At 38.0% G+C, this 144,179-nt stretch overlaps 8 protein-coding genes across 14 annotated transcripts; 3 read left to right on the top strand and 5 right to left on the bottom strand.

The window, feature by feature from the left end:
• Positions 1 to 10,199: 10,199 nt before the first annotated feature.
• On the bottom strand, positions 10,200 to 22,456 carry spred2a (sprouty related EVH1 domain containing 2a). The gene is made up of 6 exons (XM_084107252.1): positions 22,060 to 22,456; positions 15,698 to 15,881; positions 15,446 to 15,614; positions 15,302 to 15,366; positions 12,784 to 12,933; positions 10,200 to 11,674 (listed from the first exon to the last, which is right to left on the bottom strand). Exons 1-6 carry the CDS (start codon positions 22,083 to 22,085, stop codon positions 10,985 to 10,987), a joined length of 1,284 nt encoding a protein of 427 aa, XP_083963378.1. The 5' UTR covers positions 22,086 to 22,456; the 3' UTR covers positions 10,200 to 10,984.
• A 2,764-nt stretch (positions 22,457 to 25,220) lies between these two features.
• Positions 25,221 to 47,652, top strand: meis1a (Meis homeobox 1 a). Its single transcript, XM_084103754.1, has 13 exons — positions 25,221 to 25,600; positions 26,727 to 26,938; positions 27,441 to 27,579; positions 27,792 to 27,842; positions 27,981 to 28,031; positions 28,506 to 28,652; positions 31,547 to 31,652; positions 33,996 to 34,141; positions 39,101 to 39,177; positions 44,135 to 44,193; positions 44,991 to 45,080; positions 46,144 to 46,244; positions 46,852 to 47,652. Exons 1-12 carry the CDS (start codon positions 25,589 to 25,591, stop codon positions 46,203 to 46,205), a joined length of 1,152 nt encoding a protein of 383 aa, XP_083959880.1. The 5' UTR covers positions 25,221 to 25,588; the 3' UTR covers positions 46,206 to 46,244; positions 46,852 to 47,652.
• A 5,720-nt stretch (positions 47,653 to 53,372) lies between these two features.
• Positions 53,373 to 62,215, top strand: etaa1a (ETAA1 activator of ATR kinase a). The gene is made up of 6 exons (XM_084105868.1): positions 53,373 to 53,665; positions 54,151 to 54,285; positions 54,360 to 54,433; positions 54,522 to 54,631; positions 55,684 to 57,221; positions 61,487 to 62,215. The coding sequence occupies exons 1-6, from the start codon at positions 53,527 to 53,529 to the stop codon at positions 61,606 to 61,608; spliced, it is 2,118 nt and encodes a 705-aa protein (XP_083961994.1). The 5' UTR covers positions 53,373 to 53,526; the 3' UTR covers positions 61,609 to 62,215.
• A 7,310-nt stretch (positions 62,216 to 69,525) lies between these two features.
• ppp3r1b (protein phosphatase 3 (formerly 2B), regulatory s1ubunit B, alpha isoform, b) lies at positions 69,526 to 89,690 on the bottom strand. Of its 2 annotated transcripts, XM_084096915.1 has the most exons (6): positions 89,361 to 89,690; positions 84,338 to 84,377; positions 76,730 to 76,906; positions 76,302 to 76,361; positions 73,010 to 73,194; positions 69,526 to 71,691 (listed from the first exon to the last, which is right to left on the bottom strand). In XM_084096915.1, exons 1-6 carry the CDS (start codon positions 89,673 to 89,675, stop codon positions 71,644 to 71,646), a joined length of 825 nt encoding a protein of 274 aa, XP_083953041.1. In that variant the 5' UTR covers positions 89,676 to 89,690; the 3' UTR covers positions 69,526 to 71,643. The 2 variants fall into 2 exon arrangements, with proteins under 2 accessions (XP_083953041.1, XP_083953042.1); XM_084096916.1 differs by lacking the exons at positions 84,338 to 84,377; positions 89,361 to 89,690 and adding an exon at positions 77,284 to 77,368.
• A 953-nt stretch (positions 89,691 to 90,643) lies between these two features.
• cnrip1a (cannabinoid receptor interacting protein 1a) lies at positions 90,644 to 94,723 on the bottom strand. Its single transcript, XM_084096935.1, has 3 exons — positions 93,836 to 94,723; positions 93,321 to 93,465; positions 90,644 to 91,743 (listed from the first exon to the last, which is right to left on the bottom strand). The coding sequence occupies exons 1-3, from the start codon at positions 94,012 to 94,014 to the stop codon at positions 91,579 to 91,581; spliced, it is 489 nt and encodes a 162-aa protein (XP_083953061.1). The 5' UTR covers positions 94,015 to 94,723; the 3' UTR covers positions 90,644 to 91,578.
• aplf (aprataxin and PNKP like factor) lies at positions 91,750 to 112,181 on the top strand. 6 transcript variants are annotated; one of them, XM_084096859.1, is made up of 11 exons: positions 91,750 to 91,767; positions 97,216 to 97,308; positions 98,411 to 98,482; positions 99,141 to 99,301; positions 101,828 to 102,002; positions 102,788 to 102,893; positions 103,882 to 104,066; positions 105,887 to 106,143; positions 106,960 to 107,100; positions 108,956 to 109,002; positions 111,292 to 112,181. In XM_084096859.1, exons 2-11 carry the CDS (start codon positions 97,216 to 97,218, stop codon positions 111,471 to 111,473), a joined length of 1,419 nt encoding a protein of 472 aa, XP_083952985.1. In that variant the 5' UTR covers positions 91,750 to 91,767; the 3' UTR covers positions 111,474 to 112,181. The 6 variants fall into 6 exon arrangements, with proteins under 6 accessions (XP_083952985.1, XP_083952983.1, XP_083952984.1 ...); XM_084096857.1 differs by lacking the exon at positions 91,750 to 91,767 and adding an exon at positions 96,754 to 96,964; XM_084096858.1 differs by lacking the exon at positions 91,750 to 91,767 and adding an exon at positions 96,758 to 97,017.
• fbxo48 (F-box protein 48) lies at positions 94,730 to 96,771 on the bottom strand. Its single transcript, XM_084096949.1, has 3 exons — positions 96,658 to 96,771; positions 96,040 to 96,353; positions 94,730 to 95,966 (listed from the first exon to the last, which is right to left on the bottom strand). Exons 2-3 carry the CDS (start codon positions 96,340 to 96,342, stop codon positions 95,805 to 95,807), a joined length of 465 nt encoding a protein of 154 aa, XP_083953075.1. The 5' UTR covers positions 96,343 to 96,353; positions 96,658 to 96,771; the 3' UTR covers positions 94,730 to 95,804.
• A 14,235-nt stretch (positions 112,182 to 126,416) lies between the features above and the next one.
• prokr1a (prokineticin receptor 1a) lies at positions 126,417 to 135,935 on the bottom strand. Its single transcript, XM_084106919.1, has 3 exons — positions 135,811 to 135,935; positions 132,563 to 133,101; positions 126,417 to 128,073 (listed from the first exon to the last, which is right to left on the bottom strand). Exons 2-3 carry the CDS (start codon positions 133,027 to 133,029, stop codon positions 127,368 to 127,370), a joined length of 1,173 nt encoding a protein of 390 aa, XP_083963045.1. The 5' UTR covers positions 133,030 to 133,101; positions 135,811 to 135,935; the 3' UTR covers positions 126,417 to 127,367.
• Between the last annotated feature and the right edge of the window lie 8,244 nt (positions 135,936 to 144,179).

The following is a 144,179-nucleotide window of genomic DNA, read 5'->3' as shown; positions in this document are numbered from 1 at the left end:
GTAATTGACTGTCCCCGACAATAGAAGTCTCTCTCTTCTCACAAAATACTTTATGCAAAAAAAAAAAAAACAGCAACTAAATATTGAATGTCCGTTTGTTTTATCTGGTAAGTAACCATGTAATAATTGTGATTATGTGTAGTCAGCCGGTCAATATCACTTCTTGCAATAATGCCAGGTTGAACCGTACATTATCCCTAAATATTTAAAACATATGTACGCATGCATATGTGCTTTTCTTTTTCAGCCTCTCTCTGTCTCTTGGGTCTGGGCTGGATGAATATTCAATCACGGCTTTAGGAGGAATTATTTTTTGCTTGCAACTTTAGTTTGTGGACAATACAAAGTGCTTTTCCTTGACATTTCTCAAGAAGGCGTCAGGTTTTTGGAGGTCTGAGTGATACAGTCATCTTGCACAGTGATACAGAGCTGTATGAGTGTGTGTGTCTGTGTGTGTGTAGGAGGGGGTGATTGTGTTCACATTTGTTTCCGATTTTATTCATGTAAACAAGGGGGGCTGTCAGACTCAGTGGGGCCTGTTTAAATTAAGGCCAGGCTGCTCTGCACACAGCGGCTCACTCGCTGTACGTTACGTTTGTTTGTACTGAGAGACTACAGATAGATTTGCATAAATGACACAGAGATGCAAGTTTGGTCCCAATTTGGAAGTTTACCCAAAAACACTTTGTCACATGTCGTTCCAAACCCACTTTTTGGCGCTAAAAAAGTATCGTAAAAGTCCATATGGCTTGTGAACTTTATCCCATGTCTTCTTAAGTCAAACAATATCTTTGTGTCATTATTTGCTTAATTTTTTTTTTTTTAAATGTCCCCCATTTGAAGATGCATTGAACAAGATTTGATGATGATGGCAAGCGCCATTTCTGTCACATGTCTTAACAGTGATTTAGATGGCATGCAAGTGTAAATATGGTTTAGTGCGCGGTCCTATTTAGAGCTTGACAATAAATGATGACTTTTTTTGTTGTTGCATGAACTATCTCTTTAAGATAAGGTTCATTGTGGTTTGTGCCATTAGTCATTTTTCTGCTTAATGACAAGTAACATGGTACAGAGTACAGAAAACAGTGTTATCCACATAATATATATCCCACAATTCCACTCCGCACTGTACACATGACTGAACTGGCCTGTGGGGAAGAGAATAGTTATTCTGTTCAGTTGAACACCGCATGCATATCCAGCACACAACAAGCCGATTCATTGGTGTATGAAATGAACCACAGACATGTTTACTATCAATATCATTATGCAACCGGACCGTGAGGGCAAATCTGGTGTAAATGCTCCTTTCTAGTAGTTTTCAAAGGGTTATTTGCTGGAACAGTCAGCACTAGGGCATGCTGGGATTGAGTTTGGAGGACAATTAGGCTATAATGCAGCATTCAAATATATTTCTCTCTTACATGCATTTTTACATACTTTACTGACATAAAAAGTCAGAATTCTGAGATAAAAGGTCATAATCATGACTTTTATGTCATTATATTTGACTTTTATGACACAATAATTTCGACTTTCTATATCATAATGACTCATGAGAAGGCCTATAATTTTATTTAATAATTATGACTTTAATTTTTTGTATTGATTTTTTAAATAACCTAAAAAATAACTTATAGGCCTACAGCACATTCCCTAATGGTTATTTGTAGGTTATTATTTTGCAACCATAAAATAATGTTCCCAGAACGTTGCCGGGTGGTTATTCTTAAATTATACTGAACGTTCCCTAATGTTTATTGTTAAGTTATTATTTAATAGCCATGTAAAATAACCTTCCAATTAAAACGTTGCAGATGTTTTTGTGTAATGACCTATTCAGAGATCTGAAATTACAGTTTAATATGTTAGGGTAACAATAGAAAAACAATAGAATAATGTTAGGGGATAGTCAGAAAAGTGTTAGGGGAACATTAGAATAATGTTGATAACGTTAGGGGAACGTTAGAATAACATAAGAATAACGTAATGGGTTTGAATAATGTTAGAATAATGTTAGGGGAACGTAAAAAAAAAATGTTAGGGGAATGTTAGAATAACGTTAGGGGAGCTTTTGAATAATGTAAGAATAATGTTAGGGGAACGTAAAAAAACGTTATGGGAATGTTAGAATAATGTTAGGGGAGCTTTTGAATAATGTAAGAATAATGTTAGGGGAGCGTAAAAAAACGTTAGGGGGATGTTAGAATAATGTTAGGGGAACGTTTGAATAATGTAAGACTAACGTTAGGGGAACGTAAAAAAACGTTAGAATAATGTTAGGGGAGCTTTTGAATAATGTAAGAATAACGTTAGGGGAACGTAAAAAAACGTTAGAATAATGTTAGGGGAGCTTTTGAATAATGTAAGAATAACGTTAGGGGAACGTTAAAATAACGTTATGGGAATGTTAGAATAATGTTAGGGGAGCTTTTGAATAATGTAAGAATAATGTTAGGGGAACGTTAAAAAAACGTTATGGGAATGTTAGAATAATGTTAGGGGAGCTTTTGAATAATGTAAGAATAATGTTAGGGGAACGTAAAAAAACGTTAGAATAATGTTAGGGGAGCTTTTGAATAATGTAAGAATAACGTTAGGGGAACGTAAAAAAACGTTAGAATAATGTTAGGGGAGCTTTTGAATAATGTAAGAATAACGTTAGGGGAACGTTAAAATAACGTTATGGGAATGTTAGAATAATGTTAGGGGAGCTTTTGAATAATGTAAGAATAATGTTAGGGGAACGTTAAAAAAACGTTATGGGAATGTTAGAATAATGTTAGGGGAGCTTTTGAATAATGTAAGAATAATGTTAGGGGAACGTTAGAATAACATAAGAATAACGTAATGGGTTTGAATAATGTTAGAATAATGTTAGGGGAACGTAAAAAAAAAATGTTAGGGGAATGTTAGAATAACGTTAGGGGAGCTTTTGAATAATGTAAGAATAATGTTAGGGGAACGTAAAAAAACGTTAGGGGGATGTTAGAATAATGTTAGGGGAACGTTTGAATAATGTAAGAATAACGTTAGGGGAACGTAAAAAAACGTTAGAATAATGTTAGGGGAGCTTTTGAATAATGTAAGAATAACGTTAGGGGAACGTTAAAATAACGTTATGGGAATGTTAGAATAATGTTAGGGGAGCTTTTGAATAATGTAAGAATAATGTTAGGGGAACGTTAAAAAAACGTTATGGGAATGTTAGAATAATGTTAGGGGAGCTTTTGAATAATGTAAGAATAATGTTAGGGGAACGTAAAAAAAACGTTAGAATAATGTTAGGGGAGCTTTTGAATAATGTAAGAATAACGTTAGGGGAACGTAAAAAAACGTTAGAATAATGTTAGGGGAGCTTTTGAATAATGTAAGAATAACGTTAGGGGAACGTTAAAATAACGTTATGGGAATGTTAGAATAATGTTAGGGGAGCTTTTGAATAATGTAAGAATAATGTTAGGGGAACGTTAAAAAAACGTTATGGGAATGTTAGAATAATGTTAGGGGAGCTTTTGAATAATGTAAGAATAATGTTAGGGGAACGTAAAAAAACGTTAGAATAATGTTAGGGGAGCTTTTGAATAATGTAAGAATAACGTTAGGGGAACGTAAAAAAAAACGTTAGAATAACGTTAGGGGAGCTTTTGAATGTAAGAATAATGTTAGGGGAACGTTAAAATAACGTTATGGGAATGTTAGAATAATGTTAGGGGAGCTTTTGAATAATGTAAGAATAATGTTAGGGGAACGTTAAAAAAACGTTATGGGAATGTTAGAATAATGTTAGGGGAGCTTTTGAATAATGTAAGAATAATGTTAGGGGAACGTAAAAAAAACGTTAGGGGGATGTTAGAATAATGTTAGGGGAACGTTTGAATAATGTAAGAATAACGTTAGGGGAACGTAAAAAAACGTTAGAATAATGTTAGGGGAGCTTTTGAATAATGTAAGAATAACGTTAGGGGAACGTAAAAAAACGTTAGAATAACGTTAGGGGAGCTTTTGAATGTAAGAATAATGTTAGGGGAACGTTAAAAAAAACGTTATGGGAATGTTAGAATAATGTTAGGGGATCTTTTGAATAATGTAAGAATAATGTTAGGGGACGTAAAAAAACGTTAGAATAATTTTAGGGGAGCTTTTGAATAATGTAAGAATAATGTTAGGGGAACGTTAAAAAAAACGTTATGGGAATGTTAGAATAATGTTAGGGGAGCTTTTGAATAATGTAAGAATAATGTTAGGGGAACGTAAAAAAACGTTAGGGGGATGTTAGAATAATGTTAGGGGAACGTTTGAATAATGTAAGAATAACGTTAGGGGAACGTAAAAAACATTAGAATAATGTTAGGGGAGCTTTTGAATAATGTAAGAATAACGTTAGGGGAACGTTTGAATAATGTAAGAATAACGTTAGAGGAACGTAAAAAAAATGTTAGGGGAATGTTAGAATAATGTATGAATAACGCTAGGGGAGCTTTTGAATAATGTAAGAATAATGTTAGGGGAACGTTAGAATAACGTTAGGGGAGCTTTTGAATAACGTATGAATAACGTTAGGGGAACTTTTGAATAACGTAAGAATAACGTTCTACAAACCAAAAACTAACATTCTATTTCCATTAAACCAAATACAAACCTTAAAAAAAGAATGTTCTGCGAACCAAACATTGTTAGCTGGATGGTTTAGTTAGTTGTCCAGTGCATTTCCTTTCACACAGCATGAGTTTGTCGAAAATGCCGTTTTTAGGCCTGAAAATGTACTGGTCTGAGTTCGGTTATAAAATGCGGTTGCGACTCTCGTAAGTAAAAACGAATCGTGCGTTAACTTAACTGAATTAAGAGTGTGAAGGCAACGTGTTTTTCCGCTTCCTCCAAGTTGCTCAGATCCGGGTCTGTTTCCCATCATGCTGTCTGCTCATAAGAAACTGCTCCCATGGCTCTATTGAGACAACTTTTACAGTGTCTCTCTTAATACTTTAGTCTCAAGGATCCAGACGCTACCAAAAAACTCCAGACTTGGACTCTTAAAATGCACTTTAACCGGATTTGAAGCGCTGCATTGCTCCACAGGGACTTGTACGGCCCAAAAGGCTCCAGTTGACCTCGGACTATTGCAGTAAATTCATTACCATGACCTCTCCGGCCCTGTGGACAGGTTGCCAGATAACTGCTGCTGAAAGTAAACAAACAAGGGTGTACACAGGGAAAGAGACAATGCTGGCCCGGCCCTCTCTTTTCCTGCAAACACACACACACGGCTCCTTCCGAGGTCCCTGTTCAGTGTGGGAAGACTCCTCTGGAGAACGCAGACTCCCCGAACATCTCTATTTCCTCCCTCTTCCTTGTTCTTTTGTATAAAGCTACAAATGTTGATATCAATGTGCATTTAATCTTTGTTGACCTTCATCATTCTCACACACTTCAAACTCTTTAGTTGTGTGTCACGCACAATAACATCCTGGTGTGTGTGATCTGTTTGTTCCCAACTGGGAGGAAGCTGTGTTGCACAAACACTCCTTCTCAAATGCGTGTGATGGCACGACAGGGTCCCGAACGAGACGGGGAGCGGCATCACGGTGCCTCCTGCAGTCTGGGAGCAGGGATGGGTCACGGGGGTTCAGGAAGATGGGCCATTCTGGCAGTAATGCTTATATAAACGAGCACGTTTTAAGGTGCTACTGAGCGGCAAATGATTAACACCCTATTCTACGCTCCAAACAGCATAGAGTACACAGACAGCAACATAGTGTCGGCCCCGGGTCCTCATTTATAACCGTTGTGTCGCACGAAACTGGCCCTGAAAGAGGCGTACGCCAATTCCTACGCATAAGTTGTGATTTATAAAAAAAACGTGACGGGAGAATTTGCGCACCTGCACGCAAACTCCGACCCATGCATACCAACATTTTGGAGACGGAGCAGTTTGGCGACACCAGTGGTGAGCTGAGGGACTGACCGCGGATGAAGGGAAACCACTTTAAATCTTCATTATGAGTCCTAATCATAAATACAGTGTATATTCACAATAACAGTTTAAATAAATAAAAGAATGATATACATCCGTATTTCATATTTTCCTAATGTCTTGTAGCCTACTGTTAAACATGGTATCACGTGGATAATATGCATATGCATATCCATAGTAAAATTAGGCGTTGTAAGCTCCATATATGGTTATTTTACTCCATTTCAGGGTTCTGGCATACGCACGGTTTTACAAGTCTGAATATTTTTTGCCATATGCCATTTTTGGCTCCAGCCCCCATCTGGTACGTGTGGAATCCACATGTACCGGATGTGGCCCGGATCTGGGCCGACACTATGTTGCTGTCTGGGTAACCATCAATGAAGCTGGCAAAACTACAAATTGCAAATTGCAGCAATTACAAGTAGTCAGTGGATAATACAACTAGACAAAACTAGAACTTTCTCATTATAATCATAATAATGTTGGTAAATGAAATGAGAAAATTAAACCAAGTACAATGCTAAAACTATTATGCTAACATCATCAACGAAGCTGTTAGCAGACAAAATGAAAAATTAGAATGCTTTGGTTTTAATTAATAAAAACAAACCTGGATACATTAGAGCGACCACAGACCGCAAGTGTCGGCCCAGATCCGGCCCACATCTGGGCCGTGTGGAATCCACGTGTACCGGATCTGGGCCGACACTATGTTGCTATGTCCGGAGACCCATCAATAAAGACGGCAGCAAAAAACAAACCTAAAATGGTCATTACAAAGTAGAACAACAAAACTAGTACTAGTGTTATCCAAAACGATCAACAGAGCTCGCAGAATGACGAGAGTGAGACAAAAGTCAAATGGTAAAACTAGCATTCTCCCATTATAATCAACATCTCTCTGCAGACGAATGGACAAAACCAGAAGCTGGCTTGGTGATTACCTCAGGACGGTTCTGATTTCGTCATGTTGTAAGGTGTGTTGGTCATCCCTACTGTGGTATATGCATTACAGTGTGCTGTTACAGGATTCCTCCACTTTAACAGTGGGAAGAGGACAAAGAAGGACTCCTGTTGAGTCCAGCGTGGTCTAAATGTCTGCACATGCTGGAATTTGATGCTATTTGTAGTTACAGCTCCAAAGCTGGACAAGGCCTTTGGGACAGCCTCGCTCTCCCCATCTGTCTCACTCAAGCTGTTATTCACTCGTTCGGGAGCTCAGAATTAAGATGTTTTTTGACTTTGCATTACAATGGCTGCACATTCATGAGATCTGTGAGATAATGCACAGGAAGAAACAAACTGAGTGTTAGAGTGGGTCACTGGGGGGTGTGATATAGGACGTGCTGTCATGCAAGCACGTGCCAGGCTTTCTGCGCACACACACACACACACACACACACACACACACTGTCACATGTAATTCATGCACATTCACACACACACTTTTCCATAATATCGAATGGTCAAAAGTCTGTCATTTGTCTATTATTGACTATGTTTGCATGCACCCTCATAATGCAATTATGATAAGATTTAGGCAATATTGCAGTTCAACTTTACCTCATGTAATACTTTGACCAAATTGATGCGATTAAGCTCATAATAGTATTAATCATAATGATCGCAGTAATATATGTGGCATATGTCGAATTTAATAAAAGGGGAGTAAAAGTCCTTACTCTACTTATTAGAAATAATCACATTATTGGTGCACATGCAAACGTAGTCAATGTTTTTACATTAATATTCTCCATAGGCATTTAAAAAAAGTTCAATGAACAATTTTCAGACTGTGATGACGCATTTCCACAGTTATCATCATAGCAAATTTAGTAAAGGTTTTCATTTTTAAACATTTAAAGTCCCCCTGTGGTGAAAATCCAGCATTTAACGTTGTTTATTACATGGCTTGGTTGAATTCTAATGTAGAATGCGGTCTGTTATTTCTTGATAACACACCGCTGCTAAGGATAACACACCGTTGCAATGAAAAACAGAGCGTTGCTATGGACGCAGGATTCTAACCGTAGAGACGGAATGGACTATTTTCTTTAGCGGAAGCAATACAATCGTTTTTAAATCAATAAACTCCTTTTTTAAATCAATATTTTGTGTCAAATTATTGATTTATTTGGTAGGTAGCCATGTAATAAGCGGGATAATGTAGAGCGAGGCGGTTGTTATAGCGAATACAACCCCTTCCGGCTGATTCAAGACTCCTCCGCTTCGCGTCGGGCTCCCGATTAGCCTGTCGGGATTGTATTCGCTATAACAACCGCCTCGCTATACATTATCCCTTACTTATATGTCTATGTGGTGTTTTTAATATGCTTTAAGACAAACCATGTGTAAATTCATAAGTCGACACTATTGCTGAGTATTTTCTCCTTAAAACGGAAGACAGTCTCTTTGAAATCGCTGGTGTTTCTGACGTCACAAACTACCTTGTAACCAATCAGGTCAACGTGTGATCGTCAACCAGTGGATCTCTGAGCTGGAGTGAGTGAGTGGAGGCGGGGCTCATTTGCATATTCAAGGGTGTCGAGTTACATTCAAGCTATTTTAAGGCCTGGTGATTTTTTTTCCAAGAAAAAAAATGTTTAAATGTGTCATTTTGGTGATTAAAGATGAGTTTTAAGGGATAAAATGATTGACTACAGGGGGACTTTAAAACACATTAATAACGCTATATATTGCAACATTACTTTGTCAGTAAATGAAAAAAAAAAAAAATGAATTAACTGCTGTGAAGGACATGTGAGGGTTTCTAATACAGCGTCTTTCTCTCTTCTGACCAACATAATCAATCTCTCGATATTTTTTCTCTCTTTTGGAAAGCCGTGGAAACTCTTTCCCGGGTTTTTCTTTTGCTATTAGAGCAAATGGAAATACAACAGTTATATTTGCAGTCGTCTCCCGTTCACCGGAAATGTGAAAAGGGTCCATATAGTTTTAATGTCTGTGCACATACATATAGACATATAAAAACCATGTAATTTTAATATAAGAACAAGTATATTTATATTCAATATATTTTTATTGATATATTTGTTACAAAATATTCAAATATATACAAATATATAAATAGTTTGAGGGTTGGGAACAGTTTTTGAAACAGTTGAAATGACACCGACTTGTGACTTTTATATTAGTACACCAACATTTAACAATCTCCGAGCTTGAGAAGCATTAATGTCGTAGCTAAAAAGTCCGATTTCACCTCTGAAACTGTCGTGCTCCATGGAGCGACCAACAAATGATCTTGATGTGCGTAGCATGAAGAACTGGTCGTGACAAAATGTTACCTTTTGTAATTGAAGCAATCAGATAATAGTGATCAGGAAATAACAGCGACGTAACATGAATGATGTGGAGATGGACAGAAGGGGTGAGACGGCACTGGCTGATTCAGGCACTTTCTTTTAATCTCAGAGTGTTCAGGAGCATCAGACAGACAGAGAACTCACTCTCCTGGACACCAATAAAAAAATAAAACTGCTCCTCTTTTGTCACGCATCAGATAGTACTACTGCAAAAGCTTTTCACAGGAAGAGGGGGGAGAGATAGATGACAGACAAGAGATAGAGAGACAACTAGGACATAAAACATCAGGATCACAGTCGTCATGACAACGCTGTCACAGTCCACTGATTGGCTGGATGTTGTTTTTGAAGGATTCTGCTGATAGGCCAGCAACTGGAACTATATTTTCGAGAACTTCACAACAACTTTGCACAGTGTTCAGATGGTTGTTTTTCCTTGTTTGTTAGTTTAACTAGTTTGTGTTGTGCTTAAGACAAAGGCAGAGAAAAAAGACATCTTGTTTTTCGTCCTGTAGGAGGGGGTACATCGATTTTGAGGCTGGTTTTCAAAACATCGACAACAGGCACATACACCTCACAAAATCTTAAGAACACGGGACGTCCCATCTCATATCTCACCCCAAAAGCAACCAAAAAAAATCACTTTTTGAATATAAACCCCATTTTTAGGTATTTAAATTGTGACATAATTTTCATGATAATCAAGCACGCTATTTCATTACAGTAGTGCAACCACAATCTTACTCTCACTACTGGAATACGAAACAATGTGAAGTATTTTTACGCAATAGTAGTATTTGGTGTACTCTTCTCTCTTGTCTTGTCATAAAAAAACAAAATCATAAAAAAATTACAAAAATATTACCTTACTGAGAATTTTTTTTTGGGGGGGGGGGGGGGGGGGGGGGGTTATCACGGTAATGGCAAACATGCTTAACTGTCATGAAAGTAATGCTAAAAGGTCCAAATAAAGCACGTTTTCTTTCGATTTTGGGGTAAAATATGACCTGCACATGTTTTCTTGAGATTCACCCACACACTTGCTTTACACTTGGGCAGCGATGTGTTTGCCATCAGTTTGCGCACTGCAAATTAACATTGGCAATTTGGCAAAATGTCATTTCCCACGTCCATTCTGACCTCATACACACACACACACACACACACACACACACACACACACACGAGATCTACCGTCCTACAGGTCAGCTATTTTGGATTCCTCTGGGTTTGTCTTATCTAGACGGAGTGGATCACAGTAGAAGAGAAGCCTCTGACTGAAGACACTATAACGAAAGGCTGACGCGGGAGAGTAAAATCAAATCAAACCAACATGTTAAAACACAGACGAGACGGAAGGCAGATAATTCAAAACCTTCGAAGCAGATGAGCATAAAAATATAAAGTACCTGGATTTATATATTTATATCTACATATATTTATATATACTTTTCATATATATCGTGTAGTCTTTTAAATGGAAGCTGAGGGTTACTCTTTTAAAAACAAAGAAAAATACAAACCAGGACACAGCTGTCCAGTACAATTAAATTGAGAAAACAAAACATAAAAATGGGGGGGGGGACTTAAATGCAGCCACAAGTTCATTCTTCCACTTTTCATTAGCATTTCTTCCCGCTGTAGTTTCCCCCAGCTGCTGGTGTGCTAGCATGTTTCCCGCTCATCCCGCGGCTTTGTGCTTGCCGCCGCAGCAGTGGCACGCGACGCCACAGTGGTAACACGCTCGCAGCGGCGCGTAACAGCACATGCAGGGCGCTAGCAGCGACAGTCCCAGGAGTGCTAGCCAGCGCAGGCAGAAGCGCTCTTCGCTGGCGTCGCAGGAACAGGGGTCCGAATAGTCGCCCTCGGGGTCCGACATGCAATGGTAGAGCAGGCTGTCCGCGCACCACATGAAGCTAACCCGACGAATGCACGTCTGCACGGGGTCCGGGGCCTCCTGACAGCGCCCGCGCCTGTTTTCGGCCGGACTGAACATGTTTTGACAGTACACGCACCGTAAGCGCTCTCTGCTGTCCTCCACGCGACGCGGCAGCCATTTAGCAGTTAGCGGTCGCGGCTGACCGGTGACCACGCCTCCGCCGATGCCCGTTTTGCTGTCGCGGGTAGTGTGTCCGTCCCCACTGAGTGGGTAAGAGTAAGTGTAGTCGTGTTTGGGAGGTTCGATCTTGGCGAGATGAACGTAAGCATCCGTGGCGTCCGGTCGCAGAGGTTTGCCCCGTGTGGCTGTGGTGGCGTGCCGATAGTCCTCGTAGCCCGTTAGCCAAGAGCGCTCGCGTGGGTTAATCCGGACGATTTCCTCGTCCTCCTCGTGAAACCGTACGTGACGGGAACATGGGAACATGGGCACCGTCTGAATGGCACAAACATAGAGAATGTTTAGAGAGTTTAACACAAGCTGGATTTAGATGTAAGAAGAATGAAATGGAACGGGAATGGTTGATCTTGAACACATTAAACACACAAAAATTTCATATCACATATTTGCACCACTTATCAAAAAAAGAACGAAACCACACTAAAACAAAAGATGCAAAGTGATGCCTTTTGTGACTTAATTATGTCATTACTCTTTAACTCTTTCCCCTCCATTGACGAAATTTTCCGTCTTTCCACTGTTAAATGGTAGGGGGCGCTATTACGCATCTTCTGAAAGAGTAGTGAATCTCTTGATCAAAACAGATGCGAAGAAGATGCAGAAACAAGTGATATCATTTGTAAGCATATGCATATGTAAAATAACGCGATCATCAACATTAAACAGCATATAAATCAAAACTGCCTAATGTTACTGAATAAAATGTCGACCCAGGACGAGCTACTGTGAAGCTTTAGGGGTGTTGATGGACTCTATCTACTCCATCTATGTTTTGATCATCGTTCTGAATCCGATCCAGACGTCGTCTTTGACACAAAATCATAATTTTCTCAGCCTTTTGCTCAAAATGCTGCTTTTTTTTAAATGAAACTTACCCACATTCAAGTGTTCATAAAAAAGAATGCATGAAGCTATAATAATTATTTTTTTTGTTTGTTTAAAAGGAGTTTTTTTTGTAAAAAAAAAATGCTGGCGGGGAAAGAGTTAAAATAATCAAACGTAGTTATTTTTCTTTAGTTGATCCAAAAGTGAATGAAGTGAGAAAGAGTGAGAAAAAACTCTGTTTTTGCGCAAGAACATCATTTTAGCCACGTTTTACTCATACTTAAATATTAATAATTATTATTGTTTTAATATAACACTGCATAATAATACATTTTTCATATATTATTTTAAAATAAGTAAAATATTATTGTGAAAAATTATTTAAAAAAATAGTGAAAGTCTGCCTGACTGAACAGTTCACTGCCCCTAGTGTCTTAATAATATACTGCAAGTAGAGACTCAAAGTGCAATAAAACAGTACCTCGTGATGACATAACTTGAGTAAATGTTGCACAAACAGATTATTCATACAAACTCACCTGTTCCAGGTAGAAACGGTCAGAGTGCCTGTGCTGGTCATAGAGATGTCCCAGAATGCAGTGGTGGGGCTCAGAGAAGCTGATGGGTGCGAGCGTCTGCATGGACGTCTCTCTCTTCTGAGAAGAGTTCGACGAGCTGTCTGTGGCATTCTGACGGACACACAGAGAGAGCAACAATAGAATTTGTTTCCCAATTTGAGCATGTTGGCAGGATCATGGTGACTAGACACAAACCGAAAGACTCCCCGGCCTTGAACGAGGGTCACACCTAGGTGTATTTTTCGTTGAATTTCAAGCAAAAAAAAGGGGGGGGGGGGATAAAACATTTAAAAGCATCAAATCATCAAGAACTTCAAATTTAACTTTTTTTACCATGCAGAACGTATCTGTGTATAAAAGCATTTAAAACGCTCCACAGCAACACTGCACAGGTCATTCTGCTTGTCCTTTGACCCCGTGTCTGGGTGTGTGAGGTTTGTGTAAATGAAGTGCTTGAGAACTATCATCAGCACTATTATCTCTGACCTTCAACCCCTGAAATCCACACTGTCTCCTTCCTGTGACTCTTCCTGAAGCCTGGAGTCTGAGTTTAGAGCCAGCAGAGTGAGTGTGTGTGTGTGTGTGTGTGTGTGTGCAAGCATCTGCTTTAAGAGTTGACAGAGAGCCACAGGGCCATCAATAACTCAAGAGTGTGTGTGTGTGTGTGTGTGTGCGCGCGTGTGTGTGTGTGTGAGAGAGAGAGAGAGAGAGATGATTACAAACACAGCTCGCCTCTCTTAAGTCATCTGGCTCCTTTCTACTGCAAAGACTGAAATCTACACTACACTGTAAAAGACTTTTGTTAAATTTACAGCAAAAATCTGGCAGCTGCAGCACCAGGGTAACACGTGACACTAACATAATGCAATAAACATCAACTACACAACATAATGTAACATAAACTCCCCAGTATACATAAACCGAGAACATAAGAAAATAAAATATAAGCAAATGTGATGTGTCTTTTTGGACTTCTGGGAAATTCTTTAACATTTCAACCAGAAATTATGTGGTCTTACGAAAGCAAACTTTTTTTTTCTTTTTTTTACATAAAAGAACATCTATTGTCTTGTTAAATACATTTTTTATTGTAAACGTTAATTTTACTTCCACATTTATTTTTACATAATTTTACTGTAAAAATACATGGGTCATTTTGTTAAATCTAAATGTTCACCATAAATAATAAGGTGATACATTCTAGACATTATATTTACAAAAACATATGCAATCTCGTTAAATTTATAAGATAATTTATACTATTCACTTTATAATTTATTTCTATTTTTTACAATATTTTTGTTTGATTTTTACCGTAAAGTGCATGTATTGCCTAGTTAATTATAATACACAATAATGTAATTATTTATATTTATATTATATAATTAAAAATATAGTTAATTTAGATAGAGATGGAATAAAATTCCTTATTCCTTATGACTATAAAAATATAGTTAATTTAGATAGATAGATAGATAGATCGATCTATGTAAGTGTCTTGCGTGTATATGAGAGTGTGAATGCACAAACATACTAAGTACATACAGAGTTGTGTGCATAATGTCTGGATGGAAATGTATTTGTGGCTGTGCTAATTATCACTTTAGACTTTACCTCAGAGGGAATTAGACATCCAACAGCTGCTGCCCATTCTAAACCTACAGCACACATCCCATCTCTCCCTCTCTCTAAACTTAGGAGCGACTGACTACTCTGATTAGTAATAATCAGTGTCTGGCTGGGCTTGTATGAATAGCAGTGAGTCATAAACTTCTAAAGTTAGCGATTAGAGGAACACCACTGCCGAGCGACTGTGGCAAACGCACCTAAAGCCTGAAGTCAGACCAAAAGAAACACACATTCATGTTTCTTCACTCTGAATAACCTTGGGCTCTTGAATGCGTGCGTGCGTGTTAAATGGACTCTTGTATCCGAAGGCTTTGTTGTGGCATTGTTGTGTTGAATTAAGAGCAATAGGAGGACAAAGGGAGCAAAGGTCACTTCCTGAGCACAGCTCACACACACACACAAAACCATTCATCAGAAAAATGATGGCAAGTGACCCATTAATAGCATCTATTCTCAGAGGTTGGGTAGATAAATGAATAGAAAAAAGAAGATAATGCCCTGTTGATATGTTGAACATTCATGATTAGTCACAACGCTTTTGCTGGAGAAAGTTAAGCAATGCCAGGATGTAAGAAAGATATGTTTTACAAGCCTTTGATAAGACTGATTTCTATGAATCATTTTGAAATCTGTGAATGAATCACTTCCAAACTTGAATCGCTTTCATCACTCGAAATCGTGCACAGAAGCACGACATTTGTCATGTTAAAACAACACGTGCCATTCATTACTATGGATTACCGAAGTGGAGTGTAAAAATGAAAATGATCCTCTGATTAAAAAATAAATAATTAACCCTTCCATGCCATTTGAGGGCAAATGCAAGACTCTAGTCGGACTGTTCACTCACCGTGAAAACATCATCGTCCCCCAGTTCGGCTTCATTCTGCAGGGTGGAGGAAGAAGTAGTGGAGCCTGGAGAAAAAGCAGGACTCGTGTTATAATCTCAGTCAGAATGGGACACGATGTCTCAGGCGTTTCTCATCTCGCTCACCCTCCGTCAGGTCCTCGATGGCCTTCCTCACGCCGCGGTCGAACGCTCGGGCGTCAGCGGGGCTCTGGAACGACAGGCCGCACTTCCTGTTGTCCACTCGCCAGTGATGGAAAGTGGGCGTGGCTTTAGTGTAGACCAGATCTTTCTTCAGAAAGCACTGCAGGATCACCTGCTCAACACAGAGAAAGCCAAAGCGATATTAGGCGCGAGGAATCAGATTTTTGAACCGTACTATGCGGTCAGCTCTCTAACCTGCTTGTCTTTGAGTCTCTCGCCAAAGATGAGGAAGCCGTTGCGTCCCAGGATCTCCAGGTCAGCTGGGACCACCTTACAGACGCCCACTCGACTGAGACCTCCGCCCTCCTGAGCCAGCCAACCCCCGCTAGACTCATCCCTCGTCATTACCACAGCTTTCACTCGCACTATGTAACTGTCACTGCGGGGAGAGACGGAGGAACTTCAATGACATATGAGAATGATTCCAGGAAGAAATGTGGTTTAAAACACACATTTGCACTCTCTGTATTCATGTTGGTTTGGTTACACACATTTTGTTTCCATTTTCAATGAAAAATTTGATTTAATGACTACAAATGCCAAGTGGTGTAACAAGCAAGAAATAAAAAACATTTTCCTTACACCTTGAAAGTGTAATCATTATACATTTAAACTTTTTTAACAAATTTGTTCTTGGAGTTTTTGCATTTGAAACCATTTGACTTGTGTCATGAAAAGGTCAAATTGTCAGAAATGTTCTAAGATACTACATATTTAAAATAATAATGTATAAATATATAAGCAGCCACATATATATCAAATATATTTATAAATCTACATATATATTTATTAATATGCTGATTTTTGGAGCTTATTGAGCTTATAGTAAAGCATCTAACGTAAGCAGCCTGATTGGGCCCAGACTTGACTCATAATGATGACATCATAATCCGTTCGGGAAGATGCATGAGCTTACTAATGACAGCTCTGCATTGCAAATAAGGTGTACAGAAATCTCGAAGAGGATGATGTTCGCTATGCTAATGAGATTTTCGGTCGTTGTTTAAAGACAGTGATACGCCTTATGCAGAGATATGATAATGCCATCCGGAATTCTGAACCACAAATATGACAGACGGTTTAACAAATGCAAAACTTGGGATCAGGATTTCTCAGAATGTGATTTACATACTGACTGCGGTAGAGCATGAGAACTTCGATTACAGCCCCATCTTTACCTCGTATTAATGGTGGAATTAACCCGCCAGTCAACATCAGAACAGCTGATATATACTACCTCAACTTTCATTCACAGCTCATGTCTAAAAAATCAATTCGTCTAAAAATAAAATAAAAATTGTTGCACATTTAAGCCATTAGACGTCTAGTTGGACGTTCATGGTATTATTTTGATTGCTTGTTAATTTTCTTACTTATATTTTCAGTTTCAGGACTGAGATATGAACATTTTGGCCGATAACCGATAATTCTTTACATTTGAAAGCCGATAACCGATAAATTGGCAGATAAATCCAAATCCAAGTTTTGTATTTTTTTGAGAGCATGATTACAAAAACAAAACTCTCACAATTGAAAGCCATGACCCAATCACACAATTATAATGTTCTTATAATGATGATATCATTTTCTGTAGCCTATATGACTGCACATGTTGCACTTTACTGTATTTTTCTTTTTTGAAGTGATTCCAATCAAATTTCAAGCAATTCAAATCCATCATGAATAGTGCGAATCTGAGCTGACGAACAATAAAACATAGACAGCCAATCAGAATCCATCCTGCTGTAACGAGCTCGAGCATTTAAAGTGACAGACGAGCACGCGCTTAGAATAAACAGAACGATAACGCTAATATAGTTATCTTTACAGTTATCATTCTTGGTGTGAACGGGTCTTAAGCCTCTTCTCTTAACATAGGCCTATGCTTTTTTTTTATTACCAAGTTAGCTAAAGGAAATATGTAAAAGAATGGAAACGACAACAATGCTCGATCAAGAAAACACAAATTGACTTCAAACTTCAAAACATTTCACAGCAATTTAACAGCAATACAAAAACTCACAGAAATGGAGCCTCATTTGTAATTTTGTCAATCGCAACATGGCAATTTGGGATAGGATTTTTCTCCAGCACTGAACACAGTCAGGAAGGAGCAGTAATCATGGTGTGGAGAACATTTAAAGGCCGTTTACACAGGAACTTGCGTTAAAAACAGGACATCGCCATGGAACATTTGCTGAGAAATCAATGTAAACGGCAAGAACATGAGTTAATTTCCTCCTTATCTGAACCTGAGGTTTTTCTGGAGTCTGTAAAATAGGTCTGTAAAAAATCTTTAGGTTTGTGTCCACATAAACAGATAAAATGGGTTTAATTCTTCTAATATTGCAATATATCACCTTCCTTACTGTATCGCAATATATTGTATTGTAACCCCTGTATCGTATCGCCAGATTCTTCACACAGCCCTGGTATACAACAATACAATGACACATGCAGCTGCCAAAGCAACCATTGTCTCCCACACACTGAACAACATACAAAGGAAGAATGTTTCATTCCGATCGTCTTCCACTCTTTAAAACTCAATTCCCGTCACAGTCTCTTCATTCTGTATTTCACTACCCTAACACTTCCTGGCTCGCAAATCAATCCTTATCCTTACCGTAAATCCATCAGAACAGTTCATCTGGACTGACTTTACCTCAAAGTCACTCTCTCTTCCCCTCTTAGATATTATTGACCCATAATGGTGCTGCATATAGGTCATGCTGGGTTGATCAATATAGATTGCATTCCTCCCCTCCCAAACGGCCCAGAGGCTGGAGAGGGCATCCGGGTCTGAGGTCTGGGCGCCAGCCAGTTCACGTGAGCACGAACACACACCTTCAGGCTACAGTCATTACCAATGGGGAGCCACTGGTTTGCTCAGCACGTTTTTGAGGGACTCGCATTCCTCTCCAAAAAAAGACAAACAAACACCAGCATTCCAGAGTTTTCAGAAAACTCTAAAGTGTTTAACATTCTAACGGAACAGTTCAACCAAAACAAAAAATCTTATCATCATTTACTCACCCTCATGTCATTCTGAAGTAGGAATAATAGTATACTTAATTTACTTAATACTTAATTTTTTAAGTCCTTTTCAGCTCCCTATGATATTTATATATGACATTTTCAGTCACAATGAACCTGAATTATCCAGTTAATTTTGAAAAATGGAACTTGTGTAAGAGCGAGAGCAGATATGCATTGTGGTGATACAAGGCCTAATGGCCAAGAGGTCATTTGCAATAACACACAGGAAGTAGCGAGAACAGCGCTACAGTACTAAGGACAGTGACCTATTTAGTCAATATCAGTCAGGCAAACTCAAAATACATAGAGCAGGCAACGGTCACCAATGGTTTCGAGTAAAAATGTAGCACGACGTAGCTTTTTATATAGTAAAACTGCTTAAAAGGCGATATATACAATTCAGTCTCCTAAAACAACACTTTTAAAAAGTAAAAATGTTAAATAAATTGGTAGACAATTTTCCACCTCTCCAGTTCTTGTGACAAATGTTTGGTATGTTGAAACAATGGCCCCGAAAAGACCCTTAATGCCTGCTACAATCCTATAAGATCATTGCAAATCACACTGTACAACATGGATCTAATAAACTTGGGTACGACATGTAGACTGTACGACACCGATTGAATTGTAGGCTATGACGCAAGTTAGTATAGAAGAATAAGTTAGTATAGAAGAATAAAACGTCATCATCAGCATGCGCTTATTGTAAGCAAATAGACCAAGATGAATTGCATTTTAGCAATTGTGTTTTTATGTGCACTGAAAAAAGACGAGGAAGCGAAAGAGGAGAATATGGACACAGTCATGGCTTGGGAAAAGAGGCCAACTTGACATGCCATTTTGCAAATGGAGCTTGAGGTAAGTGGTTTTAAGTTTTAGTGCCATGTCATGTTGCATGTTTATTGGCTAGTCAGTAGAGATAGGTCGTAGCAGCAAACACACTGTGAGATGATTATCATGCTAAATTTCTGACACTGTCAGAAAATTATCGCAGGCTATCTTTGGTTGCAAGACCGAGACAACAGCCGTCTTTGAATCTCTCTCACTGTGTGTGATGTAGAGCCAACGCTGAGGAACCACAACCACAGAGATCACCACGATTGATCATCTTTCGTCTGGGACAGCCCAAAATCATACAATGTATACCAGGCATAGGTCACAAATAAACAATGCATGAGATAACAATATATCAAAACAACTGAGAAAAGAAAGATACACTTTTCAAGCAACACATTTCACAAACAAGAATGTTGTTTAAAAAATGGTTCAGTTAAATAAAAAGCATTGGACACTTTGTGGGGTCAGTCAAATCAGCGAAGTAAGCTCCAACAAAAAGCAATGGCCTTCAGACTTTTTAGTTTAAGTGTCCAGATATATGGCCTATGTTTCAAAACTTGCAAGACATGAAACTCCAATCTGTGATACCTGGGGCCATAACGGTTTAGATTTACACAAAAAGAGAGATATGCCTATTAAGTAAAAGATAAAGATTTCCTTGCAGTGAAATGAATTGTGCAAAGTAATCCATTCATTATTGGCACGTCATGAGAATCAAACAATCGAGGGGCGTGACAGCAAAGTTACGCTTCACCGCTTCACCCTCCTCTTTCACTTCCGCCGGATCTTTCTTTAATCCTCTCACCATTGTTTCCCTTCACAATCATTCCGTGCCTTCTCAGAAACCTCCTCCCATTTTGGAGTAGCCTGTAGCCCTCCCCTCCGCCGATAAAAGTCAACATTTCACAACCCCGGGCTATTATATGGGCCTTTGCATCCCAGTGTGACACACGTATTTACTCAAACGGGTGTGAGTGTGCCATAAATTAAAATAAGAGAAATTCCCCACCAGCTTCGGGGTTACGCTCTTGCGATACATGATGTCCAGGAGAGGAAATGCAACTTGAGTTCAAGCAATTAAAATGACAAATGTAACTTGCACAACCAATTCCTACTAGGTTTAGGATGGTCGTTGATTATAAATTGATGTTTTAGCAGTCAGATTGCGCTAGTTCGCGAACAAAAATCGCCTTGAGGTAACCATAAGATACTAAGCAAAAAAACAAACAAAAAAAAAAACCTTGGTGTTACTTTTAAGATATTTGACGGTTAGATAACTGTGTGACCTGAGGGCAAACAAAAAGTAAACGTTTTTAACAAATTTAAACAATCAGGCACATAACTTACGTTAGTTAGCTACGTCAATTTGATTATCATAATTAATTCAATAACAAAATGTTACCTCCATGTTTTCAACTGGCGTTACAACACCAGGAGTAGGAAAATTATAGGCTAACAAAAGCACTCTTTGTAGGCTACTTGACATTAATATTCACCGGTTGAGGAAAAGTAATATTCTACTTTAAATTCAAGTAGACACATATGGGAATATTAAATTCTGAGTAAAGCAAAAAAGAGTTACAGACGTTGAAACAATGTTACACCTCAGTCTCCTTTAAATAGTTTTCCTTAGGGATATTAAAACTACGACTCCCATTACACTAGACTTAACGATAAACGTTCACATAATCGTTTGATCAAAACGGATGGCGGGACAAAAGACCAAATAAACATCGCCTTGTTAATACAGATTGAGTGTAGGCTACGTTACAGAAGTTTTTAAGCCCCTAAAGAGCTCACGGAGTTAACGAGCCATTTAACACGGCCCTAATGCTATTAACGAGACTTTGATCGTCCGAGTCAAACTAGCCTACCGTGAAAAAAAGATACGAGTGTTTATGTTGTGCAGAAGAATGTGGCAAAAAAAAAAAACCCAATCTAACTAAAACATAGCCTACTTGCTAAACAGTCTACTGTTATGACAACCGATATGCGCTGCATTCATAACGTGTTTATTCGCGTTCGCTTGTTTCTTGCAAATGGAAGACACGGCCTGATTAAATTCAACATTTTAAAAGCACATATAGGCCTATATATGGCATATAGGGCCTGTTTTAACATCAGGACAGCTCTGAGGCGCTCTCTCTGCTGCGCGCGCCCCCGCCTGTATTTTTATGAATGAAGGACAGTATGCAAATGAGAGCGATTCACGAAAAAGAAATGGCGGATATAGCATGTCAGACCACCACAAAGAAAGACACCAAGAACGGCCGCTCCGAACGCTTATACGCGCTCATTGCTCTAGCATTGTGTTTTTATAAACTTGTCAGTCGTCAGTTTGCTTCCTCGGAGCGGAAATTCGTCTTTAGGGTCGAGGTGATATAAGGAATTCAGTAAAGGATCCCTCCACAAAATGTTTCCGCTCGAGCCCCTCCTCCTCCTCCCCCCGTTCTCGGTTTGAGACCAGAGCCCTGCAGCAGGGGCCCAGCACTCAAAATCTCTTTGACACTGCATTGTTTCTTAGTAATAACATCTCCAACGTCCCTCTCAGAAGCGCATGCATGCACGAGTTCCCTGCGTTTGACTGACCCCTCGTTCAGCTCGGGAACACATTCTTGGACACAGGATAAGATTTCCATTCGTGTCCACATGCGTCGTTTTCTTAAAAAGTGAATACTCACTCGTCTGGGTGCGATTCCTCAGTCATTTTCCCCCTCGTTTCACCTACAATAAAAATAATATCCCACCGCGGGCGCGCAGCGTTCGGGCTTCATGTTGTCTCGATTTTCCACCTCGCCTTTTTTTTTTTAAAGTCCAGTGCATCAACGAGTTTCCCCCAAATCCGTTTCAGCGTTCCTTATTTTCGTTCTTCCTCCGCGCACTGCACTGTCTATCCGTCAAGGTTTGCAATGCATCTGCTTAAAGATCCAGGAATCCTCGCGTTATGCAACATCCCGATGGCTATATCGATGATTGTTCGCGTCGCGTCGCGTTCTGCCGTGGCTGAAGCCTGCGCGCTGGTCTCGAAGAGGAGCCCCCATCTCTCACTACTCCATGTTGGATTGTGTAGTCAGCAGCAGCAGGCGAGCGCCGCCGACACTGGAGGAGGGGGGGTGGTGGTGGTGGTGGGGGGGGGGGGGGAGCTTGCGGAAGCAATGACGTCACACAGGAACGACTGCAGCCCGTTTTGGACTGAGGGATCTCCAGTGTGACGGGCTGTGCCAACGTCCCGCCACCTAGTGCCTCCTCTCGCCCTAATCTGTAGGTTGCTCGGGGTTATTATTTCCCCTGTAGTAATAAAGTTCACGAGAACACACATTTCTGTGTTCTGTCACTGCTCGAAGTCCAGTTTGCTGGTTTCTATCTGGTCTACACTCTTACAAATAAAGGTTAGACAAGGCAGTGAAGCAATAGAAGTGCCATTTTTGGTTCCCCAAAACTCCCGTAAACCTTCGGTAACACTTTATTTGACAGTGTCCTTATTACACACGTTATACGTGTAGTTACTAACTAGGCTATAAATTATGCATAATTACATGCAGCCAACCCCTTTTCCTAACCCTAACCCTATAGTAAGTAGCCTATATGTGGTTAGTTATTATTACTCAGTAAATGTATAATTCCACTGTGGCACAGACACCTTAAAATAAAGGGTTACACTTTATTTTAAGGTGTCTTTGTTACATTGTAATTATACATTTAAGTACTGAGTAATATTAAGTAACAACATGTACTTACTATAGGGTTAGGTTTGGTTTAGTTGCATGTAATCATTTTTACTATAGTAACTGCATGTAACAATGACACCGTAAAATAAAGTGTTACCAAATAAAGTGTAAACAAACTTTTAATAAACAGTTCTTAAAATAATTTTAGTTTTATAGTGTGAAGAACATTGTATAATCTAAAGAACCCTTTTCCAGTGTAAAGAACCGCTAATAAGGTTCTTCATGGAACCATGCCAATATTTTTTCTTTAGGCCTACATAATATAAATTGTGTCTATCTAGGCAAATCTTGAGAAAATGTATATATAATATACATTGGACCTATACAGCTAATCTCAATAACAAACATAGTGTTGTTGTTGAACTTGAATCCCGTTTTTCATACAGCCAGAGGCATTTATTAAAATGTCATCGCGAGTATGTTTTCTGAAACTAAAACATAAGTAGATTTTTGAAGACTTGAAGAAAGCACAAGGTATTGCTGCATACTTGTAGAGGGAAAGAGTCTTAAATACAAACTGAAACCCATAGAAATCTCTAGAAATGTAAATATAGTCGGAATAGTGAGGCTGTTTTGAATTGAATTGTGTGCCAGTTCTGTCCTTTCGCTACGCGTTGCGTCAAATCAGATCATATGCCGCCACCTCGAGGTAAAAAGAGGAGGTTACAATTAATAACTTTTTTGCTGATGGAACTAAATTCACAGATATGAAAAAAAGAAAAAAAGAAAAGAAAAAAAACAGGAATGTGCATCAGAAACGAGAAAAAACACTGTAAAAAAAGTTGCTGCCTTAATTTTTTGAGTACAATCAACTTGGATGTTTAAGTCATTTCAACTTAAATTACATTAAACTGACTTTAAAAATTAGTTGGATCTTGTATTACTTGTAAAAAAGTAGAACATTAACTTATTTTGATGAGTTAAAGCAATTTAAAAACATGTTGTCATGACTTATTGATCATATATTTTTTACAGTATTTTTTTTAGAAACAGTCTTGATAAAACAGTTTACATAGAAAAACTGCAGTAATTGTCAGTTAACGATAAAGGCTAAGGGTTCAAATCCCCCAAAAAAGAAAGGTATTTAGTCTTCAACTCCACGTTAAGCAGGGAATGCAATCGAGTCTCTGTGACGTGGGAATCCTTTCATCATGAGTACTGCCAGTAGAGGGCGCCAAGAGCACGGTTAAAAATACAGTCCATTTCCGTCTTCTCCTTCCATGACTTACATCAGAAGATGTATTTAGTAAATAAACAGTGTTACATCCATTTATGCGTGTATTTTCAGGAATTTACAAAGTAAAAATGTTACACAAAATAACAGCTTTGTATTTATTTTTTTGAGTTGAGGCGTATTGGCCTGGTTTCACAGACAGGGCTGAGATTAAAGGGATAGATCACCCAAAAATGAACATTTTGTCATCATTTACTCACCCACATGTTGTTCGAAACTTGTATGAGTTTCTAACTTCTGCTGAAAACACAAAAGACGATGCTTTGAAGAATGTTGGTACCCAGACAGTTGATGGCACTTAAAACATGGTGTGCATCTTGAGAAAACAATGGCAGTGACATATTTTAAGATATATCAGTGCAAGTTGCTTTCAGTTAAAAGAGCTCAAACATGCATTTTAGTCTGAGACTAGTTTACGCCTTGTCTGTGAAACCGTGGGATTATATTGTACATTTATTATGATGTTAATATTCAATTTCTTTCTAAATAAAACCAAATGGGTTAGACTTAGAACGGTCCGTTATAGGTGTCAGAATGACTAATTCATATAATGGGAGAAAAACTGGTTTCTAGCTGGTCTACAATGGAAATCTAAGCTGGTCATCAGCCGAGTTACCGTGCGACTTCAATAGTTGGCTGGCTTATTGCTGGCCTAATATGATCCTCTAATTATTATTATTATTTACATTTTAATTAATATGCGACTAGTTGTCTCTTTTCTTGAAAACTTTAATTTGATTTCTAAAAGGCATTTTCCCAGTGTCCTGCTCCGTAGAGAGTTGTGCGCCCTTTACGCACGGGTTCGCTTTGGTCTCCCTTTTTTACGTCTCCTTTAAGAAGTCCAAATGCCCTCTTCTACTCCTCCTCCTCCTCCCTCTCCGCGCTCCTCACATCTCATAGAGGTGTTATTGCATTAGGAATAAACCAGTCAAACGATCAAAGCCCCGAATGGAGTTTGCTTTTTCACCTTTTGGCTACAAATCTTCGACTGGAAATAGAAAAACAAGGCAGGCGTCAGACGCGCACTTCGGCTGTTTCGGAGCGTCGAGAACTGGAATTCTAACTTACTGATATCCAGCTTTGCGTTTGTTGCGAAAGCTGACCAGCTGAGTGTTTGGGGTGGATTACAATGTTATTGTTCAGCACGGGAACTTCGGGAGAGTTGTGAGTGCGGTGTGGGGCTCCCCGGGCTCGCGGCACTGAGATCTGGACGTGTTGAGAACAGGGAGTCGGTGACGCGGAGTCCTCATGGCGCAACGGGTGCGTAAAAACCCTCAAACGTGGCCGTCAAGACTAATTCTGCTCAGACGCTGATAAAACATAGGACATAATTACAGTCAGATGTCCTTTAATTCCTTCAATGAATCGTGTGTGTGCGTTTATACACATAAATTGTTTTTGGAATACGCAGCAACAAGTGAAACCACAAAAAAAAGAAAGAAAAAAAATATCTTTTTTGTCATGATATTTTTTTAATGCAGCATGCTTTTATAAAAATCATTCTTTATTTTATTTTTGCTTAAATTCAAATATATATTTTTTAAATTTATTTTAAGTATTATCCTAAAATTCCATATTTAGCTGACAGCCAAAAGTGTAACTTGATGCTTACAGCCGGTTCATAACTCATATTGCTGTCGTTGGGTACTTGTGCGAGACCGATTTAATGCTATAAAACATCGATATTAATTTCAGTAATTATTTAATACGCAGTTAAAACATTGCTACATTTCTCTGTTACACTATACTTTTTGTGCATTTTGAAATTCAGCTATCGTAAACAGAAAAACTGAGTTGAAATAATAATTGTAAATAGTAATAAAAAAAAATCAGTTTCTTATGATACGGTAATATAAGATAACATATTTAAATTTTACATCAGATGTAAATTAAAACGTTCCATGTGTTTAATGTGTAAAAACAGGTCCAAAACTGTTTTAAAGAAGTAATTGCAATGATTAATATTTTCAGCTGTACGTTCTTGCACATTGAAGTCACAAAGGGCCTAAAAATTAAAACTAATCCCTGGTTAATTAATTTGCTTTAAGTATGAAACTACTGACGTGTAATTCGGTTTAATTGGGGTTTGATGCTCAATTTAAACAAATAAGTGCCTGCTGTTAAAATAAAGGTTCTTTATTGGTGTCGATAGTTCCATAAATAACCTTTAAAATCCATGGATCCTTTCCATTGCACAAAAGGTTCTTTATAGTGGAAAAGGGATCTTTAGATTAATAAAACCTTCTTCACAACTTTGGGAAACCCCAAATGGTTCTACTATAGCTGCGAAACCTTTATTTTTTAAGAGTGTAGCCTATGTGTAAAGGTGTGTGTACAACAAAAATCCCATTCTGAGTTTTAACTTCCACATTGTGAATTTCCTCAGTACGAGGATCTGGTGCATTACGGCATGGATGCGGTCGGGATCCCGTCTCCGATGTACGGGGATCCTCACGCGGCCAGAGCGATGCAGGCGGTTCACGTGAGTCACGGCCCGCCGCTTCACCAGTACCCGCACCCGCACGCGCACCCCGGAGCTCCCGGGGGCCCGGCGCCCGTTAACGACGCGCTAAAACGGGACAAAGACGCTATTTACGGGTAGGCTATGTGTGATTAATACCCCATGCTGCCTATTATATTATGTCGATGAGTTAGGATGTAGGGCAGAATGTCTAAGTAAAAATATTTTTCGATGTAGTCGCTTGTTATTTTGTGCAATTTTTTTTTTTTTACGATGTTCTGCTATAGCCTACTTTGTAATTCTGAAATTGAGGAAATATTTACCTATATATATTGTTTTTTCCCCCCTTAAAATGAAGACTACAAATTCTTTTATTAGGCTACGTATGTTTTCATTGATATGGAATTAATGCTGTTGGCCTGCTGTCACAACCACACATGCTGTCACATGCATTTTTGCATACAATTTTAAATGTACTTAAATGTTCGCATAAAAATCACAGTTTATTTTAGATTTCTCCATTATTTGAAAAGGTATGGAGAGGGGGGGAAAAAGACAGGGCCTTGAAGCCGAATGTTTTGTGCTTGATGCAGAACAGATAGTCTATATAAACTCCAGTGAATGTGTTTTGTTTTCCAGGCACCCCCTCTTCCCTCTGCTTGCACTAGTTTTCGAGAAATGTGAATTAGCGACGTGTACGCCTCGAGAGAGCGGGGTGACCGGCGACGTCTGCTCGTCAGAGTCATTTGACGAAGATATTACAGTATTTTCAAAACAGGTCAGGCCCTCGTTTTACTTCTCTAACAACCGGTTATTATTACTAGCCTATATAATTATTTTTTTAAAATAATAATAAAAAAACCCCCACTGTAATAGCAACCAACAACACAGCCCAATGTAATTGTGTGTGACAATTGTAGGCTACAATCGATATTCCGGGCTAACGATACGATCGCTATTGTTTGTTTTGTTTTGTCTTTTTAATTTCAGATAAGGGCGGAAAAACCTTTCTTCTCGTCGAATCCAGACTTGGATAATTTGGTAGGTCGCCCTGTAGTTTGAGACAATTGCCAATATTTTTTTTTACTTTACACCATTTGAATTCCTTTTTTATAACTGGATAAAATAAAACAATAACCACAAAGCCATTTTGTGACTTGATATGTCGTTTCGTTTTAGATGATTCAAGCAATTCAGGTGTTACGATTTCATCTGCTCGAATTAGAGAAGGTTTGGCTTTCAATTATTATTATAATTTATATTTTTATGGTAACAATTTACAACAAGGTTTCATTAGTTAACTACTTTAGTTAATATTAACTAATAGCCTAACGAACTAGCCTATACGTCTTAATGTATGTATTAATCTTAGTTAATTTTCATTTCAACTTTTACTCATACATTATTAAATTAAATGTTGTATTTGTTAATATTATAGTTAATGCACTGACATGAACAAACAATGAACAGCAGGATTTTGATTAACTAACATTAACAAAGATTAATAAATAGCCTAGCCTGCATTGCTCCTTGTTAGTTCACGTTAGGTAACGCATTATGTTAATAAATGAGACCTTATTGTTAAGTGTTGCTATTATTTCGTTATATTACGTGCATTACGTGTATATATGACGTGCGTCAACATGTAAATAACACATAGGCCTATCATTAATGTTAATTGTCTTTTCTCATTTCTCATCGTAGGTGCATGAGCTGTGTGACAACTTCTGTCACCGCTACATCAGCTGTCTGAAGGGCAAGATGCCCATTGATTTGGTGGTGGATGATAAAGAGGGGGGATCCAGATCTGACGGAGAGGAATTTACACGCACCCCGGGAGGGACAGACCAGGCAAGCCTTCAGATAAACTCCTTCTGCATTGGTGTGCTTTTAAACGGGCAGTGCTGAATATGTTTTGCTTTGTACAAAGCTAGAACAAGTGATCAGTTGACTTAACTTAAAAAAAAAGTGAGGAAACCCATTGCCTGTAAATAAACTTCATGAGTAATTGAAAAATTAAGTTATGTGGAATTGTCAAATTGTCAGTTTATTACTCAATAATTTTAAGACAACAGGTTTCCTAAGTCAAGTTAAGTCAACTGATCACTTTTTACAGTATTTTATGGAGCTAAGACTTTATCAAGAAAAAGTAATTTGCTTGATCTATTAGGCTAAAAGTTTACTAATGATATGGAGCTGAACATATGAAAAGAATAGAAAAGATTAAAAATATATATATTATTATGATTTCTCTGGGCCTGTGGTGAGAATTATTCTTTCCGGTATAACACTTAAAGCCTTTATGAATAATGCATTATTCATTATGTATGCTATAATGCATTATATGTTTCATAAATAATTGAAAACAAAGTTAAAATGCATTATAATATTTGCAGATTCCTTGTTACATCTGAAATTGGTTATTTGTAATGCTTTTAATGCACTAGATACGTATTATAATTTATTATAACTGTGGTATTCATGAGATCATTACAAGACATAATTAATGCATTAAAAATACTTTTAATAATGCATCATGCATAAAGGCTTTAAGTGAAGTGTTACCCTTTTTTTCAGCAAATGCACGGTTGACATGAAACCTGTGTAAATATTTTTGTAATTCTTCTATATTTATTATGCATGCATCTTTTATGACCACGCAATAATTGAGACATTACATGGAATATTGTACTTTTAAAAATTAATTTGTGAACTACACAAAAAAAAACAATAAAACCACAAACTTAAAAGCACCCAAAATATAGCCTTTCCATAATATATGAATATATTTAAAAATGTTGAATAGATTGGTCACCTGCTCAAATACAGTAGCGACGGGAACTTGAAACACTAGCCTGGAGAGATTGTTTTTGTGGGGAGGCCAGAAACTCCTGTTTCACGAGATACAATACGGCCACAGACTATCCGTCCCCGTCGTCTATATTAAATAACAGCAGAGAATCACTCTTCTGTCATATTATAATGAATCATTTTTGCTCTTTTGAGGTTAAATGAAACCTTCACATTACAGTGTACAAGTTATGCATAATTAAATATGCACAACATCCCACAAAATTATTACAGATCACACGATAATACAAATTACAAGTATATGTTGTCCATTCCAATACTGACCAAGCATAGTTCAGACCAAGGATTTGAAGTGCCTCCCACCAATCAAAAATAAATAAATATATGTTGTTATTTCAGAATACATCTATATACACACACAGCAAACTTGGCAGTGTTAATTATTTAGTGTGTAAATAATCCATCAGAGTTCATTAGTGCTGTGTATGTCTTAAATACCTATCACTGAAGCGTAGTTGACTGTCTTTACTGTTTACTGCATTATTTGCATGGATGCTTGTGAGTTTTGTGTCATGTGACGATGACTGTATTTCCCTTAATGATGTGGTTTTTTTGTGAGTCACCATCATTGCATTTGGAATGTTAAGGATTATGTTTGCCTGGATGAAAATCTTGATTTATTATATGTTTCGCAAGAGACCGTCTCCTTATTCCACAGAGATGCTCACTTTAAAACAGCTCCTTATTTGTACAAGGAAAAAAAGTGACAATACAGTTTTGTTTTGTTTTGTCCCATTTTTGAATAATTAGTTTCCCAAACAACTCATAACTGAATAAAATCTGTAGTCTGGTATGTATGAGATACTTTAACAAATCTAAAATAACTGTAATTATTATATAGAATAATTAATTAATAAAATGATATAGAATGAATAATTAATATAACTGCATAGAATATATAGGGGAGACCGGGGCAAATTGTCACATTGGGAAATGTAAGGTAAATCCAATTACACAAATTCAAAATCCTCTTAAAATATGTTAATTTTTTTGTATATCACCCAAGCTACAATTCCAATTTCATCATGTTTTTTAATTGCATTTGTGTAAAAAGTGAACACAATAAACCACACTATTTTTGAAGAATTTTGAGTTGTTCTTAGGAGATTACTTTTCCTAAATTTGTATATATACACACACACAGACACACACACACATATATATATATAACTTAAATCCATGCAGAGATTTAGTCACAAATAAACCCACTATATATATTTATATATATAACTAACTGGGGCTAGTTGTCACATTGATTACTCCATATATACACACATCTGTGTGTGTGTGTGTAAATGTGTGTATGTATATGGAGTAATCAATGTGACAACTAGCCCCGGTCTCTCCTAATGTAATCCTTCTCACTCTTCCCACTCTGAATGGTTTCTGACCTCTGGTTAAGACATTTCTCTATAGGTTTAGTGTCAGTTAATTGCAACACACTGATCAGATTGCATCTTTAAAACATAAAAAAAATAAAAATTAGTCACTGACATGTAAACGTTCTCAGTTGGGCGCTGTGCAGTGATATACACACTGACCAGATGAACAGGTGTTTCACGTCATATCTGTTATTATATTATGTATTTTAGCACAGTCCGAACGCTCAGTTGACCAATCAGCATCCAGAACCGTATCCATCCGCTTGATCGGTGAAAGCTAACAAGATGGGTCCCGTGCGCGTATGTTTGTTTGTCTTATAATTTACGTGCAGATGTTTGTGCGTGTGTTTATATCCAGCGTTTTGAAACTGTTTGCTCTTGCAGCATGTGTTCTGTATTACTCCTTACAGCACGCCTCTGGTATGCGCCGCTATACTGTACTTAACCAATAATATATTACGCTTATTACTCTGTCTACCTGTCTCTCTCTAGGTGTTCTGGAGAGAGGACGACGCGGCATCTGTTCATTCCTCTGAAGCTCCGGCGGCCTGCAGCAGACGCGCCGGCTCACACAATGGAGACAACAGCAGCGAGCACGGTAACACACTTGCACGCTATGCTACAGATACACACGCAAGAGCTCGCTGTGTGCCAAGTGAAACAGATCTGCAGCAGGTTTGTCATCTCTAGCATACATTTACACTTTAGCACCACCACGGGGGTCTCCCACTGCACACACACACACACACACGTACACGCATGTACACACATCGGTAGGCTGCTCCTAAATAACTGCAGCCTCTCGGTGTGTGTGTGTGTGTGTGTGTGTTTGTGTGTGGATGTGTGTTGGACAGGAAATGGTGCATGATGGATATAAAGACTCTTCTCTGGGCTCCTCTGCTCTGAGCACCAACCATGGCCAATAAAAACCAGAGTACATACTTCCCCAAGCACCGCATCTGCGTGTGTGTGTGTGTGTGTGTGTGTGTGTTTTGTCCACTCTGCCTCAGCGCAGCAGCTGTGAGTCTGGCTCGGACAGAATATCTCACTGCCCGAGAAAGAGAAACAACAGACAGACAAACACACGGATAAATGATCACAATGAAGCACAGAGTCTGTCCTGGAGCATTATTTATACTGTAAACATTTGTCTTTTCAGAAGCCACGTTATATGTTTTTATTTTTTTATGTAAAGTTTGTTGACATTTTGTATCCTCTCTCTGCGCTCTTTTTTGCTTGTATGCTGTTAAGGCTATATAAATGCCTTTTTGCATGTGAAATGAGAAAAAAAGGATAACCTAAAAACGGAAAATTCTAAATGAACTGGTTCTATTCACGTCAAAAAATATTATTTAATATCACTGAATCATCCTACATACATTAATTCACACCAGCAAAACTAATTGTATGGGTTTAACCAGGTAGAAATAGCTCTTTTCAGCTGCAGGTTATGACATTTTACAGTGCAGTATTTTATTGTCTGACATCAGCTTTACAAGATGTTTATTCTTTTTTATTTAAATAAATGGTTATTTTTCAATGAAGAAGGAAGTTTTTAGCTTTGAAAGTTACTGTTTTTACAGTACAGAAAGGAAATGTTGGCTCCTAATGAGTAGGGGTGTAACAATAGTTATTTTGTGTTATTTTATCTAATTTCTGTTATTAAAAATAAGAAAAAAAGCAAATTACAAACAATAGGACAAATACAAAAATATGTCAAAAACAAAAATATGAATTAAACAAATTAAGTTTTTCAGGTGAAATAGGTTTATTTAACATATTAGTACAGAAATGTAATAATCATATGTGAAAATGAAATATTACATAGTCTGTTGCTGTATGAATTAAATATAAATGTATTCTTATTAAAGCTAAAAAAGTGATTCAGTCAAGAGCAGTGAGTTATTTTCTCTTTTGTTTGATTCACATTAAGCAGGAATATTAGGCTGCTGTCACTTTAAGACCAAACGCACAGATCCATTACACTGATACACATCCGGTTTACACCCGACTGTTTACTTTCACCTGAGACATAACCAGCTGTGTTTACATGAATACTTCACACGATGGGCATTTTGACATAATTGCATGTGTATTCGATCATTCAAGCGCAACAAGACGTGAAAGAGAACTGAATTCACGATCGCATGCTGAGAGACGCGGCTTTCTGTGTGTCAGTCAGAGCGAGCACCGCATTGAGCTCTTTTTCACTGCTAATCCTTTGTGCTTAATAACAATTTTTATCATCGAGCATGTCCCAAATTCGCCTTCAAAGAATGCCTTCTGAGTGGCAGCTTTCTGTGTGCGCACTTTGGCAGTGTGCCAGTCAGCACAAGCTCATTTTCAAGATAGATTGCACTTACAACATTTTTTAACATCAAGCACATCCGCTCTATCTTCTCATTCATGCTTTCATCACTCTGAAGTGTCAATAGTGCTATATATTTACATACCGCGATATACACGTTATAGTAAAACCTCTAACGATATTATATACCGTGGTAACGATATATATCATCATACCGCCCAGCCCTACAAATGAGTCATGATAATTACCCCTTTAATAAAACTAACTGCTAAATTAAACCATATTGAACAGAAGTGAAATAATTAATGTATTTTGAGTATAAAAAAAATGTGTTTGAGATGATTTTAAATACTGTTTTTGAAAATGCATAGAGTACTGTCGCTGTACATTAATGGTGGAAATACATCAAACTAAACATGGATTTGCATTTATTCGTTTTTGAAAATCTTAAAACCTTGTTCTAAAAAATGAATGCAGCCAATGCAAATACAAAAAAAACTTAAGTTCACTGTCACTATAGTCCCTTTTTGACCCAGCGCTGGGTTGCCAAAATAACCCAAATTGGGTTGTTTTTAACCCAGCATTTTTTAGAGTGTATCTCAAACATGTTAATAGTTGGTTTCTTTTTCTCAGGTGACTTTCTGGATCAGAGTGTCGCCTCTCCAAGCACAGGAGAGGAGGAAGACCCCGATAGAGAGAGGAAGAACAACAAGAAAAGAGGCATTTTTCCCAAAGTGGCAACCAACATCATGAGGGCATGGCTGTTCCAGCACCTCACGGTAAAACATGTCTCTCCTATGATCATAATTATGTGTGTTAATTTGTAACAGAGTAAAAACCAAACCAGCACATGCTGAACAAAATAAGTTATTCAATGCAGTTCGATATAAATGTAAATGACAATTATGGCTTTCAGAAACGATAATGCTCAACTACTTTGAGATTAATGAAAGCAGCCCAAGATAAATGCAAGTTATGTGATTATAAGGATCATCATAAGGTGCTCAGTAGTTATCATGTAACCTAAAGTTGTGCTTCTCCATTTTGAAACTTAATCTGAAGTTGATCAACACACATATAGGCATATAAAACAGCTTACAGATGCACAGAACACGATAAGAAGCTCGTGCCGGCGAGTCTGTACCTGCACGCCTGCATTATTTCAAGCTCAGTGACGCTCCCACATTGCCTAGAGGCTTATTGAACACACACACACACACACACACACACAAACACAGACACAGAGATGCACTAATGACCGGTGTAACAATATATTGGGATGAAACACAGGCAGGGTTTCCTTACTGTTGTCATGTGTACGGTGTGATAACGGTTTCCATGGTAAAGTGGGCGGGCCCAGCTCAGAGCCCCTCCCCCTCGCTCTGGCTTTGAATATATAATCTGAACAGACATTAAGCCTTTGTTTCTGCATCCTCATTTTCCTCCTCTCTCATTCGGAAACTTGTTGAATCTCTTTCCAAACAAATAGTCGCTCACACTACCTCATAAACACTAGCTCATATGCTTCCCACATAAAGGCTGTGATTTGGATTGGGTAATTAGTGGGTAGTTTGTTCCCTTCTTGCCAGCAGATGTGAAGCAGCAGAACACACGGCTGCCTGAGCGACCAACGTTAGGGAAGAAATTTTTTATGATTTATATAAGAGTCACAAGAGGACAGAAAAGAGCTGAACATGTGCTAACCAGTCACTGCGGCTATGCATATTCAAGATCTTTAATTGAAACCTACAAATAACAGCGTCAGCAAATCAGCTCCTTTCAAACACAGTGGCTCCCTATGTAGGCAACATTTTCAGATACGCTAAACCTAACCTGTTTCAACACTAATAATAATCAGAAATGTTTCTCGAGCATCAAATCATCATATTAGAATGATTTCTGAAGGATCATGTGACACTTTAGACTGGAGGAGTGATGTCAGGGTGAAGTAAATATTGTTTGGTAACTGAGCACATAAACACCTGAACATCCATCAGTGTGATTTGGAGGTAAACACTGAGACAGAATGCGGATTCTAGACGCGAGGACTTTCCTTCAGGCGCCGATTAAGGTGGTGAGCATGCAGATAGATGACATTACAACATTCCCTGAGATCATTAGGGGGGTCAAAGGTCGTGTGCGTAAAAGAACGCGCCCCCCCCCCAACCTTTATTCCAGTACAGTTCCCTGATCCATTCAGCTCCGCCAAGCACACAAACACCGTGCAGCGCCACCTCAGACATTACGGCATCCTTCTGTTTGAAGTTTAGAAATATGAGAAGTGCATGCAAAACATAATTCATATGTTCTTTCCACCCCGCCTATTCCCAGGCTCTGATCAATCTAAATCTCCATATTGATGTTTGTCAGTTGTAAATGTGATTTCGCAGACCTCCGCTCGCTGATTACCCCTAATTCAGCTGCAGAGCAGACCAAAGGCATCGTGTTTAAAGATTTAGCTCATTATTTTTTCACTCTTATTGTTCAAAACCATGTGCTGTTATTTTTCATGACGCGTGAGTCATTTTGTCTACTTTTATGGTGCTTTTTTTGGAGCTTGATAGTTTCCTTGTTGCATGAAAAAGAACTGCATTGAGTTTTGGTCCCCCCCCCCCCCAAAAAAAAAACAAAAAAAAAACATGCAGGTTTGGAGCAATGTGAAGGTTATTAAATAATCCCATAATTTTCATCAGTCAATTTTCACTGTATTTCACTTATTTAACACCCACCTGTGATAGACGTTCTCAGAACAATGTTACGAATGAATGTTTTTTCAGTAAAATTAATAGAACGTTTGTTCAAAGTTATCTGGTCTTTAATACTGTTCTCAGAATGTTTTATTATTTATACCATCGTTCATGGAACGTTTGGTTGGACATTCATCTAACGTTTTTTAAAATGGAACTTGTTTTAGAATGTTCAGAGAACATTTAAAAGTAACATTCCCACAATGTTTGTAGAATCATCAAATGGAATGTTCCCTTAACCAAAAATCCAAACGTTTTAAAAACTGGACTTTTCGAACGTTTCAGAATGGAAGCTTAATGGCGACGTTACCAAAACGTTCTTGGAACATATTTTTGTTAGCTGGGGTGCCTTTTGTTTGGGGCTTTATTTATACTTTCTAGGCTTTCATGCTACTGTTTTAGCCGGTTTCTCCACAGGTGTACTTTTCCTTTGAAGCGGTGGAGCATTTGGTTGTAATGAGGGAGCCGCAATTAGCGTCAGTCTCAAAAAATGAGGAGCGGAGGGCTTTGTTGGGGGCGGGGTGGGCGCGATGGAGTTCATTTAGCCTAACTGCACGGGCATGTTGTGTGAGGATGGATCTGCTGGGGTTCCTTCCCCCCCCCCAGGGTCTCTCCAGGGTCGAACTCGCTGTTATCAAAACACCATCCATTACGGCTCTGACAGCTCCTCCTGGGGACCTGGGTTCTGCTAGACCTACAGGGAATTTCCGTCCTTGCCCATGAAAAGAAAGGGATGCGGAAAAGAAAAATGTTGGAGAGAATGAAAGAGAGGAGAGGTGATTCATCACGGCCAGACTCTTTTTTCCCCCCGTAAACGCAGAGGGGAGGGGGGCGACGCGGAGACGCAGAGATGAAACGGAGAACCGTCGGACTGAGAAGTCATGCCTCACTTTGGGATTCACTCAAGACTGTAGCTGCAAAGTTAATGAAAATCACAGTCGGCCTGCTGGGTCTTTGTGGGAACATCTTTTTAGAAATGAAAATCTGTTTTATGCAGTGTTGGAGAAGCTACTTTAAAACTAGCTTGCCAAGTAACAAGCTACTTATAAATCAAAGTATACTCTACATACCATAAAGTTATATTCTATTAAGTTATATTTACAGTACTGTGCAAAAGTTTTAGGCACGTTAGTATTTTCACCAAAAAAATGGTTTTAAGCCAGTTATTTATATCTTTTGCTGTAGTGTGTCAGAAGGAAATATCAGTTTACATTTCCAAACATTCCTTTTACCATTAATTGTAAAAATACAATAATACAATACAGCAAAAGATATAAATAACTGGCTTAGAACCATTTTTTTGTGAAAATACTAACATACTTTTGCACAGTACTGTATACACACACACACACACGTATATTATATATGCTGTATATATATATATATATGTGTGTGTGTGTGTGTGTGTATATATATATATATGTATATATAACAATTTTAAATTAATAAAACATTTATATATAACTCAACTCAGCATTATATATACACATATACATGCTTTATCTTGTATACTTTATGTGTGTGTGTGTGTGTGCGTGTGTGTGTGTGTGTGTGAAAGTATTAACATATTTGAGAAAAATTTATAACATAAATATTAAATAAAAAATAAATAATAAATACATTATATATATTTTTTTGTATTATAATACTTGTATCTGTCTTTATTATAATACTTTATGTATATACACACAATTTAAACATTTATATATTATTTATCATTTGAGAAAAACAAAAATGTATATATTAATAAAATAAGGACATATTAAATATATATATATTTTTTTTTACATAGATGTATTTTATTTTAATATCTTTATTATAATACTATATTACAATGCTTTATTATAACACATACATGTATGCATCAAATCAATTCAATATTTGTATATTATTTTAAATATATATATTGTAATTTAATATTACCATTAACTGAACCAAAAAATAAGCAAAAGTATTGTCATGACATGAGCAAGTTTTTTCCCCGTTGGTTAGATTTAGTACTTGGATCTCGCATTGTTTTTCATCCCTGCTGTCTGTGATTTTTGGGTTGTGACCCACCGGTTGAAAACCACTGGAATAGTAGAGTTTAAGTAGAATAGTCTAAAGTCTAGACTCAGTGTTTGAGTACAATAGAGGGACCATCACACGCGCACACACACACACACACACACACACACTCACACAGCTGCAGCGGCGGGTGAGGCTGGGTGTGTTTTAGAAGCTTTTTAAGTACCGTTCACCCTGAATTACAGATCATTAGAGCCCTAACAGTTTTACTGCCTCTGTAAACAGGATAATGACCCCACACACACCTTTAACTCTTCATTGAGTTTCACAGGACACACACACACACACACACATACACACACATACACACACCTCCAGCCAGCATGGCTCACTCGGTCGTAAAGTTACCCACCATTTGCTACCAGAGCTCTCGGCATGCAACAGGTGTTAAGAGAGAGTCATTCATGGGTGAGGTGTTTATAGTCGCTGCTGTAAAACTCCTGCTCCAGGATCAGTTTAATGATCACTCCTCTTTATTTATAGATCTCGTTGAGGTTTAGACGGCTGACCCGGGATCAGTTGTTGTCTAATTACAGGTTGAGACCTCCCCTGTCACCGTGTGCGTATCCTCTGGGTTTAGAGAAAGGCTTTGGTGCTTGCTAGAGCCGTCACCCTTGGTTACAGGATAGCAATTTGTAATGACTTTGTGGCTTGGCGTCTAAATCCCAGCTGGCAACTCTCCGATTAGCGCATGGGGTTTCCTTTAGAGTTTAGGGCTTCATTTGCCAAGATATACAAGGAATTTGTTTGGCTGCATATGCAAACACCCTACAGCCACATAACAGTTCAACAGAAGAACAAATGCAACTGAAACCTGGTCCTTTGTGTCCTGTTTTTTTCTTTCTTTTTCTGTTGCAATTCTACTGTTGTACTGCTACTCTTGTGTTTGCTAGTGTTGTAACTGTCGATGTTTGCGGCCCGTAGCACCCGTACCCCTCTGAGGAGCAGAAGAGGCAGCTGTCCCAGGACACTGGACTGACCATCCTGCAGGTCAACAACTGGTAAGGGCTGATCACATCAGACAAACACGGCATCAGGTTGACAAAATACAGATGTGGAAGTCACATGTCTTCTACGTCACGACAGATGTTACATTATAGAATGTGTAACATCAAGATCTATTTTGCAGTACTGAGACTAGACATAAAGTGTACAATACATTGTGTGTGTGTGTTTGGGGTTTTTGAGAAAAGTTTCTGCATTTCATTGATTAAAAATATAGTAAATACAGGAATATTGTGAAAAAAATATTACAATTTATGATAACAGTTTTCTATTTAAATATATTGTCAAATATAACTTATTCCTGTGATGCAAAGCTGTATTTTCAGCATCATTACTCCAGTCTTCAGCGTCACATGATCCTTCAGAAATCAGAAATCATTATGATGATTAGAGGATCAAGAAACATTTCTAATTATTATCAATGTTGAAAACAGTTGTGTTGCTTCATATTTTTGTGGAAACCGTGATTAACCATTAGATAGATAGATAGATAGATAGATAGATAGATAGATAGATAGATAGATAGATTTCTGTGCATGTTTTTTAAAGGCATGACAGGCAACCTGTCCATGTTTGCATCTGTCTACTTGGACTAGCTTTAGATTAATTTGTGCTTTTGATTGAACTCACAGTTTTGGCCGTCTACAGCAATAGATACAGGAAGGGTTTTCTCCTCCCTATCAACTTCTGATAACCGTATCCGTTCTGCTATCCTAACTGTGCGCGATTACATGGTTAGTTTAAGCATTTAGCATTTTTTTCCCATGTAGAAATTCCTTTAACATTTTGCACACTCCTTGTGGCCTTCCAGTTGAGAACCGCTAGTCGACTCAAGAACCCTATAGAGTGAAAAATGGCTCTTGATAAGCGTTCGCTGCAACGAACCAATGGAGAAGTCTTATTTTTAAGAGTGTATGTTCTGATCCGGCTTAATGTGAAAGGAAATGAGCTGTGGTGTCCCGGCACCAGTCGTGATTCATGAAAAACATTTCTACAAGGACATAAACCGACTGCTTCTGCCATAGTAACTGACAAGTAGAGTTAAACAATGTTAGGTGTGGTGATTGAAGATCTGGACTGGTTTCTTTACAGCCCTTTAACTTGCTGAGCTAGTTGTGTACTGTAAGTTTGTTCTTCGCCAGAGCTTTTTATTTGCAGAACACCATTGTGTGGAATATTCAAGTCACCAAAACAAAAATATGAGATTTTTTTTTTTTTTTTGGAGAAAGCTACTTGCACAAGAAAAGAAAAAGTGTGATATATATTATATTCCACTGTGATATATATTTAAAATATATATATATATATATATTTTTTTTTTTATAAAAAATTATGCAAAATACAATTTCATTGCTTGTAGAAAATATTTCTTAATATTTTAAAATATTACATTTTTGACTGTGTGTGTCGTCAGGTTGATTCAGTCATATCTAATCATTTCAATTTTTTTTGTGCATTTTAATTGGCAGAATATTTTCTCGTCTTTGGCTTTTGCTCATCACTGTAAACAGTATTTAGACCCTCAAGAGCCCTTCATAATCAAAATGACAACTAATTAGTATTTTAATAACCGGAGTGAAAATACATTAGGTGCTCTTCAAAGCCCAACACAAACAAGAGCGCAGAAAGCGGTGTGTGTGTGTGTGTGCAGCTCCGGCGCGCAGAGGAAACAGGTGAGGGAACGCGAGGGGCGAAAACGAGCTGCTGTCAAATTAAACAGAAATTATCACAGGGAACAGCTGGACTGGTTTATTTAAACATGGAGACGCACAGACACACACTCGTAAAGAGGAACACTGTCCTCCGAATGACCTCACAATACAGTGGGACTAAAAGATAACTTTATGTCTATGCTTTCCAGACAGGAACATTTGCTGTAGAGTTTTAGGTTCAATAGGCTACAAGTATCACAGGGTGAGTTAATATAAACTGGGAGGCCTAGGAATGTACGGTGGGGTCCAGAAAGAGACCACATAGAAAATCTTTGTTTTTATTCAAGCCTGGAAATTAAGTTTTGAGAATATAAAAAAACAAAACTTAAAACAAAGAAAAGCGATGACATAAAAATAAAGAAATATGTACATTTAGATTTTAAATGCATTTATTTTTGACAATGAGCATGAAAACTGAGCATTAACTGAAATTCTTGTTAAATTTTATTTCAGTTTTTTTTTTAACTCAAATTATGCTGATAATACCATTTGCAAATAAATATTTTGTATTAAATTGCAAAAAAACAAGTAACCCCACTATATATGCTATATAGATGCTATATATATATATATATATATATATATATATATATATATATATATATATAAAATGCTGAATTATTTGAAGAGTTCAGATGCAAAAGCCTTTAAGTGCCATCTTATCAAAAGCTTGTTTATTTAAGTTCAGTTATTTCACTTAAATGGCAATTATAGGTGATTTTCATTGCCATTTAAGCGAAATTACTGAACTTAAATATACAAGCTTCATAAAATAGATCATTCTAGAAGAAAATTTCAGATGGCACTTAGAGGCTTTTTTTTGCCTCTACATGTGTGTGTGTGTGTGTGTGTGTGTGTGTAACAATATTAAATATATATATTTAGGTACGTTAGTATTTTCACCCCAAAAAATGTTTCTAAGCCAGTTATTTATATCTTTTGCTGTATTGGATTATTGGATTATTACAATTAATGGCAAAAGGAATGTTTGGAAATGTAAACTGATATTTCCCACTTTATTAACTTTATTGATTTAACTATTTATTTCTGACAATGAGCATGACAATTGAGCATTAACTAAAATTATTTTCACTCAAATTATGCTGATAATATAATTTGAAAATAAATGTTTTGTATTAAACTGAAAACAACAACAACAACCAATTAATCCCACTATATATATATATATATATATATATCTTGCATTTGCAATCAAATTTGCAAGTAAATATTTTGTATTAAAATTCAGAATAGAAGTATTTTTACCAGTGGATTCTTTCAACCGCACTGTATATAGTAGATCTTAGCATTTGAACCCCACATAGACTAGCTCTTCCTATATAAACGAGCCTATACGGCACAGCAGGTTTGTTCTGTGTTGGATTGTGCAGTAAAGGTACTATGTGTTTCTTTGCTCCCTTGTGTACAAGAAAGGGCCCCCAAATATTTCACTTGCTGCGTAGTGTTGTTATGTGTTTGGCGTGCGTGTTGGGCCGTGTGTGTGTGTGTGTATTTGGAGTGAACAGGCAGAGGCATGAAGCTCGTAAACTTGGTCTCGTGGTGAGAAGAGGGGTTCAGTGAGGGGTCAGCTTTTAACCCCCTTAAAGAGTGGGACGGGCTCGTCCCCGCTGGGGAAACGGCTCTTATCTCTGATTGGTCACCTAACGGGCGGAGTTGAGAGAGATGCTAGCGCTCAACAACCTCAAAAAAGCGTTTATCGTACCTGCTCGTCACGCTGCTCATCCTGTTTATCTCTGTTTTTACTGCTTCTTAACATTCATATGCCACTGCTTATGGAATGGAATGCAACATGGAAAATGTATTATAAAATCTTATAAAATATAGACATTTTAATTGGTACATTCTCACTTCTGCAATGGGAATAGTAATGTGCCTGGCTGGATTTATTTGATTAACAATACAGTAAAAACAGTAGTATTGTGAAATATTTCTACAATTTAAAATAACTGTTTTCTATGTGAATATATTTTAAAATCTAATTTATTCCAGTGATCAAAGCTGAATTTTCATCATCATTACTCCAGTCTTCAGAGTCACATGATCCTTCAGAAATCATGCTAATATGATGATTTGATGCTCAAGAAACATTTCTGATTATGATCAATGTTGAAAACAGTTGTGCTGCTTCATATTTTTGTGGAAACCAGGATACTTTTTTCATGATTCTTTGATAAATAGAAAGTTATAAATGTCTTTAGTCACTTTTGATCAATTGAATGCATATTTGTCAAATAAAAATATTAATTTATTAACAGGTGTATATGAATTTTTTTCTAAATCTGTATTTTTGTCCAGTTTTCCCGTATGAATTTCATACTTAAGACAAGATAAATTTACTTGAAAAACAAAATTGTTTAAGAGTTGATTTCAAATAATTATTTTTTCTTAACAAGAGTGCAGTAAGAGAAATAACATAGTTCATCCATTCTCTGAAAATTAGTCCTTATGTCTTATGCAGTTTTGCTTCTTAAGTAAATGCATCTTTGTTGCAATAAGGGAATATTGTTGTGAATGTTTAGATTTGGTCAAAGTTGGCCGGAAAACTTGATGTAGAGGCAGGCCTCTCCTCTAATGGAAAGAACGCTCACATGGTCAGTGTGTGTAATTCACTTCCTATGAATTAAAAGTAGAACTTCCCCTCCTTTGTGAAGGTTCGAATGGAAGCGAAGCACCTGGGGTGACGCAGAGGGGTCATTAATCATGTGTGGACTTGTGCCCTGGCACTCCAAGGTCAGAGGTCACGGGGAATTTTTCAGGCTGAGAAAGAGCAGAGCTGGGCTGCTGCCCGGGGTGTGAGGTCACCGAGTCAGGGGGTCATAGGTCAAGCATAGCATGGGAATAAATGCGGAAAGCATTGAAGTTCTGTGTTAATTTATGTTCTGTGTTAAAATAAACTAGGTTTTTTTAGTGTTCTGTAAACGTCAGGCATGTTTGCATATGCAGAATTCACCGACATGACAATGATTTTCACCCGTTTTCACCCAAATCTGTTCTCTTTAGACTTAATAAGCTGCATGATTTGAGAAATCATTCGTGTCTGTAGCACAAACTGTGCTGGATGAGCCGCTCGCCAAAGTTGAATACTTTTTTAAATACGTTTGTTCAGATCCAGAACCATAAATTTTATTGATGCTTGCGTTTGAAAGGAGCCAGCACGTTAATAAAAAAAATAAATGTCCTTTTATGCTCATTTCAACTGTTCTTTGCTTTGCTCCATCAGGTTTATCAATGCCAGGAGAAGGATCGTCCAGCCGATGATCGACCAGTCCAACCGCGCAGGCAAGTGCCTTGTAAAACTGACGGATTTTTGTATAAAATGCTCCTTCATCCAGGAAATTTGCACTACGTTTTAATTATTGGTCTATGCAAGCATGCGACAGATGGATGACTTTTGCTGTTGCATTGCTGTTTTTCTGTTTATTTCAGTGTCTTGCACCACAAGCATCATGCTTTTGAAGGAGTCAAATGAACACGTTTTAATGTGAAGCAGTTTTAAGACAGTGGAAACAATAATTTGTCTCCAAACATGCTGAAAATTCAGCTTTGCATCGCAGGAATAAACTAGCTGTATTTTTGATCAAATAAATTAGCAGAAGAGACTTCTTACATATTATTGGGAATGAAAAATATAATGTTTATAAAGTTTGCTTAATTCTCGTAAGAATATTGTCAGTCCACCTGCAATATATGGTTTATATACAGCTTATATGTGCTTAGATATATGTTTGAGTAGCAAGTTGAATGTATGCAAAAAAAACAAGTTTTAATGTGCATCAGTTTTAAAACAATGGACCAATCATGTATTTCCAAACATGCTTTTGGTCCAATTCTGTTGTGCTATTTTTAAATGCAAGAACATTTCCTGTATGAACTCCCCCTAAAATGGTTTTCAGGATGAATTAGTTGAACTCAGCCTTATCCATCATACACAGCTTGGTTTCAGTAAATGTCTGGGTGGATTGGAAAGGAAGTGTTCTTGTGACAACATTGTGACAGTTACACATTTCCTTTGGGAAGCTGTTATGTGTGGATATGTCTGACCTTCTTAACTGTCTTTTGTGTGTGTGTGTGTGCAGTAGGTCACGGTGGCCCGTACACCCCTGATGGTCAGCCAATGGGAGGATTCGTAATGGACGGTCAGTCGCACATGGGCATCAGACCACCAGGTACATCTACAAATGCTCAAATGTTTGAGGGTGAAAGTGAACACACGTCCTGTAACTGAAGCCAGCAAAGCACTGCTTCATTTATAAAACGCTCTATAAAAGGATGATTCACACCATAATCAATATATAAGAGATTATATTTTGCTTAAAGAAAATGAAGCCATCATTGCATTGTTTTTTGATGTGTTTATGACATTTAAGGGAACTTTCTTGTTACTATAATACAGAAAAATCGATATTTATATTTATATTATATTTAAAGATATTCATAATTTTATACAGCGAGGACAGATTTTGAACAAATTGAGTGACAGTCAAGGTATTTATAATGTTGCAAAGGATTTCTATTTCAAATAAATGCTGTTCTGTTGACATTTCTATTTGTCAACAGTTCCATAACAGTTTCCACACGAATATGAAGCAGCACAACTGTTTTCAACATTGATAATAATAATAAATGTTTCTTCAGAGGTGTAAAGTCCAGGGGTCAGAAAGTAAAAGTCCTGCCATATGTTTATTCCAGCCATGAACTCAGCCAGCTGATTTCACTAATTAGTTCTCTAATTAGTTGATAGCTTTGCCATCAATTTACATTTTACAATATATTCAAATAGAAAACACTTAATAGTAGAAAATATATATATATATGTGTGTGTGTGTATGATTATTATTATCTCAGTGGGACATGTGTCATACAGGACATGTTCTTGCACCATATTACTGTTTTTACTATATTTTTGTAAATTACATTTTTTTGTTGTTGAAAATAATGCATTACAAAAAAAAACTGCTTAACTGTCATAAAAATGTCAGTCCACCTGCAATATATGGTTTCTATACAGTGTTTATATGCATAGATATACATTTATTTTAGCAAATTAGATGTATACAATATTACTGAAATGAAATAACTAATTAATAATAAACATTTACTCTAAATTCACAAAAAAACATTTGAATATACAAGATGAGAATGATCCATTGTCAAGGCTGTCAGTAGATGTGTTTGTGATTTCATGAAAGTCTCTCTCTCTCTCTCTCTCTCTCTCTCTCTCTCTCTCAGCGGCTCTGGGTGGTCTTGGGGGAGTGAATATGGGTCTGGAGAGTCAGTGGCACTACATGTAAACAAACCCCTGCCATCCTGCTGAACACAGCAGACGAGAGGTACGCTTCTGCACCAGGGATTCCCCTGTATGGAAACATCCCTCACGGCGGTTCGACCCAGCTAATAGTCGTAATTCTTTAACGCTTTCATGTTTGTTCACCTTTTCAGTTTTCTTCATGCTCTCTTAAAAATAAAGGTTCTTTACTGCCATCGATGGTTCCATGAAAATCCTTTAAAATCCATGGAATCTTTCCATTCCACAAAAGGTTATTTGGATTATTAACACGTTCTTCACACTAAAAATAAGGTTATTTTAAGAGCAATGGTTCTTGGAAAAAAAACAACACTTTTGGAACCTTTACTTTTAAGAGCAGTTAATAAAAATAATTTATAAAAATCAACTCGCAGCAACTGTACAGCAAAATCACCATCCCATATATCCACTGTCACATGGTACAAACCGCCCAGTCCAATTAATTAGTCACTCAATTACTAAGTGGAGACAGTTTATGACATTGGAATCAGTTAATGTCTCAACCCACAGGAAAAGATAAAGATGAAAGGGGGGGTTTTGACAGAAATGTCAGCTGAATTGATTTGTGACCGTGCTGACGCCAGTAGTGTTTCCTCATAAATGATTTCAACTCTTTTTCATTACACACTCAGGCTTTTTGGCGAGAGGATCGATCCTTTGCTCACGGACCCAGAGTTTTTCGGGGCGGATTCGGAAATTGGACTTGCATCACAATAAACGGGCTTTATTCAACGGTACAGATACACTAAAGAAACCCCTACAGCTTTACTCTCGGAGCGAGGTGCCAGACGGATTCAAGATGGCCGCCGGGACTCGTGTTCCCTGTGATGGGCAGATCAACTGTATCAGTAAACAATACAGAAAAAAAGAAATGCCTCAAGACCTGGACGTACTCGCTCTGGGCCGGGAGATTATTTCACGTGACCTCTCACCTGGAACCAGGTGAATCTTCAAGTGGCCTGAAAGGTCAAAACAAAGTCTTGTGTTTCAACTCAAGTGCCACCTGAAATCAAGAGTCATTATTCTGCAGACAAAAGTCCGGGAGCGATAGACGCCTTCGTCACACCACCAGATGCCTACGTCACACTGACGGAAGTTTGCGATCTAATCTGTGCAAAGCAATTCAATACAAAGCCCATAACTGTATATAATGCTGCTGGATGTGTCATATATGACAGAAAAGGTTCATAAACGCCCAATGAATGCAACTGAAGGTTTCTCATACACCATTTACTGCAGTATAAATGCGCTTAGATGCATCTGGACAGTCGATGAGATTTTGAAAAGGTACTAATGATCGTTCTGGATTCGACTGAAGTGAGCTGAGCTGTATATTCACACTATGTGTGTGTGTGTGTGTTTGTGTGTGTGTGTGTGTGTTTGGTTGGTTTTCAGTGAGTGTGGGTTTATTCACATAAAAATTCATACCTCAACACGTGTGTTATATCATTATTATTGCACATGGGTGATTCATCTGTGTTTGGCATGGACTACTAATGTACTGCTTTCTGAATATTATATACAGTGCATACAGTACAAGTTTGGGGTCTGTAAGATTTGTTTTTTTTTAAAGAAATTAATACTTTTATTTAGCAAGGATGCACTAAATTGATCAAAAGTGACAGTAAAGACATTTATGTTACACAAGATTTCTATTTCAAATAAATGATGTTCTTCCGAACTTTCTATTCATCAAAGAATCCTGAAATAAAGTGGTTTCCACAAAAATATTAAGCAGCACAACTGTATGCAACATTGATAATAATCAGAAATGTTTATTGAGCAGCAAATCATCATATTAGAATGATTTCTGAAGGATCATGTGACTCTGAAGACTGGAGTAATGATGCTGAAAATCCAGCTTTTATCACAGGAATAAATTACATTTGACTATATATTCAAAAAGAAAACAGTTCTTTTAAATGGTAATAATATTTCACAATATTACTGTTTTTACTGTATTTTTTTTGATCAAATAAATGCAGCCTTAGTGAGCAGAAGAGATTCTTTCACAAACATTAAATGGACACCCAACTTGAACAGCAGTGAATGTAAAACAATAAGCACTGATAAATGTTTCAAACAGCTACATTTACCTCAGTATGTTGCATGTTTATTTTAATAATCTCAAAAATATGAGTTTCAAAGTCTGACCAAATTCTGCCTTTAAGTCTTAAAAATGTCTTACCATATAATGAGATAAGAAGACATTATGTCCGGTTTATTTGTCACACTGACCATGGAAGATGAATTTGAGCACAATGCATTGTGGGATACAGTAGTCCATGCAGTGTGCTCTGTTAAATACTACATATTTTTGTATTCTATGCATACAGTGCACACTTCACATACTATATACTGCAGGAACAGTACCTTTGCACAGCCTTTGCTTTGTTGGTAAGCGGGTTCCACAATGGAGGTGGTGTGTAGCGCCCCCTGTAGGGCAAGAGAGGTACTGCTTTCTCCAGTGGTTTCTTTTGCAGTCCAATAACTTAAACTGGAAATTTCATCAACAACTGGGGTAAATGAATGTCTAAGTCCAGGGGTGTCCAATCCTGCAGGGTTCAGGTCCATCCCTGCTCCAACACACCGGTCTGTAATGATCAAGACCTTCATGAGCTGCTTCAGTCGTGTTTGATCAGGATGGTAGATCTCTAGGAACAGGACTGGACACCCCTGGTCTAGTCCAAACAAAAATGAACTAAAAACTATATCACAACTGACTTCTATAGAAAAGGGAGGAGGACTGACTGAGAGAAAGCGGCTTGCGAACATGGGTTGCGGTTGTAATGAAACCATCTGTGGTATGAAGGTGAGTGATGGTCAGTGTAATTAAAATGTCTGGGTTGGATTTTAATGCTTGATCTCTCTCTTCTTCCACTTTCCTGTTTAAACTCACTACCAAAACAAACCCACCATCATCTCAACAGAGGAGAATCTTGAAGCTAATCCAAAACCATGTTTACAATTCTGGCAAACTGTTTTACGTTGACATATTTGACTCTGAAGCAGCTTTCCTGTTTGCATTATGAGTGTATGTTTCAGATCAGTTATTCTGGAGGGTTTTACAGTTCCTACAGACCTTCAGCCGAAATCTACAGTATAGGATCAATCAAGTGTTTTTTTTGCAAAAATTGCAATTACAAAAATGCATCCAGAAATTTTACTTGTTAAAAACAATCACTACTTAAAAAAAATAAAAATAAAAAATATATATATAAACTTCTAAAATACGTATATATTATTTTATGACATTTTTTTGTTTATGACAGTAGTTAAAAAAGTTATGTATATATATATATATTTTTTTGTGTGTGATTGTGTGTATAGATAGATAGATCAGATAGAGAAAGAGATATAGATAGATAGAACCAGACAGATATAGATAGATAGATAGATAGATAGATAGATAGATAGATAGATAGATAGATAGATAGATAGATAGATAGATAGATAGATAGATAGATAGATAGATAGATAGGCTTCATTTTATTTTTATTTAAGCAAAATATAATTTATTATTTGGGGCATAATCATTTATTATTATTAAATCAGCTATGCCTGATTAACACACAGTGTTTTAACCATTTAAATCATGCACATAATAAGAGGTGCCCACAGTCAACAGGAAACGAGGCGATTGAGTGTCTCTGGATCTGTTTCAGTTCAAGGGTAAAGAGGGAAACGAAGAGAGCGAGAGACAAACAGAGGAGTGTCAGGTTGTCCTGTGAAAGCTTGTACCGGGACAGGAAGTTGACCTCGTTTGAAGAAGCAACTGGCTTCATTTAACAAAGACATGGACTTACTGTGGTCAACATGAAATCAAACTTAACCCTCTATTTAAACTCAGTGTTCGCTATTCCAAACATTTATTTATCAAACATTGATCTTAATCTGAAGTTTCAGCACTGATATTTCTTTCACTGTTCTTTCGCTCTTGCTCTATTAAAATAATTGATTCTTTTTGTTAAAGACTTTGTCTAGTTTTTCAGAGTGCGAACCATCTACAGTCTCTTCTACATTTTATTGGTTTTCACGCACCTGGACTTACAACTAGCCTTCATCTGAGCGCAACAATATTTCCTTGTCTTCTGTACACTCTTAAAAATAAAGGTTCATCTGTGGTTCCATGAACATCCATGGAATCTTTCAATTTCACAAAAGGTTCTTTATAGTGGGAAATGGGTTCTTTAGATTATTAAAATGTTCTTCACACTAAGAAACTGTTCACCGAAAGGTTCTTTGGGAACCAAAAATGGTTGCACAGAAGTGGTGTATCTGAAGATAAAGTATACATAGAAGTTTCCAGGAAGACTCACATTGGTTTAATGAATGTGAATAACAATAAAGCTACAAATCAGAATGTCAAACAACAAGAAAGGAGCCTCCCGAAATCACACAGACTGAGACGTGAACTGTTTGATGGGTCAGTGTACATACAGTACAGTTCCCATCATCCAACCCCTGTGTGACCCTCACCCAAACCACACCAAACACAGGCCTGTGAGTGATTATCACACACACACACACACACACACACACACACACACACACACACACACACACACACACACACACACACACACACACACACACACTCAATCAGCTCCTCTAATCAGGATCTAACCACAAAAAGGCCAACCAGGGGTCGTTAGGTACCTTTTCTGATGACATCATCAGACTCCTGTGGGTAACCGGAGATGGACCGGCACTGGCGGCAATACAGGGCCGTATATCACAGAGTTTCCCAATAACCGACTGTTCGTGGAACAGTCATTTATCAAATGAAAGGCCTAGCTCTCTTTGTGTGTGTGTGTGTGTGTGTGTGGACTCTGATATAAACATAAGTAATCTGTTGAGGTAGCTTTAGCAGTGACAGGGCAGTCAATCAGGCCTCCGTCTACATGTCAGCCTGACAGTTTAACAGTTCACGGGAGATTTATTAGACACGGGTCAGATCAAATAATATATCCCCAGTCTGCTCTTGTTTAGAATGACTTAGCTCTATTGATTAGACTCACCCGCGAGGCCCGGTCTGACATGGGCTGAACTCACAGGAAACTGAGCTAAATTGCCAAACCACAACATATCATGCTTTGATAATTCAATGAGATGTTCTTCATCTATCACACAGTGAACGGCTATACGGCGATTCTGGAAAGCTGGATCTTAAAGACGTCTCAAAGGAATAGTTTAGCAAAAAAAGGGAAGAAATTATGCCAAAACTTTTACTCTCATGACGTTTCAAACCAGACTGTGATCAAATAGCTCATTTGCATACAAAAATGTTAGTCAGTCAAGCTCTAGAAAGGACCCATAAAACCATAATAGAACTTTAAAAGTGGTCCATTTTAAGTATTTTTTACAGGTCAAAAATTTAAATAATCATGAAAATGAAAAAGCAAAGAGAAAAGATGTTTTTATTTAATATGTCCTCATTTTATTAATATATAGGTTTTCTCATAAGGATAAGTAAGTAAATTAATTAATTTAACTAATTAATTCAAATAAATAAATAAATAATACATCTAAAGTAGTAGTGAGTAGGAAAAAAAAACTTAATTACTTAATAGAAATTTATATATTTTCCAAATAATAATATTTTCAATTGGTGTAGTGTATAGTATACCAGTTTAAATTAGTATAAATTCGGTCTTAATGCATGAAAATATATAGATGCCTTTTAATTTTGGGGATGACGGTTCCTTGCACGAGGATGATAATACTTGGGGTCCGTAGCATTTTAAAAGATTAAGAATCCCTTTCAGGCGCAAGGCAAATCATTTTGACTACTAGTTTGAATAGTAATTTGTTTAATGTTATGAATTGTCCGACTTTCTGTTAACGATATCGTTTGGTATGACATCAAACGGATGTACATTTCCACTTAACCTCCACGAGGTCGATCACGTGAGCCTTTAAATTTATGTTGAGCTCCTGCAGCTATTTCCTGTTACATTACCCTGAAATAACACTGAAGCTTTGCAGTGGTGCCGTCGACAAGCAAAAGCACTGCAAGAAACCAAAACATTAACATTTAAATACATTACTAGTAGACACATTCTGTATTATGACATTTAGACAATGTAATCACTCCATAAGTACAATAGGAAAACGGTTCTGACAAGCTAAGATCACTATCAACCATTATTTGGATACAGTTCATTTCAGAAAAGCACACACACACACGCACAATGAGCTACGAATACAGACACTTTTCTACAGTTACTGACCTGCAGTGACACAGACGGACAGTCAAAGCCACGCAGACTTTGTCAGTATGGTGATGAATAGCCTACTCACAACAAGAGATTAGACAATAGAGTTGGCTACTAGTTAAGTTGTCACTGGTGTAAAATCACATCAATAACAAATGAATAGCCAAGGATCTCCCTCAAGCAAAGTTTTCTAAATATTTTTTGTCATATTTTTGATGACAGTAGTTTCCAACAGATTGATAAAGCAGCTTTATTGCAGTCTAAGTGTAAGTGTATACTATTTTGACATAAGCTATAGCCATAAAGTGATAGAAACATTTGCGAATTCTGCATGGGGAAGATCTTGAACTCCTATTTAAATGGCTGCATTTGAAAAATCGCCGAATAAGGATAATTATAAATGTGTACTATATTAATTTACTTGAACCATATTATTTGAAGGAAAATGCATTTATTTTTCCTATTATCATTAGCCTACTGATGTTGTTGTTGTGGCATCATGTCTGAGAAAACCCCTTACCCATGAAAATTACTGTAAACACAGATGTCTAGGCTCATTACTTGAATTACAAATTTTATTTGACATTGTTTTGTGTTAAGAAAACGAAATGTAGCCTACATTTTAAAACTAGCCTAACGTTATATATTTGACGTGAAACAACCGATCTGCGCTCGCTCAAACAGACTTATTACACCGACCATTTAATAAACTATTAGAGTTTTATAAAACTATAAAGTCTTTAAAGATTTTTTCAGATATTTAATGATTTCGTTATACAGCTACGTTGTTATTATGTGTTTTTAAAATGATTTATTTATTAATTTATTTAAATGCCAGTCACATTACAAACAATGAACATGTCTAGTCGGTTGTTATTTGTTGTATGCGTTGCGTAGCAGCTGCGCACAGCGGATGTCCTCGAGCACATTTCCGCAATGAATCCTGGGAGGAACTGCGTATTTGGCGGAATATTTGAACAATTTATACAAATCATCAATCCAGGCTCACGATGGGAACGAAAAGCAGAAATAATATAACACCAACTCTATGAAATATTTCGCTGTATACATTCCGAATAATCCAACAACATGGAGGGCAGACGCAGTCAGGATTCACAATGCGAGCGAACTGACATCGCCAAACTGACGCAGATGAAGTCGAAAGTAAACAGATTGAAACGGAGCCCGAAAGCAGCGACACTGAATCCCGGGCAGATCCGTAACACAGGTACCGAACCACCCGAAAAACACTCTTTATTCTGCTTTTCTGTGCTTTATGTCGCATCTAACTCATGTGTGAAATCACCAGCCTTTTCTATGAATGTTACATTGTTTATTCCCGTCGGAAAGTATTTAGACATTCCTGTTGTGTAACTATTTTCGTAATTTTGTAACGTATTTGTTATGAAATTAAACATTTTATTGAAATAGTAGACCAAACTTTAAGCAAAATGCTCTGGTCAAGTGGAGACCTCAACTTGATGATTTAACGTTACATTTATTTTATTTTATTATTGAATCGTGTTTTGACATTTTGTCAAATGTGGGCATGAAACATGTAAGATTAATAACATCGTAGGAAAGTCCCACATATAAAATCACTATGAAGTTTTTAGTTTCTGCATTAGGTGATTAATATGCATTGCAAAACCATCAGATACAGCCATGTTTCTTCACTAAAGCATGTGTTTTTGAAATGCCTGTGTTTTATAGCAGAGTTCAAAACACCTACACGTCCAGCAAGAGGCCAGTTCAGAAGCCTGATACCTGACGACTCCCCCAGCAATGATCCTGATTCTCATCAAGATATTATATGGGATACGACATCTCCGTCACCCGTTCGACATGGTAATAATGTCTATTTGTGCATTTTGAAATTCCTCTTTAAACATGCAGTATGACAGAAGTGTATTTATCTTCAGGTCGTGGACAAAGGAGAACTGCAAACGTCAGAGCGGTGGATATATCGGACATTGCCAATCGGATCGCTCCAAAGGTTTGCTCGAGGAGCGTGAACTGCTACAGTGCTTGTGTTTTCAGTTCAAAATATAAAAGTGTGTGTTTTGTCATTTCTTTTATTATAGAGTGGAAGACTAGAAGAAGTGGACTCATCTTTACTGCAGTGGATTGGAGACAGTGCCATTCCCTGCACACCGGAAGTACGACAACCCAAAGCCAAGCCTGTGTCGACAAAGTAAGCCACTGTTCTGTAGGAGGGGGAATCTTTAGGCTAAGTACTTAAAAAAAAAAAAAAAGAGTAATTTAATTTTTCTTTTCAAGAGAATCCATGATCAAATTTAACTCTAGAGATCGTTTTTGTTCCACCATTTCAATCCTGCATGTAAATTTAGCTCACATCACTTAACTTGTCACGGATTGATGATGTAAAACTCTGGACGAGTCTTCTTGCATGTGTCCGTTTTTAACGCGTCTTGATCGCTGTACAGTCTGATATTAATAACAACTGAAATCCCGCAGTGTGACATGGCTTACAGCGTGGATCATATACAGTCTGATAAACAAACAATCATAAAGGACTACTATAAATCATGCACATGACTTAAGAGTGTGTCTCAGTCAGCTCCCAAGTTCAGTAGTCAGGGCACTGATCAGGGAGTCATAAATCCCACAATGCACTGCAAAAATCCTCAATCCACCTTTTTCCTATGCCCCATGACGCTTTGCGTGAATGAAGGGTGTAACTTCCGTTAAACTGTAAAAAAATCAGTGAAGTGTTCACTCTATGAACACAATAGTATGCTTCTTTTTAAAAACTGGTCACAATGAGATGACATTATTCTTCTCATCGTTCAACCATCGAACATTAAAAGGAAATTTAAAAGTGTAAAAGCATCAACAAAGTACATTCAACAGACCATGATTAACCCTAAATGCTCGATTCTTTCCACAGCAATATTACAGATGGGTTAAAAATCACTGTGCTAAAATATATTTGTTTTATGTAACATACGTATTTTTTTTTTTATAATTGTATTCAATTTATTTATTGTGGAACTTAAATATAGGCTGCAATCCAAAAGATCTTTTTGAATTATTTGTGACAGGCACAAACAGCTTCACATTGTCAAATACTATAATGCCGCAAGGTGCGATGATGCATTTTACATTTTATGCATCAACTACCCATTTACAGTAAAAGGTACAGAAAAGTGCAAATGTATATCATATTAATGCATTTAGTTATTGTCCATATTCGTCTAAATTCTGCTGTTTTGTATGTCGCAGACAGAGCACTGTAGAAGATCTCATGCGGCTGGCGAAGCAGTTTGACTTCAACATGAGGCAAGATGAAGCTCAAGAACAGAGCTTGGATGAACCGGCTTCACATGGTGACCGATACACAACAGCTCACGTCGGTTCTGTCATGAGTTCTGCTCTCGAACCCAATGACAAGAAGCCTGTTGATAAAAGGGGGCTTAATCAGGAGATGGAGGATGATCTTGATTTACTTTTTGATGGGCCAACTCAGCAGCTCAGCGGACGTCTCAGTCAGGCGTCGAGTTTTCATACTCAGGTTGTCCCTGAGAGAAATGCTGTGAACGCCTGTGATTCACGAAAAGGTTCTTCGTTCTGTACGACAGCAAACAGTGACAGTAAGCAAGTTAATAATGCTGATGATTTTGATGACGATTGGAGCAGCGACGGTTTACTTGATGACTCTTTGCTATTGGAGATGACGCAAAACCCAGATCTGTTTGCTGTACCACAGCACAGTTCAACACAAAAACAAACTCACATGAATCAAACTGCCTTAAGTGTAATGGCAAACAAATCGCAAGAAGCTAAAAAGGATGTTAAATGTGGCACACTTCAAGGGCAAAAGGCGAAAAGCGAACAAACTCTTCAGCTGGACTCTCGGATCGAGGCGAAGCCTTGTGGAGGGTTGCCTAGAATTGGAAATCACATTGTAAATAATTGCACAAATCAGGTTTTTCCCATGAGTAAAGCTTTGCCAGTTGCTCCAAGCTGCTTTAATGCCAATCAGAACCAGCAATATCAGCACAAAACGCAAGTACGACAGCATCCGGTTATTCAGAATTCATCTGAACTCAACAATGTTTCCTCAACGCGCCGTTTCCATTCAAACACCAAAGAGATGCTGCCGTCCACCGGCCTCAGTACTATAAAACCCCTTCATTCAAAGCCGCCCAGCACGCACCAAAATCCAAACCCCGGAGGTATTGGACAAAGAGAAGAGGGAGCCGTTACAGGCCAAGATGGCTTCAGTGATGTTTTAGATGAAGACTTGGACTCCTTTTTTGCATCTGATGACATCTGGGATGACGGAGCCGAGGACGATGATCTGTTTTGTGAGGCGTGTGATAATCTTGAGGAGTTACCTGGCAAGTCTGAAACCCCAGACACAAACGGCCAACACAACACCACAAAAGCAGCACAAAACAAACCGTGTGAAACGGCTAGTCAGCAAACTGTATTTGCTCATCCTTATCCACCCAAAAGGCCGACTGTTAATGTTTCCATGTCCAGTGCAAACACATCAGCGTCTCTGTACGGGCAGAAAGCACATGCTGTGAATTCTGGGCCTACAGGACTCGGCTCTAATGTGTCATGTGACACAATGAGACCATCTGGCCCCTTAAGTAATGGGCCGTATAAATTTAAACAGGTGAGCAGCTCGTCACAGCAGGGTCACGAGAGGGGCGTGTTGGCCGTCCTCCAATCAGATGTGAGAATATCAGACAGTCACCAGTTCAAGAAGCCATACAGCGACTCGTTCAGGTCTGCGCCGGGCCTCGCCAAAGGTACATACTCTCTGTTTTATTATGGTTGCAAGTGGTTTTTAGGGATATGATCTCTTTAAATGTCTAAAGAACTAAATCTAGGTAGGCTTTCACTTAAATCAAGCACATTTTCCAGTTTTTCACAGGGAGAATCCCGATGCACGGATATCAAAATTTTGGCCGATACGATAATTCTTTATATTTGAAAGCCGATAACCGATATATTGGCTGATATATTGGCTGATAAATCTAAATCCAAATTTTGATATAATTTTTGAGAGCCTGATTACAAAAACAAGTCTCACCATTAAAAACCATGTACCAAGCACACAATTATAATGTTCTCATTGTAATGTAATGTTATGTAGCCTATATGACAGACTTGCACTGCACATGTTGCACTTTACTGTATTTTCCTTTTTCAAAGTGAATTCCAATCATTTTTCAAGCAATTCAAAACCATCGTGGCGAACAGTGTGCATCTGAAGTGTCTCAGCTGAAGGAAATAATCCATTATTTATCAGCTTTAATATATTGGCCAAATTTTCTTATCAGGCCGATGACTATAATATAAAAATTGAACATACACTACCGATCAAAAGTTTTAGATCAGGAAGATTTTTAATGTTTTTAAAAGAAGTATCTTCTGCTCACAAGGCTGCATTTATTTGATTAAAAATACAAACAAAAACAGTCATATTGTGAAATATTATTACAATTCAAAATAACTTTTCTATTTGAATATATTGTAAATTGTAATTTATTCCTGTGATCAAAGCTGAATTTTCAGTCATTACTCCAGTCTTCAGCGTCACATGATCCTTCAGAAATCACTCTAATATGATGATTTGCTGCTCAAGAAACATTTATGATTATTATCAATATTGAAAACAGTTTTTTACATTTTTATTTCATGATGCTATGATGAATAGAAAGTTCAAAAGAACAGCATTTATCTGAAATCTAAAGCTTTTGTAACATTAAACACTACCGTTCAAAAGTTTGGGGTCAGTAAGAATTTGAATTATATTTTTGGGGGAAAGAAATAAAATAAATCAATACTTGTATTCATCAAGGATGAGTTAAACTGATCAAAAGTTACACTAAAGACATTTATAATGTTAGAAAATATACTATTTTAAATAAATGCTGTTCTTTTGAACTTTCTATTCATCAAATAATTTTGAAAAAAAATTGTACACAACTGTTTTCAACACTGAAAATAATAATGAATGTTTCTTGATCATCAGATCATCATATTAGAGTGATTTCTGAAGGATCATGTGACACTGAAGACTGGAGTAATGAATTCAGCTTTGATCACAGGAATAAGTTACATTTTAAAGGTCCCATGACATGAAATTTTCACTTTCTGAGGTTTTTTAACATTAATATGAGTTCCCCTAGCCTGTATATGGTCCCCAAGTTTCTAGAAATTTCAATCGGTGTAAATCGAGCTTTTGCTATCTTTCTCTGCCTTTGAGAAAATGGAGGCTCAATCGGGCTGATCTTGAATCTCCTCTTTATGACGTTATAAGGAGAAAATGTTACCTCCCCTTTCTCTGCTTTGCCCGCCCAGAGAATATTTTCCGCCCAACAGAAAATGAGCTAGGAAGTAGGAACGCGCGTGCGATTTTAGTTTGTCCACGAGAGATATCATGACTTTTGAGCGAGCGAAGCATAATAATTGCTCAACAATTGGATGTACAAATGAACACTGAAGGGTCAATACAGAGCTGGGCTTGCTGAACGTCTGAAAATAAAGTCTGGATCACTCTCTTTGGCTCAGCTACACACCTCGGACAAGTAAGTTAACTAATGATATATAAGTGTGTTGCTTAACTGTTTATGGTTACATAGATTGTTACACGTAGTATGTGGTAACATTAGCTATGCAGCTATGCAGTTTATGTGTGTGAATACACACACTGTAACGCGAGTGTTGTACACTTCTTTGTTATTTGGATAACTGTTTTCGTGTTGGCTATATGGCGCGCGCGATATCCGCATTTCAAGATCGCAGAGCTTGATGTAATTGTAATAAGATAAATTACAGACGTTACAGATCTCTCGTGAAAAGGCAACAGTAGGTTCGCGTTAGCTACATGATAATAACTGTAAACCATCCGAATAAAGTACCGTATCCAGACATAATATTTTAAACTAACCATTCGGAAACGTCCTGCTGGAGCCGCTGAGTTGCAACTTCTTCATCCGTTGCTTCTCCATCTGGATCAGATTCTGGGTCAAACTGAAATGCTTGAACGACTGCGTGTCTTTGTGCCATTGCTATATCGAACGTAAACATGCATGGTACCGTTGCCGCAAGATGGTCAAGGCCACACCCACCCTCCACCTTGCCGCCTTTCTCCTCCTCATTAGTATTTAAAGCTACAGACACCGAAATGGCCCGTCTGAAGGAAGCTCATTCTGGGACTGGCTTGTAGTGGCTATAGAGCTCGGGCGTAGACGTTATGGAATGATGCATTGTGGGTAACGGCGGCCATTTTAGAGGCAACGCAGAAGCGTTCGGAATAAAGTAATAGCGTAGCCGACCGGTCTCCACCGGCACCGAGAAAGAAAGAGAAAAAGTTATGGGGCGTGACAAAAAAAGTTGGCTATACCGTATACTGACAAACTTAATAATGAAGCCAAACAACGCTACTTAAAAAAAAAAAATAGATTATAGGCGAATCGATCCATATGAAGTCTGGAGTAGGCTAATACCAAGCCTCAGTTTCCCTGATATTTTCCTACCTGGTCTGTGGAGTGAGCGCTTACACCTCCGATCCAGAGCCGGATTTACAATTTCCTGTGCCCTCGGCAACAACATTCACACACACATTTTAATTGTTTAATAAACAAATGTTTTTTTTTTGTCACAGTCGGCTGCAAAGATGAGGTTGACGATGCTGATTGGCGATCTTCGCTGTAAGTTAAGTGAACGCGCCAGAGAGAAATGCAAATTGCATACGGATTAACTTACATAAGCAGAGAGCTGTCTGTTTTCTTTCGTTTTGAATTGTTTGTTTAAAAGTAGACACTTTTAGAAAAGTAGAAACTTGTCACTGGAGGCTCACTTGCAGTTCACAAATGGATGAGTGCAAGATCTGCAGATCTACAAAGTAAACGCGAAGAAAACAATCGTTCGCACCGTGAACCAAGCATCAGTGGGGACACACACACACACACTTGTCAGATTCTGTGAGCTACGAAGCTTGTCTATGTGGGTTTGTTACACTTCAGGAGTTATTTATTATACGTGCAATAATCCACTGTTTTCGTCCGGTTGACGACCAGCGGCGACCCAAGCCATATAGGGAAAACTAATATGATTTATGAGGCGTTTGCCCTGTCGATCATGAGACCGATTACAGCAGTTCACAATACAGCAATACTGAACGATTTTCCCAAAAATAACCTAAATTAATGACCAAATGATCAACGTTACCTACTGCCTACTATACGCTACTATACAGTACATCTATTTCCGTACCGTGATTCCCACAATGCATTGCGGCGTGACGCAACGATCCCGAGCTCTATAATTCTGCACCGAGACTGAATTTTTGGAAAGAGATGTCAGATACAGTACTAGGGACCACTAAGGTCTATATTAAAGCCTACAAAAAGTAGCATGTCATGGGACCTTTAAAATATATTAAAATACAAAACAGTCATTTTAAATTGTCATAATATTTCACAATAATACTGTTTTTTTATTTTTTATTATTTTTTTTTATAGTTTTTTATCAAATAAATGCTTGGTGAGCAGAAGAGACTTCTTTTAAAAACATAAAAAATCTTACCGACAGTAGTGTATATCGGCCGATACAGAGATGGTGGCCAATATATTGTTCATTCCTAATATTTAGTCATTTTTATATGATCAATAGTAATAAACAATATTCACTACTACTGTCACACAAGGTCAATCATTTTACAGAATAATCATAGATTAGTTGACAACAGTTAGTTGGCCAATGTGCTGTACAGTTCTTAAACATGCAAAAATCAAACATCCATTACACCAATAGTATATATAATATAAATATATTATACACTACTGTTCAAAAGTTTGAGGTCGGTAAGATTTTTTTAATGTTTTTTATTTAAAAAATGTTTAAATGGCTGATAAATAATTAAACAGAAATGTAATATTTATTTAATCAAATACCCTTGTTGGAGTTATATTCACCAAATATCGGACTTGTCTGTTTATTTACAAACTCTCCTGAAGTGTTGCTTATTCCGTGTGTGTGTGTGTGTGTGTGTGTTTTCCGTAGACTTGTGTAAGTCTGAAGCCGTGAGGTGCAGTGATGCTGAGATCGAGAGGAAGAAGAAGCAGGCTATGGAGAGGCGGAGACTCAAGATGCTGGCCAATCAGAACCTCAGAGCTCCTTTCTGATACAGCGTTACTATGGAGATGTACAACAAAACAGACCCGCAGAGGTCTATGTCTATATAAAGAGTTACACTGTTTCTACATCACAACTAAAGCTGTTCCCATTATAAACAACAAACCTGTGCAGTTTCATGGATCTAATTGTCCTGCATCATGCCACTTGTTTGTGGACAATGTTACCAAAACTGTTGGAATAATGGCTTTTGTTGCTTTAAGGGCCATTCTTATGTGTAGAACATTTACATGCTGATCTAAGGTCTAATGTTTTGCCATTAACGTTTCTGTTTGGGCATCAGAGATCCTAGATCAACGTTTTGTTTTTGATAAACATGTATGATGACGTTCTCATTGAATCCCCATTGGTTACTAGAAAATCAGGAGGAGCTGCCCTTTCACTTCAGTCACTTTAATGCGAATTTGATGCATTTCTAAGTAAATTGTATAATAAATATTTCCTTCAATCTTTAATACGTAAAGGAAATCACTCTTGTTCAGTTTATAATGTAGAATAAATTTTAAAAATGTTGGATGGTTGATTTTTACTGTTTTTGTCAATGTATGAGTCTTTGTGCTAAAATAAGAAGCCCAGAATAATAAAGTGACTTCAAGTAAGTGATGTACAGTATTTATTGAGTTGGAACTGTCATTGTAATCAAGGGAATATTAAATAATTTACAAATATCCTGTATTTCATCTATATGCTTCGTTTCAGAGTCGCATCAGGAGCAGCAGATGGAAATGGCCAAACTGACACTTCATCATAATTCATCTATTTCAGGTTCTCCCGGTCATTTTGAACATTCATTTTGGAAATTTGGGTGCTGGGGTTTCCAGGCCTGTGACTGGTTGCATAAACTGCTAAGACTAGTCTTACAAGTCATCCAATTTTTTTTCTTTAAGACTGTTCATAATAACTAAGTTTGTTACATAAACAAGAAGATTGGTCTAATTTGGTACCAAAATTACCCCCAACTAACTGCTAGTTTGTCATACTAGTTCTTAAGACACGGTCGTAACATAATGGCTGTTTATGAAACTGCTCCACGGTAAAGTCAAAGAAATAAAGTCTTCTGAGAGATTTATTCAGCAAATGTGACTTTACATGATTTTTAAACATCCTTATCCTGTTATTTGCATTTTCAGATTGCCTATCTGACCAATACCACGTACTTAAAGGTAGGGTTGGCAATTTGGAAACTGTATTGAGCATTGATAGCATGAGTTCCCACCCTCCCTTCAGAGCGTCTCCAAAGCCACGCCTCCTTCAGGACACATGAACCCGCAGAGTCTGCAAAGTGTTAAACTACCTCATGTCTCAAAGCACATAACATTATAATAATAATGAACCTAAACAAATTACAGAGCTCTAGTTGTACCACCTGACTGCTGCAGATTATTTTTGGCGTTGATAGTGTTGACACTGAAACGCATAAACCCGAGTCTGAGGATGTGAACAGCTCCGGGTAGAACGTCATGGGTTGCCATCTCTTAATTACAGTTACGACGGCTTGAAACGCAGCATCGGCTGTTGTTTTGTTTCAGGAGGAACTGTAAAAGGCGGCTGCTGTTTGTGGGGCTCAGTGACTGACGTCTGTCTACAACTCTGCATAGACTTACAGAACGCGCAGATGACGTGTGATGTCGGCGCGAGCAGATGCGCAAAGATATGTAAATACACGTTGACAGGCAGGTATCGGAACGATTGGATGAGCATTGTTGGGTCCTGAGACTTCCACAGAAGATATATGTGCACGTTTTAATATTTAGACCACTTCTATTATTGATTGCTATCAGTCTGTGAAGAGAGTTTCAATCAGTATAGCAAAACGTATTTATAAAATAAATTGGCTACCCTGCCTTTAAGCACAAACGTGCAGGTAAAGGGGTGTAAGAGTGTGTAAGGCCTCTCAGGCGGGCTGTTTCTCATCATTAGCTGTCCTCGGACACCTGCGGCACACATGAGTGCCCCTGAAAGTCGAGTCTTGTTATCAGCCTGCCGGTGTGTAACTGTAGCTAGCGCACAGAACTATGAAAAGCCCCCGCGGCCAGGGATGCGGTTTCACCTGACCAGCGGAGCGTCCAGGCACTTACCTGGACCATGTGTTGACTGAACTCTGATGAGGACAGCATGAATAGGGCCTTCTGGTGAGCTTCATGTCGTACATGCTGAGATTAGTGTGTGTTTTGATATGGGGCTGACCTGAGGATTACATGGCTGAAGTCAAAGGTCTACATCTGTGCTTCATTAACCACTAGTTCGCTAACAAGTACACACAACACATTAGGTTGATGTGACTGCTATTAAAGCTGAAAAATGGTCTCAATTTGCAGCAGTTCGGTAGCTTGACACATTGTTGAGGCAGAACGTGTCTGGTGTAAAGTGGGCTTTAGAATTAGGCCTACATCGGCATGGTGTCGTCATTACAATCATGATTCCCAAGCCTGAAAGAAATCAACAATGATTTACATCTTTTCCCAGCAAGCAATAGCCGTCATTTCACTGTCTAGGTTAACTATAGACCCGATATAGTCCGGCTATGAGTGACCCACGTCTTGCCAAAATAACCTTGAATTTGGTTACATGTTGTTTTTGCCAAAATAACTTGCGAGATGTATGATATTCCATCATGTAAGCAATGTGCATTTTCATTTCTTTGTTATCTAATTGATGACTAGTTTATTCTTGGGCTCTGGTTTAGACTTCACTGACAGCCCAAATTTTGCCTTGTTTTAGCCTAGACGTCTGGGCTGTGTTTGGACGGCTATTAGACGTCTTTTAAACGCAAAATTGCTTGCTGGGTTGTCTGATTGGAGAATTTTGATTTGTGAGTGTAAGCTTTAATAAATTATTGGGAGAAGTCATGGAAATTCATTGGTCAGAAAGTCTTTGATGAAAAACTTTGATGACAGTGTTTTCTTTCTGTTTGTATTTTATTTAAGTCAATTGTCTAACTATTAACAGCTTTATATTTTTTTGACTGTTTTTGATATAATAATATATTAAAATAATATCACATTATTTAAAAAAATCACATTATGAAATAAATGTTTTTCTCCAAAACACATTGGGAACAATTATTTGCCGCCTTTTATTAAATTGTCATGATTCTGCCTTCTAGTCTTTGATTTCCCTGGTCTTGAGGCAGGATCATGACAGACCCATGTTTTATGTTCACACACATGGCCTTTTGCTGGGCCATGTGCTTGTGTTGTCTCGTTCCTCGCCCCGCCCCCTTGTTATCCTCATTTAGTCATCATTGCTTTACCCTTGTCACCTGTTTCCCTCATTAGTTTCTCCCTATTTAATCCCCTTGTGTTTGCTGTCCTGTGCCGGTTCATTGTCATTCATTGTGTGAAACAATCTGTGAGTAACCTGTTGAAAGTCTTGTCTAGAAAGAAGAGTTTGATCCTGTCTTAGCTGTTAGTTTATAGTCTAGTTTATTGTCTGAGTCTTAGTCTAGTGTTGTCAGTCTTGAATAATCCATCCTGTCTTGTTTTGCCCCCTCGTGGGTTTTGTTTTCCTGTTTATTCTGTCTAGTTGTATCAATAAACCGTGTATATTGCATACTGTCTGCATTTGGGTTCATCTCCTCCGCATCACCATAACATAAATACTTTTTACAACCTGCTTTTTCCAAGATAACAGCTCAGATGGACAGATGAAACAAGTACCCCATGTGTAAAATGAAATACTCTGCTGTATCTTTAATGCTGTGGGCCTAATTTTCTGCCAGAGGTCCTGGACATCTTGTTCAGATACATGGCATCATGGATTCGGTCAAATACCAACAGATAAAAAATCAAAACCTGACAGCCTGTGCTAGAAATCTTATAACGGGCCATGTTTGGATCTTCCAACAGGACAACGATCCAAAAACGAACATCAAAATCAAAACAAAAATGGGTCACTGAGCACAAAACCAAGCATCTGCAATGGCCATCCCAGTCCCTGACCTGAACCCTATAGAAGATGAGTGCTGAACTGAAGAGAAGAAGCGCCAACATGGATCTGGGAATCTGAAGGATCTGGAGAGATTCTGTATGGAGGAATGGTCTCTGATCTCTTGTCAGGTGTTCTCCAAACGCATCAGGCATTATAGGAGAAGACTCAGAGCTGGTATCTTGGAAAAAGGAGGTTGCAAAAAGTATTTAATAAAAGGGGGAAAATAATTGTTCCCAACGTGTTTTGGAGAAAAATTTGATTTCCCCCCCACTTTCAATTCTTTTACTTCAATGAAAAGTTAGATTTTTGCTAATTTCTTTTAATAAAATATCAAAAGGATTAACAATGCAGATTCATTTTTTTACAGCCATCTTTGATCATATTTACCAAGGGGGTGAATACTTCTGACCAGCACTGTATGTCATACATCTTTCCAGCATAGGAAATAAAGAAAGTGTGAATAATAACACTCTCATATATTTTTCTTATATCTCATAATTTGCTTGAATGTCATTGTAATGTCTGGTTTGTTAGTGAATCAGTTTTACGAGTAGGTTCATTTCAAAGCATCTATATCAACGCGGTTCACAAAATCAGTCCGACTCTGAGCGGTTTATAGTGAATCAGTATTAATTTGTATTGTTTTTAAAATCCTTATCATAAATGTCTTAAAACACATGGAAATTCACTGGTCAAATGTGTGGGAGCCCATAGGAATACTTGCAAATTCTGTGTAAGAGACCGCACCATTTATCCCCGTATTGCATTTTGTTGCTCCATTTAGAGCCTGTCTGGCCTTCCATCGCCAGCACATGGAGACGGAGAGCAGGTTTAAACTGAAGCAACTGGATCCTCACTGTCCTTTTGTCTGCTCGATAAACATGCTTATCAGCAGCCTGTGTTCAGGAATAAAGTCACCTGAGAATACACCTGAACTCCAGATGAACCCGCTCTCCTCTCTGCTTTACTCCGATTCTCTCAGTTTCATCAATTATTCTCCTTCCCAATCAGTACGGACACCGATACAAAAATACCGCTCGCTGTCCCAGACGCCGAGCCTGAGAAATGCCAACCTGTGAGGCCAAGACTATTGTCCTACTGGGGCACAGATTCTGGAAGTGGATCAGTGTCCTCTGGTGTGTGTGTGTGTGTGTGTGTATGTGTATGCATGTGTGTGGGAAATACCAGTCTGTCTTTCTCTCTCTCTCTCTGTGTGTGTGTGTGTGTGTGTGTGTGTGTGTTGTAATTGATAGATGTTCTAATTTGTCTGTTGTGCTTCACCTGATGCTGACTGATAGGGCTGGTCTTGAATCTCTCCTGCAGAAAGATCCAGTACGGGACTCGGTTTCTGCAAGGAAAAAAATGACGTGTTGGAAAATGTCTGTTGTAAGTTTATCCTGTGGTTTAAACAAAGTGTCATGCCATGTTAACACTTTTATTTTGATAGTCTGTTGACTATAAGTAGGCCTAACTTCTAACTCTCGTTAGAGTAGTAGACTGTGCTTAATATCTGCTAACGCTTTATTGTGATGCTCCTCCAACAGACACTCTACTGACTATAAGTAACTTTGCAACTACATGTCAACTTATTCTAACCCTACCAGTCTACTAATACTCTACTAACACTCTAATGAGAGTTAGTTGACATGTAGGTGCAATGTTACTTATAGTCAACAGAATGTGTTACCATCAACCATCAAAATAAAGTGAAACCAGTGTCATTACTAGGGTTTTGCATGTCAAATTTGTGGATTTTTGAGGATTTATTCTGAGTCATCAATTAATAGACTACAAAATGTGTTCTGTATGAATATCAGCACATCCATTTGTGTAATGTAAGCTGGTCATCCAAATATCTCTGATGTGGGCTATAAAGACACTCAGTAACACTTTTAGGGTACAATTCTCACTATGAACTAGTTGCTTATTAACATGCATATTACTAGGATATTGGCCGTTTATTAGTTCTTATAAAGCACATATTAATGCCTTATTCTGCATGACCATATTCTACATCCTTAATCCTACCATACCTAAACTTAACAACCACCTTACTAACTATTAATAAGCAGTAATTAGGAGTTTACTGAGGCAAAATTCATAGTTAATATTAAGAAATGGACCCTAATCTAAAGTGTGACCAGAAACTGATCCTCTTGTCTAACGGCTAACGTTAGTTTAAACAAGCTAAGACTAACAAACCAACTTTGGCTGTTTTAACTTAAACGTCTTTATCAGGGAAATGTGTTGTAAAGCAATAGACTACTAAGATAACCTTCTGTTTTCCCAAAAGACACAACATTTAGTACCTTTTCGATTTGGTAATCGTTTCTTCAAAGGTGTAATTTCCGCCCGCTAGCGTCTCCTAACGGAATTGTAACGGTAGGTTATTTTTTCTGTAACCAAATTCTACCAACAATTTTTGTTGTTGTTGTTGTTGTAATAACCTAATCAGAACTTTTACAAAACGTTATCTAATGGTTTTAAGTGTCATTCTTATTATAACCATAAACTAACCACAAATTGTTAGCTGGGTTTCCCCTTTTGACTGCATCTTTGACTCACTCAACAACCTTTTGAGTTCGTTAGTTCTTTGTGTATCACTGACACCTAGCGGCAAACAACTAATATTACAGCTTTAAGACTTTAAAGTCCCCATGAATCCAAATTGAAGTTTTTTTTGGCTTGTAGTGTGAATATGTTAGTCTTACTGTTACCTATAAGCTTTTGTGCCTCAAAACAATGTCAAAATTCGCATTTAGAAGATAAAAGCATTCAAATCTACAGTCTCAGTCTCTCCCCCCAAATACGGATCAATGACTTTGATGACATCACTCTGCACTTCAGCTTCTCATCAGATTTTCTGTCCAATCAAATGCTCTCTAGAATCTAAAAAACTACATAATAAATAAACACTGAAGCTGCAGCTGAAATCAGTCACTTGTTCACACGATTACCATTTACTGCATGGCGTGGCACATATTAATGCGCTACATAGGGGATAAGGAGATTCAGACAGCGTAAATATGCTTTCCCTTGAGGCGAATAAAGTCTGGTTTCATTTAGTGTCCCGTGAACCGCCACAGCTTCGGTCCAGAGACACGATAGCACAGAGCGGATCATATGATTGAGTCCGCGCAGGCCAGAAAACGTATCGGACCCATTTTAATTCTGACCAGAATGCTCTATTTTAAAGCGATATGGAGGATTAGGAGGAGAAACGATTAGAGATTAGCAGGAAACTGCTGCTTAACTGAGCTCAACGGCTCTCGCGAGCTGTGATATAAAACGCTATTATTGGCTATGAGGGGAGGAGCTGTTCGATATGTCCCACCCTGTTTTCCGTGTTTCAAGACAATTCAGTGGGCCTTTAAAGGGACAGTTCACCCCAAAAAATTTTGGTGAAAATTTAGATATTTATAACCAGCTTTTGACAATTTATTACCAAACAGGATATTTAAGAGTGAGATAAACCAACTAACAGGTGAAAATTCATCAAATTCATTGCTAATAATTTACGTTTTGTTTTCCCACCAAACAAAAAGTCTCTTCCTGGGAGATTGTCATTAAAGTCCCTGTAATTTTTTTTTAGAATTGCCTTTACAGGGACTTTAAAGCCAGCAGTCAATAATTTATCCCTTAAAACATCTTTGATCACCAAAATGACATATTTAAATGCTTTTTCCTTGAAAAACAAATCTTCATGCCAAATAGCGTGAATGTAACTACACCCTTGCCTCATTTAGTACATCCAGTTCTATGAATATGCAAATGAGCCCCGCCTCCACTCACCCAGCAGCTCAGAGATCCACTTGTTGACGATCAGGTTAAAAATAACAGTATTAAGGACAACCCAACTGTGACATCAGTCTTACAAGTATTACATCCAATAGGCTATATTAAGAAATGCATGATGGGGACATGAAAATGAACTGCTTTTTCGACATTATGGTGCAACTGACACAACCAGAACACAGTTGTACAAGTCTCAAATATTTTATTTCTCATTTTCATGAATGACATTTCAATGGTTCCCACAGCATATGACGCAGCATGCAGAGAAATGAAGAAAGAAACAAAACGTTGAACCTAAAAGCGAAATGTTTTCATTCACTTGTGTTTCCTTTGTCCAAAATCCCACCACACTGAAAGTTATATAGATGGCTGTCTGACCCCCAGCTGAAGAAATACAAAACAGAACCGAAAGCAAGAAGCATTAATAAACACACATTCTGTACAAAACAATTCAACCAAACCAATAACGAAAAAAACAAAACAAAAACAAAACATAACTCCCTCTTTTTTTAAAAAGAGGAAAGAACAAAAAGAAGCTTCGCTGGGAGTGATGGACACCAATCCAGAATAACTTGCACGTTTATTTTCAGAATAATAATATTTATGGATAAATGTAGTGAAGAAACTCGCTTTAAAATAATTTCCATATTTAAACATTTACCAAAACTTTGGCAACGTCCATATATTTATATGTAACTGTCATTCAGATTATATGTAAACAAGAGAATCCCACCCCCCAAAAAAAGTACATGCACAATAGAAAGAAAAAAATAGAGAGAAACCCTCCCGTATCATGCAAGCACATCACAAGACCTCGACGGTCTTCGGGAACAACATACAAGCCCCATCTCCGTGCAGAAGATGGCGCCGGTTTGCGCGGGAGATTCACATTTAAAACTAGCGGAGTGGCTGAACGCTTCGAGTGTATTCATCCGCATTGACAGCGTTTAGTTTGGTCTCTCCTTCTTGAACAAATCGAATCCCATCGATCAGTCTTTGAAATGATGAAGTAAAAGAGAGAAACTGATGGTCAGTCTGGTCTGGTTTTTGCCTACTTCGACGGCAACATGCTGCTAACCAACTCGATTAAAGCTTAAAAAACCCAAGCCCACAAAACACACATTCTGTCCTTCAATCCCTAATATACAAATATGAGCTACTAAGATCTTTACAATGCTGCCTGCAGTCACGTTGGAAAAATTAACCTTAAATTTCCACAACAAATATTAAAATCAGGTGTTATTGTGGATTCAGTCCGCCACAATATGCACTGTATCCTCGTAAGTAACTACAATGTCGAGAGGTAAATCAAAATGACTCGTTTGCGGTGTTAAAATGGTAATAAATCCAGAACACACACACACACACACACACACACAAAAAGTTGAGAGTTTACTGATGGCACGGTTCCATCCTACAGTAATATGTGATCTGATCGCCCCTCCCCACCCGCGACCCCTGCGATAAAACACCCGTCTTAAAGTAAACCATACGTATATATGTGCACAACTTCAAATATATTCACTTTTTATCCTAGTCTACTGTATATCAGAAAGCAAGACGGTAGATGAACTCCCTGACAATATTAACACCGCACACGTTCACATACACGCACACATTCTCGGTAGAAAATTCGAATCGGATTTTTGCATTTTTGCATGAGATCTGAAGCAGATATCAAAACCAAAAGAGGTGGAAACAAAAACAATAAGCTTGTTAAACTTTTTTTAATCTCCCCATGACATGAAGAACATCAGATAGCGATTTCAATATTCAGCTATTGTATGTTTCGATTGGCACTTCATGCTTGAAGCGTGTTGCACTGAAATCAAGTGTCAAGTCATATGTCGCTCGCATACATGTATTCCCTGTAGACCTAGATCATCTTTAAAAAAAGACAGGACCAAAATAAATACAAAAACTCCCTCCCCCCTTCAAAAATAAAAACAAAGAACGTACACATACACACACACACACCCTCCTCTCTTCCTTCTCCACCACACTGAATCGCTCGGTAATCGACAGAGACGACGTCTCTCTGACTGTCCTTAAATACCCGAGAACGTGGACAGAAGAATCTCATGCTCTTTAACACTTAGGATGGCAGGCGTCACAAGGCTCAGGGAGTACAGACGGGGAACAGAGGCATCATTCAGAGAAATACTTCCATTGAAAGAGAGAAAGACAGAAAGAGAGAGAGAAAGAGAGAGAGAGAGCGTGTTAGCAGAACGTCTGGAGCTGATTCTCAGAAATGGAGAAGTGAAAAAGAGGGTGTTCAGTGAAGGGCCTGATTCATCTCTTCACACGTCCACCACCATCTTTTTGTGAATGTCTAAGCCACCAACCACCTGCGGATAAAGGGTGACAGGGAAAAAAATGTCAGTGCATTTCATAACCTGTATTTCATATTTCATAACATTTCACAAAAAAAAAGTGTAAAAGTGTAATGTTTCAATAACCCACTTTTTTTTATTTATCTTGCAGGGCGCTAATTAAAGCACCACCGCAAAAACATACCAAAACTAAAAAACACAGGCAAAATATCTATAATAATTACATTCATATTAAATGTTAATTATTCTATTTAGTGTTCCAACAACTTCTGATCAATAAATCAATACATTTATTCACGAGTACTGGACTAAGATTTTTCAAAACCATTTATAGAGATAGAAACGTATAAAATAAAATAATTTGAAACCAACAACAAACAATGCAGGGTTCGACATTAAGCCTTGTCATGTGCTTGTGCGAGTACAAAAGTTACTGATGAATATGGTCATCAGTATTCTATCAGATTTAAATACTTAAATATGCATATTTTTGGTTAATAACCTTATTAAATGTATGCGTCATCTTTCATGTCAAATTCTTACATTTGATCAATACATTTAATTATAATAATAAGACACTACAGGGCCGTTACCAATCAAATTAAATCATTTAGGCCTAGACTGCAAATGTTTATTTGGTTTAATGTGGTTAATGTTTTAAATACATTTTTGAATATACAAATAAGAAATGTTGGGGAAAAAATGCCATGATACTTTTAAACGCAAGACTAAACTGCCAGTAGGTGGCAGTAAGTAATTTAATAAGTGAGTCATTGAATCTTTGATTTAACCGATTAGTTCAAAAACGCTGAATCATTCAATAACAAAACACCGCTGAGTGATGCTTTGAAAATACACAAATGTTCTGCTGTGGTCTTTGGTGAAATACAATAAAAACAGTCAATATTGTGTCTAAAATGTAAGTGATTTAATTTTTCACTTTTCACGAAAGTCTCTCACACAGAGACAGGCAGCGTGAGCCTCAACAGTGCAGGCTTATTACCAGAAATACACTATCCATTATTAATAACTCTTTACACTGAATGTAATAAAATCAGAATCTTTCTTGCGTTTCAATGTTACCCTTTTTTAATCAGTTTTAATCAGGCTACTTGTCCGGTAGGGCAAGTAAATTTCTTTCACTTGCCCCTTGAAAAAAAACACATGTCCTGGACAAACATTAATGTCTAGCCCTTTCGTTTTACTTCCAGCCTATTTTCTCTTGCAGTGAGAGCTGAAAATGGCATCAGCAGACGAAAATGTTTGGTGTGTCAACTTTCGCTGAATCCCTACATTAGAAACCCAAAAGTGAAATGACCCATGTGAGACTCACAGCGCAGAACTCCTCGAAGGATATCCTCCCGTCCCCGTCCTTGTCTGCGTTGATGATGGTTTTGTCGACGATCTGCTGCAGCTGGGTGTCCTTCAGGTTATTCCCTACCATCATCTTCAGCACCTGGAACAGCTCGCCGTTGGATATGTAGCCGTCCTTGTCCATGTCATAAATCCTGAACGCAACTGCAGAAACAAACCAAGAATCAAAACATGACAGAAAAGGTGATATAATGCACCATTGCACTACAGACTAGTTTTATGGCTTTTTATTTGGTTTGAATCAACATTTTTAGTCTGAAATGAAATAATTCCAAAAAATCTCATAAAAAAAAGTTTGTTATGCCAGGCCAAAAAAAGTCACTGTTGGGATTTAAATAGGCAAATGCTTAAGATTGTATGATTGGATCATTATTGCAGTGATTATTATGTTTCTAGCATGTTATACTGTATGTGTAGCAACAGTTCTTCTAACCCTAATTGATGGCGTGTGTAGCATTGCATTGCAACCATGTAGGAAGACACATCATGTTCATATTCCAGGATGACAATGTCAAGATTCATCAGGCTTAGATTGTGAAAGAATGGTTGTGAGGAACATGAAGAATAATTTTCACACATGAATTGACACCTCTGAGTCCAGACCTTAAATTCATAGAAAGTCTATAGGAACTAATGTTGTGATGTTATTTCCATCAAGAGGTGCATCAGTTTTTGGTCAAGATCTTGTATTGACAATGCAAGAGTCCAGCACTCTGTAAAGTCTCCTCCAGCACATCCCAAAGACTTCCCATGAATTTAAGATCTGGGCTCAGAGGAGCCGATTCATGTGTGAATAAGGGTGTCACGATTCTCCAAATCCTCGATTCGATTACATTTTCGATTCTAAAGTCACGGTTCGATTCGATTCTCGATTTGTTTGATTGTAAAAACAATTGCATCACAATAAGTGTATTGTGATTGTCACTAACATTTTAGTAACTAAACTGAATTTTATTAGGTTTATGACAACATGTTACAATGTTTACATGGTACAATTTCTGGTAAGCTACACATTTTTATTATTTCAATTCAATTCAATTATTGTGATTTAATTTAATATTGACTCATTTGGATAAATATTAGGCAGGCTACACAAGATAGGCGTTAAAACAACTCACCTAATGCTGTAAACATATAGAGAGCCCTATCAGCTGGTAGTAGGCTATTATTTAAGGTTAAAAATAATTAAATATAATGCGTTTTTTTATTATAATAACAACTTTATTTAACGATATAAGTAAAAAATATAATATGTAATATAGAACACATATTTAGCAAAATACTCTCTATAGCTATTTTTTTTTTTTGCCAACTACTTGCTATAGCCTATATTATGGTCATTAAACGGCTTTCCTGAGGTAAATGTGACATAATTGTTCTCCAGCTATGTTATTGACCTCTTCACGCTGATGAAAAACACTGATTGATTATTATTACGTATGAGGAATATAGCCTACATTTCGGTAAGTTGTAGCCTACTACTGTATCTTTCAACAGTGTTCGTGTTTTTTTTTACTATTAGCTAGGCTAGTATAGATGATCGGTTCACGTGCACTAGGGATCTGTCACGTAACATTTACAAGCGCCAAAACGGTATTTATTGTTTGAATTTCGTAATAAAATTGACAGAATCTGAGAGCTGAGATTTTTTTATATCATAAAGTAAACTACTCTAGTCTGTCGGTCTCCGTGTCCTCTTTGCTTCGCGATTTTTCTGTGCGTGAGAGCGTGTGAAAAGTGTCAATTGCCTGTGTCTCACGGTGAATGCGTGAGAGTTGGCAGCTCTGGCAGCACTTCAACACGTGTTTTTTTTGCTTGACAAGCCGAGCTGACGTGACAGGGGGTGTGACGGCATCAACGATTCCATTTTTTGATTCGATAATCGAGACTAAGCATTCATTTCGATCGGTGACACCCTTATGTGTGAAAATGATTCTTCATGCTCTTCCTAAACATTCTTTCTCAATCTGAGCCTGATGAATCTTGACATCATCATCCTGCAACATGAACATGATGTGTTTTCCTACATGTTTGTTTAAGAAATGAAAAGCTGCACACTCCATCAATTAGGATTAGAAGAACTGTTTCCAAACATATAACATGCTAGAAACATCACAATCACTGCAATAATGATCCAATCATAGACTTTTAAGCTTTGCATTTAAATCCAAACAGCAATTTTTTTTTTTTTTTGGCCGGGCAGTGTATATATGTAAAGATTGCATCTGTTTTTTTGTACTAATTTAATTCTGTACACAACACGACCTGTTTGACACTGAAGCTGTCCATCTCTTCAATTCAGTGCGACTGGCTATAATGTCTAATTCTGCAAAACGCATTGTAAATAGAAACCTTTGACAGTCTTCAGAATGTGAACAAATATGCACGGACCACTCGAAAGCAGCGCATACCGAATGGAGTGGAAATAGTCTTGGATATTGGACCCGCAGTCCGCCCTCGCCTACTAATTCCCGACACGCACCCGCTTCTCAAATGACAACGTAAATATTCTTCCACCCATTACATCAAATATTAGCGGTTCACCCGCCCACGTGCAGGACTCTGCTTCGTGCTTTTATGGCTCATGTAGTATCATATAGTGAGAATATGAAGCTCAAACTCTAGAACGAAAAAACGGCTTAATTTTATTCAAAAAATAAGAAATTTGGTGCAGCTGCACAAAGATGAAATTTAGATAACTTGTAATGCAAATTAATAGGATATAACAGTATAGCAGTTGTATATAAATATCAGTTGTCACTATTTCTTCCAATTATACGTCTAAGTAAGATAATATTTAAATGTTTAGTTTTATGAGCGGTAATTTTTTATTGTGGGAGAAAAAACATGTAATGCAATACAATGATGATTGAGAGATCATCTGATACATCGATTCATGTGATTTTTCTTTATGTATGGATAATCAAGTAAACCTAAGTTGCTTCAGTCCAGTAAGTGTGAAATATTAATAACAATATAAAAGTTATTTTTATGTTTTTAAAGATTACAGAGCAGAATGACACGTACATACCACGACCTGAAGGTGGACGTTTTTAAAATGACTCTAAAAGCCTTTTACTTGCTGAAACACTATCAATCAGACGACAGAAGGCACAGAGTAGACTGTGTTTCAGTTATCATGTTGATAATGTAGATGCCTTAGACATTTTGCACATCAAATATGACACAGTAGGCTTCATAGGGTTAACTAGGAAAAGTGCTGGTGAGATTCAAAACTGAAAGAGACTCACAGCGGAGCTTCTGCTCCTTGTCGCCCTTGACGCTGAACTGAGAGACGCCTTCAATGAACTCTGGAAAGAAAAAAGACAGGCAATTGAAGGATGAGGTAGCAATTTACACACTGAACTCCTCAAGTACACAGAGCACCTCTGAAACTAGCACTGAGCTTGTGCTTCTCAATGCAACAATTTCAACTGGTCAGAAAACACATATAATATTACATTTACTAGGCCACAAATAAACAATTTTAGGCTTTGGTTCTGCATAAAGGCAGATATGAATGGTTAAATATATGCAAGGAACACCAGACCAATCACAACTGATCATGCAAATAGATGTAAGAAAAAAAGACTAAATTGGAATTCAGTATGCTTTGCAATGTCATCACTATCATGACACTTAAAGACCCTAAACATTGTATAACTGCACATTTACTGACCTTTAAAGTCCACTTCTCCATTGCCGTCTGTGTCGAATATATCGATGACTCGCTGCACCAGCGGGTTCTGTTGCAGCTCGGGTAGAGACATAAACTCCTCCACGCTGAGAGAGCCCGAGTTATCAAGGTCGAGTTTCTTAAACCGCTTTCCTAGTCTTTTAATCTCATCAGCGTCAACTGAAATAGAGAGAGAGAAGAGAGCAATTCATTTAAATAGAAGCGCAACACAAAACACTAACTAAATTATACATCCTTTCCTCATTCTCTTAGCTTTCCCTCGGCTACAACCATCAATAATAGATCTTCAAAACGTCAATCTCTAATGGTTACGAGGATTGCACAAGTCTTAAAACACACACACACACACACACACACAGGGAGGCTAAACTCCATATTCAAGGCTCTCACTCTCTCACACACACACACCCATCCATCTTTGGCTCCCACTCTCTCACACACACACACCCATCCATCTTTGGCTCCCACTCTCTCACACACACACACACACACCCATCCATCTTTGGCTCCCATCAGAAAGCCAGAAGGAGCCGTACCCAGTTTCTTCTGCCTGGCAGTCATGGTCATCTCTCAGAGGTCTGCCGTTCAGCTCCGGCTCAGTGTTGTGCTGTGTGCCGCGGACTGCTAAATGACCTAATCTCATTCACACAGCCACGTGGTACACACCTCAAGTAATCAGCTGTCCGACTGTTTGCTGTTAGCGCTGTGTGGTTAATCGAATTAAACATCGAAATCACAAGAGATCAGCGATCCTCAAAGTTTGCAACTCTTCAGTCGACAAGTGTCAGGGATACGATTCTGAGGCCCAACTCACTCTGTTCAACTAAAGGCTGGAATACACTACACAACTTTTAAAATCTGAAGATTTTAAAACACTATGCATCTTGCCGACTTTGTAAATGGTTAAAGGAACACGCCGACTTTTTGGGACTTTAGCTTATTCACCTTATCTCTAAAGTTAGATAAGTCCATACACACCCTTTTCATCACTGTGCGTGCCGTAACTCTGTCTGACGCAGCAACCGCTAGCCTAGCTTAGCACAAAGACTGGAGGTAAACAGCTCCAGCTAGCATACTGCTCCCAATAAACAAAATAACACCAACATTTTCCTATTTACATGTTGTGATTTGTATAGTCACAGCGTGTACAAATAACAAGGTCACATGAGACACAGCCATCTTCTAACCGTATACATACGGGGAACTATATTCTCAGAAGGCGAAGCACTGCTACTTCTGCGGAGTGATTTAGCGTAATATTTAGCGGCACTCTGTTGTTGTTTCGTTCAAACATTATGGATCGTGGCAAACAGACTTTGGGACAAAAGGAGAACTAAAACGAGGATCAATATCGGCGTGGTGTTTTCGAGATGGCGAGAGCTTCGCGGCAAACTTCGACTTGACAGAGACGCCGCTCTTGCATGTACTTTATAAGACAGGTGAGCAAATATACATAAAACAAATCAATGTTATATAGCTCAACATGATGAAATGTTAGAATATGATCAGTATGTTATTCTAATGATGATCTAGCTTACTGCTAGTCTCATATGGCCAACAAACTTAACACAGAGAAAAACATTATAACTTTCAACACACTCAAATGCAGTTTAGTGTGATAGTGTAGACCAGGGATAGGCAACTCCGGTCCTGGAGGGCCACTGTCCTGCAGAGTTTAGCTCCAACCCTAATTAAACACACCGGAACAAGGCAATCAGTGTTTTCGGGATTACTAGATAGATACAGGCAGGTGAGTTTTTATGAGGGCTGAAGCTAAACTCTGCAGGATAGTGGCCCTCCAGGACCGGAGTTGCCTATCCCTGGTGTAGACCAAGTGAAACAGCGCTGCGTTACCTCACAAAATTAATTTGTCAAATAAACTGACCTGTGCGAGTAGTAATACAGCACTCGTGGGTAAGTTAGTTTGGTAGAATGAAATGTCCTCATTCCTTTATATCCGCGAGACTCGCGTGTGGCGCTGATATCTGATATCTCTCATTAGCAATCGCGACCTGCTTCATACCACAGTCATGTTAAAAAACATCAATGTTTTCAATCATCCATAAACATTATTAGATCCATCGGCATGACGACAAGTTCCATGATTCCACTTATCACTGCGTCATCAACCAACGGCTTTGTTATTGTAAGAGGTTAGCGACCCCTAGCGGCGAAAAAAATTACATATTGTAGCTTTAAACCTAAATCATTTAAATATGGGGGGGGGGTTCGACAAATCGAATATCTGGGTCTCGGGAGGACAATAATATTCAGTATGTTCAGCCGTGTAAATACAAAGCAGCCCGAGACCCTGTCACTGCTGAAACAAGCTCTGAGTTACTGCTGTTGCACATCCAGTTATTCTCCGTGGTTCAAGAGAGGTAAAGAGACGCATGCCGATTTCTGCTGTGCTATTTTGAGTCTGTGGACACTTCCCAGATTACCCTAAAGCATATGATATAACTGCTCATACTTCATATCTATTAATATACCATGGATTAACCCTGATAGAGCTAGTGCCAATGTGTGTCAATAAACCAGGTGACTGTATTACACCATCATGCATCTGTCGTGCCGCGAGACGTCGAGACAAAGGGTGTTACAGTCCACATACTGAAAGTGGTGAATAGGGCCATTTTAGGTCAGATTTGCATTACCTAAAGGGGCTTTCTAGGCCTCAAAAGAATAAAAATGATAGATGCAAAAATGTATTGGCTAATAATCTGTACTGGCCGATAAAAGCAATTATTTTCACTATCGGACGATTTTTTTTTTTATTTAAAGCCAATGATCAGGGCTGAATGTATCCTGTGAATCAAAAGGGTGCGGAAAAACGTGTTCAGACTGCAACCCATACTGTGTGTGAAGAAAATCTCTCTTGTGTTAAACAATAAATGGCGTTTTGACACTCTTAAATGTGACGTGACAGATCTGTAGAGCCTCAGATGAAGCGGCAGAGTCTTTTCTTCCACTTTAACACAAATTATAGCAAGAAAATGTTGAAAGATACAGCACAACTTATCAAAATGTAAATGTAATTATTATATCTGAAAATAAATACCAGTTGAACATAATAGCTGTTGTTAATTTTAATGTACTAAATGAGAGGGTTCCCTGTATAGTTTGCAGCATTATTTGGGAGAGATTTTTTTCCTTAAGAAAATCAAACTATCTGTAGATATCATTCTGAATAATCGGCTATCGGTATCAGCGGATCTCTAATAAAAATAAAGTTCACACTCTTCACTACAGGCACTTTGGCGTCAGCATGACTGTTGCATCACTGAGCCACAGTATTCAAACAATGTCGAGATGGGAAAATATTTATAGCAGTCGGGCTGATCGTCTATGGTCTCTCACACTGCAATGGCTGATAAGGGCCATCTCTCAGAAAAGCCCCCTAGCAACAAGGACATCCATCTCAGCGGAGGGAGAGCAGTGGTGCACACGCTTGTTAGAGAAATGTGTCAACTTTTGCTATATCATTTCTGCTGCAGATTTTTGCTTTAATTAGCGTTCCACTTCTAAAATGTGTCAACAACACTAGATAGTGCTCCAACTAGACGTTTTTAAATGCAAGCATGTGTCTTATGTAAATGCCCTCTCTAAGACACATGTCTATTTGGGATCAGGTGAATCCAAAACCAGGAATATTCTGGGTTCAGTACATAGCCTTTGTGACAATTACCACAGAAATCCATTTTCACCAGTTTTATTAAAAAAAATAAAAAAATAAAAAAAGCAACAACATGAGGCACTTTCAATAAAAGTGAATATTGTACAATATTGTAAGTTTCACATTCTGCTTTTAAATCTGCCAAAATCTGGCTCACTTGCATTATAACCTCAGTGTAACCTTGATTTTGAGAAAACGAGTCGAAATGATATTTTGTGGTAATCAAAATTATGCCACACATGCTGTCAATTAATAACTTAACTTATTTAACCTGGAACAATACTACTTCAATAATCAATGTAACTATAAGTATGGCTTGATTCTGTTTGTTTGTTATACCAACACCCTGATGAAGGCCAGTGGGCTGATACGCATTGGTGTTGTAATGCTTTAGCCCTTTAAAATAATAAAGGCTTTTTAACTTTTGCATGGACCTGGATTTTTTTCCAATTCTTTTTTTATGAACAAAAACCCTTCCACGAGCACCAGAGGATACAAGGGATACCAGCAGCACTCCAGTTCCCCTTTGTCTAATACTACTTTAATATTGAATATTGAAGCACTTCCTCCTGTTTTTTGAAAGTGTTTCTGTGTCCGAAATCACCCCTATACCCTTAAATAGGGCACTGTTTGAGGGAACAGCCATTTGTAGTGGTGTCTGAAACCATAGTAAACGTTATCGAATGCACACATTCAATCCCACAATGCACCGCAATAACGGGTGTACAACCGATGTATGCTCAACGGTTAGAGAATACCCATAATGCACTGTGAGAGTCGCCGACTGAATTCCCGTGTCTGACCAGAAGATGGTGGCGCAGCTGAATCATCCATCCATCCATTTTCCAAACCGCTGGTCCAATGTGGGTACAGCATAATATCATACAGGTATAAATAATTCATTTTTACTTGATTATTAAATTGTTTAATTAAGGTTTATGCTAGTTGTTAAGCTTCAAATGATTATTAAACGACAAGCACAAACTATGCAAAAACAACAGCCCTCAGTGTCCAAATTCACTCACTCGTTTTCATTCACTCCTTCAAGTGGACTACATTAGTGGACTAATGTAGGGAATAGTGAGTAAGGATATAGGGGGCGATTTCGGACACACATATCCAGTTTGTGTGCACATCCCTCTTAAACATAATGCCTTCTCATGATCCAATAAAACAGTGTAGAGGTGAAATGTAGTGACTGGTGACCAGAATCATCTTTTCTTTTGTATGTCAAATAAACAGTCTGTGTTTGCCAGATGCATCTCATCTACAAAACTGATTTGGGATGATGTCATAAGTGTTGTGTTACCACAGCTGCTAATTTGAGAGGCCTTATGATGTCCTTGTGGTTGCCAAGCACCCATCTGACCAACAGGTGGCTCAGTTTCACAGCAGCACACTCGTTATCACCCAGTTACAGTCCTGCACAATTCATTACTGGAACCTCATTCGGCAGCATAAGCCCCTGGGAATTCGGCTCGCCTTGACCTTTGACCTCCCACTGCTTTCATCATTACGGCGTTGAGGAAGAATAAAATCACTGGATTTGCCATGTTAGTGCCATCAAATATTTGAAAGAGTTCTGTCCTCTTATTCACAGGACACACACGTGTAGCTTGTTCTCCGCGGTACGTACGAGTAAGACCATCTTAATCCCATCTCTGTGAACAATTTTATCATTTAAAAATAGCTAGTGAATTTCCCAAATAATTACAAAGCATGCAACACATTAAATTAAACATGAAATTTTGAAGTAGACTGAAATAGTATTTGCTTATAAAACATACTCTAATAATTTTAGTTTTACTTACAAAGTGGAGACATTTCTGCATATTCTTTCTTTATATGTGCAAAGGTTATGAAGTAACAGTAACATTAGACTTATTTCTTAAAGGGATAATTCGCCCGACAACAACAATTCTGTAATCATTTGCTCACCCTCATGTCTTTCCAAACCTGTATGACTTTCATTTGTCTGCTTGGGGAGCACAAAATAAGATCCCCTTTGACTTTCATTGTTTGGACAAAACAACAAGATTTTTAGATCTTCTTTTAGAAAATGATGAAAATGAGAAAATGATGGCGGAATATTCATTTTTGGGTGAACCGTCCCTTTAAATAAGTGGAAACAGTTGGTTCTGAAAGAGGTTTGTAGACTTTTCAGCCAAGCACCGGCCATTGCATTCACAGCAAAAAAAGGGTTATCAAAAATCCTAAAAGCTCTCCTAAATGTGTTTGTCAAGAATTACGAACCACACAAAAAAGAAACCTATTAAAAATGGGCCATCGCCTCATGATCTTTTACTCACCCCCACCAACTCTATAAATAAACAGGCTTGTGCTTCCCGCAGCCCCCAGACTAACCTTTACAAGCTGGAGGCATTTATAGCCCACATATCCACAGCAAGCACCCTTACGCCACCCTGTCTAGCACTGGCCCTCTTCCAAACCAGGAGAGCCCCACTGATCCAGGGAAAGCCCTCTCCCTCATGTCTCGATCTTCCAGCTGATCCCAAAGCAGCAGGCACAAGTGTTTAAAGGACCAAACTAGACTACACTGACGGCTGCTTATTCTGATCATCCACAACGAGCAACATGCATTGACTGATAGAGCTGCAGGATTAATCGCTAAAAGATCGAATTAAATACCCACGCGATCTTATTCCTAAGCGACAACGATTCAGCCATGTCTATTAATCTTTGACAAAATCACACCGCTGAGCCAGAAAGAGCAGTGGTCATGTACAGGTATCAAAAAGCTCACATACAGTCTTTTCAAGCACACATTATAATTATTTCTGTGTTGCAAATATTTAAATTACCACAGATGATTACATCGTTACGCCAGTAGGTGGCGACACGTGACTGTTAAAAAATGTGTTTGCCACTGAATCGTTTATTCAAGAGGTTTGTTCAAAAAGGCTGATTCATCAGGTAGTGAAACAAGTGAAGAATTTATGAGCGAGTCATTGAATCATTTATTCAACTTGATTAAAAAAAAAAAAAAAAAATATTTAAACGTTTTAAAACTAGACTGCAGCAATTAACATTTTGTCAATTCTCAATTTATCCAGAATTGTGCAGCTCTAGTGACTAACCACGGTTCATCTTTGTTTATGTGACGTAAATTTGCAGGAGGGTCAATTGAAAAAAACATTGACCGGTGCACAATAAAGTGGCTTATTTAGGTAATTAGGTTAAAGTACTAAAATTGAAGTACTAAAGTATTTTAAAAAAATATCTAAACCTATAGCATCTAAAAAAATATTAAAAGGTCATTTGATGCCATTTTAAAAGTTCATTATTTTGTTTACTGGGTTAATAGATTAGGTTATGCTTTAAGGTTCAAGAACCCCTCTTTTTTCTCCATGCTGTACATTATTGCAGCTCCTCTATTCCTCGTCTGTCTGAAACGTGCTGATTTCTACAAAGCCCCTCCTTCTGATAAGCTCAGAGTGCTTTGATTGGCCAGTTTCCTTTCATCCAAAAGTACATTTTAAAGATATTTACTTCATGCAGTAATGCAATATAATGCAATATCTAGTTCTTTCTTGTAGGAAGGAAACAAAACGGCAAACCTCATTTAACCACAGCCCAGGGGCGCTGTCAAGATGGCCGCCATGTGGACTGTCTTGCCTTAAAGGGATTTTAACCCATCCTAGCATACAAAATGCATCAGTTTCCAAACCTCGTCATCTTCTACATAATCCTCGATAATTACATAATCACCATTTTCCATATTGTTGATGTCGAACACATGTTTTTGACAAATGTTGAAATAAATCCAGACATGTACAGGTGGTGTTTAAGGCATCGTTTTAGATCTAGTGCTCGTCCTGTATAAACTATGACTGAATTTCCCTATTTACAAATTAAATATTAAGGAAAAGTACTAGAATACTCAATTTACTTACAGTGTGAGCACATCTCCAAGGGATAACTCGCCTCATTTCCCTGTAGAGAGAGAACAAGAGTCTGAATCAGCATGACAACACACTTAAAATGTTAATGTCATTGATACTGATTGAGGAAATAAATTCAATTATAACTACATAGTCAATGATTTGGTATCATCAAATACCTCAACCAAGCATAATGTCTTTTAGGATACTATTTCCTGTAATGAAAAAGTTGTGTGTGTGTTGATGTAGTAAATGTTCACTATGTTCTCACTACATGACACATAGCTGTCACCCGAGTCACAAGGGGAAAGGGTCCTCAGAGTCACACCACTATGGCACCTGACGCGTCTTAGTTAAGTAGATAATCAGATTTTTGGGGTGTGTTTACGGTGCTACAGATGGCAAATAAAACTGGATTATTATAGATGTAAATGGTATAAACACCAATATCTAATATCCTGTGGCGCAAAGCTGAATTTTTCAGTCTTCAGTGTCACATGATCCTTCAGAAATCATTCTAATATGCTGATCTGCTGTCCAAGAGACATTTATGATAATGAATGAAGGTTTCATATTTATTTTTGTGAAAACGGCGATACATTTTTTCAGGATTCTTTGAGCATTTATTTGAAACAGAAATCTTTTGTAACATTATAGTACACTTTACTGACACTTTTGAAGTGTAATAATATTTCACAACATTAAAGTTTTGCTGAATTTTACTGAATGAGCCTTGGTGAGGCTGCATCTCATTTTGGGTTTCAGGGCATAAAAATAAAAAGGCATTGGGATGCGTAAATTACAATTTGATTTTTAAATGAACTACAAGACAGCCAGAGGGCAAGATTTCAACAAACGATTTCTCACTAGGCGTGACATCCCAGACAAAAATCAAGTTGTTTCAAGTCAGCAAGCGGGCTGGTGCCTTCAGGAGCGGATCGCTGAAGGCCTGTTGTGACTCGCAGGAGGAAACCAAAGCTACCACAACCCAATATAGAGAGCGGGACAGATAAACTGGGCCATCGCTGTGCCTAGAAGGATCTACAGCAACTTCCACAATATCTATAGCTCTCCATTAAATGTGCATCACACAGTTTCACAGCTTACAAAGTCAAGTTCCCGTGTGGCTTTGTGATTGAGATCCAGCCATTTCATGGGGATAAGATAAGAGAAAATGAACGAAAACTGTAAAAAGGAGAAGTGTTAACATTTCTGTTCTAATATAACATTCGAGCACACTTTGGCGCTGATAAACATGTAGTAGAGGAGGTGTATTTTTGGCGTTGTGTGTACATGCGTGTTTGCAAATATGGTGTGGAAGTAGATCAAACCCGTGTGGGACATGTCACACTTCAGTCACTGTGTGGTCTTATTTACTGTATTCAAATAGAGCCGTTTCAGTATGTCTCTCCCTCTAAAATGAGTTAGTACGCTCATGTGCTCTACAATCAGACGGTGTTTTGCCACAGCTAGTAGGTTAGCTAAGGTTGAGTGCCCTGTGCTATTTTAACTTTAGTTGGTAGAGCGACAGCAAATTAACTTAAAGTGGATTGAGGGTTTAGGATTACTTCATCTGGTTATATGGCCTAAAGCGTGAGCAAAGTCACCGGGCAAGGAAAGACAACTCAAAGCAAAGCAAAAGCTGGAGGAAACTTTCATACAGGGAATGAATGCACGGCTAAAATGTAACTATATTTGCGCTACATTTGCCCCTTTTTGACATCACCACATTCCCATTAATTTCAAATGTCCAATCAGGAAGTTCCTTCAGTAGGCGCATCTGTTAGGAAGCCAACTGACACACACTTATATCTTTACTTTCAAGGGAAACCCTTGTGATTTGTGCTTTGTTTTGGAAGAAATACTTTAATAACGGCTTGAAGCATTTATTGGGTATTTTTTAAAGGGAAAGGACTGATGAAAAGTAATGGTATTAAATGAATATGCAAATCAGGCCTGTACCCCTAAACATGAGGTCAACGGATATACATTTGCATAATTTTGCAGATGTACTACTTTTCAAAGCTGTTTTAAAGAAAATTCACATTATCTATTTTCCACATGCATGCTTACACATCGTATTGTGAACAAGTCATCTGAGCATGTTTCATTTTTAACACATTTTTTGACCTCGTAATGTTTAAAACACATGACTTTTCTCTGATGACGTAAGCAGGACTTCTTCAATCATTTAGTGCACTTGAACCCTGCTCCTTCAAGCTTGTTTTCATCAGCGGCCCTGTCCCAAATGGAACCCAAAACCCTCGCAATCTTCCTCCAAGTCCACACTTTTGTGAAGTTACGCCGCTGTGACTGTCGGGTAGAAGTCTGCAGAGCTAGTGGGTTTGCGGTCTCGGTAAAAGTGCACGTAGCGGCCGCAAAGGGAAACTTCTGAAACCTAAAATGACACATGGGACACCCTACGGTCTTGTGGACTTAACGCACGCGGCGGCCATTGCAAGTCCACATGAAGTGTGCCATTTGGGACAGGGCCTGCATCCACATCTCAACATCCAATCAACAACCACTACATAGAACCAAGCCCCGCCTAACATTTGTTTTCAATAATCCGTTATACTCAGATGTACTTCACAATACGGAAGAAAAGATCGGTCACTACTTCTGTTTCATTACGACTTTAAAATGATGAATCAATTCCACAAATTAACTGATTAAGGGATTCATCCTAAACAGACAGCAACAACAAATACAATCCAAAGTTAATATAGTACAAGGCAAGCTACTGTTAACTGGCCATTGTTTCAGAATATAGAACTTTAGCATGAAGTTAACATAAGTCAATAGTATGGCACTCTCAGCTCTCCTTCTTTTTTAAACTCATTTACCACCAAAGTCAGCAGTGGAAATGTGAAAAAAAATCTGATTTTGTCCGGATCTTAAGGTACTATAGAAGAAATGTTTGGGCCTAGAGTATCCCTTGGGGATACAATTTAAGATGAATATAGACATGGTGTTGGTAGTGTCTGCGCCTAGGCTAATTCTGGGTCTGTGAAGCTAGTCCTTGGAGCACGTAAAGCTACGCTATGCATCCCAAGTATGCACACTTTACTTTCTTTGAATCTTCTTTTAGGGTCACACTGATCAACTGAGATTCTCTCATTGGCCGATTGCAGCATCTGATTAAAAGAAGTGCTCATTCCAAGTTCCAACTAGGGTCGTTTTTAAACTTTTACATTGTGTATCTTTTATTAGCTATCATTAATTATACATACATATGCATTGTATCAGCCACTCTGCTCATTATAGCAATTCGGTGTAAACTGAGGCTAAATTCAATGGCTATACCACAGAAATTGGTACATAAACAACAGGTTCAGGGTTCCCACACCGTCGGACCAATACATTTGCATTATTTGACCAGTCAAACCAGTTTACTAGAAAACAGTTTAAAAATAAATGTTTTACTAATTTTTAGTAGGTCAAGAAAGACCCCAAAATGGGTTGCAGATTTGTTCTGATAGGATCAAGGACAGCAGGGGGGGGGGGGGGGGGGGGAGACAAAAATGCAAATAAAATAATATTCAACTAACCACTTATAGTTAGGAGAGCAAAATAAATATCACCTTCCCATATCTTTTGTGTACCTCAATGACAATACATCCAATCAAACCCTATTTTGTCATTGGTAATACGGCTAACACTAATAAGACTTTTAGGATCAGAAGAATATTTTTTAGGTTTTGCATAACTGAGGGAATCCTGTAGGTTGCTTGTTTCTTCAGCTTACTGTATATTGGTAGATATGAACTGTATCAAATAAATGTGAGATATGAATTCCTCTCATGTCAATCAGATCATTAACTGTCAAAATTGCATATACAACACTAAATATTACAGTAAACATGATTCATCAACAATGTTTCTAATAAACTCTATCCGTTTGGCCAATGACGCATAATAAATCCACTCTCAGATCATGATGTAAACATTTTAAAAACATTCCTGTCACTTTGCAATTTCTATAATAACCAAATATTAGGTTTTTGAAGAAACACGGTTGTGATCTAAAATGCTTGGTGTGGCAGTAATGACAGCAGTGTGTGGGACAGTGAATGTCTTGTTATAAGAACAATAGAAATGCACATGTTAATATCAAACCAGGGTGAAAATGTTTTTACACTCTTATGAAAAGTTGCAAGGCAGAATTTCCCTAATTTTAGGACTTTTTATAAAACTTATACAGGGAAAGTTTAAAAGTCAGGGTGGAGACCTTCTAGCAAATTTAAAGGGATAGTCCACCCAAAAATGAAAATTGAAGCAAACATATGTGGGGCACCATTGACTTCCATAGTACTGAGGAAAAAACACAACTGTTTGGTTACAAACATTCTTCAAAATATCTTCCTTTGTGTTCAGCAGAAATGTATACAGGGTTGGAACAACTTGAGGGTGAGTAAATGATTTTTGGGTGAACTATCCCTTTAAGGATAAAAATGAGGGGAAAGGGAAATACTAAAGAACTGTTTTATGAAAAAGTAGTAACTTATATAATAAATCACGCCAGGGGATAGAAAACTTCCCCAAATGTAGGAATCCCCATCGTATAATTGATGGCCCAGCAAAGTCAACCTTTCCTGGAGAATCAACCAGTCGATTCAAGTTGTCAACGGATCTATTTTACGAGCAAACCAGCTCTCGATCACTTTGACAGCCGTATCGATTGCGCTAGCAGCCAAAACGTTACAATGTTTCTCTTCTCCAGCCGCGCCATTACAGTTGATTCGGGTCAAATACAGCATTTACACTGGAATCTATAAGATAGCGACGTGTTTCCCGTGTGTGTTTCTCCTCAGCTCATAGCGTACAGAGCCTGAACGTGGGCCACACTGACAGCCATGGCTCTGTTTTATCAACAACGGCTTTGATCACGACACCGCGAGCGCGTTTCCAGTCCGTCACGGCACCAGAAAGGCGTGTTAAACGCGCGATTGAAACGACGCGCAACAGTATAGGAAGTATCTGCTATCTCGGATATATTTGCAGCGGTTTAGCGAGAGCTGTTGGGGATCCTTACCATTCTGTCGCCGGGGTTTCTTCGCCTTGTGCAGAGTCTCGCGGAACTCAACTGTCGCCAACGGTTATTTTTCTGAGCGAGGAAGTCGCGATAAGCGCGTCGCTCGGATCTTGTTCTCGGTTTGAAGATTGAAGGATTCACTGCGGTGGCTTCGGTAGGTCCGCAGCGGAGGGGGAAGAGAGGCAGTGGGTTGAGCCGATGGTGGTGGTGGTGGAGGGAGAGAGAGAGGGGGAGAGAAAGAGAGAGAGAGAGAGAGAGAGGGAGGGAGGAAGACTGAGCGGAGCGGAGGGGGGGAGGTGCATTAGAACAGCACATCACATCCGGGTATTTATGCCTGATATTCTCTCCCTGAATAATATATATGTTACCGTACGAACATTTGCATCATTGACGTTGATCAAATGATTTTGCATCTCAAGTCAGAAAGAGAAACACAGTATTGTGACTTTACGGAAGAGGAGATTAATGGAAATGTATTGTAAGCTGTTATTACCCTACTTAAAGGGATAGTTCACAGTTCACACAAAAGTACCAATAACATTCATTACAAAAACAATTTTGCATTACTTTTCATTTTATAATAAAGCACTGCAGCATTTCAGAATGAACCAATACTGAATGCTGAAGGCATTTCAATTTATATTTAAAAATTAAAATTCTTAAAGGGATAGTTTACACAAAAAATGAAATTTCTGTCATTATTTATTCACCCTTATGTTGTTCCAAACCTGTATGAGTTTCTTTCTTCTGCTGAACACAAAAGAAGATATTTTGTCAGTAACCAAACAGTTTTTGATCCCCATTCACTTCCATTGTTTTTTATTTTCCATACTATGGAAGTCAACGGTTTGGTTACCCATATTCTTCAAAATATCTTCTTTTGTGTTCAGCAGAAGAAAGAAACTCATACTCATAAAGGAGCACTTTTATTGTGAGGCCTGCTTTTGTGTTTAAAAATATAACATTTTAATCGACATTTGGTGGCCATTACTATGCAGGCATCTTAAAGTGTTGCAGGTGTGCGTCTATGAACTTCAAAATAACAACCCCTATACTGTATTTAATCTGCACCAGCTGCCCGTTGACAAAAAAAAAAAGCTTCATATGATGGACATTATAAGATAATCTGGCTATCTATTATGTCTGTCAGCTAAGGTTACTATATTATATCAGTATGCGTATAGTTAAAAACAACCAGCGTGTTATTTTCAATTTTTTCTTGCCTTATTCTTCTTTTGGTCTTTTGTCTTAAACTGTAACATATTTATTAAAACAGCACAGAATTTCAAGCAACAATATTGTTTATATTCTTACAAAAACAAAGTCAAAAGTTTGGCTCAAAGTCACACGAGACTGATCAAAATCAAGACTGATATTCAGCAACACACATAGGCAAACAAACAATCTGAAAATGAGTGAAAATGGGAATAGAATTAAGTCAAAATAAAGCACTAACTTCATTTCTGATTCACTTCTAACTCTCACCAGTGAACTAATGCTTCTGTGAAGAAATAGGCAACAAAGATAAGAGTTTAAGCAGTAAACAACAGTAACACAAAATGGGAAATAATTAAACATCCATTCACACCATAAACAGGCACGCCTGTCATAAAATAAATAATTGTTTTACACTGGTACCAAAAGACCACAATATTAACTGACTGGTCTTTACTTTTATAATATTACATTATCCACACTAATGTATCATGTATAGCCTGTGTACGTTCATACAGCACCTTTTTGAGCCAGCATTGCCTGTCTCTTTAACAGCAAATGACTTGGTTAAATACAGGCCTTCAGAGCCGTCTCATCCGAGTCTTGTGGAAAGATGGTCTCAGTGTATTTGTAACCATAATAGAGCAGATATGTGATGTGCAAATGACCAAGAGAGAGCTGAAAATCCTTTCCCATGGAAACGTTCACACTAAGTTTCCCCTATAACTTGATTCCCCTATTCAGATTTCACCAGCTCAGGCATGATAAGGAGGGAGAGACATAAACGAGGCGAAATTCTGACAACTGAAACTGGAAATCACGCATGAGCAGTGGTAGGACAAACAGGTGCATTGCTTGACTGGTGAACAGATACCCTGATGGATCCGCCTTTAATGTTCACTGAGGAGCTTGGAGTCATCTGTCCCACACACAGCGGCCCCATGATGGTTACAGGACATGTTGTGCATATTTGCTGCTGCTTCTGTGCCGCTGCGCTCGTGTTTTACAGGAAGACCTCTTTGTTGATCCACATGAGGCTGCGGGTCTCGTTGGGCTTGGCCTCGTACTCGATGCAGTTGAAGCTGTTGCCGAACTGGCAGTGTTCTCTCTTGTAGTAGTTGTAGTATTTCACTTGCCACACTGTCTCAAACATGCCGGCATCTTTGAACTGGCGACAACAGGAAGATGGAAGGTTAGTAACATTTTATAGTTCAGTTTTCTTCATACGCTCAATCAGTTGTACCTCTTTGTGTGGACGTTTGCATACCTATAACAATGCAAATTACTTGCTCTTACTTGTTAACTCTTACTTACAATGCTCTTACTTGTTAACTATGTACAGTACATGTACAGTAGCATCCTATATTGATTTAGCTCACATTTGTTTTGCCATTTATTGCTATTATTTTTAGGTGTTACAGGTTTTTCTTGCTTGTCCAGGTACTTGCTTCCCATTTAAGATAGATCAAATATAATACAATTAAAATATCAAATTGATTTTTGTTTTAAAGTTTGTCATATGTTTTGGAGATTACCGTTAATGTATATTGATAATAACAAAAATATAGGCTCTATATATTTTTTGTGCATCCTTAAAGGGATAGTTCACGCAAAAATTAAAATGTTGTCATCATTTACTCACCCTAAAGTTGTTCTTAACATGTATGAGTTTCTTTCTTCTGCTGAACACAAACAAAGGAATTTTATATAATGTCGGTAATCAAACTGTTGACAGTAGCTATTGACTTTCATAGAAGAAGAAAAAATACAATGGAAGTCAATGGCTACCATCAACTCTCTGGTTACCGACTCGCGAACGTCTGTTACTGGAAGGCGGAAGCCAATGATTATGGATATTTTTCTTACAAAAACGCATCGCTTCACTTCAGAAGGCCTCTATTAGGGCTTTTTTGGGCTTCAAAATCACAAATCACACTCCTATTATAAAGCTTGAAAGAGCCAGGATTTTCTTTTTTATTAACTCTGATTGTGTTTGACTGAAAGAAGAAGGTCATACACCTAGGATGGCTTGAGGGTGAGTAAATTATGGGATATTTTTGTTGGGTGAACTATCCCTTTAAGAGTGAGTCACTGAATCATTGACTCAAACTGATATAAAAAAATTTTTTAATTCACATTAATGTCACCCAAGTTGATCTAAACCTAAATGGGTCAATATGAACTAATAAAGTAGGATATAAATTGAAATCCAAAGAGTCATAAATCCTCTTCGACTCAAACTCAACTAGGACTCCTTGCAACTCTCTCAAATACCGGTTTGGATGTTCTGAAGATGCAAAACTTGAGGGAAATTGAGCAGATTGCATAAATGGCGAATAAAATAGGATATTCCTATATCAGGCTCAGGCTGTCATGAGACAGAAATTTCTTGAATTTTTGAATAGACTGCAGCAATTAACATTTTGTCAGAACCTCCAGTAAATTACATGTTATTTTATTAAGTTGTCTGTTCAGAATCGTGGGAGAATCGTGATTTCTCTTTGAAAAAAAAAAAATCGTGATTCTCAATTTATCCAGAATTGTGCAGCTCTACAACAAATCATATACGAGCAAAAAAAGATTTGAGGCATCATGCAAGCCAAAATAGTGCGGTAGGAGTTACGTGTGAAGTCTAATACTTAGCTTCAAATCCCTAATCCTCTGTATGAGCAATTTAGCACCTACCAATTCCACACGATTTCAGTGTTAATTCTGTTGTACTCTTTTCCCTGCTGGTTTTGTTACCTCTATGGAGACCTGCACTGGTTGTCTGTCCCCGCTCTTGGTGTGTGGCACACCCTCAGTATCATAGGTGCCATTGTAGACGATCTGCTCCTCATCTTTGGACTGCTGCTCCATCGGGAAGGTCTTTCCACCGATCCCCATTGTGCTGAAAACCCATTTAAACAAATGTCAGGCTGAGACTGCCTGTTTAGCTTAAATGACACACATTTGAAATTCCTTCTGTCAATAAAACATTAAAGACTCGTGCACTGTAACCACACACGGCTCAGTTTTACAGCCATAAAGCGTTTCCTTTAATGCACATACATAGAGCAGTCTATTTATAGGCTATATGATATATTATCGGCTATTTCTTTTCTTACAGGGGCGCAGGTGCATATTTCGACATCATTACAATATTACGACAACACATCGAGTCCTAAGAGATATTTTGTATGCAACAACATATCAGATGCATGGCTCATATAGGCTTTACACGATTAATTCAGTCGCGTATTCACATTGAACCGACTTACGTGGCCTCCGCGCTACCCGGTTTCACGATCACCTCGATTTTGTATTTCGATCCTGTTAGCATTTTGATTGTCCTGCTCTGGCCGAACCTCGTCCCGTCCACTTTATAAAACACCGGCCCGTCATTAGGTTGGATTTTCAATGAAATCGCGATGTTTATTATCGCTGGAACGTCGGCCATAGTTGCGAGATAACGGAGGTCGATGTGTTTCCAGGGCTCCCGTCATTAAAGGGATGGCGGATCATGGATGGTCCCAGGAAGCTGTTGAGAGATGCTGTGACGTCTACACAAGCCATCACTCCCATTCCAGACATGAATCATATATACATCTTATGCATAACAAGGCTCATATAATACACCCGTGCTGCCCATTATTCTCGCTCGCGCGCGCTGGGTAAACAAACACAAGCAAATAGGAATCGCTAAATTATTTTTATATTTTCTATATTTGTATTCTAGGAGTCATAGATATCGTAAATAGCTTATCTTATTCGATTTAGATCGTAAACCCATTAGTTATTGTCCATCTCATCTCCATTATTTTCGCGATTAAAAAAGTCCCTGTCCAAAGTGCTGAAACTGAAGAATCACGTGTTGCTGTGACATTTGTGTCCTCAAGAATAAATATAAAATGTTCTAAACACACACACAAAAAACTGCTATTATGTGTTTGGTGAGCTTGAAATATTAACATAAAATTAATTAACTAACTTAAGTTTTTGATAACAGATAGCAGCAGACACAGAATGGAAGGCCGGGGACGAGGAGAGAAGCATAGCATAGGGACGCATGATTTTAAATAATATATTAGCTTTTATAAAATAATTGTTGCATGATTTAAGGCAGAACACTTTTGGTGTTGAACACTTTCAAAAGGTGCACAATTTTGTTGATATAAAAAAAAAAAAAAAAAAGCACACAAAGTGATAAAACAAATCCATCACATGAAACCTATAAAGTGTAATTTCCCATACAGTCTGAAGCAAATTTCAGTAATACAATTACAATCTTCCATAACAAAAGCCACATATCATGTATTCTGACTGCCGCAGAATCTTTGTGCTTTTTGGCAACACTGATTATAAAATAAAAACTCAAAAGGTGCACAGTTTTGTTGATCTATAAAAAGAGCGAAAGAAAAGGGGCCAGTTTCACAAAGATAGACTTTGACTATGGCTTAGATATAGTAGATAGTCAGACTTCAGATAGACATCAAAATCAGACCGTTGCACAAAGCGCTGACAATCTTAAGTAGGACTACACTGCAATGCATTCTGGGTAAAATAAGACAAAACAAAAAACATGGCGGATCGAGTAAGCGCATTCAACCGCTCAGTGCAGTTTACCCCAGCGGAAAATAGTGTTTGTTGGAGGAGTATAACAGTTACAAGGACATTTTACTTGGGAAATTTAGCGGAGAATGTAGTAACAAGAAGAAATGTTTAAATTATGAGCCATTTTCCCTTTTCTTTTTGCTGTTTGTATTGTAACTGATTGTTACTGCTGGTTGCCAAGGTAACATAGAGTCTTAGACCTAAGTTAGCCTGGGGGGGTAAGGTGTCTAATTTTTTGGGTCTAAATTAAGTCAGTCTTTATTTTTGTGAAACAGTCTAACTTGCATTAGACTAGTCTATGAGCAAATTTTAGACTAGTCTAACACTATAGACCGGTCTAAAATAGCTTTGTGAAACCGGCCCCTGATCTCTCTCTGTTACAGCTATAAAACGATGTCAAACCTATAAAATCTAATTTCCCATACAGCAAATTTCAGTAATAGAAATAACATTTTCCATTACAAAAGACACATTATCATGTTTTCTTACCGCCTCAGTCTGTCTGTCTGTCTTTTTTTTTGCAACACATAATAAAGCATCCCATAAAATCACCCAGCAAGTGTTTCAGTCAAAAATTCTCCGTTGTAGACACATATCTGATGTGTTTCGGTCTGTTGGCATGATCCCAAAAGTCTCTTATCTCTCCAGTTCTGCCTCCAGTATCTCCCCCCAGGTCTCCACGTCCAGTGGACACATGCTGTTGGGCGGGATATCGTCGGCAGAGCGGATGTTACTGTACAGGCCCTTCAGCCACCTCCTCTTTACGCAGCCTTTCCTGTAGTTACGCACAAGAGTAACCTGGGAAAACAGGAAGAAGAAGATAAACAAACAGCAGAGGTTTAGGTACAAAATGAGGCAGCATAACACAAACCTTCCACGAACATCCATCAAGCCTGTCCCCGTTCACCTCTCTCCGGCAAATAGCCAGCACCGTGAAACAGTGGCTCCTCCACAGGTGATCGCTGCCCTCGATGATGTCATTCCAGTTTTTACAGGTGAGCGAGGCCCGGCACAAACTCCTGACGTCCAGCTCGCTGAAGATCCTCACACTCACCTCTGCTGGCAGGGTCTCTACAAAGTCCTGCTGAGGTGGATCATGATCACCTGGGACCATGGATGGGTCTCCTTCAGGCCTGAAGATGGCGCTTTTGCTCCATTTGCAGACATTACTCATCTCTACGCGCCCTAAAACAGTTTCAGTTTCCAAAACCAAGTTATTTACATGACAGAACCTTTGACTTATAAATAAATCATTGTAATTTAAGCAATACGAAGATAATATTGTCCGTGTTGCAGTATCTGTTCGTTACTGGACACGGCAGCTCCAAAAACGTAAATCCAGCTAACGTTAGCTAACCAATGGCTAGAAGAGATTTTAAAAACAACCACGAAACGGTCACATGAGTCATCATGACTGTATGCGGTACGAAAAAGTGATATTCAAGATGATATTTTTAAAAAACAACATGTTATTTGTAAAGGCTCATACCGAAAGTCGCGTCTCGCTGACAGCTGAGGATTTAAACGTCTCTGTTTGTTTACGACAGAAACGTCACAAGGCGAACCCACCCGCCCCCCGCCCAGTTCTCACTGCGCATGCGCGATTCTTCAGCGCCAATGTAGAGTCCTTTTGATTCTTTGTTATTAGTGCAAAATATGATTTATAGGTTACATTTGATATCATATTAAATGTGCACACCTTCGTCGACAAGAGCTTTGGATAAGTCCGACGTGCGTGTTTATACAGCGCATGCTAATGGTGGAGTTCACCGGAAGTACTTTTTCTCGCACGAAAAGTAATCATCATTATTAATTTTTTTCTTACTACACTTCACGGTCAGTCAACGCAGTGAGTTTCTTTTGCACGTTCATTTGAAGTAGCGAAAAGTTGGGTTGCATACAACAATAACGAATTCGTAGTAAGTAGTTTTTTCTCAAAAAGAAAAACAGCAGCGCGTGCGAGCACAAATCTGTTTGTATGCACTTTATTTGTTATAGTTAAGTAAAGATATTTCATATTTTGGTCTCTGTCTCTTCTTCTGCACAGATGCCAGGCTTTGAGTTGGAGCAGGTGGACGGTGGCAGTCCTATAAACATTCCCGATGGAGAAACTGTTTTAGGGAGAGGACCATTTCTGGGGGTAAGTGAGTGAGCCATTACTACTGTGCAGTGTGTTTTCACAAATGTCTTGCTAATATATTTGACAGTGTGCTATATTAACCTTGCACAATGGTTCTTGCCTTTGTGCAGATTAACAAGTATACTATAGTACCTTTAGTCTGTTGTGTGCTTTTACAGAAATGCAGTTATAAAGCTCTTTGTGGCATGGAGGAATGACCCAACACTCTCAGGAAAAAAGGCACAAAGCTGTCAGTGGGGAAGTACTTTAAGGTACAAAAGCTAAAAAAGGGTACTAATATCATATGTACACTTAAGGAACTAAAAATGTATTTTTAAAGTACTAATATGAACCTTTAAGGTACTATTATGCACCATTTTTGGGGTATATATTGTACCTTTTCGCTTTTGTATCTTAGAGTACTGCCCCAGTGACAGCTTTGTACTATTTTCCTGAGAGTGAAGTAAAAGAGACTGTCTTTATGTGAAGGCTGCATGGATAAGTTGTTGATTCAGATTGTTAAAATAGTTTGTCCTGTTGAATGTTTTCGTTGTTGTTTTGTGTTATGTGTTACTTTCAGTTTCATGCATGATGGGGCTGTTTATTTCGGAGTAATGACAATCAAAGCCCTGAAGATGGCAGTCCAAACTCTCAAATCTTTAAATCACCCAGATCTCAGTGAAGTGTGTCATGATACTGAGCTACAGAAAACAATCTGTTTATGATAGTGCTGGGTTGAATTTTTAATTTTCTCCATATAAGAATACTCTACACTACCATTCAAACATTTGGGGTCAGAAAGATTTTTTTAAATGTTTGTGAAAGAAATCACTTATGTTCACCAAGGTTACGTTTATTTGATCAAATATACAGTGAAAAATGCATTATAATTATATATTTTAAAATCTAATTTATTCCTGTGATCAAATCTGAATTTTCAGCATCATTACTCCAGTCTTCAGTGTCACATGATCCTTCAGAAATCATTCTAATATGATGATTTGATGCTCAAGAAACATCACTAGATGCCTTTATAAATTCCAATTTAAGATGCAGTTTATCATTATATTGTTTTGTAAAGATTTATATTTCTGTTCCACTCTCTTATTTCTCTCTGCACCAGGTGAATGATAAGAGGGTTTCCAGGAACCACGGCGTCCTGGAGAACCAAAACGGTCGACTGCGTCTGAAGCCTGTGGGTTTTTCTGTTAGTTGTCTGATGTGGGCAGAGAGTCGTGATGGTGGTTTTGTCATTTTAGACTCTTCTGCCGAACAAAAGCGGCACTGGCCTTTGATGTTAAGACATCAAAAGTTCGTGATGAAGAGCTCTTTCTCTCTTTCGCAGCTGTCTCTTAATTACACGTGTCATTACTGCCTCTTAGTCATGCTGTCATAGCAGCAATGATTGCATTTGGGTCATTTTTTTTTACCTTGATTGATCTTTTGACTCTTGAAAACAAGCCCTTGTTTTCAAAACTGCATGTATCTCATGAATATTCAGATTATTAATAGCTAATTGAATTAAATCATTAAACGCACTATAGGCAAGTATGCAAATGTTTCTAGCTGCACAAGCTCAATTCAGTTTTGTTATTGTTGTAACTAAATCTATTACAATTTTGGTGACGCTTTAGGGTTATAATAGTATATAAATAATGGTAACATGAGATCAGCTCAATTATGTGACTTATTTTGAGAGAGATTGTCAAAGCTGTGTATCAGCGCATCTCGATGACGAATCTCTAACGACACAATATGGCAAAATAATTCTGAATAGTATGATGAAGACCTGTGCAAAAAGAGTTGTATAGTGCATGTGACCGACCGGCATTCCTCTGGTTTCTGTCCTGCAGACACACCTGAACCCATGCTTTATTCAGACGAACATTGTGGCCAGCCCTCAGCCTCTGGAGAAGGACCAGTGGCACTGCCTAAAGGAAGGAGACATCTTCTCTCTCATGCCCGGGAAATTCGTTTACAGAGTGCGCCTAAAAGAAGAGGATCAAACCCTCAGGTGATTCAGCCTGTCACTAAAAGCCGCTCATTTATTATTCAACAACAACAACAGAGCTGAATCTGGCTGGCCGTGCGATGATATGATTTGACAGTGTGCAACATGTTTGCAACAACCTCTCTATTTATTTCACCCTTTAAAAGAAGGGGTTAATATATTATTGACTCGATTTACCTTCTAAATACATTCAGGTCTGACTTCCAGATTCCTGATGGATAAAATTAAGTGCTACGTTGTTTCATTGTTGAATATTGTACATAGGGATGGGGCCGATCCGATCCAGTATCGGTATCGGGACCCGATACCAGCGTAATTCACGTATCGGATTTTCCCGATCCAACCTGCGGAGATATCCGATATCCATGAGTCATGTCTGCGCTTTAATGTTGTCTGCTGAAATGACTCCAAAAGTCATTCCCGCCGGCGAGTCTGCTAGCTGGCAGCAAACTGCGGAATGGATTTCCTGAACGGAGGCGCGGCTCAATGAGACACAGAGTTATGAGAGAAATCCGTTCCGCAGTTTGCGGCTAGCCACATGTCCGCTTTGTGTAAATACTTCACACTGGAAACGCCGCAGAGCAAGACAGCTAACGTTAAATGCAATGTTTGCAAAGCCGTGATTCAGAGCTCTTTAAAGCTCCCTCGCGTCGTACAACACAGCGAACGCAATCAAACATTTAAAAAAGCACCACGTTACTGTGCGTTCACACCAAACGCGAATAGCGCGTCAAATTCGCGTCTAGTTGGACGCTTGAATATTTTGAATCCATTCGCGCGTCTGAGGTGAAATCCGTCTGTTCGCAAGATGCTGATCGAGCATTCATCGAGAGAGTTACTGCATCGGAGCGAGGATCACCCTTCAGATAGTGTGTGTGTGTAAGCTGTTTACACTTGCACTTTTCTTATATTTCAAGACTCTAGTATTTGACATTTTGTGAATGTAATAAATATTGACATTACAATCAATTTGAAACCCTTAAAGTTGCATATTTGTTTTCAGAATGGGATTTTTCCTGTTAACAGTATTTCCTGTTTTTTTACTTCCTTTTCTGACCTTATAATTTACCTCAAGTTGCCTTTTGGGACATAAGTTACATCATTAACTTACATACATACATACATAGCCTACATACATATCATACTTGCATGTTGAGGGAAGTTTATTTCAGCATCATATAAAATAAACAATAATAACAAAAATATTAAAGCAAACACAGCTCTGGTATCGGAATAGTATCGGTATCGGCCGATATCTAAATTCAGGTATCGGGATCGGATCGGAAGTGAAAAAATGTGGATCGGTGCATCCCTAATTGTACAGTTTGTCACATTATGGAAGTGCAATTGGTTTAGATTCGAATGAGGATCCTTATGAATATTCTCACCCTCATGAATATTCAAAAATACATTCATAAATGTAGTGTTAGAATTGTTTGTCATCTTAAAATAGTGCCAGTCATTTATCTCATCTTTCCATATTCCGAACATGTTCATTTTGACCTTTACCCTTAAATCGATCTGTGACCCGCTGCGTTTAGATCAAAGGACACCTTTATTGTCTCTCTCTCTATAATGAGCTCCGGGCACACTGGTTTTCACTGGACACCTTCAAATAGACGCTCTGATAACACACAGATGATCAGCTGAGAAAACAAATGAGAAGTGCTGCTGTGGCCAATTGATTCTGAATGTGCTGATTTGCATGCATTTAAAAGTCATGCCTTTCATCTGTGAAATTAGACCGGTAGGTGTCTGTCTTTTATGGCGTGCTCACGCAAACAGGGGATTGTTGTTTTTGCTAATGATGAATTGTTTTAAAGACTGGCAAGATTTTAAGCCTTGATTGTCTCCTCAAAAGGGTGCAATTATTGTGTCTGAATTGTGCTATACATTGTTTAATATTATCGTGATTAAAGTGATTTAATCAAAATGTGAGGCTAAAAGAGGACCTATTATGCGTTTTTAAATTTTCTATAGTGTGCATTACAATGTTGCCGTTTGAGCATGATAAAGGTCTGCAAAGTTACAAAGCATAAAGTCACTCCGACGGGATTTATTATATCAGTGCACACTGTTTCTGAACTCCCTGAAACGCCTCCATTGTAGTCTTGAGTTTTCTTCCGGGATTGAACACGTCACAATTTTCCTCATTTAAATAATTCCCGCACAAGGCATATGCAAATAAAGGGACTTGGTTGAGTTAGTTAGTAACTCGCAGTTATGGAAAGGGGTGTGACATTTCTCAAACACGCTCAAAGTGGTTGACCAATCACAACACACTGGTCCAGCCGACCAATCAGAGCACAGTGTCCTTTTCAGAAGGAGGAGCTTCATAGAGACAGGAACTAATCAGAGCGTTACTGACAGACTGAGAAGAGAGGTGCTGCAACAATGTCAAACATGTGAAAAATTATGTGTTTCTTGAACATTCATTCAAGCATGAAAACATTCTAGTAGAGCCCAAAAACTAAATCAAGACTTTGGGCATAATAGAAGATTATAAGAGAAGATTTGCTCTCTTCACAGAAACAGTCAGGCGTTTGAGGAGGAGATGGAGGTGGAGAAGTGTTTGACTGGACCGACAGAGCTCTCTATAGACGCTGCCACACTCGAATCCAACGGCTGCGCGCCCACGAGCCCAAGCTGCACACTCACAGGAGATAAAGGCGCTTCATCACACACTCTTTGCTCTTTACCCGAGGTGTGTGTGTGTGTGTGTTTGCATTCTACATATAAACTACCATTCAAAGGTTTGAGGTGTGCACGATTTTTTTAATACCTTTGAAAGAATTATCTTATGCTCAACAAAGCTGAATTTATTTGATCAAAAATATAGTACAAACAGTTCTATTGTGAAATATTGTTGCAATTTAAAATAACAATTTTCTATTTGAATATATTGCAAAATGTAATTTATTCCTGTGATCAAAGCTGAATTTTCAGCATCATTACTCCAGTCTTCAGAGTCACATGATCCTTCAGAAATCATTCTAATATGATGATTTGATGCTTAAGAAATATTTCTTCAATTATGAAAAAAGTTGTGCTGCTTCATATTTGTGTGGAAACCAGGATTGTTTTAATGAATAGAAAGGTTAAAAGAACAGCATTTATTTGACAGACATTTTACTGTCACTTTTGATCAATTTAAAGCATCCTTGCTGAATAAAAATATTAATCTTTTATTAAGTTTAATCTATTAAACTCCAAACTACCATAGCTTTATACAGATTATATATGTGGGTTTTGATGATTTTAAACATATTGACACATGCATAATTGCATACTGTAGTGTAGTGTCTATACTTCAGTTCTATAATTTCTCCATCTTTGTCGATACATATAATTCTATACCCTACTCTTCGGTACTCCTCTTCTCTAAATTCTACTTCTATTCTGTATTATATTTCATATGCTCTTCTATACCAACTTAACTATAGTCCAATAATTTTCTCATCTAATTCTAATCTATTTTGTGTTTTCAAGGTGCCCACAAAGAGCCAACACGACGAGTCTGATCGGCCACAGAAGAAGCGTATCTTGCCAGCCTGGATGATGACGTCAGCATCCACAAGCCCATCAACCTCCAAAGGTACCGTCACTATGGCGATGGAACACTGTCCCCATGGCAACAGAATCAGGGGTCTGTTTATTCACACCCATACAGAAACAAACCCCACATCTGTCAAGTGTCCGGTCATCACAGTGATTGCACTCAGACATTTTTTTGAGGGATAAATTGGAAAAGGAGGAGAGAGTTAGTCGCTTTCAGGGTTGGGTACCGAACTCTGTACTTTTAATGGCACCGATCACATTAAATCACATTAAATCAATCGTGCCAAATTTCGGTACCTGAGAACGCATCTGGGCGCGAGAGTAAGACTATTTAAATACGAATCCTGCATGTTCTGCGTGTCTCAGTCGGACTGGGTCCAGATTCGGCCCAGATGTCTTCCTCATCCTCAGGGCTTCTCAGATGTATTCTGCAGCTCTCCAGAAAAAGTTTTGCAGTGCCACGAGATCCAGATGGAGAGATGAATGTGACAGGTGTGGTGCTAATGAGGTGCTTATGAAGTCTGTACTTGCTCTTTTGCAATCCATCCCCATTTCTGGTGAGCTGCAGAATACATCCTAGAAGCCCTGAGGATGAGGAAGACATCTGATGCTGTGATTACACATTGTACGATCTGTAGGACCACAAAAGAGCGAAAAAGGCCCCAGAGGGCTCCAGATGTGACCTGTGGCACTGAGAAGGTGATGAGAGGTGAGATAGATGTTTTGCAGACAGAGAGAACAGTACAATTAATGCATGCCTCAGGAGTCAGTATTGCCAAACCACGTTAAGTGTGTGAAAAGGAAAGAAAAAGAAAAAGGAAAGAAAAGAAAAGAGATCGTACAATGTGTAATCACAGCATGATCATGATTTGAGGAAAAAGCGATTTTTCCTGCACCTTTTACTCTTTATTATAACTTGAATTATGCTGACCAAAAAAACGTAAGTTTTTACTTGTAAAAACATGTTCAAGCATTGACATTATCCGTCAATTAATCTTCTTTTTTCACATTCTTTTGGAGCTCAGCAGTGAGAGGGACTCCTACCAAACCCAAACGAGTAGCCGCACCGAAGCGGGCGACTGGACCCAACCGAGCTCGAGCCGCACAGGTGTCATCTGAGGAAGAGGAGCCGGAGGAAGAGAAGCCCAAAAGAAAAACAAAGAGACTGAAGAGTGACTCTGAAGATGAGGCGGAGCCTCTGGTATCTCTGGTGAGAGAAATGATAGTATAGTAATATATTATTAATTAATATGTTAGTATAAAAAGGAGAATTGTGATTCTTAATCATTTGAAATGGCCTGTAGACTGCAAGTTTTTAATTTTTCATTAATAATAACAACAACATCAATAATAATAGTTTGGAATGACATGCATTTTGCAAGTTTTAAAAAATGTTGCTTACTTGATGGAAGCATACTGTTTATTAAAAATAACAACAACAATAATAATAATATAATATGTATTAAAATATTACAATTGTTGTTAAGAATAACTATTTGAATTGTCTTACAGACTGCAACTTTTAAATTCGGGATTACTTGATGGAAACACACTATTTATTAAACTAAATTTATATCACATTTCACTGCTTATTTATGTGACTTTTGTCATTTGCTGTTACTGTATAAAATATATTGTATTTTATATATATATATATATATATATATATATATATATATATATATATATATATATACATACAGTGCAATGCATAAGTGAATACACCCATGCTAAAGTTGACTAAAAAGAGGAATAAAAAATCATATTTTGGAAATTGAACTTAATGCCTTAATTTAAAAAATTAGGAAAAATCCAACCTTTAAGGACACCAATTTTCTTTGTGAATGAATAATGTATCGTAAATAAATAAATGTTCTTCCTTAAAATACATGGTGCATAAGTGAGTACACCCCTATGTTAAATTCCCATAGAGGCAGGCAGATTTTTATTTTTAAGTATTTTTTAATATTTTTTTTTAGGATACTATGCATCCTGATAAAGTTCCCTTGGCCTTTGGAATTAAAATAGCCCCACATCATCACATAGCCTTCACCATACCTAGAGATTGGCATGGTTTTATTTCAGTTAGCCTAATAGCTGGTTTGATTTGCATTGAGAGATGATCTTATGGAAAGTACTCCATGCCAATCTCTAGGTATGGTGAAGGCTATGTGATGATGTGGGGCTATTTTAATTCCAAAGGCCAAGGGAACTTTATCAGGATGCATAGTATCCTAAAAAAAAAAATAAAATAAAAAATCTGCCTGCCTCTATGGGAATTTAACATAGGGGTGTACTCACTTATGCACCATGTATTTTAAGGAAGAACATTTATTTATTTACGATACATTATTCATTCACAAAGAAAATTGGTGTCCTTAAAGGTTGGATTTTTCCTAATTTTTTAAATTAAGGCATTAAGTTCAATTTCCAAAATATGATTTTTTATTCCTCTTTTTAGTCAACTTAAGCATGGGTGTATTCACTTATGCATTGCACTGTATATATATATATATGTATGTGTGTGTGTTTATATAAATTTTATATAAAATAGTATAAACTGTAAAAAGTATGCACATGCCGAACACTACATTTTTGGATACAATAATAATAATTAATTAATATTAAATAAAAATTAGTTCCCACGACTTACTAATACGGCAGCATGTTTTACTAATTCGTTCCCTCGTTTTATGTAAGTCATGTGCACGATATAATAATGTGTTCCCTCGCTTTAGTAAATCATGGCCACGTTGTAATAATTTGTTTGCTTTTTTAGTTAAATAAAAATGAAGAAACAATTTAGTAAAACGTGGCCACGATTTACTAAATCAAGGGAACAGAATATTATATCATGTGCATGATTTAATAAAACGAGCGATTTACTAAAATGAGAGAACAAATTCTTAATCTGTGGCCACGGTATGTATCTTTTTTGTCCGCATATCATGAATTGTCCCATATAGCCAATACCTGAATTGTGTTGCATTGAAACGGAAGTATTTACTGTGTGCACGGATGTCCTGACAGGATGATGCAGTGGCTCCCAGGAGCAGTAGAGTCAGAACAGTCCCAGACGGAGAGAACAGCACCGGTTTGACGGAACGTGACGATGGAGAGACGAAAGGAGATGAGGTCCGACGAGGAGCTCAAGCTGAAGATCCCAGTGATTCTCAGGCCAGCCAGGGACCCTCGCAGAGGTCAAAGATCACGGAGGCCGAGACAAGCACCAGTAAGGTGCAAAAACAGCGGCGCATGCGGTGTGCTTACGGCAGCTCCTGCTACAGGTACTTCAGTAACCTTCAGTGAACTTCTGCTTTTTAAACTCTACCTTCAAACAATGCTGCGGTTTCAAGACAGCGTTCAGACATTCTATGTCTATAATGCCATAAATCTTTAACTCGAAATATTCCTTGAAGATCAACGCTGCACATGTTAATTAGTTTCATGTAGTTAATATCATCTCAAGATGCTACAAGAGGATTAAGACTGAAACAGTCACAAGCAAAAGCTCCTCGAGATGTTTAATATGCGTAAATCTGCGACTGAAATGGTTTGGTGGCATTTCAAAGACACATGCACATGTTTTCCTGGTTTGTCTGGTTCTCTGATGTTTATTTTTAATACCAAAAAGCTGAGAGATAAAAACACAAAATCTGTATTTCAGCCGGAGGGTGCTGTCCTCAAACACAGAGGTCAAGCGTGACATTACCTTGTAAACCATTTGCGTTTGTACGCAGTTCGGTTTTCATCTTTTGAAAACACAGTTCGAGCTTTCATAATTATTATTTTTTGGTTCATTTCCCTCCAAACTTTTCTTTAGAAACAGTCATAAATAAGTAAAAGCATCATCTCTAACTGAAAGCAGTTGTGATTGATCTATTAATCTATGAGAGTTTCTTTCTGTTGACAGTTTAATAGAAATATTCCTGTTATGAAGGTTCACAGAATAATAACGACATTCGGAAATGAAGAACAGAAACGTTTAATTTTTCCAATTAGATTAGCTGTCAGTGTAATGAAGTTGCGTGAATGCTCGTGATTGAATTCATTTGACTTATTGTGTTCCAGTTCACTCAGCACAATGTATTTCCTCTCTCCAGGAAAAATCCACTCCACTTTCAGGAGTGCAGTCACCCCGGAGACAGTGACTATGAGGAGGTGGAGGAGGAAGAGGAGGAAGAAGAAGAGGACAATGATGATGATGACAGGCCGGAGTGTCCGTACGGAACCCACTGCTACAGGTGACAACAAATGAGATTAAAAACACCACCATACTTCATTTAAATATTTAGTTTTAGTTAGAGGTTTATTAAAGTTTTGGGGTCTTTTGAGATGAGAGTTCGGATACTATTAAAACTGTTACTTTCAGAGCTCAAAACATTTATTGAAAGTAAGATACAAAAAAATTACTTTATAAAATCTGAGACATTAACTTAAAGGCAGGGTCGGCAGTTTTTTTCTAAAAAATTTTTTTCAAAATTTGTTTAAACTTTCTTTATATACCAATACATAATTAAAATGTAAGTACTCTGAAAAAGAGAGTATAAAAATCGAGTGTCTGTAGTCCTCTCAGGGCGCAATAAACACAGCTCATTATTTCCATTCGGAACAAATGAAATGATTGGCTGGGCGACTGTCACTCTCCCTCGCTACCATGGCTACCACCCCTGCTGCTACAGGAGCTGCCCACATGCGCGCACCCATTTGACTTGAGGAGAGGAAGAGGCACGGAAGCTTGGAAGAATCACAATTATGGCAGAGAAAGAGCAGTCAAAATTCCCAGTACCTGCATATACAGTCAGCGAAGGCAAACAAGGCAAAAAAAGGAACTAGTAAGGTAGAAAGGTAGGCTACTTGTCTCCGGAGTGTAACGTTAGTCCTCATCAGAGCCAACAGTGCTTTCATCGTGGAAGCTCTTACATGCAAAACACCGTATATGTTATGAATCTTACACGAAATTCACCTTCATCACAGTGTAACTGAAGGTAATGGGAAAACGTGTATCAATGCAACCTGTTTTTAGCTCGTTACCGAATCAAACTCAATATATTTTAAACTTTACCAGTATCGATATGCTAGCTTGATAGTGAGTACTAACAGCCATGTTAGTTGTTTATATTCATAATGATAAAGTTAGGTATTTTATTACATGTGATTCTGACATGATGTCACTACATGCACTGCGCTCCTCTCTGCTCGGCGCTGGCGCTGGCACTGGCAACTGTCCTCCAGCTGAGCGGTCGGCATCGCGCGTTCATGTGTTTTGGGGGCGTGGCTTTGGAAGGAGCCCAGAAGGGAGGGGGTGGGAGTGAAAGGAATAAGTAGCTGTGTTTATTGCGTCCTGAGAGGACTACAGACACTCGATTTGTATACTCTCTTTTTCAGAGTACTTACATTTTAATTATGTATTGGTATATAAATAAAGTAAAAAAAAAATAGAATTGTTCTTTTTTTTGAAAAAAACTGCCGACACTGCCTTTAAAGGGATAGTTCACCCTTAAATTAAAATTCTGCCATAATTTACTCACACTCAAGTTGTTCTAAACCTGTATGAGTTTCTTTCATCCTTTAACACAAAATATAATATTTTAAAGAATGAACTGCCTCTTTAAGACGCTCCACTTTTACACGTCTTTATAGGAAACATTAAAAGTGGAGCGTAGGAAGAAAAAATTAAGGCTAGGCACTAAAGGTGAATGGGGTGAACAGTTTATTAATCACAATACATTAAGACAGTTGTTTTCTGAAATGTTCTGCACTAATTTGCATACATCTTCAAACCAGAAGCCCAAACTGGATAAAGCCAGGCTTAAAATTCTCGTTTCATTTTGTTGACATATTATAGTTTTGGATCTCTCTTTTTATCACTCCATAAATCATAAAATATGTCTTCAGGAATATAATGTCATTTCTGCTAGTCTGAAAGAAGACATGTTATGGAAGCAAAATAGCCCACAATATCTAAATTGCCTAGTGCATGAAAAAGCAATGGATTTGCCTGTAGTGTCTTGCCTCATCTGTTAGATTAATAAAGCATTAAGTGTAATTCTAGCATTTGTTTAAAGTGTGCTCTGTGTGCTTGTCTCAATGTTTCAGGAAGAATCCACTTCACAAGAAAGAGTACAAACACACTAAATCACCACGTGAGTATTTTTAAATGTGACTTAAAGTGAACTCTCTGCCACAATTACATACTTGGAGTAAGATGCAGGGTTTGTTCAAATCTCTAGCTCTTAAGTATAACAATAATAAGTGATTACCTTACCTTCTTACCTTAGAAGACTCCACTAATTGAGAATAAGAGATTTCTATCTGTCCTCCTTAACTTCAAACTGAATATTTACTGAGTATTTACTTTCTCTTTGGGTCTTGGTTGGTAATTTAGAGAAATGGATTTAGTGAGTCACTCCCCAGAATTCAGTTATTGGTGCCAAAATTGTTTTCCTGCATTTATGTTTCCATTAGGAATAAATTGGATAAAATCTCTAGTCATATACAGTGAGGAAAATAAGTATTTGAACACCCTGCTATTTTGCAAGTTCTCCCACTTGGAAATCATGGAGGGGTCTGAAATTGTCATCGTAGGTGCATGTCCACTGTGAGAGACATAATCTAAAAAATAAAAATCCAGAAATCACAATGTATGATTTTTTTAACTATTTATTTGTATGATACAGCTGCAAATAAGTATTTCTATCAGCTAGAATTCTGACCCTCAAAGACCTGTTAGTCTGCCTTTAAAATGTCCACCTCCACTCCATTTATTATCCTAAATTAGATGCACCTGTTTGAGGTCGTTAGCTGCATAAAGACACCTGTCCACCCCATACAATCAGTAAGAATCCAACTACTAACATGGCCAAGACCAAAGAGCTGTCCAAAGACACTAGAGACAAAATTGTACACCTCCACAAGGCTGGAAAGGGCTACGGGGAAATTGCCAAGCAGCTTGGTGAAAAAAGGTCCACTGTTGGAGCAATCATTAGAAAATGGAAGAAGCTAAACATGACTGTCTCCATGCAAGATTTTTTTTTTAGATTATGTCTCTCACAGTGGACATGCACCTACGATGACAATTTCAGACCCCTCCATGATTTCTAAGTGGGAGAACTTGCAAAATAGCAGGGTGTTCAAATACTTATTTTCCTCACTGTATCTCAAATGACCAAGCGCTTGGTTGATATTCAAATTTAGTACATTCTGGATCTAAGGACAGGCTGAGAAAATTCAGAACTACATTAAAACATTAAATTATAAAATAATGTATACAAGAAAACAAATTATATATATATATATTTTACTTTATAACCTGAAAGCTGATGAAAATGTAATGCGATGCACTTCTTGCTTGTTCTTCATGTGACACTGAAGACTGGAGTAATGATGCTGAAAATACAGCTTTGATCACAGGAATAAATTACATTTTTACAATATATTCAAGTAGAAAACTTATTGTAAATTGAACTAATGTAATACAATATTACAGTTTTTACTGTATTTTTGATCAAATAAATGCAGACTTCTTTTACAAGCATTAAAAAATCTTTCCGTCCTATAAAGGATTTAATCATGCCAGTTAAATAATTAATTGAAATAGTGTAAAGTCAATGCATTTTTGTCCAAGTAAAATCCCTGTTATATAAGTGGATCAGCCTGAAGTGAGTCATGTTGAAGGCTCTCTGACATCTTCACTGTAAAGCAGTGCGTTTTCATCCTCATCTGAAGGTTTTTTTTTGTTGTTTTTTTTATTTGTAATTTAGTTAAAAATAGCAAGGTGGCCGTATCGGTCATCACTCGGGTTTAGCTATCTCATCTCTGTTTGCATACAGCCCTCAATGAAAATGTGATAAACAGTTTCTCTTCTCTGAGATGCAATCGCTTTGACATTCTGAGATGAAGAATAATTTATATGTTTATTGTTCCAACTCCTGCATATTTAACACCCGCAAATCCGTGCGTCCCACTGAAGCCTAAATCTGAATACTTTTCCATGGGACTGAATGAGCGTAATGTTTGGTAACTGCTCTTAAACTAATTGAGAACATGCTGTGTGAACCCTGAGGAGGAACAGAATGGACATCATCATAAATATCAAGAGAAACATCTACACTGTGATGTTTCATTATTAGCAGTCACTGATGCTTCATGAAGTCACAGCTTATTTTTCTCCAGAAAACGTTGTAGTGGTTTTTGGACGCTTCACAAAAACCAGGCCGAGAACCACAGACGCTTGCAGCTGTTTTCAGAACATTTTCCTTCTCAGAAAATCGTAAAAGAATTAAGCTTATAACCGCAAGACTGTGCAAGATGTTTCTTCTTAAGCCCTGTTTACAACGTCTTTGGTGCTCACATGGGTCAGTGCGAAATGCAGGTGTAAACAGCTCCAAAATGTTTAATTCAAACCACATTTCATGCTGTTCTGTTTCCCCCAGCTAAGACCGTTGCTGAAGAGGATGAAGATAACTACGAAAACAGTTTTATTAATGACGAGAGTGAGGAGGAAGAGGTGGATGAAGACTCGGACTATGTGCCCGAATCGGACGACAGTGGAAAAGGAGAGGACTTTAAACAGCTGCAGAAAGAGGCAAAAGCCTTCCTCAGGAGGAAGAAGTGACTCGTTTGGGGTAGATAACATGAAAAGCACTTCTTTACACTAATCTCACAAAGACTGAGGAACATCTGACACTGGGTTTGACAGAATCCCTGTCCATGGAGGCATTTTATCCAGTTTTAGATTACCTTGCCTTCACATTTTAAAGAATGGATCAACCAGAAAAGAATTTAACTTTTTTTTTTTTTTTTGGGAGATTGGCATTTAATGATCATCTACTTTCATTGTAAATGACGACACAATTTGTGTTTTGGGGTAACCTTTCTCTTATCCCGTCCTGTGAGTGTTTTTTGCTGCTGGGTTTGACAGAGTCCCTGTCCATTGAGGCATTTTATTCAGTTTTATATTACCTTTATTACCCTTTTGCTTTCAAATTTTAAGGAATAATTTAAAATTATGGGCTGTTCCTTATTAAATTATGAGCTGTAATGAGCTTGGCATTACGTGGTCACCATCTCTGGTTTCCTTGTAAATTACACTATTTAAATTTTTGGGTGAACTATCCCTTTAACTCTCACTGAATCTAATTTTCTTTGCAATCTAATGTTTGTTTGATTTAATAGCCAACTCTTTTTTTTTTTTACTTTCTCTTATCCCAACCTGTCTTATCCTGTCTGTGAGTGTTTGTATAGATGCTGCTACTTTGTAAGTCTCTTTTTTTGTTCATTGTATGAGTTCAGTTAATTATAGTTGTGTGGGCTTTTATTTTCACTGACCGGCTGTTTATTTCTATTGCCGGGTCTTCATTGAACCGAGGTTTAGAGTAATAGGAAAAATAAAGCGATGAACCAGTAGAAAAAGTTAGTTCAGTAACACAATTTCTAAAATGCTTTTTCAATTGCTACAATTACAAAAATACATTGGTCATATATATACAGTGCAATGCATAAGTGAATACACCCATGCTAAAGTTGACTAAAAAGAGGAATAAAAAATCATATTTTGGAAATTGAACTGAATGCCTTAATTTAAAAAATTAGGAAAAATCCAACCTTTAAGGACACCAATTTTCTTTGTGAATGAATAATGTATCGTAAATAAATAAATGTTCTTCCTTAAAATACATGGTGCATAAGTGAGTACACCCCTATGTTAAATTCCCATAGAGGCAGGCAGATTTTTATTTTTAAGTATTTTTTTATATTTTTTTTTAGGATACTATGCATCCTGATAAAGTTCCCTTGGCCTTTGGAATTAAAATAGCCCCACATCATCACATAGCTAGAGATTGGCATGGGGTACTTTCCATAAGATCATCTCTCAATGCAAATCAAACCAGCTATTAGGCTAACTGAAATAAAACCATGCCAATCTCTAGGTATGGTGAAGGCTATGTGATGATGTGGGGCTATTTTAATTCCAAAGGCCAAGGGAACTTTATCAGGATGCATAGTATCCTAAAAAAAAATATAAAAAAATACTTAAAAATAAATATCTGCCTGCCTCTATGGGAATTTAACATAGGGGTGTACTCACTTATGCACCATGTATTTTAAGGAAGAACATTTATTTATTTACGATACATTATTCATTCACAAAGAAAATTGGTGTCCTTAAAGGTTGGATTTTTCCTAATTTTTTAAATTAAGGCATTAAGTTCAATTTCCAAAATATGATTTTTTATTCCTCTTTTTAGTCAACTTTAGCATGGGTGTATTCACTTATGCATTGCACTGTATATATATATATATATATATATATATATATATATATATATATATAAATATATATAAATATATAAATATAATGTGTGTGTGACATATATATATATATATATATATATATATATATATATATATATATATATATATATATATATATATATATATATATATATATACACTCCTGAACAAAATCTTAAGACCGGGGGAAGCATTCCAAGTTTTACGCATTTCGCGCTGGTGGATCATAACAGGGTTGTAAGTGCTGCTTCAAAATGCCAAAAGAAGAAACAGGAGCAAGACACAAAAAAATAGAGAGTAGGCAATTTATTGAAAACTGCATTTAAACTCAAACAGGCTGTTCATCAGCTGATCAAAAGTTTAAGACCATAGCCCAAAAATAAACCCACAACAGAACTAAAAGTGTCAAAAAAAGACTCAGTAGTGAGTAGCCCCCCCGTTCTTGTTGATCACTTCAAACACTCGCTTCGGCATGCTTGATGCGACTTTTTCCTGGAGGCTGCTGGGAACGTTGCTCCATGTGGTGAAGATGGCTTCACGAAGGGCATCCACGGTCTGGAACTGACGTCCGTTTTTGTAAACTTCCCTTGCCATCCATCCCCAAATGTTCTCAATGGGATTTAGATCAGGGGAACACGCAGGATGGTCCAAAAGAGCAACGTTATTCTCCTGGAAGAAGTTCTTCGTCAGGCGGGGGTTGTGAATTGCAGCGTTGTCCTGTTGAAAGACCCAGTCATTACCGCACAGACGGGGGCCCTCAGTCAAGAGGGATGCCCGCTGCAACAGATCCACATAGCCAGCCGCCGTTTGACGCCCCTGCACAACCTGAAGCTCCATTTTCCCATTGAAGGAAAAAGCACCCCAGATCATGATGGAGCCTCCTCCACTGTGCCGCGTAGAAAACATCTCCGGTGGGATCTCCTTGTCATGCCAGTAACGTTGGAAGCCATCAGGACCGTCCAGGTTAAATTTTTTCTCATCAGAGAATAAAACTTTCTTCCACCTTTCATTGTCCCATGTTTGGTGCTCCCTTGCAAATTCCAAACGGGCAACTTTGTGGCGTTGGAGGAGACGTGGCCTTTGAATACGTTTTTTGTTCTTGAAGCCCTTCTCTCGCAGATGCCGTCTTATGGTTATTGGGCTGCAGTCAGCATCAGTAAGGGCCTTAATTTGGGTCAAGGATCGACCTGTGTCTTCACGGACAACCCGTCTGATCCTGCGGCTCAGTGCAGGTGAAATTTTTTTGGGTCTACCACTTGACTTTTTTGTCCCATAACTTTTAGGATCTTTTAAGAAATGTAAAATGACTGTCTTACTGCGTCCAACCTCGGCAGCGATGGCGCGTTGCGAGAGGCCTTGCTTGTGCAGCTCAACAATCCTGCCACGTTCAAAGAGAGAAAGCCTTTTTGCCTTTGCCATCAGGAGATCATGACAGTGTGACTGCCTGAAGAACAATGACATGAAAGCCATATTTTTGTGCAGATTTTACCTTTTTATGGCTATGGTCTTAAACTTTTGATCAGCTGATGAACAGCCTGTTTGAGTTTAAATGCCGTTTTCAATAAATTGCCTACTCTCTATTTTTTGTCTCTTGCTCCTGTTTCTTCTTTTGGCATTCTGAAGCAGTACTTACAACCCGGTTATGATCCACCAGCGCGAAATGCGAATACTTGCAATGTTTCCCCCGGTCTTAAGATTTTGTTCAGGAGTGTATATATCTGCCAGTGACATTTATAGAGCAACAGCAAAGGTCATTGTTGCCTTGAGTTTGGCATCCTAACTGAAATGGAACATTAAGTGAACGATTTGGAATATTACTTAAGCCCTAAGTAGTGTTCCAAATAGTGTTCCAAATCGCTCACTCAGGGTTCCATTTCAGAATGCTATTTATATGATTCACAGAGTTAATCCCTAAAGGCCCTTGCACACTCAGTCCGAAATTTTCATATGCGTTTTTTCGTATTCGTGATTCTGTGGCACGCAGAAAATCGAACCTGATCCGAATTTTTTTTATGACGGACGAAAGTTTCGGAGGCAGTGTGTAAGCGTGATTGACATAACGTGAGGTCGTATTTATTTTTTAACGTGCGAAAATTTCAGACATGAATTTCGGACTCTGTGTGCATGGGCCTTTAGGGATTAACAACAAATTTTACAACAAATACAAACGTCTATAGACTGAACGCATAATACGGATGTGCATGATGTCACAAATTCACATTTTTGTAATTTACACAGAGACGATAACGGTATCTTTTCAGAAACGTGCACTTTTCAAAAGTTTGCCTTTTCAGGCCCGCAAAATGGTCTGCTGTTGTGTAAATTAACGGTTTTCCGTTTTTAGTTGAAAATGGTGTGGTGTAAATGGTCCCTTAGGGAGTAACTCTGTGCATCATAACAAAGATCGCTCTTTTCAGTGCACAGGATAAGACTGCTATTGATACTTTTTGGTATGGAATAAGCATTGCATTTTCTTTAAAGTTTGGCCAGTTTCTAAGTATCTTAGAAGGCAGCCTACATTTTAGAAGAGCATCCACATCGGAAGGACGCGTTTGATACCTTAAAAATGCTGTCTAGATAGGCAGCTCGCATGGTTTTTGAACACAGCCTCTGAAAGCAGAGACATCACCGAGAATTACTTCTGTATTTAATTTCTAATTCTAGCCAGAACCCTGTGGGCTGCAGTTTTTGGAAAGTTTTTCAGAGATTAAGTTATTATCTATGACTGATCAAGTACAAATGACTAAATGGAGAATAGAACAAACAAGCTTTAAATAGGAAATCCATGACTTGGTGACATGATATGGCTCTTTCCAAGTCATTATGAATTAAGAGTCTGAAACCGTTCAAAGTAGAAATCACAAATAAACGTGAGCTTTCAGGAACTGTTGATCTATGCAGATTATGAGTGCTTAGTCAAGCTTTATACATCATACAAAGCATTAAGATGTGTGTGGGGTTTTGTCCTGTGGAATATCTTGGACTTGGAAAGCTCATTGTTGCACTTGTCTGTTGATGGAAAGCATTGTTTCTGTTTTGTCAGATAAAGAAACAACACCCAGAATCAAGCTTGTGTTGGTGACCCTCGTAAGTGATTGATTTGGAACGACTCCACGCGCCAGTTGACTCATGATTGATTGGCACATGTGAAATTACTTGACAATTATGAAGAATCTCCAACTGTGAGGTCGAAACTTGGGAGTGTATGCTTGGATCAGTGCTTATTTCCTGATTAAGACCAGCATACATATATTTGTGTGTGTGTGTCTTCTGAATATGACCTATATTTCATGTCTTTCGAAGTCGCACAATAGCTTTGTGAAATGTAAGATACTAATTTAAGATACTGTCTTAAATGATGGGCTGTTGCTCACACAAAGCTGTCATATGACTTTATAATTCTTAGCACAAGTCAGATAGAATAGAATACATTCATGATGATTTTATTATTTTTGTTATTTGTTTCTGTTTGTTTTTTGGGAGATTGGCATTAAATGATCACCATCTGCTTCTGATTTTTATTTTTGGGTAAACTATTCCTTTAACTGTCACTGAATCTTACTTTCTTTGCAATCTAATTTTTGTTGATCAAACACAGTGATTGAGAACAGATTCTGAACCGCTTTAAACGAGTCATCAGCCATTCCAGTCTCACTTCCTACACAAACCTAAGTAGGTTTGTAAGACATTTGCATAATGCTGGCAAACATCTGCTGGCAAACAACGTCTACTTTGACCCTCAAACACTAGTTGTAGCTGAAGCCTGGAAGAGTTGCCTCGTGTTGTCGACATGTTGCGAAGAAACTGTTTTCTGCGTTGTCAAAGCAAATCCACTTTGCATGCACTTCCAAAGGATTTGGACTCTGGCTGGATATGATATGGAAAAACTGACGGCATTGTTACTGTTCGTATCACTGTGTATCAAGTGCTGTTGAAGATCTGGAGCTGAAATTTAGATATGGTAAGAAGCGTTTTGTTTCCGACACGCGCTGTAAGCGGTCGAACCAATCACAACAGACTGGGCCATCTGACCAATCAGAGCAGAGGAGACCAATCACAATAGACTGGGCCATATGATCTGACCAATCAGAGCAGAGGAGACCAATCACAATAGACTGGGCCATATGATCTGACCAATCAGAGCAGAGTAGACCAATCACAACAGACTGGGCCATCTGAACAATCAAAGCAGACTAGACCAATCACAATGGACTAGGCCATCTGACCAATCAGAGCAGAGGAGAGCAATCACAACAGACTGGGCCATCTGACCAATCAGAGCACAATAGGCTCTTAGAAAGGAGGAGATCAGAGAGACTGGATCCTTTATCAAACTATTTAATACACTGTGAGAATAGAGGTGGTGCTGTAATGTATATTGAAGGGTTAGTTCACCCAAAAATGAAAATTCTGTCAGTAATTACTCACCCCCATGTTGTCCCAACCCCGTAAGACCTTTGTTCATCTTCGGAACACAAATTAAGATATTTTTGATGAAATCTGAGCGCTGGCTCACTCCTTCCCAGGCTGCTAGGTAATTTCATCTGCCAGCCCAGAAAAGTTAGTAAAGACATCGTTAAAAAATACAGTGGCTCAACCTTAAGTTTATCAAGCGACGAGAATACTTTTTGTGCGCAAACAAACAAACAAAAATAATGACTTTATTCATCTATTAATTTTCTTCTGTGTGGGCCTCTGAGTGAGTTCACGTAGTGTAACAGCGCAGCGCTTCTGGGTTGTTCGTCAGAACGTAGGCTCACTATTGGCCGACGCTGGTCATGTGTGTGATGCTGGCTAATAGTGAGCCTACGTTCTGAGGACCTGAAGAACCTCAGTCTAGGTTGAATTGAGACTCTTACTCGGGGCGATCTTCCTACAATCAGTGCCAGATGCCCTTCCCACTGTCTCCACGGCCATCATTCCAGTTCCATTTATTCTACGAAGGAGAGAGTGTTGTTTCTTTCTGCTGTCCGTCTGAAGTTATTAAACACAGTGGGAGAGATACTTTGTCGTGACAGTTGCTAGTTGCGCTTGCTTATGAAATGAGCCAGACATTTAGTTGCTCTGGAAACAATTGCTCTGTTCAAACGCTGCTGCAAATGTAAAGTTTGTTCCAAAAGGTAGGTAGCATAATTATAATGCCATCTAAAATTGCTTACTTGGCCAAATTCTAGCACTGCATGTGTCCTCCGCAGAGAAGTTAATCACATAATGCAGCAAGCTGGAAAAAATCCATCCAAGATGGCAAACAAAGAGAAATTTTAATTGTATTTCATTCAGTATTGAAGTTGACTAATTGTGTGCTGCTTATTTTTAAGCTTTATGAGTAGCGAGTCATTATCTTAGCGACATGCTAACACTAATTTCTTTTGAAACCATGCAAATGTGTGAGCATTCAGAATCACTCACTTAAAAGATTCCCTTTTATTTAGGATGCTCGCTCAGAAGACAGCAAGAGAACTCGCTGGGATTTGGAACAGAGCCATTTATGCAACACAAGCAGAACAATTTTCGGTGTAAATTGAATCTGTTCTGTATTAACATTTTAGTGACATTGGAAACACTTTTACAATAAGATTTAAGAAGTTAATTAATTAGATTATGAACAATACTTGCAGCATTTATGAATCTACAGCGTCAGTGACAATAATGGGTTTTATTTGCTTTTGACGCAACACAAAGTGATGCTTACAATACATCCAGTGTAGGCAAATGTCAGCTGTTACTGAACGCCAGTGGGCGGGGCCAATGGTGCAATGATGTATAACTATTCGTGGAGGCAGGAATATGCTAATTTCTTTACCATACATCACAGATCCTGATATCAAAATGAGCCGTTTTTGAAGCTTGAAATGAGCAGTGCCTGAAAATAGTCCCCAGCTCGGTAACTTCCAACGTGACCGGGACTAAGTTTGTCTAACCTATTAGACCTATTTTCAGCAGGCGCTGCGTCATATCATTACGCCTGCTGCACCCATGGTACGGCAGCAAAGTTTCTTGATTATTACGCAGGAATGAGAGTATAGTTCCTAGCCATATCAGCCTAGAAAATCGCAACTTTTAATTTTCCGTCGGTCTTAGTACACGATGTAACTACAGAAGAGTCAAGTTTTAAATAGGAAAAATATCGAAACTCTTTGGTCATTTTTTTGAGAGAGATGCTAATGGTCTTGTCCGATTCAATGATCTATGCTAAGCTATGCTAAAAGTGGTACCGCCAGACCCGGAGTTCGACTGAATGGATTCGAAAACGGTAAAACTCAACTGTTTAACTCTGGGGGAGTTGTAAAATGAGCCTATTTCCAAAAAAAGTGGAGTATCCCTTTAAAAGAGTTATTGCACCATTGTTTTGGTTGTGTAATCAGTCTCACGGTCCTCACTCATCAGTTTTATTTCATGCTGGTGGCCGGACGGCACTGTCTGAATCAGAGAATCACGGCACACAGATTAAATTCAACCAGTCCTGCGTTTCACCCAGTCACTGTACAGGATTTAAAGCTGATCTCTAAGAGACGTGAAATAACAACATGCTACCAACACCGGCTCATTCCTGACCTCCCATCTGTCAGTGTGCAGTCACAGTTACAAAGCCTTTTTTTTCCTTTTAACTTTCAATGAGATAAATGTGATATCTCATGTTTTTTTGGCTTAACCTTAATCCCTCCGGACACTTTTTGTCCTGGACAGAAGAGAAAAGAGGCACTAATCGACCATGCGTCTACCCTTAAGACCAAAGATAAACACAGTTAAGAACCTTTTGTTTTCACATGATGTTCCCCACATTTACTTTTGCATTGTAAGGCATCTGGACCAATCAGACACACACAAATTTGTCATTATATTTAATGAATAATCCAGCAAACTCACTCTCCCAACAAAGCTCTATGAAACTTCCCCCAAAACTAACATCCCAAATGAAGTGACACACTGGCAGAGCCCGATGTCCTGTTACAGGACACATTAAGACTAATAAGACTTTTTTACAACTCCAAAATTTGCAGAGTTGTGAATCTCACTTAATTCATGCTGTGAAGGAGAAATAAACCCTTTTAATCCTATATATTCTATATATAACCACTTGAGAAATGTATAAACATGTATTTAATTTTCCCATCTTATGATTTTCATTTTATGTGGTATGGCCTATGTCTTCATTTGCTCTTCTAATCTCTTTTGGATTAATGTTTCAGACTTTGCTGCAAACTGGTCAACCAAAATCATACGTGTGGCATGTTTAGTCTCTATAAACTCCAATCTTCACCCCCCATTTGTTCATTTACATTACATTTTGCCAACTTTGTGACTCATTAGTATTATAAGAATCTTGAAGATTCTTTTGTTAAATTTTCCAAACAAATTACATGTTCAAGGGCCTGCTTGAACAAAAGGTCGTAAAGAAATTCCCTCCAAAGGGAACAACTTCTTATTGGCTCAGAAACCTCCAGAGGATGTGACATCTTCACGATTTAAAAATCACTGATCACAAGATCACGCCTCTTAGTCTCTTAGTTCCTTTCTGAAGTCCTGATGTGAAGATGATGCTGAACTAGAAGTTTTCTAAGGACCCCCAGGTTTGTGCCAGGCTGCGGCCTTGTCTTTCCATTCAGTATCCTGACCCCTTTTTAAGAAGGGTGTGTTAGAACTAAACTGATGGTTTGCTGAAGACTGTTGATCTGCTGAATTTCAAACAATGCTATGACTTCTTGCTTTCCTGTATTCTGCTTCAACTCTTTCTCTTGGTAAACTGTATGCATATGTATATCTGTGTATGTTAGAGTAGTTTAAGTGTTTAGTTAATAAAATCTTGTTCATGTCACATGTAAAGTTGTCCGTGTCTCAAGCTCATATACTGGAGTCCCTAATCATGCAGATTTTACTTGTAGTAGTACTGTAAAGTAAGAAAGACATTTCCCATGCCCTGGGAATGTGCATTTCTTAATTAATAAACAATTAACACTGAGTGTTCACGGGACAAACAGGTTAATTGATTGTAATATTAATTTACAACATTGTTAATTCTATTAACTGATCCAAATATTCATAATCAATTATAGCAGTAATAGGTGAGTAGTTAAAAAAATATTCTAAAATGCAGATATGTAAAATGTTTAACAAAAAAAACTTGTTTTTAAATGTGGGTTGCAAACAGCAGGGAGAAAACTAAATGCAAATAATACAATAATAATAAATACATAATCATGCCTAATTGACTCAGGTTTGCAAATTAAATTGGATTTGTAACTTTTTTTAACAAGAAAAAGCTTGTCTTTTTTTCATATTCATAGTCATATAATTAATACATTTTTAGTGTTTATTTCAAGGATTTTTATTTATTTATTCTTGTTAACTTATGTACGATAAACTATTTTGGTCCTGTGTTTGGTTGCACATCAGGTCCCATGTTGAATCAATGTCCTGAAGCAGAACCAGATGAGAACTGCTGATTTAGACACTGGGGATATTTAATTATGGGTTTAAACGGCTAACTAAAAAAAAAAATCTTGGATGGAGAGCACTGGACGATGCGTCTAACTTGAGTCACGACGTTTGAAACTTGAACCTGGAACATCCTGAAACCCCATTCAAACCATATATATATATATATATATATATATTATAGTGATTTCATAAGAAGTGCCCACAAAACAGCTCTAAACTTAATGTCAGTACTCCAGTCTTCAGTGTCGCATGATCATTCTAATATTATGAAATGAAAGTTTTTTCAATGGGATGCTAAAGAAACATTTCTGATTATTATCAATTATCTGATTATTATTAATATGTTCATGTATTCTTTGATGAATAAAAAGTTCAAAAGAACAGCATTTATTTCAAATGGAAATCTTTTATAACAGTATAAATGTCTTTTCTGTCACTTTTGATTCATTTATCGCATCCAATCTTACTGACCCCAAACTTTTTGAACAATAGTATATTTGTAAATCAGCGGCTTTTACTGGTTTTGATTGGTCCCGGCTGTCCTGAAATGCTGCTGGTTTCTAGCCAGCTTCTCTAGAGCATCAGTCTCCAAGAGAAGGGAGGTAAATAGAGACGTTGTGGTTTGGTCTGTTTCTAGCATTTAGCGTTTTAGCAGATTTAGGCAGTTATCTTTTTGTGAGTCCTGCCTCTATTCCAGCCTCAAGTGCGGGAGCCAAACCATTAGGGAGAAACGTGTGTTTTTATCATAAGCCCAGTAAAGTGATAAAGCACTCTTGTCGGTGCTTGACTCATATAAAAGTAAATGTCATGTGCCTGTTAATGCAGTTTTTGTTGTGCATCATAATCAGTTGTGTGATATGTTCTCAATGAAACTGAGCCAAGGTTTTCAGGTGATTCTGTGGGTTTGGGTTCTTTGCCACTGTCGCCTCTGCTTGCTTAGTTGGGGACACTTAATATTCAGCAATATTATTGATTATTAAATGCACGGACGCTGCTGTATGAGAGCTGAACTGAGCTGGACCATGCCGTCACTATTTTCTGCAGAACTGCTTTATAGCTGAAATGCACTAATTTAATAATTGATCATATATACAACGGAACTGAATCAACTCTGAACTGCTGAACAATGACACTTTTCTTATAGAGCTGCTGGACAGCCAAAACAAACTGTTTGTTTGCATCATTGAATCATTTTCCTGTTATCACTGTAAATCTGCTTTGAAACAATCTGTATTGTTTAAAGCGATATATTAATAAACGTGACTTGACTTAACACACAAGCAGATCAAATCTGCGTCTAACTCATTCGTAATTCCATTCTTACGTAAATTGTTGCATTGAATTGGATGCGGCAATTATGTAAGAACGGTTTCGCAAATGATTAACTCTGAAAATTTGTTCTCCTCATGTTTTATGAATGAGGCACAATGTCTTTTTTCCAAAACGGTGAGCTGTCTACACAGGCAAATGCCTTCTTAGCCAGCATCCTAAATGAAACTGAACCTCACAATATGCAAATAATGCTAATCATGAAAGGGAGACTCAACGCCATGTCGAAATTAGATGTCTCCAAGAGGTCTGTTAAAGAGCAGCTCATCTTGGAAAGCGTCAGCTGTGAACAAACATCTGATTAACATCTTTAAAAAGTCAGTTTGACATGCATTCTAAATCATAAACATCTTAAAGACGTTTTATAAATGTATATTTAACATCTGACAGGAAATGTCTTCCAGATGAAAACACGCACATCAAATAGACAGGGAATTACAGTAATTACAAGATTTTTTGACTTCTGAAAATTGTTCACCTCCTCGTAGAACTCTTCTGAAATTTCTGAGTGCTCTGACTTTTACCTCATGACCCCTGCATATTCATTTTGGCGTTGATAGTGTTGCCATTGCGAGTCCGAGAATAGCTCGGGGTAAAAAGTCACGGGTTAATTACAACACGGCATGAACGCAGCATAATATCTTATTGGGTATAACATTTTTTAATTATCATCCTTTAGTTAATTTGTTTTCAATGGTTAGTAATTAATTTTTTGTTTCAGTGTTCATCAACGGTTTTCTTGCTTTCTAGCTTGTGCAATGCATTATGGGATTGCATTCTCTTCGAAGGACGCATGCTATTCTGCTTTGAAATTGGCCTTAGGTATCTTAAAACGCTGCCCACGTTGGCAGTTGACCGGGAACGGAACGAATGTGCTTTTCAGATTCAGGCAGATTGTTTTTCTATTTCCTCAGTGCGTGAAACTGACTAGGAAAGTCTTGCATCTGATCAAAACAAGTCACAGCATGACATGACTGTTATGTACGGAAACAATCTTTTTATTGATTTTACACAAAAGTTCATCTTTTACCCAAGTGTGCACATGTGTTTTGGACTGAACACAAGGAAAATGGGCTTCCTCTGTTTAGATTCACTTTACTGTTTTTTGTATTTATTTCTTTTTAACTTCCCAGATTAATAACAATTGTAATTAGGGGCCAAGCACCGAAGGTGCGGAGGCACCTATTGTATCTGTTCCCGTTCTTCTTCTTCTTCTTCTTCCGCTCTGGGAGTCTATGGCCACCCGCTTGCGGGAAAGTTATGAAATTTGGCACACTGATAGAGGACAGTCTGAAAAGTCACCATAGCAAATTTGGTGTCTTAAAACCAATCCCTCTAGCGCCACCAACTGTCCAAAGTTTCACTCATGTTTATGCTAATAACTTTTGAACCATAAGGCCTATCAACAAAATTATTTTGTCCACTTATTCCCTAGCTCAAGACGATTCGATTGTACCCTATGACGTCATTTTCCGTCAGTGAAATTTTTCCGCCATTTTGGATTTTCTCCTCCTAGGCCGTTACTCCGATTTTCACGAAAATTGAACCAGATCATCTCCAGACCATGCCGACAAAAAGTTATGGAATTCAAGTTGATTCGCTTAACCGCTTTCAATAAACGCACGAATAAATTTTACGTAGCGCTAGGAAAAACAGTTGTAAGGCTGTATCTCCGCAACGGTTTATCGTATTCAGACCAAACTTGGTACATGTACTCACAAGCATGACCTGAGGCAACTTGCTGCGTTTCGGCGCAGCGCCACCTACTGGTCCGGAGATATGAAAAATGGCTATTTTTGCTTTTAACTTCTGAACAGTTTGTCCAAAAATCATAAAATTGGTCTCGTTAGATTCAGGGCAACATGCCGAGTCGACTGATGTCCAATTTTACCATATCGGCCATTTTGACTGTCGGCCATTTTGAATTATGTGCTAAAATGCTGTATTTTATGAACGCATGAACGGAGTGTTACGAAACTTGGTATGGGTAATCAGCACGATGTCCTGAAAGAACCTGAGAAGTTTCGAAACAGTGCCACCTAGTGGTGAATTTTTTTTTCCAAATGCTTATAACTTTGGGTGTGGTCGACTTATTTTAACGAGACTCATCTAATTAGACTCCTGAATCCTTGCCGAGTCCTACGATACTAAACATGCTAGGTTTCGCCTTACGGTTTGTGTAGCGTTGTGATTTAGCGCTTAAAAAACATTTGGCTATATCTTCGAAACCGCTAGTCCGATCGAGACGAAACCACCGTCAGAAGTTTGGAAACATAGGTCGATAGCTAAATGCCAATGCCCAAATGCGAAAATATTGATGTTTAGGGGTAGTAAATTCCAATCAAAGTCATGTCAGTCATTTTTTACGTGTTTTTTCATATAAATGTCTATAACTCCGAAGCGAATTGAGATATTTTCACCAAAATCGACACACATATGTATGGGCTCACTCTGAGGACACATAAAACAAATGGTGGGACTCAGCCTCTTGGTGGCGCTATAATAGAACAAAACATGAAATTCTCATTGACTTCAATACAGTTTTGTGAAATAAAATGCTATACTAAACAAATGCATTGGTGTAATATTACGAAACTCAGAATGTGCCATCAGCACCATCCCCTGAAGGTACTCATAATATTTTGAGACAGCGTCACCTAGTGGTCAAAAGTTATAACAAAATTTCCAAAACTGCTAATAACGTTTGAATAAATTGGCCTATTGAAATGACACTGGTCTTAATAGATTCCTTGGGTCAGGCCGAGAACATAGATACCAAGTTTACCTTATTTGGCCAAACTTCCTGTCCGCCATCTTGATTTTCATTCAAAACCTACTTTTTCGAACTCCTCCTAGACCGTTTGCCCGATTTTCACCAAAATCGAATCGTATCATCTCCAGACCGTGCCGACTAAAAGTTATGGATTTCGTGTCGATTGACGAAACCGTTTTCATATACCGCAGCAGCAAAGTTGAGGCATGATGCCAAAAGGACTATTCAGGCTTTATCTCTGCAATGCCTTGACATATTGACACCAAACTTTGTATGTCTCATTGTCCCTTCACTCTGACCACATCACATCAGTTTTGTGACTGCGCCACCTATTGGTCAAAAGTGATAATCCATTAAATCATATTTTTATTTACTGTTTCTATGATTTTTCAGCCATTTCACCTAAAATCTTCTTTAAATGTCTTTAATTGCTCATTGTTGCAGATGGTCTGACACTTTCAGCACTGTTGGCATGTCTTGTCGTCTTATTCTGCTTGGCCCCGGTATTGGCTGCTTGCAGCTATATTTTCTAAATTAATCTCTGATTTACCCTTCAAAGTCTTTTGAGATGTTCCTCTGATCTATAGAAAACCAAGCAGGCAGATATTATTGTAGCTGCTAAACAAACTTTATTTCATGCATGTTAAGTTTTGGAAAAGTGAATATTCAGCCTGATTTTTCAATGTTTGGGTCATTAAAATGACTTAACACAACTGTTTATTTGTATCATAAATGCTTTATTTTAATTTTGCTCTTAGCAGGCACTCCTATAGCCACTTTGGCGTGCTGAATTTTATATATAATATAACACATACATTTTACAATAGAAGTCTTCTAAAATAATAACTTAGTGCAACAGTATGATGGATCTGTGTGCCAAATTATGAGATAATATAAAAAATATCTAAATGGCAGTTTTTCCCCATGGTATTGATGTCAGAATTGTGGCCAATGAAAATGCTGAGTTGCTAGTGACGTTGGAAAACCACTAACCACTATGACTGGTGAGCAAAAAAATTAATGTCAAGCCCTGGTCATAACATATTGTGCAAGGAAACAGGAAAAATAAGTCTTTATTAATGGATAATCTCCTGAAATCATAATTGTGTGAAAAGGAATAAAAGTTGTGGGTGCATGTTTTATTGGCACTAGTGATAATTTCAGCTGGAATCTGCAGTGAAATGTACAGTGTGTAAGTACATCTTTGAAGTTTAGGGTTAGCAAAGATGTGGGTAGAGGCAACAATTTAACATTAGTCTGAAAATGAATCGCTAACAAGACATTTTATTTGGCACTTCTGTTCAAATCAACCAGCAACATAATTTCTGCTCTATAATCTACATTGATCACAGAACCTTTGGTCCGATCACTGGAAATGCTTGTTGATATAAGGTGGGTCTTTGAAGCAATAAATATATTAATCTGGGATCATTTTCTTTCATGTTGCTCATAAACGAGTTCAGTCGGTCTCATCAGCATAATATTTCATATCACAGCAGTTGGCTGTAGCCTACCATATTAGGGGCTTCAGTTATGTGATCTGAACCTTTTCATTGGTAATTCAGTTGATGAAGTCCTTCTTAATTTATGTGGGCCTGTAATTCATGTTCATGCTGTGCAGATCCTTCCAAAGTAGACCCCCAAACATTTAGTGTATTTTCCCGTCTCATCCGTTCACTTAATTTGTGTACATTCCACATCCTCGGTCACTCTCAAGGATGAAGTCCTAATGTCGTCTTCCGCCATCTTGCCGACTATCGCCCTAGTTAGCGAGCGCCAGTTAGCGAGATTGACGGCTCCGAGGCACTTTGCGGCATTGTTCCTAGCGCTCACAAAACACAGAGTGTTAATGACCCCGTTGCTCATAGCGATGCACTCGATGATGTAGAAAACAACCAGCGAGTTACGTCCGCGTGTGATCAGCGCCGGGTAGAAATCGCGTAACAACGTGAAGCTGTAATACGGCGTCCAGCACAACACGTACGCCACGAGAACCGCGATCAGCGCCACGACTGTCCTGCGCCGTCGCCGTAGTCGCTTACGCAGCTGGTCCGTGGGAAATCCCGGGACGCTCTTGAACCAAAGCTCCTTTGAGATCCGTGCGTAGCAGATTGACATAGTGACCACGGGCCCCAAGAACTCCACGATGAAGATGAAGAGGAAGTAGGAGCGGTACATGATCTGCTGGTCCGCAGACCAGATCTGGGCGCAGAAGATCTTCTTGTCGTGGCCGAGCGTGCTGTGCGGGTACTCGTGTTCGGTGGCGAAGTAGGCCGACGGCACCGCGATGAGGACTGGGATAATCCAAACCCCAAAAATAAGCCAGTACGCTGTCTGAAACCTCATACGGGGCTTCAGAGGATGAACGATAGCCATGTACCTGTTGAATACAGAAAACTTTGAGAAAACTGCCCGAATTCACATAGATATTTGTAACAGGGGGGAAACGGGTTTGAAGCTTGTTTCCGCCACAGAATAAAACATTTTAAAAGATAATTGCGACTTTTTAACTCACAATTGCGAGTTTACATCTCTTTATAACACACAATTGCGAGTTTATAAAGTCCAATTCTGAGGAAAAAATACTGACTTTTATATAAAGTTAGAAAAGCGAGATAAAAACATGCAATTCTGAGGGAAAAAGTAGCATGATTTGTGTGATAAAAAGTAGCAATAACCATTTTTATTTTTTATTCTGTGGCGGAAACAAGCTAGCTTATCTCTCAATGAAATAAATAAATAAAATGTTTTCAAATGTTTTGTTTTTTAAAACTATTTTTACAGTAAAATATCCAAGAAATCTGCTTGAAAAGCAACATTGCTTTTTTATTCAAGATTGTCTCTTGAATAAAGATATATATATATATATATATATATATATATATACAATATTATATTATATACAGATATACAATATTATATTTTAAACAAGTGAAATTTTAAACAAGTGAAAATAATTACTTTTGCAGTAAAGCAAAATTAAAGAGGTCGTTATAGTAGAGGTAGTACAGATAGTTATTTAGTAGTATAATTTAATTGCAAAATAAGACAAAAAAAAAAAAAATCTTTTAATAAGAAAAATCAGTAACATAGTTGCCAAGAAGTACAGGGACAACATTCCAGAGACAAAAAGCAAAAATGTAAGGATCATATTTTATATAAAGCTCACATCAGCTCATAAGCTTATGAATTACTCGGGAGAAATGTACATATTGGAGATTTAAAGTTGCCTAAATTATCCTGTCTTCCTGAGTTATATTTTAAAATGTAATTTATTCGTGTGATCAAACCTGAATTTTCAGCATCATTACTCCAGTCTTCACACATGATCCTTCAAAGAACATTAAAAAACCTTGACGTGTCCAAACATTTGACTGGTATTAGATTTTCCAAAATGGCATAAATTCAGAATTTTGGACTGGGTGTTGACCAGGAAACTGTGAGCATTTCGAACGGATCTGGTGTGTGTGGGTGTTTGTGGTTGATCTGTAATGGTATTTATGAAACATCTCAGAGCGGATCAAGGCTCAAACGTGGAAAATGAATCAGGATTATTTATCGGTCTGGCACACAGCGGTCTATTAACACGCACTGACTCTCTGATCTCTCTGTCTGATCTGATCACTGCTCCCCGTCCTTAATGAGATATCCCATAACCTTTTGACATTCATGGCGAATAGCGTCTCTTGTTATCTAAATCAAAGGTACAGCACTATTTCTACACATTTACACTGTCCATTTTGATGAACAGCTCTTTGCTCAAGGCTCATCTTGTTTTGAGATCTGAAATATGTCCCTCTCTCTGTAATGATTCCAAATGTATTACTGGTAAATACACATTTAATTTGTTAATTCATCTGTATATAACTTGAAATTCTGATGTTCCAAAGAATTCTGTTCTTCCCATAGGAAACCTTCAATAGGGAGCGGAGTCTCTCGGCAGGAGTGAACAGAACGTACTTTCAGTTACTATGATGCATGGGCAAACTAAAGACTTTTATCCTTTATTAAATTTACTATTGATATGTATTATCTGTGCTACCTGATCCCAAATAAGAAGTCGGAGTTCTGCTCGGAGCAAAAGGTTGGATGATTTCATGAATGGGATTCTAAGATACGACAGCTGCTCTGTTCCAAAACCTAGCGAGCTCCCTAAGTAGGGAGCATTTAAAGGCATTATAGTCTGTCCCAGGTAACTTCTTTTGGCTAAATGCTGCATTATATGGAAAAGACAATCCCACAATGCATTGCAATGCACAGCTTTTCACAAATTTTCGTTTTTGTAGTTGTTCAATACTGAAAATATTGCTAAAATAGTTGTCTAATTAAAAATGTACATAATTTTTTTTTGTGTGTTTTTTTTACGTTGTCAAAAACGATCTCCATTCATACGGAACCGTTTTCACAAATTCGCGTTTTTAGTTGAAAACAGTATCATGTAAACTTGGCTTCTTAGCCAATATATATTTAGCGTGCTATGTGTTTGGATGCTTATTAAAGTGTCATTTTTTCAAACTATAGCAATAAATTAAACTTACAAGACTTAATTTCAGTTAGGATGTTGCCTTAGTAGACACTTAGCTCATTAAGTTTTATTGTCATTTTAAAGTGATATCTGTCCTGCTATTTACTGAAATGTGCTTGAGAATAGATTGTTCAAAAATAACCAAACTGCAGCACGGACTGACGAATGGGTTAAAGGAACACGCCGACTTTTTATTATTCACGACTTTAGCTTATTCACCGTATCCCCCAGAGTTAGATAAGTCCATACATACCTTTATCATCTCCGTCCGTGCCGTAACTCTGTCTGACGCACTCACCGCTAGCCTAGCTTAGCTGGAGGTAAACAGCTCCAGCTAGCATACTGCTCCAAATCACAACATGTAAATAGGAAAATGTTGGCATTATTTTGTCACTTATTGGGAACAGTATGCTAGCTGGAGCCATTTACCTCCAGTCTTTGTGCTAAGCTAGGCTAGCTGTGGGTGCGTCAGACAGAGTTACGGCACGCACGGAGATGAAAAAAGTATGTAAGGACTTATCTAACTCTGGGGGATATGGTGAATAAGCTAAAGTCCCAAAAAGTCGGTGTGTTCCTTTAACATTAAGATCTTCAGAGGCGGCGAGACTGTCGGATGTACCGTTCTGTGTGCCAGATGCTGATTTCATGACATGCTAGCAAACCTGACATCTAAGGCCTCGGTTTACATGAGTATAAATACAGCACGTTCTGCCAGGCCATTCAAATACTGGCATGCTAGCTTAGCCTGAGTAAATGACCACATGTGATGCAAGCGCAGAGCAATTCATCACATGAAGGTGCAGCTGCCCCTCAGAAAGCATCCGAATGTATGAATGACTTCTGCAGTCTCTCCTCAATCTGAACCTAATCCTGCCTTCAAGTCTTTCTGAGAAATTCCATCTTGTAAGATTGGGAGTCATAAACAGGAATTTATGTGTTCAAGCGATTTTCAATTTCTGTTTTTCACTTGGCACCTTCCATGAATACGATAGAAATGAAACAACCCGAAGAGAGAGTATTATCTAACATAAAATAAACTGAACTAGACAGCCGTGTTGAGGAGCCGTTCTTCGTCCGTGGATTACTCTGTCATCTGGATTTCACTGTTGACGATATGACATGATCCAGGATTGTTAGTTTGATTGGATGGGTTTGTTAGTGAAAGTCCGTCCCAGACATTGGTATTCTAATCAAATCCACAAATTCCTTTGAAGAACCAAATTAGAGATCAGTTATTACGATTAGAAGATCTGTCATCTGTCAAATCATCTCAGATGTATTAAGAGAGGAATAAAGAACGGACCCCAACTTTTTACTAACTTTAAAAAAAATATATATATATATTTGGGAAATGTAAGTTAAAAAGCTGAATAACAGTGACAGCTTAATTTAGGCAAAATTGGCATTCAATATTAATATTGTATACACTAATATTCAAACGTTTGCAGTCGATAGGATTTTTTAAAAGAAGTCTCTTATGAAATAAAAATACAACATTAATATCATGAAATATTAATAAAATTTAAAATAACTGTTTTGAATTTAATACTGTTATGTGAATATATTTTAAAATGTAATTTATTCCTGTGATCAAAGCAGAATTTTCAGCATCATTACTCCAGTCTTCAGTGTCACATGATCCTTTCAGAAATCACTCTAATATGATGATTTGATGCTCAAGAAACATTTTTGATTATGATCAATGTTGAAAACAGTTGTGCTGTTTCATATATTTGTGGAAACCATGATTCATTTATGTAGCCTACATATAGAAAGTTCAATAGTACATTTATTTGAAATAGAAATCCTTTGTAACATTGTAAATGTCTTTATTATCTTAGTCTTTGCTGAATAAAAGTATTAATTTCTTTCAAAATGACATTGAAAAAAATGACTAAGAATTTCAGGCCCTATTTTGCATCCGAAATCGCATACTTCCCTACTATATAGTAGGCGAAAAATAGTATGTGACAAAATAATTATGTCTGAATTCACAGTAGGCTCATAAAAGAGTAGGTAAAAGTACCCGGATGACCTACTAACGTTACTTCCAGTGAGATTCTGAAGTGTGGATACGATGGACACTTTACTATCCCATACATTAATAATAGAGAACATACTTTTTTAGCGGTTGTGGAGTAATTACTTGTTCAAAATTAAATAAGTAGCCTACCTACTCAAGAGAGTATGCGATTGAGAATATCAGCCTAGGTCTCACAAGCTTGTTGCCTTCTGACCAATTACCAATTTGCCATGATCATTTAATAAACAAATCCCAACTCTTAAAGTCTTGGGTTAAAGAAACTCCCACTCATGCAGCATGAGCTCAGAGAGACAAACTCACCTGTCCACCGCGATGGCTAGCAGGGCATTAGTGGACACGTAGAGAGACACAGTCCTAAGGTAGTTAATGGAGACGCAAAGCACAATCCCATGATCCCATGACAGCTGTTTGACCACGTAATAATCCACCAGAAACGGGCAGCACACAGTCGCCACCAGGAAGTCTGATATTGCCAAGTTGGCGATGAGTAAATTAGTGAGATTCCTGAGTTTTTTGTAACGCGCCAATGAGGCAATAAAGAGGCAATTCCCCACGCCGCAGACCAGCATGATGGAGACCAAGACCACCGCGATGACGATGGTGGCCATGAAGAACGGGCGTCCCTGAGTCGTGTCCGGGATCTCGTCCACCGGCACCTCGTAGTCCAGAGGGATGTCGTAATTCGGGGTCATGAGGTCATGAGGGCTTCCTGACGGGTGGATGAGGGTCCATGTGCTGGTGGAGGTGCTTCTGTTGTCTTCTCCCATCTTCTCTTTTTACTGGTCTGTTAAAGAACCAGGGTCTTCCATACTCTTTCTCCAATGCACATCTGTTGTCAGCTGCAAAAATTAAGAAAATGAGCTTCCACAACATACTTTCAAAGGACATTCATCACAGTTTGGCAGTTTTTGCCTCCAAACTGTGATGAATGTCCTTTGCATTTGGAAAAACTTTATTTATTTTTGTATTTTATTTTTTATTTCTGCTTTATTTAAATGAACGAAAACAGCCCAGGGAACAAATGTTGTTAGTTATGTTTATATGATATTATAGTAGGCTATTTGTTATAATTTTAAATAATTTTTTATTTTTATATTTTAAGTTTTTATTTTGTCAGTTTAAATTCTGTAATATTTAATTCTAGCTTTAATTTAATAATAGTAATTATAGTACTTAAACATATTATTTTATTTTATTTTTCAGCTGACAAAAATACAGCTGTAACCAAAATTATGTTGTTAATAGTGTTACAGTATTATTATTTATATTGTATTAAAGTATTTTTTAGGGATGCACCGAGATGAAACCGATGCCGGTTTGGCCGAAACCGATCATTCTTTATATTTAGTCGACAACCGATATATTTGCCGATAAATCTAAATCCACATTTTAATATAATTTTTGCGAGCCTCATAATTTCATATTTAAATCATATTTCAAGCAATTCAAAACCATCATGTTGAACAGTGCACATCTAAAGTGTCTCAGGACACTGAAGGAAATAATACATTATTTATCGGCTTTAATATATCGTACAAATTTTCTTATCTGACCAATAACATTAAAAATTGCCAATTTTTTTTTTTGTATTTTAAATTAGCCTTTATTTTTATTAATAAATTATCCCACACTTTCCATTGCACAAAATGTTCTTTATAATTTTCACACACACACACACACACACACACAAAGTTATTTTAAAGTCCCCTGTCAATAATCGTATCCCTTAAAACTCATCTTTGATCACCAAAATGACACATTTAAACGTTTTTTCCTTGAAATTTTTTTCTTGAATGTAACTCTACACCCTTGTCTCATTTAGTATACATGGTTCTATGAATATGCAAATGAGCCCCACCTCCACTCACTCACTCCAGCTCAGAGATCCACTGGTTGACGATCACACGTTGATCTGATTGGTTACAAGGTAGTTTGTGACGTCAGAAACACCAGCGATTTCAAACCGTGTTTTTGAGACTGTCTTTGGTTCACTGCAGTTTTAAGGAGAAAATACTCAGCAATGGTGTCGACTTATGAATTTGCACATGGTTTGTCTTAAAGCATATTAAAAACACCATATAGACTTATAAACAACATTACAAGCTTGATTTTTACCACAAGAGGACTGTTCACTGAAAGATTCACTGAGGAACCAAAAATGTTTCTTTTATGGCATCATTGCGAAGAAAAAAAAACCTTAATTAAGAATGATTTTTGGTTCCCCAAAGAAACTTAAAGTGATCAGTTCTGAAAAGAACAATTTTTTCTTAGTGTGAAGAACCTTTTAACAATCTGAAGTCCCACTATATAGAACCTTTTGTGGAAAGGAAACCTTTTCTGTGCATGTTCACGGTTCTTCATGGAACCACTGATGAAAATAAAGAACCTTTATTTTAAGAGCGTATAGTCAGCAAGAGCTCACACATTCTGCCTAACATATTATTTTGGTGTTTTATGGAAGAAATAAAATTATATGGGGTCGGTCTGACAGGAGGGTGAATAAATGACAACAAAATATTCACTCTGGGGTGAAGAGTGCTTTTAATGGAAGAATATATAGCTATTCATAACACTCTCTGTGAAACGACAGATTTACAGTTACAGATTTTTATTTTTAAGTTCAGAGAGCTCACAGATGGCCACATTATAGGGATGGATTTATGATAATGCTCAGATTTAGAAGCATGTTTAATTAAGACTTAGCTGCGCTTCTTTTTATTTAAAACAGAATGTAATTCACTAGACTTTTTGTGTACTAATTGGGTGTTTTCAGTTGCCTCTCCTCTTGCTTTTGATTTATTTTGTTATCTGGTGGTACAGTTAAGGCTGAGGCTGGTATAACAAATATAGTGTCAGTCCCAGCTAAGAGTAACATATACTGGAAATTAATAGCCTTTTAGTGCTAGACAATTAAGTAATCAAACAGTTTTTCAAAATATTTATAAATGCATGACTGGACTAAAAAGGTTGCATTAAGCTTCCACAACACAGGTTTAAATTCTAAGAGGACATTTTTTTTTGTTTTTTTTTTGTTGCATGTATACTTAAAATGCATTTACAATTACTTTGTGGAACAGCCAAAATGTGACTCCTTTTTAGGAATGGCACTATAATAAGATTAGATTAAGTTGATCAGTAATGGGCAAAACAAGCACTGTAGATAAAGTGAAATCATAAACGTTTGCATTATTGACTGCAATCAGCAAACACATACGTATAATAAACTATTCACAATAAATCGTTCACAATGAATAAACAATACACGCACTTCAGTCTGAGATGTAAATATATATTCTGCTCTTATAAAACTATTTTTTTAGAGCTATTCACTGGTTTGTGGTTCACCGGTCAACGACAGCCTCAGAATTAATTGGTTACAAACTTATAAGATACATTCTTTGTAGTCTATACGCTATTATATAGTCAAACAATAGTTGTTTTTATTATTTTATTATTAAAATATATATATTTTTTACAGAAAAATGCGCAGACTACAAGAAAACTCCCACAACGATTTAACTTTCCATTCAGAAATGAAAATGTCCTACCTTCACTGTATTAATCCCACCGTGTTAAACTCGTCTTGATCTCGGGGTGAAGACATCAGCGCATCTTCAGACGAGTCTCATCTAGTGTCTGCTGTGTGATCGCAGTGCTGATGTTGATGATGGATGAATGGAGCAGCTCCTCTGCCCTCTAGCGGCAGTGCGTGTGTCTGCGGCACGGGTCACATGACATGATAAAAAATGCACATGTATGCATAGCGTCGACAGTAAATTTTGACTGGACGAACTACGAAACCGTAAAATATGCCATTAATAAACGAGCCAATGGCGCAGAATTTACTGTATCGACGCTATGCATAACATGTGCAGTTTTTAGGAGTTCTGTGTGCTGGATTTATTTAAGATACGTTTGTAAAAGTTGACTTAATTCTTATCGAAGAACTACGCGATCATGTCACTAAGTTAATTGCTTGGCAAACGGCTACAGTTGGACCTTTGAATTTGTTTATTCCGATTATTAGATTATTATTATTATTAAGAGTTGTCGGAAGCTTAGTGATGAGTGGGACCGTGGTGTAGTTATGGTGTAGACCGTGGTGTAGCCTTTAGCGTTTTACTTCTGGTGACTGCATTTAGGCTTCAAAATTTGTGTTCATCTATTCGTCTAATTATCTTGATGGACAAAACGTGTAAGTATCAAACAAAAAGCTTGTTTTTAGCGATAGCCTAATCCAAAAGCATATGGGAAAATCCGATTTTTTTATTTTTTTTATTTTATTGAACATCAAGAACAAAAACAAAATATACATCTACAATGCATTGATAAATACATATAAACAAGTATTTTTTATTGGGTTTTGTGGAGGGAACCAGCTAACTGCCAATTAGCCTACAAACTGATGTCATAATGGCACTATACTCTATTAATGGGTCAAGTGTTGACGAAAAAGATGCCTCTTTAGCATTTTTCTTGAAAAAGGGCTAAAGACTCAGCAGCTCGGGTTGAGATATAGGCAGGTCATTCCACCAGCTTGGAACAGTCAAGGTGAAGGTCCTTGAAAGTGATTTTGTGCCTCTTTGGGATGATGGCACCACAAGGCGTTCACTTGCAGATCTCAAGCTTCTGGAGGGCACATAGGTCTGAAGCAGTGAGTTTAGGTATAAAGGTGCAAAGCTTGTTCTGTGGGCAAACATCAGAGCCTTGAATTTGATGCAAGCGGCAATTGGCAACCACTGCAAGTTTATGAGGAGAGGTGTGACGCGCGCTCTCTTCGGCTCAGTAAAGACCACTATTGCTGCAGCATTCTGGATCAGCTGCAAAGGGTTGACAGTATTCATTCATTATTTATAGTCCAGGTATATCTTTTTATGAGTATTTTTATTTAAAGGCCCTTCGGGAGCAATAAATGCACATTTGTAGAGCATTTCTTTTCCATTCCAGATTTTTGTGGTCTGAATTCAATTATAAGTAAATAAAGGTGATTTGTTCTCGTTCGGTTTATTGGGAAGTGTGATTGGGAACATGATATTCAGTCTGGTCATAATACATTTTTCTGTACTTATTTCATCCTTTGATATTGTTCTGTCTCTGGTTTAGCAGGACTGATGATTGAGAAAACCTTGAGAGAAACAATCTAGTTCATCCTTAGACATAAATTACTAATATGGCGTTAAAGGGTCAGCAATTGACCCCGATACCCGACGAGAACAGATGTCATCAGGTAATTTCATTGGGCAAATAAATCAATAGTTCGAAACATGTCCAGCTCCATTTTCTCCCAGAAATCAAAATACAGACTGAAGAAAGACTAATACAGATTTCACTTAAAGTCAATGAGGACTATTTTACTTTATCACATTATTTTCATAACAATTAAGCATATTACTATAGAAGCTTGTTTTCACCACTGAATAAAAAATAAGGTAATGTTGAGTCTCACAATTCTAACTTTTTGATGACTTTTTTCTCAGTTGCAAGTCAGAATTGTGAGATATAAACTTGCAATTGCAAGAAAAAAGTCAGAATTGCAAGTGTAGCGATTCCTGAGGGGTAAAAGGAGAACGGACACGAAGAAGTGAGTTCAACCCGGAGGGTGTATTTATTTACAAGTGAGCAAATAGCAGACCAGTGGATGCTTGACTGTAATCCTCAGGTCCATGTCTCCGTAAAGTAGTGCTTCTTTTAGTGTTTCCCAGTGAGAGTGTCTTCGTGGTTTGGGTGAGTGAGGGTGAAAGTCAGACAGTGTTCAGTCAGTGAGGAGGTCTGCTGGCAGAGAGTCCCTAACACCAACCTCCTGTTAGTCACTCTCTGGCAAAGAAACAAAAGCACAAGCGTTAGTCTCAGTTCAGAGAATAATCTCTTCCTCTTCTTTCTCTAATGTCGCAATTGCGAGGGAAAAAAGTGATATTTTACATTTTTTTATTATATTATTTTTCCCCCCTTTAATTTAGGCTTGAAATGACATTTTCGTGGGATTCACAAGATGAGCTCCTGCAGGACAAGCATCTGGATTTACTGATATTTAGAGCACAGATTCTATCAAAGACCATCATTCCTCCACACACACAATCTTTCACTCCTGACAGAATTATTCCTGAACACCCTCTAAATTTACAGCTTTGACACTGATGGGAGAGGACGGTAGATTGCTGCATAGACAAAAATATCCATCTCATTCTCTAAATCACTCATACAGAGTGTCCTGGGAAAAGTGAGCCATAAAAGCAGCACTGAAGCTACAAGCAGCTGAATATAAAACTTAGATCTTATAGAAAGTTATGAAAAACATAGCAGAACAGAATTACAATGTTCCTGTCATAATAAGTGAAGCTCATAACAGGAAGTGAAGAAGCAGTGAGGCTTTAATGGTGGACAGTAGAGCTGTACGATTAATCGTTAAAAGATTGTGTTCTCAATTCAAAAACCCACATCTTATCCCTAAATGACAATGATTCACCCAAAAGTGAAAATTCTGTCATCATTTACTCACCCTTTGAAAGTAACTCGGCGCTTCAAATAACGATGGTATCAATTACATCGTTACGCCAGTAGATGGTGACAAGTGACTGTTAAAAATGTATTTGTCACTGAATCATTCATTCAAGACATTCATTCAAAAATGCTGATTCATCCTACCCTGGTAATCCAGAGTTCTCGCGAGAGCAAGTTGAATTTGCTCAGCGAGTTACTCTGGTGTCGAGTAATGATGCTCATTAAATATACCCCTCGATCCGAGCTGCACCAATCACATCGGGTTATCTGATATAGGCGGGCCAGAGGCAAGCTAAACAGATGACGACAGCGCTGTGACGTCAAAGTCATTAGTAAACATTGCAAGATGGCTATGGATGAACACCAGGGGCTCGTTCTTCGTTCGTTGCTTATTACATCCGAGATCAAATGACACATCCAAGATGATATCATCGTGCTAATCATGATCCGGCTAATTGGGTTCTTCGAACACACCTGTTGTTTATGATTTATCGCTGGATTGAGTTATCTGAGATAATTGCGCGTTCATGCGCTGGTTTAAAAGGGGATATGTATCGATAGTAGAAACATTGATCAGCAACGCTGCTATTGGCTGCTCAGCGTGGCCAAAGAGTGGGCTCAGTTTTTCTCCTCAGCAGAGCATTTATTCAGGATTTTAATGTTTAATCAAAACGCCAGGGAACACCTCAAAGTCTGCAAAAGCCAGGAGAGAGGGCTGGCAAAAAGTAGCAGACAATTTAAATCCGTTAGAAGTGGCCATGTTAGATGTTTTTATCACTTATTAGCCTTATTTGTATTTTAATAATTGCATAATTACTTTGTTCATTGTAATGTCAGAGTCACCACTCTAGAACATGGGAACAAATAAAAGTGAAGTACAAAAATATTCTACATAATGGTAATTTTTAGTTATATTATAGTCTCTTCTATAAAAGGCGCTGTTAAATAAATGGTTGCCTGTTTATAAAAGCAACCAAGAAAAAGGCTGAAAAAAAAGAAAAGATCTTAGTAGCCTAACTAACACTGTAAAATATTATTTTGCTGCATTAAATTAAGGCCATATAGTCATTTCAACTGTTAAATCTTGAGTAATGATGAATTGCTTTGACTTGTGAAAGTGAAAACTGATAAACTTATGTTAATGTAAAAATATTTTGCCATGAGTTATTGATGTTTCTCGAGTGTAGTATTGTAATGTCATTGTGTTTTCCTCTTTTGTGCACTTTTGCATAATACACACTTGTATCTGTTCCCAGGAAAGTGGTGGCTGAAATATGTGCAGTAAGTGGACATTTTCTAACTTTCCAAAGGAAAGAAAGTATAAGACTTTGTAATGTCTATTTGTTTCCATTGCACCGGACAGTGAATAAACCCTCTCAGATAACTGTCATATGGAGGAACTAGCCTACCTGCAAGTGCATAAATAACTTTACTTCATTTCTACTTGTATGCTTTATGGCTGCAATATAAGTTGCAGGATTCCACATCTACAGAAAGGCCTACAGAAGAGTCTGCACACACAGAGGAGACATAGGCCTACAGGTGGGCAGTGTATAGCCAACTTTTCCTTTTTATTTGTTGCATGAGGCATGTGTCTAATATCTCTTGTTGCAGGCACTTGACCACTGGCTTTTCTTTACAAAGAACAATTGAAATAAAACTCAAGGAACTAAGCATATTTGTCTTTTATTAAACATTTAATGAAAAGTGTTTTTTGGCAATGTTGTGTAATATGGCACATGCAACAATGTCACAGGCCCTGTCAGGTGTGCAACCCTCAGACTTTTCAGACACTGAAATCTTCCCTTTAGTTAGCCAAAGTTCATTTCATTGTGTGCCCTTGTCCTGGCTAGAGCTGCATTGTAACTGGTTTGGGTCAGGGAATGGGGTCATAAAACACCTGTCTGCAGGCAGGAACATGTCATAATCACCTATGAAAAAATGCAGTTCTGTTAGGATCAGCATAAGTGTATGTAAGACAGTGAGCTTGATATTTAATTGTGGCTTGATTAATTTAATTTAATTTAATTTTCTTACCACTTTCAAATAATGTGCATAAATGTGAATCTCTGAAAATTCTTAAGTCATGCACAGATCCTGACCATTTTGCTTTCACATTTGTGATATGGAAGATTTTAGTTAACTGCCTTTTTTTTTATTTGATATATTATTAATCTGGAATATTAAGAATCCCAAAAAACTGCTTTAAAAAAAAAACTGCTTTACAACATTGGGTCTTCAGTGGCTTGTAAATGCCACAAAAAAAAAAACTAAAGCTGTTTTTTAAACCTAAAAGCGTCAGGTAAACTCCGAATGACACGACAGACAGCACTTTCCATCAAGTTCTCCGCATCTCCAATAGTGTAAAGGAAAGAGCCACTCGCAAATAATCTTAGGGCAATGCAAACAGTTTGTGCTGTAATTAAAGCCATACTCCGACAAGTCGAAAATAAATGTGCGTTTTCAACAATTTAATAATGTAATCGACAATCTCACGAGTCACGAGAAAAAATATACATCTCAGAAAGTGCACTATCGCGCTGCGCTGGACTTCCCGTATCAACTCCGCTTATGAGCCGCAATCTAATCCTGTTTACATTAAATAAGCCTGCTTCCGAGCAGGTTTAAGCTTGCGCACCTGTTGCTATGACAGCAAGTCCAGGATGAGCTTCGAAGAACCAAACAATCCAAGATCATGCCAAATCGTCAACAATCAAATCCAGCTAACTGAGTTAGCGACGTACGAAGAACGGGCCCCCGGTGAACTCGTTTGATAGCAGCAGCGGACGCCTCCCGAGTCCTTTCCAAACACGCTGTCTGAGTGTCCAGCACGCTTGAGTTACTTCACAGATTGTGTGCGGCTACCTGACGGTGTGAACAGAGATTATTAGGCTGTCATGATGACGAGACATCAGCTCGTTTAGAGAGTAAACGAGGATGACGGTGTAGCTGATATCTTCTCAGTTAGATCAGAACTATTTTACAGTTTACTGACCCCAAATTCAAACTAATGCAGAAATGGCAGGTTTTTTTTTTTTTTTTTTTGGCTTCACAAAGCCTTGTCTGATAAAATGTTAAATCGTTTGAAAACTTTAAGTTGTATAGACAGGGTGTTTCAAGGTTGCTTCTGGTTGGCTGCTAGGGCATTTGTAGTTCTGGATGTTGCTATGCAGTTTCAAGGGTGTTCTGAGTGGTTGCTAGGCCATTACAGTCTGTTACTATGGTATTTTTTACTTTGCTAAGGTATTCTGGGTGGTTGCTATGGCACTGCTATGTGTTTGCTAGGTTGTTCTGGTAGGTTGCTAGGCCATTACAGTCTGTTTCTAGGGTTTATTTTTAAGTTGTTAAGATGTTCTGGGTGGTTGCACTGATATGTGGTTGCTAGGTTGTTCTGGTTGGTTGATAGGGCATTTGTAATTATGGGTGTTGCTGGGCAGTTTCAAGGGTGTTCTGGCTGGTTGCTAGACCATTAGAGAGTCTTTTACTAGGGTGTTTTTAGGTTGGTAAAGTGTTCTGGGTGGTTGCTATATCATTGCTATGTTGTTGCTAGGTTGTTCTGGTTGTTTGCTAGGGCATTTGTAATTCTGGGTGTTGCTAGACAGTTTCCAGGGTATTCTGGTTGGTTGCTAGACCAAAATAGTCTGTTACTAGGGTATTTTTAGTTTGCTAAGGTGTTCTGGGTGGTTGCTATAGTATTGCTATGTGTTTGCTTGGTTGTTCTGGCTGATTGCTAGGGCATTTGTAGTTCTGGGTGTTACTTGGCAGTTTCAAGGGGTGGTTGTTACGCCATTATAGTCTTTTACAAGGGTGTTTTTTGGTTGCTAAGGTGTTCTGAGTGGTAGCTAGGCAGTTTTAATGGTGTTCTGGGTGGTTGCTATGCCACTACTGACTGTTACTAGGGTGCTTTTAGTTTGCTAAGGTGTTCTGGGTGGTTGCTAGGCAGTATCAGTGGGGTTCTGGGTGGATGCTAGGCCATTACAGTTTGTTACTAGGTTGTTTTTAGTTTGTCAAGGTGTTCTGGGTGGTTGACATTGCTATAGGTTGCTAGGGCATTCTGGTTGGTTGCTAGGGCATTTGAAGTTCTGCGTGGTTGCTAGGCAGTTTCAAGGGTATTCTAGGTGATTGCTAGGCCATTAGAGTCTGTTACTAGTGCAATTTTAGGTTGCTAATGGGTGCCCTGGGTGGTTGCTGCTGTGCTGTGACATTGCTATATGGTGGTTCTGGTTGGTTGCAAGGGTATTCTAATTTGTTGCTCGGCAGTTTTATGGATGTTCTGGGTGGTTGCCAGTCTATTAGTCTGTTACTAGCGTTTCCTGGGTGGTTGTTAAAGGGTTGCAAGGGTGTCCTATTGTTTAGGTGGTATAGTCATTTGAAAGATTGGTCTGGTTATAGGCTGTTCAAGGGTGTTTCAAGTGGTTGCAAGGCAGTTTTAAGATAGTTCTGGGTGGTTGCTACAACACTGGATTCAGTTAGTGTTTTGAGTGGTTACTATGTGGTTGCTAAGGTGTTCTGGGTGGTTGCTATGTCATTGCTATATCGTTGCTAGTGTGCTTTGGTTGGTTGCTTGGGCATTTGTTGTTGTTTGCTAGAGTGTACTGGGTGGTTACCAAGGCTGTTCCAAGGTGGTTTCTAGGCAGTTGCAGGGGTGTCCTAGGTGGTTGCTAGGGCCTTTGTGCACCTTTGCTAGGGTGTTCTGGTTGTTAGGCTGTTGCTTGTCTCAACCTCAGACGTCACACCCACGGACCGCTGGCTGAATGTCTGATGCGTATGGTACACCTGCATATGCAAGTGGAAACACTTCAAGAGTTTTGAAGTCGTCATCTGATTAAATTCTACAGGATATTTGGGAGACGTGTAAGTCACGTTCTTTAACGATTCTCCTGGAAACAAAGATGTTGTGAAGCCAAGCCCCCTCATGGAAGAAGAGCGCCATTGTGGTTACGACTGTGACTCATAGCTGTGACTGAGCGCTTATCTAGCTAGCTTATCTAGCTAGTTAGCGCTTAAGAGTTTTACACACCATTCTGTTATTGTAGGGACATCAACGTTACATTTTCACGCCCCTAAACCTGACGTGGAACAAACAAACCATGATTGGTTGCTTCACATGTCAGTCAGGCGGCTTCTGGGCGGTCCTTGGCCAATGAAAGCTTCTATGGAGTCCAGACCTTCAGTCTAGGCTGTTGCAAGAATGTTCCGAGTGGTTGCTAGGTGGTTTTAAGGGTATTCTGGGTGGTTGCTAGGGCATCAGTAGTCAGAATGTTGAAAGATACAAGATTATTTTAAAATGATATCAATTTTATAATATCACTATTTTACCCTCTTGTGCGGTTCTGTAATTTTGACCTAAATAAAAAATTTTTGTTGCATTTTTTTACTTCATCTGAATTGTACGAAACTTGGTAAAGATTTTGGCACT

This window comes from Abramis brama (genome assembly GCF_963993115.1).
Source record: "Abramis brama genome assembly, chromosome: 2".
Lineage (NCBI taxonomy): Eukaryota > Metazoa > Chordata > Actinopteri > Cypriniformes > Leuciscidae > Abramis > Abramis brama.
Note: the sequence above shows the minus strand (reverse complement) of the source record. Positions and strands in the feature narration are given on the sequence as shown.

Excerpts from the sequence above, each read along its gene's own strand:
- spred2a (XM_084107252.1), bottom strand. The coding sequence starts at position 22,085 with ATGACTGAGGAATCGCACCCAGACGA. Across the intron at positions 15,882-22,059 it reads GAGGAATCGCACCCAGACGA|TGACAGTTACATAGTGCGAG; the intron begins GTGAGTATTCAC and ends CTCTCCCCGCAG. Across the intron at positions 15,615-15,697 it reads AGAGACTCAAAGACAAGCAG|GTGATCCTGCAGTGCTTTCT; the intron begins GTTAGAGAGCTG and ends TGTGTTGAGCAG.
- meis1a (XM_084103754.1), top strand. Across the intron at positions 28,653-31,546 it reads CCCCGGGAGGGACAGACCAG|GTGTTCTGGAGAGAGGACGA; the intron begins GCAAGCCTTCAG and ends GTCTCTCTCTAG. Across the intron at positions 34,142-39,100 it reads GGCTGTTCCAGCACCTCACG|CACCCGTACCCCTCTGAGGA; the intron begins GTAAAACATGTC and ends TGCGGCCCGTAG.
- etaa1a (XM_084105868.1), top strand. The coding sequence starts at position 53,527 with ATGGAGGGCAGACGCAGTCAGGATTCACAATGCGAGCGAACTGACATC. Across the intron at positions 54,434-54,521 it reads CCAATCGGATCGCTCCAAAG|AGTGGAAGACTAGAAGAAGT; the intron begins GTTTGCTCGAGG and ends CTTTTATTATAG. Across the intron at positions 57,222-61,486 it reads TGCGCCGGGCCTCGCCAAAG|ACTTGTGTAAGTCTGAAGCC; the intron begins GTACATACTCTC and ends TGTTTTCCGTAG.
- ppp3r1b (XM_084096915.1), bottom strand. The coding sequence starts at position 89,675 with ATGTGCTGTTCTAATGCACCTCCCCCCCTCCGCTCCGCTCAGTCTTCC. Across the intron at positions 84,378-89,360 it reads GAAACCCCGGCGACAGAATG|GGAAATGAGGCGAGTTATCC; the intron begins GTAAGGATCCCC and ends CTCTCTCTACAG. Across the intron at positions 76,907-84,337 it reads CTTGGAGATGTGCTCACACT|TTGACGCTGATGAGATTAAA; the intron begins GTAAGTAAATTG and ends TCTCTATTTCAG.
- cnrip1a (XM_084096935.1), bottom strand. The coding sequence starts at position 94,014 with ATGGCCGACGTTCCAGCGATAATAAACATCGCGATTTCATTGAAAATC. Across the intron at positions 93,466-93,835 it reads CCGGGTAGCGCGGAGGCCAC|CACAATGGGGATCGGTGGAA; the intron begins GTAAGTCGGTTC and ends ATGGGTTTTCAG. Across the intron at positions 91,744-93,320 it reads CAGTGCAGGTCTCCATAGAG|TTCAAAGATGCCGGCATGTT; the intron begins GTAACAAAACCA and ends TGTTGTCGCCAG.
- fbxo48 (XM_084096949.1), bottom strand. The coding sequence starts at position 96,342 with ATGAGTAATGTCTGCAAATGGAGCAAAAGCGCCATCTTCAGGCCTGAA. Across the intron at positions 95,967-96,039 it reads TTGATGGATGTTCGTGGAAG|GTTACTCTTGTGCGTAACTA; the intron begins GTTTGTGTTATG and ends CTGTTTTCCCAG.
- aplf (XM_084096859.1), top strand. The coding sequence starts at position 97,216 with ATGCCAGGCTTTGAGTTGGAGCAGGTGGACGGTGGCAGTCCTATAAAC. Across the intron at positions 97,309-98,410 it reads GGAGAGGACCATTTCTGGGG|GTGAATGATAAGAGGGTTTC; the intron begins GTAAGTGAGTGA and ends TCTCTGCACCAG. Across the intron at positions 98,483-99,140 it reads GTCGACTGCGTCTGAAGCCT|ACACACCTGAACCCATGCTT; the intron begins GTGGGTTTTTCT and ends TCTGTCCTGCAG.
- prokr1a (XM_084106919.1), bottom strand. The coding sequence starts at position 133,029 with ATGGGAGAAGACAACAGAAGCACCTCCACCAGCACATGGACCCTCATC. Across the intron at positions 128,074-132,562 it reads CTAGCCATCGCGGTGGACAG|GTACATGGCTATCGTTCATC; the intron begins GTGAGTTTGTCT and ends TGTATTCAACAG.